Source organism: Muntiacus reevesi, chromosome 11 (genome assembly GCF_963930625.1).
Source record: "Muntiacus reevesi chromosome 11, mMunRee1.1, whole genome shotgun sequence".
Taxonomy (NCBI): domain Eukaryota; kingdom Metazoa; phylum Chordata; class Mammalia; order Artiodactyla; family Cervidae; genus Muntiacus; species Muntiacus reevesi.
In genome coordinates, this window is record NC_089259.1 from 11,884,178 (window position 1) to 12,012,511 (window position 128,334).

The 128,334-nt window shown below is 41.3% G+C and overlaps 1 protein-coding gene and 1 non-coding gene across 3 annotated transcripts; one reads left to right on the plus strand and one right to left on the minus strand.

Annotated features, from left to right (window-relative positions):
- Positions 1-11,546: 11,546 nt before the first annotated feature.
- EPSTI1 (epithelial stromal interaction 1) lies at positions 11,547-107,790 on the minus strand. 2 transcript variants are annotated; one of them, XM_065901961.1, is made up of 11 exons: positions 107,516-107,790; positions 88,103-88,161; positions 86,212-86,295; positions 82,250-82,323; positions 81,341-81,424; positions 68,797-68,870; positions 51,866-51,959; positions 40,889-40,972; positions 23,484-23,557; positions 17,188-17,287; positions 11,547-12,076 (listed from the first exon to the last, which is right to left on the minus strand). In XM_065901961.1, the coding sequence occupies exons 1-11, from the start codon at positions 107,692-107,694 to the stop codon at positions 12,068-12,070; spliced, it is 915 nt and encodes a 304-aa protein (XP_065758033.1). In that variant the 5' UTR covers positions 107,695-107,790; the 3' UTR covers positions 11,547-12,067. The 2 variants fall into 2 exon arrangements, with proteins under 2 accessions (XP_065758033.1, XP_065758032.1); XM_065901960.1 differs by having other exon boundaries at positions 40,874-40,972.
- TRNAR-GCG (transfer RNA arginine (anticodon GCG)) lies at positions 70,527-70,598 on the plus strand. The gene has a single exon. It is a non-coding gene; the product is annotated as a tRNA-Arg (tRNA).
- Positions 107,791-128,334: the final 20,544 nt, after the last annotated feature.

Consider the following 128,334-nt stretch of genomic DNA (forward strand, 5'->3'; position numbering starts at 1 on the left):
AGGTTTATCTCTTTCAGCATTGGTTCAGGATTTTTTTTAACAAAGTATTATTATTATTATTATTGGGCTTCCCCTGTGGCTCAGCTGTAAAGAATCCGCCTGCAATGTGGGAGACTTGGGTTCAATCCCTGGGTTGGGAAGATCCCCAGGAGAAGGAAAAGGCTCCAGTTTTCTGGCCTGGAGAATTCTATGGACCGTATAGGCCATGGGGTCGCAAAGAACTATTAGTGGTAGTAGTAGTATCACTATAATATTATTCGTATTAAAGTCAGCCAGGGCTCAGTAGACTTGCAGTGAGATGCTCTAACGTGTCCCTCAGAATTCCTGAGTGTGCGAAGTTGTTTCAGTCGTATCTGACTCTGTGCAACTCTACAGACTGTAGCCCACCAGGCTCCTCTGTCCATGCGATTCTCCAGGCAAGAATACTGGCGTGAATTGCCATGCCCACCTTCAGGGGATCTTCCCAACCCAGGGATCGAACCCGCGTCTCCTGTGGCTCCTGCATTGCAGGCTGATTCTTTACCACTGAACCACCAGGGAAGCCCTCTCAGAACCCCCATCAGAACCGAAAGATTTCCACAACTGCCAAGAGGGCTTCTGGCAGAAATCCCCGTGAGGTGTTCTTCCCAGGACACTTATGCCCAATGGCTGATTTATGTGAAAGTATAAATGTCTGGTCCCCTCCACTAACTTCAGAGCTCCTTATGGGGCTGGTCTATGCTGAAGCTATCTCCCAAGCCAGCTTCTCCTTCTGCCTAATCCTTCTGTCTTTTAACCAGAGCTATGAATCCTGAGAACACTCCCTCACAAACTGCGGCACACTGATCTCCATCTCAGCAGGCCACGGCCTCTGGCAATCACCATCTGGTGCTTTCACATCCTACCATGGACTTGTCCAGTAGTGTATGAGATACAGATAGAGTGTTCTCACTTCGATGAGATCAAAGGATGCCAAAATAACATATCTCACTTTGCCCGATCTTATTCAGACACACCTGGTGAACAAAGTGATGCCTGGATGCCTCTTCAAAGAGGCATCTTGCTGCCCAGCTGTGGGTACTGCAGTGAGCAAGGTGGCCTCGAGCTGTCACCCTCTTCGGGGTGTGCCTCAACTGCAGAGAATGGCCCCAGCAAATGTCATGCCCCTTCTAGGACAACCCAGACCTGGTGACCAGGTGATCTAGTGACCAGGTGAGTTTTAGTTGCTCAGTCTTGTCTGACTCTTTGTGACCCCATGGACTGTAGCCCGCCAGGCTCCTCTGTCCGTGGGATTCTCCAGGCAAGAAAGCTGGAGTGGGTAGCCGTTTCCTTCTCCAGGGGATGTTCCCAATCCACGGATCGAACCCAGGTCTCTTGCATTGCAGACAGATTCTTTACCATCAGAGCCGCCAGGGAAGGCCAACCAGGTGAGTTGTGCATATAAATATCCAGCCCACTTGGACCCAACAGGGGACACTCTGATGGGCCACACTTGTTCCAGAACTCCCAATCAGGTGATCCAAGGCCTTGGCAAGCCTGCATCCCAGTTGGACAGCTCCCTCTACTCAGTCCTGCTTTCCCCTCATCCTCTCATGGGTGCTGTTCCCAAATAAACATCTTGAGCCCCAAACTTCCTCTCAGCAGCTGCTTCTGGATAATACAACCTGTGATACAGCTTAACATTTCTCTTTCCAGGACAGCTTATGAGGTGTTCACTTAACAACAACAACAAAAAGTGTGTTAGGGAACTGGTGGATAGGAACAGCTCCTTCTCATCTAGGAAATGGAGAAATAATTGATGTTGCTGCCTTCCCTGGCCCCATGGGATACCAGTCAGTTGTGAGGTGACCTTTGTCTGAATTTGAGAGATGCCAGCTGTCAGCAGGCCACCATTTGTGCAGTCAGTGGAAAACAAGGCCAGGTGTATGTGAAATATTTATGGAAAATAAAGACTGAGTGGTCCTCTGTCATAGAGAAAACAGAAAGGACTCTAACTGCTCTTGCTATGGTGTTTTTATCAATAACATTAATGATACCCTGCATAAATCTGCAACTATTATGTGTTTACATGGTAATAATTTTAAAATTGGCAAAAAATATGTTGCTATTAATGGGCTCAAAAAATGAAAAGGATTGCTTAATCAAAAATCACATACTTCATTCATGAGAAAGTTGATGACAAACTTATAAATTTCAAAACATTTATGAAAACTGACCACCTCCCATGGGGACTATATGATACCATTGATCCCACAAAAATCAGAAGACACAAATATGCTAAGGCATCAATATCAACTCCCAAAGATTTTGCCTGAAGACAATGACCCAACATATACAGCTGGGCAATGTATGCAGCAAAACAAGAATTTTTAGGTGAAATAACTGCTCCTCTACATTAACTCTCTAACATTAACTTTCTTCCATTTTTCTTGTGCACATACCTAAAGTGAAGGTAGTTATTAATGCACTGGCTCCAATGCAGAAAAATGTTTCAAACAATTAAATGATGCCATTTTTACATGAGTATAATCAGATGCTATGGGGCTTCCCAGGTGGCTCAGTGATAAAGAATCTGCCTGCCAGTGCAGGAGACCAGGTTTCCATCCCTGGGTTGGGAAAATCCCCTGCAGAAGGAAATGGCAACCCACTCCAGTATTCTTGCCTGGAAAATCCCATGGACAGAGGAGCCTGGTGGGCTACAGTGCACAGGGTGGCCAAAGAGTCAGACACAACTTAGCAACTAAACAACAATCAAACACTATATATTGGAAAATGACTGTTTTTTAATAACGATTTAATTTTCAAATGGAATTCACAGTACCAAAGTGAAACATTTGGAATTTCACCCTGTTGAGAGTAAAACATTTGACATTACTAGAGCAAGATGCCATTATAAACTCAGTTAAATGAATCACTGATACTGTAAATTCGGTGTTTAAAAAGTTCACACTAACATTATCCTCACATAATAATATAAATACAGATTTTGATGGAGAACAATGCCATGGCAAAACCATGTTCTTTCTGAAGAAATTTATGGAGTGGAAATGTGCTTGGAATTAGGTGTGGTACAACATAATTTATCCTGCACTCAAGTTGTCAAACGGCAGCAGTAGCTCTAGAAATTTATAAATATTATATAATATACATAGTAAGAATAACTGAACCACACTTTTTTGTGAAAAATCTGATTTTGAATACAAAGCAGTATGTGTTTTTCTCTTTTCTGGCGGCCATAAGTAGGATTTTAGACATATTTAAGCCTTTGAAGAAATATTTTGTAAATCAATCTAAGTGCCTGACAATGGTGTTAAATTCTTTATAAGTAAGCCCTCTAAATTTGGTCCATATTTTTTCAAAATAGTTTTAGAAAATTTATCAACATCATCAATGAATGGAAGATCAAAAAGTTTCAGTTTTTCAGACTTCCAATTATTGATAACAAGGTATAAAGACAGCAAGACAATAAAATTTGTCCCCACAAAAGAACTAAACAAATTAAATGATCTGTTCTGAGCAAATCAAATGATGCACAAGATTTAACTTTGAAATTATATAACTGCACTTCAGTATATCTCAAATTGCAGACACTTTTATTTAATAAAGCTCCTATTTTTTCTGTTTCAGACTAGAGTAAAATTGAGAACTGAAATTCACAAAATATAAACTTGGAAAAATAAAGAAAACTAATTTGATAAGCTTTGCCTTGTAAAAATACCCTCTGAAGAAAAGTACTCAGAATGGAGGCAAAAAGTAGCCCTGAAAATACATAAGAATTGAGAATATCATCCACTTAGAATTTGTTTTGATCCTATTAAGTATGCTAGAGACAGTACATTCTGCAACATAATATGGTCTTTAGAGAAGCTCAATTGAAGGTTCATTTCAAATTTATTAGCCTTAAAATGCAACTTTAAAGAAAATTTCAAGTAATTTTCTTCAAAAAAGTAACACAGCAAGACCACATGGGGGAAAAACATATTCTTCAGAAAAATACAGTAGCATGTTATTTGAGATACATGTGTTTTAAGAAACTGATTAAAGGAGGTGAGTTAAAGGGTTGCGGGTAGGAGTCTTTCAGTTCTGATGGGGATTCTGAGAGGGCTTCCCTACTGGTTCACCAGCAAAGAATCTGCTGTAATGCAGGAGCCTCAGGAGACCTGGGTTTGATCCCTGGGTCAGGAAGATCCCCTGGAGAAGGAAGGAATGTCAGTCCACTCCAGTATTCTTGCCTCAAGAAACCCATGCACAGAGGAGTCTGGTGGGCTACAGTCTACATGGTGGCAAACAGTCAGACACAACTGAAGCAACTAACACAAATTACTCTGATTCTTTTCTAATGTTTACTTTTCACTATAAAAAGTATTTTTTAATTAACTTTATTATAGTTGCTTTACAATGTTGTGTTTGTTTCTGCAGTAGAGAAAAGTGAAACAGCTATCTGTTTACATACGTCCCCTTTTTTTCTTTTTGGATTTCCTTCCCATTTAGGCCACCATAGATCATTAGGTACAGTTCCTTGTGCTACACAGGAGGTTCTCATTAGTTATCTTTCTGACTTCACTCTGAACGACAGACTCTAGGTCCATCCACATCCCTACAGATGACCCAACTTTCTTCCCTTTTATGGCTGAGGAATATTCCACTGTATATATGTACCACGTCTTTATCTGTTCACGTCTTGATGGACATATAGGTGGCTTCCGTTCCCTGGCTACTGTGAAGAGTGCTGCAATTAGCATTGGCGGCGGGGGGTGGTGGGAGGAACATGTATCTTTTTGAATTACGGTTCTTTTCCTGGGTATATATAGTTCCTAACAGGATTGCTGGATTATTGCAATTTTTAACTTTACCTTGATGTCCATGGGTGGATGGAGTTGAAGTGATGTCCCACCAGAAAGGCCTAGGCCACGTCAGAGGACAGAGACAACCCCGAGGCTAACCAGGCCGCTCTTTTTTTGCGTAGGCCCAGATTCTCGCGTCTCGCGACCCCGACCCTCCCCGGGGTCCTCGGACACAGCGGACACTCTCGCGAGGCCTAGTCAGCATGTGTCTCGCGAGAAATCCTCCGCGAAGTGGGCTTTGGGGCCGGAGGTCGCCTTGGTGCGTGAGCACGTCCCGGCTGGCCCTGGGCGGTGACTGGGAGCGACCCATGTCCGTCCTGAAGGGCTTGAGGCCGAGTAGGGGCGTTGTCTCCAGTTCCCAGCGAGGAGCCCCTTAAGTCCCCACGGCCACGATGCTTCCGGTGAGCAAGCTCTCTCAGGGGTTGAGAAGGTAAGGGAAGCTCAGCCGTCCCCCTGGGGTGGGGGCAGCGGGTAGCCGCCTCATGGGGTGGTCCTCACTGACTCTAGAGAGGGAGGGAGGCCTGAGTATCAGAGCCCCCACCTGCCTAGGTGAGATAGCCGAGGAGAGTCACGTGCACGTTTTCTCCAGAGTCCGGCACTGTCATCCTTCAGAACCAGCGACTTCGGTGCACTTGCAAGCCGCTGCCGGGCTCCAGAAATCCTAGAAGGATGCAGTCGCTTGCCCCCGTCAAGATCCCAGCCGCTCCCATGCTACCGTGGAAGTGAGGTGCAGGAGACAGGAGGACCAGGCGGTTCTCTGTGACAGTGGTCTCTTTAAGACACACCGAGGGGCCAGGTCAGCTGTGTGGCAATAACTTGAAAGTGGGCGATTGCTCGAGACATGGTGGAAGTCGGATTGGTTAAGTCTTGGCAATGAGTCTTGCCTGGATGAGAGGGGAAACGACTCGCTAGTCCTGTAAGAGTCCGTGGTGTCTGTAAGTCAAGGGTATCCTTTGGAATGGTGGTAAAGTAAGGGAGGAAGAAGACTGAAAGACTGAACCTTGAAAACCTCTTTGTAGTTAACACTAATTTAGCACCTGCCATTCTCTCACCTTATCCCCTTATTTACCTTTTAAGAGTATTTAGCCCACCCGGGTTGTGCGGAGACTATCCTGTGAGGTAGATATGGAGCTAAGACACTTGTCCAACATTAGCAACTGACACAGCTAGACTCTCAGGTCTCCTGCAGCCCAGCCATCCTCCTTTCTTTTTCCAGATGCTTCAGCTCATGGCTAATGATCTGTAGGTAGACATTAAAAGACCGGCATCACCAGCAACCTTGCTGAATTACAAATAGACAAAGCCAGCACTGCTTTGTGCCAGCAGCTGCCAGTGGCAGGGGCTGAACTGACTAGCTTAGCCTGATAGCCTGGTCCCAAGAATCTTTCCAAAATTTGACTGCCACACCTGGGGTTGGTCGTTAGCTATGAGACATCCCAAAACATCAAAAGAAACTCTCTTGAGAAGTTTTCTTCTCTCCTCATTCCGATCTTCCCACTTCCTTTCACACTGAGCAACAACTGTATGAACCCCCGAGGTAGCTCCCCTACTCTCTCTCTCTCTCTCTCTCTCTCTCTCTCTCTCTGCACCCAGTCCTCCACCAACCCCCATGATGCTTATTTCTCTTAATCTCTGAAAATCCTACTCCTCCATCAAATCCATTCATCTACCAAATATTCTGCCTGTTATGTGCTAGGCACCTTTCAAGGCACTGGGAGTACAGCACTAAACAAGACAAAGTCTCTGAGCTCACCAAGTTTAAATCTACAGTCTTTAAAACTCTTTATTGACTACATCAGGGCTCCCCATCTTCTAAAATACCACACATTTTGTCTCTGTGGTTACATCACTACCAACACATTTACCCAGGCTAGAAATATGTTCTTGGGTGGGAGATGAGCTCTGTGTCCTCTTACTCTGCCATCTTCATCTCTCTCTCCTTAACTAGATACCCAGGCTACAGATACAAAACTCATCTCTCACTTGTCATTCTCCTTCTACATTTGAGTCACTCACAAAGTGCTGGTTTTTTAAAAATTACAGATGCCTATCCTGTGCTCCCCATCTCTAGTCAGTGCTCTGGCTTAGAATTTTAATTATGGATCATTTGGACCCTAACTGATTGCTCTGCCTCTGGTCTTGCCTCCCTCAAATCTATCTTCCATGAGATCTCTCATGATTTATTTAAAACAAAGTCGAATCAGGTCCATTCCCTGCTCATAACCCTTCAAAAGCCTGAACTACTCGATATGGTACACAAAGCCCTCTGATATCCATCATGTCTTACACTTCTTGCCTCATTGCTTTACATAGTTGCTAACTCATTTTTTCTAAGTTCTCTGTATGTGTGTGTCTGTATCTTTGTACATTTTGTAGTTTCCATACCCAGCAAAGTGCTTGGCATATAGTAGCCCTTTAATCAATTTTGAACTGGACAGGGCTTCTGCCATCATTTTGCATTTATATGTATGTCTTAAGTTTTTATGGCTTCCCTGGTGGCCCAGAGGTTAAAGTGTCTGCCTGCAGTGTGGGAGACCTGGGTTCGATCCCTGGGTTGGGAAGATCCCCTGGAGAAGAAAATGGCAACCCACTCCAGTATTCTTGCCTGGAGAATCTCATGGACAAAGGAACCTGGTGGGCTACAGTCCACAGGGTCACAAATCTTAACAGTGCATTTTGAGGGGTAGTCATTAGAATTATTTACAATGTTCCTGTTCTTTTCCTCCTTCTGGGAATATTGCAGAATTATATTTCCCACTCCCTTAAAAGTTGGGCATAGTCATGTGATTTGTTCTATCCAATAAGATATGAGCAATAATAGCATGCACCATTTCCTGAGAAAGCATTTAATTACCCATGCAAGACACTGCTACTGTCCTTTTCCCTTACATGAGGAAATGGAAGCTTCATCAACTTGGTTCCTTGAGGGACAAAGGTGAGCAGAGCCTCCTGCTGACCTATGCTTGAAATATAACGTAGTCAAGAAACAGATATTACCAGTCCACTAAGATGTGGGGATTTACTATGGTCACATAACCTTGTCTGTCCTCACCACTTCATTCCCTCAGGACAGGAACAGTACAGGGACAGGACAGGAACAGGGTCTTCATGGTGCCATAGTCAAATCAGACTAGAATATAAGTATTGTATTTAAACTCTGATTTCTGATTTTTTCCTAATTCACAGTGTCCCATTTCAAAGATTCCTCTCTCATCTGTTTCTGCTGTCTCATTACTTTAGTACTTTCTGCTCCATTTTAGCACCATTCTGGCTTCTAAAATGCAAAAGTTAAAAATTCTAATCAGTTCATAATTCGGTGTTGATCACCATGTAACATCTTGTAGAGAATAAGATGGCCACCCTCTGATGACTGAGTGAACAGTTTCTCCAGCTCAGCTGTAGCAGTGCTCTTCGGGGAAGGAAAGGAGTCTGGCACACAGGCATGCAGCTCTGAGGGATAAAAGTCATCAGCTTACACTCACACGGGGATGTGAGTGTTACAGCACAGGTCGCCCTGAATCCTCTACCCAAGCAGATGGCACAATGACATAGTGATACATGTAATAAAAGTTTTCCTCCATTTGCCTTTATATGCCTTTAAAAACCCCCAGCTTTGAGTATATGATTCTGTGAGGAAAAAAAAAAATCCTCTTTCTATGATCCTTTTTAAATGCCACTGTTAAACAATGGACTATCCAAAAAGAAAAGGGTTCCGACACAGACAGTCTCTACCTGAAAGAAATGCCTAACATTTACTTATTCTCTCTGTAATCCTTACAGTAACTTAAAAGGCATATTTTTTTTTTTTTGCTCATGTAAGTCTATTATACATTACTCCAGTCATTTCCTGGACATCGGTACGGAGCTGCCTACTATATGCATTAGTTCATAGGGTTAAAAGCAAAAGACAGCCTTCTTAATATTTTCTTCTATCTATTAACAGTTCTAACACAGTATCTATTACCTCCTCCAGCATCCACAGCTCCAAACATGCCCTTTCATAGGAAAAGGTCCAGCTCGTCATAGCCCATCTGTTGAATATTCTGAAAGTTAAAATTAAGCCTGTAGGCAGTGTCTCTATGATTTATGTTTCCTAAAGTCAATTATAAATTTTCAGCCAGAGGTATCAAAACTTTGAATTTAACTTGAAGTTTTCATTTTTACAAATGCCAACTGCTTTATTTTAGAGGGAAATATTTCTGTTTACTAAAACTATTCAGTTCAGTTGCTCAGTCGTGTCCGACTCTTTGCGACCCCGTGAATTGCCGCACGCTAGGCCTCCCTGTCCAACACCAAAACTAAAACTATTAATATAATGTAATTTCCTATAGATACTTTCTGAAAGACAAACAAATCTTCAGGTTTAAAAAACAGCTTAGAGAATTTTATCATTTTAACAAAATCAAATCTGTGGAAGGAATCTAATTTTTTTCAAGCTAACAAAGTGTTTAGGGACCACAGGAAATATATCTTTAGTGTTAAAAATACATAAATCTGTGAGCTCAGGTCTGTGCTATGAATGGAATAAGATCTTCTGCCCCATATCACTCACAACCATACCCAGGAGAAGTCCTGCATTTTCTTATGATGGGTCATTGGGTGGGTTTCTGCCTTTAAATGTATCAACATAACACCAAGAAGCAGCCACAAAGGAAAAATATTAATAGGTTTCCATACACAAATGTTTAAACTCCAATACTAAATTAAATAATGATAAAAGATTTATAAAAATTTAGGTATTTCCAACATAATATCTCAGCACAGAGAGATCTTTTATAAATCAACTATACACACACAAGAAGATAAAAAATGACCAGTAGACCTAAGGAAAGAAAAGAGGGATTAAGCTCTCCAAATGAAATTTTTTACTCAGTTTATAAGCAAATATTTTTTTAAAATAGTAATAGGATTAAGGAGAGTATAGAGCATACTTTTGGTGCTAATAGATATTGAAGTCAACTTTTGGGAAAGTAATTTAACTACATATATTAAAATACCAGTAAATGTAGATTCCCTTAAATCACCAGTTCTAATTAAAAGTGTTTGTCCTCATCCAGTCACTAGACAAATATCTGTAAGGATTTTTATTGCAGGGAGTTTGATATACATGTTGATAATATCTTGATGGATGCATACCAAAATACTAAGCTGTGAAGATCAACAAATGAAATCCGAAAAAGTCACTAGTTTTTTTTTTTTCTTTTTATAATTTACTCATCTGTATGTCTAAAGTTTCTGTAACAAATACCTATTACTTTTGTAACAGTCTGTCTCGTTTTTATTCTCTTTTACAGAAAATGTAATTTAAAAGCATAGAAAGGGTGATTGGAACTTTGAAATTCTTATCCAGGGTTACTCATACATCAAATTGTATTCCAATCAAGAGCAGATTAAATGTGAAAAACAAAATAGTAAGCTCCCTTACACAGCAACTCTAGCTGCTTTTCTGGTTACTTCTACCTGCATAGAGAATTGCTTAAGGAAGATGTTTATGATCCTATATGTAGTCTAGAAAATTTTGGCCATAAAGTCCCAATCTTCTATACTTGCACAATAACTTTTTAACAAGACCAGATACCTGAACAAAATCTTTGGGAATGCAGGATATGGCAGGCAGTAGAAGAGAAATTGACACCAATTTTCCTGAAAGTCCTTTTGGAGACTTTGGTGTGAAAGCCTCTCTTTCCCCTATATTGAGTCCTGGCTACACATGGGAAAACAGAAGCAAATGAGAATGCCAAGCCAAGGCAGAAGAACCAGAGCATGACCATGGACTGTGAGGTAGCCAGGCTGGCAGGTGTAGGCTGAAATGACTGCAGTAAAACGCCTGCAACAGTCACACATTTACAGTCAGTTTGGCAGTGTTTCCAGGCCAGGCCGAGGGATTTCATTGTCCCCAGATTAGGCAGTGACAAAGATTTCAAATGGACCGAACATTTTATATTACTGTCAACACCACTAACGTAGATTTGGCTGGCAGAGGAGAGGGAAACCAAGAGTGTCTGCATTATTGACTCCAGAGGAACACTGAGTACCATCTGCTCTCAACCACCGTCACCACCACCCAGTGCAGCTTTTTCTGCACCACACCCTCACCCCACTTCTGTGAGCCCTCCCCCACCAGTCCTGGTCCAAGAACCTGAAATCCCAGTGTTTCTCCAAATACACATTTGGAAAGTCATTTTCAATGCAGCAGTTGGTAACACAGGAGAGCTCTCAATGTTGCATGATAGTGTCTGCTCTTGTCCAGTTCCAAAAATTGTCTACTCTTCCAACTTTCATTCTAAGACTACATGCAATGCTGCAGTGCTTCTCTTATATAATGTGGGAGGAGAGGGGTGGCCAGACCATACGGTGTGGAAAACCAGTAATTCCCACACCAGGGTCTATAAACTGGTTCAGGGTCATAAGTGAATAGGAAAGCCTACTGAATTAATAATAGGAACTAGGTTGCATGAGCAAAGACAAGTTTCTAAAACACCTACAAACCACACGTGGTATCAATTGTGTCCAGCTGATTTTTTATGACCTTTCAGAAAATGAACTGTCCCACTCTCAAAAACTAGAGGAACAGTATTAATAAGTAAGTCAAAACCAAAGCCAAATCCAGTAGTGATTATAGTACTACATTTGATCTCTATGGACTATAAAGAAGAATATAAAAACAGGAGAGAAAAACTCAAGAGCTTTTCATTGAAAACATTTACAAACCATTTATACAGAAGCAGTTCAAATTTTATTTATAAATTTGTTTAAAAGCATATAAAGGATTTTTCTTTTGCTCACATTTGTAGCCTGAATTAAGAAAATAGGGATACAAATCTAAAGGTGCCATAGATTCCTCAAATCTGATCTGAGAAGCAGAAAAAAATTAGCTGTGTAGAGACAGGCAGGCAGCATCCACAGTTCTCACTAACCTGAAACAATCAAATGACTCCCTGCTATTCTAGCGTACTAACATGGCTGTAACTATACTTCCAATAAGAGGCAAAAACAATTAGAAAAATAATGCAACATTTCACTAGCAGTAGAGATTAAATATGAGTTCAGTAATCTGTGCTTACAAATAGGCATAAATAATGACAGGGAGAAGAAACCAGTCATCCTCAGCCGCTCAGCTGAGTGGGTGGGCAGTTGGAGTCAAGGTAAAACACAGTGAGGCTGAACAAAGCTGCGAGAAAGAAAAACATCTCGTGTGGTTTTTCAAGGTCAGTTGACAAAGGCCAGACATAAGCAAATATTTCTCATGTATCCTGGAAGAAAAAGAAAATGAAAATTAGCACCAGCAACAAAACAGAATTCAAAGCCTTTGCAAATCCAAAATAAAGTTCCTCCAAAAAACACTCTGACTACATGACTATTTTTTTAATGATTTCAAGTCCCAGTGAAATGATTTAATTTTCAAGTTCCATTTCGACTCACTGAATGGTCTCTGTCAACAGTGTATTGGCTTATTGAGTGACAGCTCATCAGCTGTGTTCTGAGAGATAGGCTAACATGAGTGACAACTAATAGTGTTCACAAATATTGTCACCCACCTCCATAGTTAGAGCAAGGACGGCGCAAATACGGTATGGTGCAGAGCTACTTAAATGGAAATGTGTGGAGTAGAAGTGCAGTGTATTACACAGCAGGAAGGTGACGTCTAAGGGGGCCTTGAGGAAAGGAGATAGACTTAAATGAGTTCCCTCCCCCCACCATGTGCAAACAGTCATGTCACCTCGATCAAGCCTCCCAGACTACCAGGCCGAGGTACACAGAGGTTTCAGACTACTGGCTCTAACATTCTGGGAAACTAAAATATCAGGTTGCCTCATGGGTCATGGCAAATGCTTAACTGCCGTTGAAGACACAGGATTCAGAGTTTCCACAGCATCTCAAAGGGTCTCACCTGCTAGTATCAGAGAAATTATCATTTGAACTGATTCTTTAAATATCCTACCTTAGATACATCTTATATGTGATTTCAAAGAGAAGCTTTGGATGTGCTTTTATTATAGATTTTTGATCCCTTGTATTAGATAAAGAAATTTATTTTCTATACCTAGTTTGCTAGAGACTTTTACCATAAATGAGTATTGAAATTTATCAAATGCTTTCTCTGTATTTATTGAGATATTTCTTCTATAATCTATAGGTGTTTCTCCTATAATTTATGTGGTAAATTATCTTGGCTTTTTTTTGGTTCTATTTATTTGTGATGAGCCAAACTTACATTTCTGAGATAAGTATATACTATGCTTTTTAAAAAAATTCATTGTTAAATCTGTCAAAACTTTGTTGTGATTTTTTTTTATCTATGTTAATGAGTGAGACTGGCCTATGATTTTTTTTCTGTATAGTCTTTGATTTTGATTCTACATTTACCTGCTTAATCCTTTGGAAGAATACTCCCTTCTTTTCATTTATTTGGAAAACATTCTGGACATTTGGAATAATCTGTTTCTTGAACATTTAGTAAAACTTTTCTGTAATATGTGTAGGCCTGGTTTTTATTTTATGGGAAAACAGTACCTAATCTAGATATAATTTAAATCATTTTGAATCCTACCTACAAAGTGTAAAAGAAACTGTCTCCCCTGTCTTGCAAACAGAGCATGTTGTCAATCTCTTGTGTTTTGCCAAATAATAGATAAGAAGTGATATTTTGGTTTAGTTCAATTTGTATTCCTTTTGTTATAAATTCATTGGGTGCTTTAATTTCAAAGATTATAATTTTTTATTCCTAGAAGTTCTATTCTGCTCTCTTTCAGTCCTCCTTGTTGTCATTGTCTCTTGTTTTTGCTTATCATTTCAAAGTCAATATTTATTCCAAATGTTTTATACATAGATATCTTAAGTTCAATACCTAATCATTTAACTATATCAAATTATTTGGTTCTAAATTTTGTTTTGGTGACCCTCACCCACAGCTATCTGTTTCCTGTCCTTGTGGTAAGTTCCAGTCACTGTGTTATACTTAGGATATATCAGTGAACAAAACAGTCAAAGAGCCCTGCTCTGATGGAATAGGGAACGCAAATTATCACAAGGAGAGAATAATAGTAATTGATCAACAAAACACCTAAGAAAATGATGTTAGAAAATTAGACCAGAGGTTGCAGAGTGTTATAGAAAAAAGAAATGGAGCCTGGAAAGAGAATTGCAGGAGTCCGATGGCAGCATTAAATGGATGGCCAAGGAATCCTTGGAACTTAAGAAAATACTTGAAAGAGCACAAATTATTTGGATGTTTTGGAGAAGAGTATAGAGGGAGCAGCCAGTTCTTAAGTATTCAAAGAACAGCCAAAGAAAGCTGATGTGGCTGAGAGGAATGAGGAAGCACGGCAGTCAGAGGAGAGTGCCCGAGAAGTAGCGTGGGCTCTAGGGCTTGAATCACCTGTAGGATGAGTAATAGACATCTGTGCTTTTACTGTAAAGACTTTGGCTTTTACTCTGGAGAGTCGTCAGAGTCACTGGAGGGCTTTGAGCCAAGGAGTGACAGCAGATGACTTGTTTTTCAGTCTCATGTTGAGATCAGACTCTAGGTGGAAGTGTGGAAGCAAGGACACCATCTAGGAGATGGTTTCAAGAACTGAAATGAGCAATGATGGTGGTTGGGATCAGGATAATAGTGGTGAAGGTGGATGAAGCTGCGAGACTGGATACATTTTGAAGGAAGAGTCAAGGAGACTTGCTGATGCATCAGTGGGAGAGGTATAAGAGTCAGTCATGCAAACATGAAAGAGTGCAGACAGAGGACTGGGGTCAAGGGCATCAAAGGTGAAGTTTTAGACATATTAAGGTTGAAATGTCTACCAGACACACAAGTAGTGATGTTGGGTAGAAAAATGGATCTGCAAGTTTAGAGGAAGAGATCAAGGCAGGAAGTTGAAATTTGGGACTAAAAAGCATATTAGTATTTAATTTCATGGGAATGAATGAGGCCATGAAGGTAATAAGTGAACGTAAAGAAGGTAGTCCAAGATGTATCCCTGAGGCACTCTAATGTGGAGAGGACAGAAAGATAGAGGGGATTCAGCAAAGGAGAATGGAAAGCAGTGGTTACTGAAATAAAACTCAGGAGAGTACGTACAGAAGCCAAGTAAACAAAGAGTTTCAAAGAGGAGGCAGTGATTTACCATGACAAATGATGCTAATCGGTCAAAAGATGAAGACTGAGAAATAACCACTCAATTTTGCAATGTAGATAATGTTAGTGACCACGAGAAGAACTTTGTGGTTAGATGGTCTAAATTCTGATTAGAGGGGGTTTAAGAGAAAAGGGAATATAGAAATTGGAGACAGGACAAATACCTCAAAGTTTTTCTCTAAAGGGAAACAAAGAAATAGGACAGTAGCAAGAGGAAAATGGGCATCAATATAATTTAATATTTACATTTTCTGCTGATGAGAATTTTCTAGTCGAGATGACATGTGACAGTTTGGGAGAGAGGGAGGAGCATTGTTAGAACAAAGTCCCCCAGCAGATGGAGAAGACAGAATCTGTGCCATAATGAAAAGCAGACACAGAGGAAGGGATGTCTGTACTGAAATGAGGTGGAGATGAGAACCTGGGCAAGTCTTTGCCTCTGTGTCACTGCTTCTTTCACACAAGTGAAAAGCCAGTGACCACGCTGGACTTGGGTATGCCTGTCTTAGTAAGGAATCTTCAGTCATCCTCACTCACATCACATCCTGAGAAAGTGATGTTTCTCTCTTTCTATCTGTGAGGAACCCAAGTGGAGATTCGTAGCTCATTTACCTAAAACCTACCAACAGTCAGGGGTAAGCCAGACTCCCACATCCCTATTCCCCTTACGGCAGCCCATGGAGTATTCATTTAGTCTCTCCTGTCATCTTCTCTTCAACCCCAGGTATTTTTCTCTGTATGTGTGCTTAGTCGCTCAGTCGTGTCCAACTCTCTGCAACCCCATGGACTGTAGCCCGCCAGGCTCCTCTGTCCCCAGGATTCTCCATGCCGTCCACCAGGGGATCTTCCCAACCCAGAGATTAAACCCAGGTCTCCTGCACTGCAGGCGGATTCTTTACTATCTGAGCCACCAGGGAAGCTCTTTCTATGTATATGCACCTTCTAAATTGGGGTTATTAAGTACAGGAGAAAATGTACAGCAAGGTTCCAAGTCCTGTCCAAAATCTGAGTTTCAATCACATTTCACTACTTATAAATTGTATAAACTTGGATAGTGTCTTAAAATCACAATGCCCTATTTTCCACATGACTCCTACTCACATATTCTTTTAAGTCAATAATTTGTCAATTTCACACACAATGCAAAGACACTGTTTTGATTCTTTTTTATCTTTGTACATGGTCTCTACTCTGAATGCCTTAGTGATACACAGGAGCATACATTATAAATAGACATATCCGCTATGCATTCTCTACAATTTGCCTACATTTAATTATCTTCAGTATATATTGAGAGAGGTTGTGAGATCTCTCCATAAATTTTAACCACTAGATGCATTCCAAGAAATCATGCATATGAAATCTCTAACAGATTATTTTCTCAAAAATGATCTTTTGTCCACCAAGTATTTATTAAGGGGTGATCTCCTCTGGAGTTACCAGGTCAGCAAGTACTTGATTATTGTCTCATATTTTACCAGTTTAAAGATTTCTGTCTGTTCCTTTTTTTTTTTCTTAATAAGTTCAGATACACTTGGGCTTCAATTGAATTGTAAAACCCACTGTGGTTAGTTTTAATTCTGTACACATTGCAAACTCCACAACCCCATATGTTCCAAAGCTTTGGTGCTGTTTAAATAATCTACTGTGCACACAAAACACATTACATACATATTACTACATATTCGCAAGGCTTTCTTCCCCAAAATCTGTAAGAACATTTCATTTTCAAAAAGTGCCTTTTGCCATAGGGTTTTTTTAAAAATCATTTTGTAGTGAAAAATTAAATACTGATTTCTTTGATGTGCTAGTTTCACTGAAAGAATATGTTACAAGAGAATGCTTACTATTTTTAGAACCATATTTCACTGAAAATCTTCCTGGAAAAAGAAATGTTCTTTGGTTTTTATTGTAGGCCTGGGCAAAGGGTGATTTTTTTTTTTTAAAAAGCCTTGCAGTCCAGGCAATCACACAGCAAACAAAGGGCAGGTGTCATTTTTTATTGTGATTGGCATTGGGCTAGAGCTGAAAGCAGGACTTTCTCCATGTCTCAGAAGCTATGGTGGAATTTACAATAATCACCCCAGCTGCCTGCCCACTACACAGCTGAATGGCACACACAAAAAATATTTATCTGGAGAGAAGGCCACAACATATTTTTTAAATTCTCATTGTTTTTATGCTTCAACTTGGAAATATTTAGTTTTTGAGAAAAAAAATAATAAAACTCACCCAGCTGTTACCACTATTCATATTCCAATAACCACCGAAGTGCTGGAGGCCACCTGGTTGACTTTTGCCTTGGAGTCGGTCCAGAAAAGCATTATTTACCCTTTAAAACAATGAAAAGTGTGGGTGAGTGGAAAGCTTGCTGCAGGGCTGAGAGATTTCCGAGAAACTAATGTGCTGTCTGAATGGACTGTGGGGCTCTCTGCCCCCATTCAGCTCAGAAGAAATCTACAGACATATTCTTTTCACATTAACCACATGATGTGCTGTGAACAGTCCTTTGGTGGAGGTGGTGGCAGTCTTGGCTCAGTCCCAAAGGGGCATAAATTCTTCACTCCAGAGTTTCACTCACCCACCTCTACTAGTTCTACAAGAGTCGTGGTCACCCAAACAACCATACCCCTTAGGGCCATGCCAGGCGTGAACCCCAGAGGAGGAAGAAAGATGGAAGCTTCAGCAAGAACTAAAACATGAAGAGAAACCAAACACAGTTCTGTGGTGCTGTTAATAGTATTACAAGATAAATGTCTCTCCCATACACCCTGTACCCCATTGCCAGTCTTTCTAAGGTAAATCCCACTAGTGAAAAGTAGAAGGAAAACAGGAAGAGAGTGTGAGAAAAGGGAAACACCTGAAGAAGGAAGCCCAGGCTTTCAAAAGAAGGAAGGGGTACATCTTTCCCTGATGTCTGATCATACTGGCAGCAACCAATTTCAGAAATAAAGTCAAACATATAAGAGGTAAAACTAAAAAGAAAGGCAAGAAGTGATTATCCTAACAGTCAAGGTAGGGTTACCTGTAGGATGATGGTTATTTTGTGTCACTGGAGCTGGCTCCCTGGGTGTCCATTTTATAATTAATCACCCTAAATATCCTTTTCACGGACTTCTGTGTGTGACATCTTAACAGTTTTTAAGTTTAAAAAGGAAAAAGGCCACAGCATGCTCTGAGTTGCCCGTGTGTGGCTGAGCAGAGTCAGAGACCTGGCAGGTGGAGAAATAGCATGGCAATAGGTTCCCTATGATGTGAATGGATTACTGGGGAACAGCAGCGTGAAGGCCATACGCTTCTCAACAGAGACACAGTGCCTGGAGCCCAGAAACCTCAATCCCTGCTTGTGGGAGCGGGGTCAGGCAGGACCCAGTGAGGTGAGCCTCCTTTTCAGTCATGAGGTTTAGCCAATGTGGTCATGGTGGGTGGCTGGAAGTCAGCACCTGTGTAAGATTTGGGAACTTGGAGGATGATGACTGCTGAGTGGCAGAGTCAGAGGCTGGGGGTTTTGCCTATTGGTCTTGCTCAGTGTGTTAAGCTAAAATGCCAACTGCATGTTGACTCAGGTTAGTCTGTGATTTATGGTGGTGGTTTTCAACTTCAAGCCCCATTTGGCAGTGGCTACATCTTAGCTATTAGAAAGCTTTTTTTTTTTTTTTTTTAATCTCTCACCATAAAATCTACCAAGGTGTCATATTCTGGTCCGCCTGGTGGCAGTGGTTTAGTTTCTAAGTTGTGTCTGACTCTTTCAATCCTGTGGACTGTAGCCTAGCAGGCTCCTCTGTCCGTGGGATTATCCAGGCAAGAATACTGCAGTGGGTTGCCATTTCCTTCTCCACGGGTCAGCCTAGTTCACTGCAGGACTGAATGTTTACACTGCCTTTTCTAGACCTCTCAGCATGCAGATTGAAATAAGATACCTGAGCTGGAAACTTGAATATTAAGGAAGAAGGAACTGGCCTTGATTCCCCTAAAACTATACAACCAATGGTATTGTACATACACCTGTACTGTCCAACTATGTGTTGGACAGTCCATACACCTGGGGCTGTTTTTATCCAGTCTCTGTCAGTAACAAAGATGGACATTCCCTCAATATCCCTCATCCCTCCTCACATCCAATCCACTAGAATCCTTGTTGGCTCCACCCACTAAACACATCCTGAATTTACCTTTTATTTCCATGGCCACCATTCTAGTCCAAATCCCTATCTTCTCTCATTTGCCTCTCTTTCCACTCCTGCCCTCTGCAATCCATTCTCCACACAACCACTTGAATAAGTTATAAAAGGGACCAGGCCTTCCTTTTGTTTAAAACCCTCCCACGACTTATTAGTCTTAGAATTAAATAATTGACTTACAAAATCTTCTATTTCCTGCCTATCTTTCTTTTCTCATTTTGTAGTAGTCTCTTTCTCACCATCTATAAACAAATCATCTGGGACTCAGAAAGTTCAAGCTTATTCCCGATTTAGGGCCTTTGTGTTTGTTGCTATGCTTGATAAGAGGGGATATCCCATTGTAATGTTTTGCCCCCTTTCCATCTCTGTGTGACTGACCCTTGTTCTTGGATGTCACCTCGTCATTGAGGAACTATTGCCTGTAATCTCTTCCTTAGCGTCACTTTGTGATGTGGTCCTCATGGTGTGCATCGCTATCTGAAATAACCTTGCTGCTAATTGCTCATCTCCTCCAGACTGCAAATCCCATGTGGCTGGGGACCTTCTCTGCCTTGTTTGCACCTATTACTAGTGCCTAGAACAAAGCACAGGGTATGCCCTGATTCCTAAGAGGTGAATGGATGAATTGTCCAGATGCATGGTCCCCGCATTAGCCTCTTTCTGTGACTGCAGCTGCATTGTAAAATTAGCCATGGTAGTGAGAGTAGTTCATTGCCCACTGCCCTCCATTCACTTAACACTTTGAAGATGGATGACTTTGTCATGTACACAAGGTGATGTGATTCACTTTTGAGCGTGTTACTAAGAGGACAGCAGACTGGGTCAACTAGAGATCAAGGGTGGTAAAGAGATTACTTTTTCAATTTCTATCAAGAATTTGTAATAGGGAAGAACCTTTTGTATTCTATTACAAGTTAATCACTAGAGGGATGTTGCCTATAAGCTTAAATTATACATAATGGCCCATCTCTGAGAACCCTGCTTCTCAGATAATGAGCATTAAGCTAAAATACCTTTGTTTAGCTTGCAGGAAACATCCTGACCAGGCCCTCTATTAATGACTGCAGGAAAGAAGAAACTAACACATAAACCCCAGTGACTGACTGGAACCAGGAAATATTTGACTTTACTCCTTCCCCTTTTAGTAGAAAAGAAGCCTGAATTCTAATTCAGGCAAGACTGGTTCTTTGAGACACACATCTACCATCTTTTGCCGGCTGTCCAATAATGTTGCTATTCTTTGTCCCAACAACTCATCTCTCAATTTATTGACCTGTCATGGGACGAAAAGTGTGTGCTTGGACTCAGTAACAAATTCAAATAGGGGGGGAAAATTCCAGTTTATATTTTTGTTTACTAGTTTTAGAAAATACATATATTTCATTGCTGTCAAGCTAATGCTTAGGGTTTTCTTCAGAGGCTTAACTTGGATAAAAACTGTTGTTCAGAGATGATTCATGTCTCAATAAATCAGTTCAGTTCATTCCAATTTCCAGATTGCAGCCCAGTTCTAGTCCTTCACCCCCAGTGCTCTGTTTTTTCCTCTGAAGTCTTAACTTTCGTCTCTTCCTCAGCAAGTTACACTGGGTCAGGTTCAGATGCCATTAGGTTCAATCGTTACAGGATTGGTTGTAAAGCTTGTTAGGAATCTGCATGATTTCTATTATAAAACTCAGGGCTGCATTTTCTGCTATGTGAACTTCCAAACAGTAGAAAACACAAGGTCTTCTTGTCTGCAATAAAATTATGTCCTTGGAGAAAACCTAACTTAACGACCCCTTTACCCAAACCACATAGCTTGTATTGCTACCCTCAGCAGGAGTGGACAAAACTATTTTATTCATTAAGTGACAACTGAATGAGTATTTCCATATGAAAGATGGAAAAGCTCACTGTAGACACCAAAGGACAATACAAACATGAGCTTTTATCAAAAACTGATAGTATAAACAAAATATGTGTAAAGACTTGATCAATTATTTCAAAACTGGTTACTGAGTTTATTATCCAGAGAGATTTCCTATTGGATTAAATTGGGATCTATATTTCACTAGAATCAATAGAAAGAATTGAAGGTGGAGGAAAGAAATAGTGCCATCAGTATTTAGGTATTCAGCAATAAGGAAATAAAGGTCAAAGTTCCATAACAAAAAATAATCTTTTTGACCTCTAATCAAATAATGCATTTTTATTGGGTGCCCACTGAAGATTAATTTCTTCGCAGTGAGCCCTATTAATGTGACATATCACTATCTTTAAAATGCCTAAAGCTTTATAATCCAATTAATCCTCAGAAATCCAGAGAAATACTGGCTACTAATAACTAGTGTTATAGAAATATCAGGTTTTTTAATAGAAAGACTTTTAAAGAGAAAAAGTAAAAGACTAAACTAATTTATGACCTAATTTATTAAAAAAAAAAAAAAAGTAGCAGTAAATGTTATATGGCAGCCTGAATGGCGAGGGCAGTTTGGGGGAGAATCAGTTCGGTTCAGTTCAGTCGCTCAGTTGTGTCCGACTCTGCGACCCCATGGACTGCAGCACACAAGGCCTCCCTGTCCATCACCAGCTCCCGGAGTTTATCCAAACTCATGTCCATCGAGTCGGTGATGCCATCCAACCATCTCATCCTCTGTCGTCCGCTTCTCCTCCCGCCTTCAATCTTTCCCAGCATCAGGGTCTTTTCAGATGAATTAGTTCTTCGCATCAGGTGGCCAAAGTATTGAAGTTTCAACTTCAACATTAGTCCTTCCAATGAATATTCAGGACTGATTTCCTTTAGGATGGACTGGTTGGATCTCCTTGCAGTCCAAGGGACTCTTTAAGAGTCTTCTCCAATACCACAGTTCAAAAGCATCAAGGCTTCGGCGCTCAGCTTTCTTTATAGTCCAACTCTCACATCCTTACATGACTACTGGAAAAACCATAGCTTTGATAGACGGACCTTTGTTGGCAAAGGTCCAACTGTGGGGGAGAATGGATACATGTATATATGTGTGTAGCTGAGTCCCTTTGATGTTCAACTGAAACTATCACAGCATTGTTTGTTAACTGGCTATATTCCAATACAAATTAAAAAGCTTTTAAAATGAAAAATAAAAAGAAAAAATAGGTAGTAGTAATGGTTCCCCTTTATCCAACAAAATAGTCTAGCCAGTGTATCAGAATTTTGATGTTTCCTTACAACCAGAGAGGGGCTTCCCTGGTGGCTCAGACAGTAAAGAATCTGCCTGTAATGTAGCAGACCCAGGTTCAATCCCTGGGTCAGGAAGATCCCCTGGAAAAAGAAATGGCAACCCACTCCAGTACTCTTTCCCAGAGAATCTCATGAACAGAGGACCCTAGTGGGCTACAGTCTATGGGACTGCAAAGAGTCAGACATAATTGAGTGACTAACATTTTCACTTTTTCACTTTATAACCAGAGAAAAACATATAAATTTGCATTTAACATTTTAAAACTATCTTGACAGGACCATGGAAGCAGAATAATCCATTCAAAATAATATGAATACACAGCCAGAGTTGGCAGGTACAGCAGAATTAGGAACTTCCATTAACACTTTCTAAAGTCTCATTTACAAAATGAAACCACCACAATTTAAAAGTATGCCTTAGCGATAGTGGGAAGGTTAAACACATAAATGAAGCCAGTCAGTTTTGAAAGAATTTGCTCCTTTAAATCATGAAAGCCTTTATATTAAATTCTTCTCCTGAGACAATCACTTGGCAATAAACTCAAATAACCCAACTGCTCCCTAGGAAAATCTAGAATAATGATAGATAAGGTAATTATTAGCACTGACCCAATATCAACATGATATTCTGGGCACTCTTAATGTCTGACATTAGAAATAAGATAAAGACTATTTCCACTATTAAAAATTACTTACTGATTCTAAAAATTTTTCCCTAATATATTAGTCAACATAAAATAACTAATGGTAGTTCTTGTCTGAGCTTTTATATTCAGGTATGAGTATCTAACCATCTATACTAGTTCAGTTATTATAAAGTAGTGTACAAATGGTAAGGATTATATAAAAGGATTACCACGCTTTGTCTTATGGGAGGGAGATTAAGTATAAGCTAAACAAACATATAGCTTGACAGCTGAGTCCACTTTCTAGGGTCAATTTATGCCGCCAATTCAGAAAAATTGGATATTGTTTGTATATGTATGTGTGTGCATGTGCACATACCACATACCACACCCCAATAATATAATGATTAAAAAACTAATATAGATCCCAAAATCCTGTTCAGTATTACTGTGTTTTCCTAAAACATTGCAAAAACTTTATAGGTAATTGTTTTAACCAAGGATGCTTATTTTAGTGGTTTATACCTCCTGTGTTCAGCTTGGTGGCTTTTGGTTCTTTCTTCCTCCTGTTGCTGTCGTTTAAATTCCAGTAATTCACCCTAGGAACATTAAAATATGGTTTTCAGTTAACATGGTTGTACAGAAGATACCCAAATCAATTACATATTTAACCTTAGCTAGGACAATATTTCATTTTTGAAATTTTTACTTAAGTGCCATTTCCATGTGAAATTGTTTTCTTACATAACTAGGTAGCAAAAATAATTGTGCCTTAGCCAAATAATAACCGTGAGTGTAAAATTGTGAGATTAAAAAGGCATTGTGCATGTTCAAGCTATTAGACCACTAGGTACAACATACACAGGAGAAAATGCAATGTGAGCCAAACTCACCTGTGTCTTACAAAGAAAAACAAATCAAATTAGTTTCCTTAAGGAATGTTACACAATGCTATTTCTTGGTAATTTCTTGAGCTTCTTTTTCCCGACAAGTTCACAGCTGCTTACAAATATATATTAGACTCAATTCTGTAGAGCAGTTCCATTAGAAACACATTTTCCATCCTGGAGAATAATCACACAGCTATCATTGACTAGTTATTTCTAAAACTAGCAGAACATGGGAGTGGATGCTTTGCTTCAAATAGGAGGTCATATTACTCCAACTAAATCTCTAGCTTCTGACATTCTACCTTCTTGGAAGAGTCAGCAACTTCCACATCCCGTTACTGTGCTCACAGTATCAAACCAAACAACTAGGTTGCCAGAGAATCTCAACACTCAACTGCCTACATCGTAGGCAGACCAAGTTATAACCTCATGTCCCAGGCAGAAAAAGGCAGAGGGAAGTTATCAGGCCCCTGTCAGGGGTTAGTGCCGGAGTTAAAGAGGTTTTCTGAGAGAGAAACTACAGTCACCTCTTGATAAACACATAGCAGCTTGTGTATTTTTTTAACCCGCAAACTTCCATGATGAAAAGTATAAAATAAGTTCAAAATTCAGATTGACATTTTATTCTTTTAATTTTATTCTAAGGCCTTCCAACATTGTATAGCCTCCAAAATAAGGACTGGTTTCTTATACTGTGATAATCCAAGTAAGCTACACATTAATCCCTAAAGCACAATATTTAATCTTAATTTCTCCTGAGCACCAATGACAAGGGAAAAAAAGTACTCATTCAGTCACTTCACAAGTATTAAATGCTGAGGATTGTGCTAGAGACTTACTTTTTCACAGTGTCATAAAGTCTTTCACTTTAATTTCTGTCACTGTATAAGCATGGATTAAAAATCTACCAAGCAACAGTACTACTTATACTAGGCTTATATTAAAATAAAGGAAGTCCCAGTCTTCCCCCTCACCCATACAATCATGTTCAGTTTTTGTGTGTGGTTTCATCTGTCAATTGCCTTGTTTAAAGCATGAATATTCTTCTGTTTCTTAATTAAAAAAATAAAATAGCATTAACATTTAGCCTCCTACCATGGAGATATACATCTCTATTACTACCTCCATTCCAATGCCACTTCCCTTCCTGGTATACCACCATCCTCATCCTTCATCCTGACAACTTTGTTTAAGTTTCACTGTGGTGAGGGAAGAGTCCTAGGGGTCTTACCACTCCTCAGCTAGATTTCCAAGCCACCCTTTTTTCAACTCTAGCCCTCTGAGGTACCAAGTGTGTCTAATTCCACATCTGTATCAGGACTGCTTCAATATCAGTATTACATGTCTTGAAAATGAGTTCTGCCTTCTCCTGCTCTTCCTACCAGCTTCCAAAATTGTGCTGATAACGTTTTTTGCTGCAGCCTCCTGATCTGCACTTTTGTTCTACATACTGGCTTATGCCTTTTTAAAAAGCATTCCCTTTGTTGTCTTTTTAGGGGATCTAGGGAAAGAGGGACTGGACTTAAGCAAATGAAATGTTTTGGAAGTGCAGTGTTTAACCAGACCTTAATATTCTGAAGCAAAAATTATACCAGAATTCTGTTACTTGATCCTCACAACAATTCTCAAAGGCAGGCAGATAGCATTTTTTGATGAATGAATGGATAAACATTATTACACTTGTTTTATAGAAGAGGAAACAAAGGATCAGAGACTCAGGTTAAATGTTTTGTCAGGGGCTAAATGGCTCCTAAGTAACAAAATAAAGACGAGAGCTTAGACTTTTTTGTACCTAATCTGTAAATATGCATCCAGTATAGGCGATGGAGATAAAGGATAACTTGTCACTAGTTAATCATACTCAAGAATAAACAGCCAGGTTGGATGCATGAGACAAGTGCTCGGGCCTGGTGCACTGGGAAGACCCAGAGGAATCGGGTGGAGAGGGAGGTGGGAGGGGGGATCGGGATGGGGAACACATGTAACTCCATGCCTGATTCATGTCAATGTATGACAAAAACCACTACACTATTGTAAAGTAATTAGCCTACAATTAATTTTAAAAAAAGGGGGGGAGAATAAACAGCCATATCTAGAACTGTAGAGCCCATTTACACTCAAAAATTCTAGCAGAATCTATCTAATCTAAGTTCAAACCTAAATCCCTCTTGTCAAAGGATGCTGATTCTTCCCACTTATATTAACCCATTTCTCCAAGGAGCAACTTCTATATCCAGCCATTCCAAGTTTGATAACATGAACCCTGGACAAACTAAATTAGGACATCAATCCTAGATATGAGACAAAAGAGATTTTAAAAACCTTTGAAACATATATTTTATAGATGTGTATTACCACATATTTCCTTAAAATAATTTTTAAGATAATTTTTTCAGCCTTGGCAAAAATGATCCTGAAACTTATCTGGTAAAAGATATAATAGCAAATAGCAATAAAAAAAATTCCTGAGAAAAAGAAATGAGTGAGAACCAGCTTTCCCAAATATTAAAACATATCATGAAACTGCAGTAATTAAAACAATTTGAGTTCAGGAAAAGACTTACTACATGGAAGCACAGCTTACCATAAGTTGTTTTGCTAAACCCTCACAGGAGAGAGAGTTCAGTGAATGATGATGGACTAGCTGACTACTGTGAGAAAAAATCAGAACAAGATCCTTTATTTTTATATCAAAATAAATTTTACAGAGCCCCAGGACTTGAACTTAAAAGAGGGAACCATAGAAGTTTCCAAAGGAGGCAAGGGTAAATGTATTTATAAACTTGGAATGAGGAAGCTACAGACTCATGAAATAAAAGGATTAATAAATTTGGCTACATCAAAATTCAAAAATTCAACTGGGATAAAAACTTAAAAAGATGTTTATGACACACATAGGCTAATTCAGTTATTCTTCCATTCAGTCATTCAACAATATCTGAGTGCATATTGTGAGGCAGGCTTGCATCTATGTGATGGGGATACAATAACAAGACAGATGAGATCCTTGCTTCTTAAGAGTTTATGTTCTAAAGAAAGAGAAGGCCATGAATAAGTGAGAAAAATATCCACTGATAATCCTATGCAGAGGATTAAACATGCTGTTGTGAGGCTCAGTGGCTCAGTTCTTATTTTAGGTGGAGGCTCAGGGAAGGCCTGAGGAGGAAGCTAAAGACCTTATATAAACCAATAAAGAAAACACAGCCACCAAACAGAAAAAGGGCCAAGCAGAGGAGGAGGAAGCTGGCAGCTAAACCACGGAATGCCTGTAAATTTAAAAATAGTCATCATTTTCACACATAGTCAAAAGAATATAATTCAAAACAATGAGATAAAAGTTTTTCTTCTGTTGACAAAAACTAGAAAAGTTTGATAGAGAATCAGGTACATTCTAGCATTTCGGTGGAGTGTCTAATAAAAAATTAGTTTTTGGAGAGCAGTAACCATAAATATTTAAAATGTACACATCCTTTGCAGAATGTTCAAAGATGTGTAAAAGGAGAGGCACATCTGAATTACTGAAACAGTTAAAGAGAAAGACTTCATGCATATTTACAAGGACCTGGCACAGATGATGTATGGCATCATCCATACAATGGAATATTATGCAACAGCTCCAAAGAATCAGATAGATGGCAGAGAGGGGGTGCCTATGATAAGATCTCTAAGATACATTAAATGATAAAAGTAATGTTCAGAGCAGTTTGGAGGGTACTGTTCCAGGTAAACAGAAAAGATACACATATATCCATTTTTAACTCTTATATGCTGGTATACATATCTTAGACATTTTTATGTAAAATACATACTAAAATGTTAACTGTAACTATCATTGGTGCTCAAAGCATGGCAGGTAGGTAGGCAGAGGAAGAAAACTTTAATACCATAAGTAGTGTTTGTTTTAATCTTTGAACCATGTGAACATTGCTTCCTCAAACTATCCAGAAAGGTTTATATCTGTGTGGGAGACCATTTCTGTTTCTTTCTGCTTTCCTTTATTTAAAAATCCCCATGGATATCTAGTTTTTAATACACAAAAATGTAAAAGAGCAAAACACTACATCATGAAGCCAAGAACTGTCAGGGAAGGCAGAAAAAGAGGACAGGAAGAGACTAGCACAAAGCGTCCTGTTACAGAGGCGAGGACAGGGGCGGGGGAAGACACAGAGCAGGAGGGGGCAGGAGGGGAGTCGACGCGCATCCACGCAGGGCCACGACTCCAGGTGGCAGAAGGGGGTGCTCGAGTTCCGCTGCACTCAGGGTTTTTATTCTACAAGCAGCAGAGTGTGTTTACTAGGGAGAGGCTGGTTTTCCTTTGGTGCCACGAAGGATAATTTCAACTAATTAATTTCTTCTGCTGAGCTGACAGCCACTGCAGATGCATCTGCATGCTTTATAAGCCTATTCCTGGCTCATTGATGCAGTTCTCACCCAGAAGTGCAACACCTCCTTGGACAGATACAAAACAAGTCATTCCTGTTCCAAGGACTGAGCTTTGGACACTAAGAAAATAAAAATGCTCTCCAAGTCGGAGGGACATGACACACAGCATCTGAGACACTGTCAAATCTCATCTCACTCAACACATATTTGTGAAGCACCAACCATTTTCCAGACACCTGGATTCAGGCTGAAGGTACATATGCAAAGTAGACCCATCTCCAACCTGAAGGAAATCACAGAATAATGAGGAAGACAGACCTGGGAAACAACTGTGACACAAAACAGAAAGAAAGGCATCTCTGGACACAAGTTCAAGCAACATGACAGGAGAAGAAGAAGGAAGGGATGCAGACGAGAGACAAGGAGCAAATGATCCCGGACGCTCGATACTTTAAATGCACCCACGAAGGCTCCCAGGGGAGAGAGCATGTGTCTTCTCACCGCTCTGCTTGCCTCCCTACGTTCAGTCGGAGCTCCATACAGAGAAGGTACTTAAGTCCTCTGATAAACAAAATCTCATTTTGGAGGTGCCAAAGCAGAACCTCCTGTAAACACTGGCCAAGTCAGATGTGTGTGTTAGTCGCCCAGTTGTATCCGACTCTTTGTGACCCCATGGACTATACAGTCCATGGAATTTCCCAGGCAAGAACACTGGAGTACCATTCCCTTCTCCAGGGGATTTTCCCAACCCAGGGATTGAACCCAGGTCTCCCGCATTGCAGGAAGATTCTTTACCAACTAAGCCACCAAGTAAGTGTTTAGTAAATGAGGACAGCACTGCAAATGGTGCCACAGTCTGTGCTGGTCCTGCTGGGACTGCTCTTGCTGGAGGAAGGGCTGTGATGGAGCAGTGCTGGGGGCCCAAGCTAATGGCAAGAAGTAAAAGGGTCACCATTTCCTGCCAGAGGTTACAGAAATCACTTCTCTGAGTTGCATTCTACCAAAGGCTCGACTAAACAATAAACAGGTGTGTACAAGGCTGGCTGCATGAGAAAGCTGATGAGTTCAAAGGCATGTTCCAAAGCAAGGCTGTGGTAATTGGAGACTAGGACAGGGTCATTTTAAAATCATGTTCGAATTCCAGTGGGGTGTGTTCTGACATGGTTCAGCTTGACAGCATTATATGTAAACATTAAAGTGTCATCACCAGGGCAGACATGCTGCTCCCAGGAGAGAATGTTCTCTCAACTCAACAAGGGAAAAAGGATAGTGGAAGCAGGAGAGTTGATGCCATGAACTTCAAGAACCCCTACCTTTGGATGTTTAAAAAAACAACAAAAATCAGGAGAAGAGTTTGGGGCTGGGGATAGCTTAGAGGAGCCTTGGTTCTGCAGCTCCCCACAATAATGCCTTTCCTCAGAATAAAGATGGCATTGGCTATGAGAAAAAGTGGAAATGAGCTCAAATTATTGAGAGGAAACCAACCAAATCCAAGGAAATAAATACTCATGGGTAAAGTAGGAGAGTGAAAAAATAGCATTAATAATGTGTACTCCTCTCTTACTGTGCTGTGCTAAATTGCTTCACTCATGTCTGACTCCACAATCCCATGGAACATAGCCCGCCAATCTCCCCTGTCCATGGGATTCTCCAGGCAAGAATACTGGAGTGGGTTGCCATGCCCTTCTCCAGGAGATCTTCCCGACCCAGGGATCAAACCCAAGTCTCTTACGTCTCCTCAGGTGGCAAGCAGGTTCTTTATCACTAGTGTCACCTGGGAAGCCCCCTCTCTTATTAGTTATTGTTAATCCTGTCATTATTTAATATAAAGAAATGGACTTTCAGCTACAATAGTCATTGAGTTCTCTATCTCCCACCCAGAAATACTTCCTATCAAATTTCTTCCAACTTACAAAAAATATTTTTTTATCATAAAGCTTGCTTTTATATGGTGGAAAATGTAAGAAGTATAGAAATTACAAAGAAAATTATAATAATCACTCATAAAAACCCTCTACCCAGAGATAAGCTCCTTCAACATGTTAGTATATTTTCTTCATCTCTTGATTTACATATATACAGAGATTGTAACTGCTTCTCACCACCTCGGATCACATTTGCAGGTTTACCACATGCCAGGCATTAAGTTAAATTCTCCATGTACTCGCTCTCATGTAATCTTAACAGTGTCATGAGGTAAACAGCATGACTATCATCTATAACAGAAAGTAATCCGTACAAAGTACAACAAGAGAAGAGGTAGGCTTCAAGACTCACCCAGACTCTATTTTATAATCACTTTTTTTTCATTTTCACATAGATAAGCACATTCTTACATCATTGAAGCATAGTAGTAACTGTTGCATGGTATTCCAGACTTCAAAATCCTCAACTTCTCTACTGCTGAAAAATTATTTTAAACCTCCCATTAAGCTGATTTTAAATATAAACTATCCTATCCATACAGCTTGCATGCATTTCTGATTATTTCCTCAGAATAGATGTATACCTTTTGGATCTAAGACTTTTATTTTAGGAAACTCTTTAGAATTCGATATTGTCAGAGATTCCTTTGGTGCCCCTCTTATCAGTAGCAGTATGAGGGAGTCTGTAATTTTTTTAATAGCTAATGATGTAAACCCTCCTCGCCCCAGCAAACGCACAAATTATTTCTTATTTAATCTTGTGATTATTCTCTCAGTTGAAGTGTAGATAAGGTTTTTCAAACTACCTCAAATTCCACTGAAATTTTTACTGGAATTGCATTAAACTCATTAATTCACTTGGAGAGAACTGAAGTTATTACAGTATTGAATTTTACCACTCAGGAGCATCAGCCCTCCCTACTTTATTCAAATTGATGTTAGTGGATTACAGGAAAGTTCTCAGGTATTCCGGGGCTTTTTTAGGTTTGGGGGTTTTGGATGTGTTTTTTTAGGGATTGAGCAATTTTTTATATTGTTGCTTTTCGATGAAATCTTTCTATCCCCTATTTTCTCATTAATTTTTACTAATATTTGAGGGTGTTATTGATTCTTACATATATGTTTTATGCTGTGCTTAGTGGCTCAGTCGTGTCCGACTCTTTTTGACCCCATGGACTGTAGCCCACCAGGCTCCTCTGTCCAAAGGGGATTCTCCAGGCAAGAATACTGGAGTGGGTTGACATGCCCTCCTCCAGGGAATCGTCCCAACCCAGGGACTGAGCCCAGGTCACCCACACTGCAGGCGAATTCTTTACCATCTGAGCAACAGGGAAGCCCAAGAATACTAGAGTAGGTAGCCTATCCCATTCATTCTGCAGGGGATCTTCCTGACCCAGGAATCAAAACAGGGTCTCCTACATTGCAGGTAGATTCTCTACCAGCTGAGCTACCAGAGAAGCCCTAAAAAATATGGAACACTTCACGAATTTGCACGTCATATATATATGAAGTGAAGTGAAGTGAAAGTCACTCAGTCGTGTCCAACTCTTTGTGACCCCATGGACGATACAGTTCGTGGAATTCTCCAGGTTAGTATACTGGAGTGGGTTGGCCTTTTCCTTCTCCAGGGGATCTTCCCAACCCAGGGATTGACCCCCGGTCTCCTGCATTGCAGGCGGATTCTTTACCAGCTGAGCCACAGGGGAAGCCTATATATATATATACACACACATATATATACATATATATGTATATATATAAAATCAACTCATTTAATTCCATTTGTTCTAAGCACTTTTCAGTTGATTCTCTTGGGTTGTACAAGCAGATTGCTCTCATCCATAAATAATAACTTTTATTTCCAATAATTAGATAAAACTCCTTTTCTATTTTTGTCCTATCAAGTTAGCTAAAACAGTTCTCAAACCTTGTCCCATGCAATACTGAAGGTTTCTTCCCCTTCACTAGAAAAGAATTTTTCATCAAATAACACTAAAAAGCATTAGGTTAGAATTTCTAGAACAAATACTTGTTGGTGGGAGGGGTTGCAGATACCCTTATGTTGTTCACTGTTCTAATATTTTACCATTGAGATTAATGTTGGTTATTGGTTTCAAAGACTATATGAATGTTAAGGGAAAAAAAAATTTTATCTCTAGCTTACTATGTTTTTTTTTTAATTGATAGATTTTAACCTATCAGTGCCCATTTTTTGGCAACTACAGAGGTAGTCAAATTCTTTTTCTCTCATGATCTCTTTTTCCTCTCATATTTTGGGCTTCCCTTGTGGCTCAGCTGGTAAAGAATCCACCTGCAATGCAGGAGACCTGGGTTCAATCCCTGGGTTGGGAAGATCCCCTGGAGAAGGGAAAGGCTACCCACTCCAATATTCTGGCCTGGAGAATTCCATGGACTGTATAGTCCATGGGGTCACAAAGAATCGGACACAACTGAGCAACTTTCACTATCATATTGCAGTGATATAAAAAGTTATAATATATAGGTAGTCATCTTTGCACTCCTAGAATAAACTTAACTGTCTTTGTAAATGATATGAGAAAAAAATCCCATTAGCTAGAATTTGCTTTCAGATGTTAATCTCTATAAATCTGTGTGTGTGTGTGTGTGTGTGTGTGTGTGACATCATGAGAATGACAGTTAAATAATACTAATTCTAAATTATTTCATCTTTTTCCTTGCTCTGAAACAACTTGTAGAACACAGGAAAAAAAATATGTTCCTTGAAAATTCTAATGAACCTACCTGTAAATTTATCCAAATTTAACTTGTTAAGGGAAAGTAATTCTCAGAAAACTTCAAAATCACCTGCATTTTTGTCTTTAATTCTTTGAGTCAGTTTAGAGTTTTACATTTTCTCATAAAACCATTCACTTAATCTTTTCTAAAACTATGGTTCTAGCCCCTCATTTATACTGTTGTGTATTTGCATTTTTACTAATATTTTCTTGATTAGAGTTACCAGAGATTTGTTCATTTTGGTGACCTTATCAAAGAAGAAGCTGTTGGATTTTTATAACAGCTGTTTCTTCGTTTTTTTTTTTAATTAATTTCTATTCTTAATTACTTCCTTCAGTATTGTTTATTGTTCTTGTTTTAAATTCTTAGGTTGGATACTTTAATTTTCTGTTTTGAGTACTGGTTGAATTTAAGTTGTGATTTTTCTTTTTCTGAGTACAGCTTTGCGAGGATTCCCATAAGCTGCTCTCACCATAATTTCTAACGTAGTCTAAAATCATTTTCTCTGTCATTGAATAATTTAAGTATGTTTTCATGTTTTGGTTTGTTTTTACTTTCCAAATGACTATATAAAATCAACAACCATGCAAAATCAGTAAGTGCACTCAATGTATCAGAAAAATTTTAAATTCCTTGTAGGTAGAAAAGGAATAAAATAACTTATATGGAGAAACAAGTGTGCAGGATCACCTGGATCTGAGTTAGCTGTGTTTCTGAAGCAGATCTGAGAGAAACTAAAGATGACCAGTTGGAGACGTGCTTTGAGAGGAGCTCGACAGTGGGTTCTTCCTCTCCCACACCGGCACACACAGCCGCCTTCACTGACACAGTCCCTGAGTCACGCAGAGTGGAGGAGGGGTGCTGAGCTCAGAGGAGCTGGACAGTGTCCCAGTACATGCTGACCGCAGGAGAACAAGAGGCTGCCACATGCAGAAGATCGGCTTCTGTATATCTTAGCTTGGCCAGGGGCTTCCTTGGTGGCTCAGATGGTAAAGAATCTGCCCCAGATGCAGGAGATCGGGGTTCAGTCCCTTGGTCGGGAAGATCCCCTGGAAAAGGGAATGGCAGCCCACTCCAGTGTTCTTGCCTGGAGAACCCCATGGACAGAGGAGCCTGGCGGGCTACAGTCCACAGGGTCGCAGAGAGTCGGACACAGCTGAGCAGCTAATACTTTCACTTTCACGTGTCCAAAGAAACACTAGGAGATAACCAAGAATCACCAAACATTTGAGAGAGAAAACTACATGAGATAAAACTTACATCACAGAGGGAAACAATACTGTTAAAATAGTAAGTAGACAATGTTAATGATTGTGTAACTATCATTAATGAAGAGATCAGAAAGGATATTGCACTTATAAAGCAGAACACTGCTATGAAGAAGTCAGCCAGCAACAGTGGTAACTAAACAAATTCAATGCATGGGCCAAATAAGCAGAATGACAAAATGATTTTAGGAGCAAGATGATCTAGCAAAAGGTTTCTCCCAGAATGCAATGGAAAAGGCCAGACAGGAAGTATAAGACAAATGGTTAAGAGAGACAGAGGAGAGGTCTAGCTAGAATTTCCAAAGCTACTTGATACATATCCAAGAAACAGGGAGTAGGGATGATAATAGGGAAGAAGTGTGAAAAGAAAATAGAAATTTCTCAGAACTACAGTAAGACATGTCTTGAGCTTAAACAGGCCAACAAAAGGTAATACAAAATTAAAATAAAAACCACTAAGAAATTTCTTATGATAGGGAGGAAAGGAGAGGAGAGAAAAAAGGAAAAGTAAATAAACAGGACAGAAAATTCAGAGTCAAGAAAATAAAGAATGGAAAACAAAAAATAAATTATGCAGAAGAAAATAGGCAAATATACTTGTAATCACAATAAATGAGAATATATTAAAAAGAGATTATGATTATCATTACCATCTTTCTAAATTCCATATATATGCATAACAGTAATGCTATATGAAAGACAGAAAAAGAGACACAGATGTATAGAACAGACTTTTGGACTCTATGGGAGAAGGCGAGGGTGGGGTGATCTGAGAGAATAGCACTGAAACAAGTATACTATCAAGGGTGAAACAGATTACCAGTCCAGGTTGGATATATGAGACAAGTGCTCAGGGCTGGTGCACTGGGATGACCCAGAGGGATGTGATGGGGAGGGAGGTGGGAGGGGGGATCGGGATGGGGAACACATGTAAATCCATGGCTGAATCATGTCAATGTATGGCAAAAACCACTACAATATTATAAAGTAATTAGCCTCCAACTAATAAAAATAATTGGGAACAAAAAATAAAGAGATGAAATAAAAAAATAAATAAATAAAAAGAGATTATGAAATTGGGTAAAGAAAAATCAGCCATTTTTGTTACTAAAAATCTAATTTAAGCCAAATGACACAGAGAGGTTAAAATTAAGTAATGGAAAAAGAAATTGCCACAAAAGTTCTAGCAAGAAGGATGGCAAAATAATAGGATCAGATAAAATTAAGACCAACAACCATCAAGGTGAAAATCACCAAATGAGAAGAGTAGTCCATTTCATATTGATAAAATCCTGTACTGAAAGGCTGGCTTCCCATAAGTCATGTTGGTTGGAACTACTTCCCATATCAATGGCTGAACCAATCACAGTCAATGAGAATAGAATTCCCTTGATCAGTTAGACCATTTGCAAATGCATCCCTGGGCTGACTTCTTCTGACTTTTCTGAAACAGGCCATGCTAAGTAGGATGAATACATGAAGGGGGGAAAAATGGGGTTTTAGGGGAGAGGTAGGTAATCAACACTATTTGCTACACCACTCTGAAATTATCACAACACACAATTTTTCTTGTGCAGTATTACTACCAAGTGATTATTCACTATAAAATAAAAGTACAGTGTTTTATTTGTCTTCTTTTAATAGTTCATCTCCTCCACAAAAAAGTAAACTTTAGGAGAGAAGGGGCCTTGTCTATCCTGTTTCTAGTTGGAACTTCAGTATCTTCCAGAAGGCTCAGTACATAATAGGAGCCCAGTCCCTGTTGTTGACAGAATAGATGGATGGATGGATGGATGGATGGGTCGGGGATGAATACTGGGATGGATTACTCCAAGATAGAATAATATCAGAATAATAGAGTAAAAAAAAAAGCCATAAAAGCTTTAAATGGTATAAATAATGTCAGAGTTACAGGGACACAGGGATTGCAAAAAGACCACTGAACCACTGAATTGAATGTTCAGAAGGGATTTTATCTTTAGAGAGCAGTTTCAGTAAGAGCGTTTATGAATATAAACCAGAATGTAAAGCATTAAGGACAAAGTGGGCAATAAAGATGTGATTATAGTAATATTACCTCTGTCTTTTTTTTTTCTTGGTAGAAGCAGAAAAGGTGATAGTCCTGAGGATAGCAGAATCAAGGAAGAAGCAGGCTGGCTTGTTTATTTTACTATGGCAAGAGTCAGCACGCTTGTTAACAAAAAGCATACTAGTCAACAGAAAATATACTGAAAGTATAGGGTGAAGATGATGCTTTTGAACTGTGGTGTTGGAGAAGACTCTTGGGAGTCCCTTGGCCTGCAAGGAGATCCAACCAGTCCTCCTAAAGCAGATCAGTCCTGGGTGTTCATTGGAAGGACTGATGTTGAAGCTGAAACTCCAATACTTTGGCCACCTGATGCAAAGAGCTGACTCATTTGAAAAGACTGATGCTTGGAAAGATTGGGGGCAGGAGGAGAAGGGAACAGAGGATGAGATGGTTGGATGGCATCACCGACTCGATGGACATGGGTTTGGGTGGACTCCGGGAGTTAAGTGATGGACAGGGAGACCTGGCGTGCTGCGATTCATGGGGTCGCAAAGAGTCAGACATGACTGAGCAACTGAACTGAACTGATAGGGTGAAAAACTGAAATGAGAAAGTATTAGCCAGTCAGTCGTGTGTGACTCTTTGCGATCTCATGAACTGTAGCCCACCAGGTTCCTCAGTCCACGTAATTCTCCAGACAAGAATACTGGAGTGGGTTGCTATTTCCTACTCCAGGGGATCTTCCCAACCCAGGGATCAAACCCAGATCTCCTACACTGCAGGCAAATTCTTTACCACCTGAGCCACCAGGGAAGCCAAGGGAATGACAAATAAAGTTTTGGAAGCGGGAAGTGAATCAAATGTAAAATACTGAGAAGTTAAAATTAAGGAAGAACCTACTGTCCCCAAAGACCAGAGTCATGGGAGAATGTGAAAGTCAGGGACGGATGGAGCAGGCTCAACATGCGGTCACCTCAATTCAACTTAGAGAATCTACTCTCCAGTTTCTCCACAGTAGGTGTTCATCAAATACTTGTTGAATCAAGGGAGCAAGTAAACACATGAATGTGTGTATTAGTTCCTCAGTCATGTCTGACTCTTCGTGACCCCATGGGCTATATAGCTCACCAGACCCCTCTCTCCATGGAATTTCCCAGGCAAGAACACTGGAGTGGGTTGCCATTTCCTTCTCCAGGGGATCTTCCCGACCCAGGGATCGAACCCAGGTCTCCCGCATTACAGGCAGATGCTTTACCATCTGGGCTACTAGGTGAAATCAAACACATGAAAAGATGTGATGATACAAATGTGTTATGTCTCCCTACCATAAACATGATTCTTCTCATTTTCTTAAGCAAAACCACTGAAGTGATAATGAGTGACAGACTCTAATGGCCAGGGAACCTTCCAGTAGACATTTTTTAACAATAGACTGAGCAAAAAGGGAGAGAAGCAAAAATAAGGTAAATATCCTTACGTATTCTACCATTATTGAAGTCCCTAGTGATGGAACTATCTATACACTCATTATTCACTTTATTGAAAGCTTCAGTAAGTAAAAGGGAATAATTTATGTAAAAAGAAAATGTTTAATCAATAACCAGAAAAATATATATGTATCAATATTTGTCTGACTCCAGAAGAAAAACAAGATTAAGAAATAAAAAGCTTAATTTTCACTGTTTAAAATAACTACTCAACCTGAAAATTAAATAGCAAATCTGATTTTCTAATCTGTTGAGCATGCTCTTTGTAAAATGTTCTACATTTAAAGGTTTTCACATTCTAAATATACCAAACTTTATAAAACAGTATTTAAGATTCACTAGTAGTTATTTTAAAATACATCATGTCTACACTGATTTGTAACACTCCCCTTAGTATCTGAGTACCTCAGGATGTGGTAATAAGTTTAAAGATCACAGAAAAATATTAATACTTCCATGTCATTTGATGGACATCGTTGAAAATATAACTTAAATATATACTAGATTCAGTTTCTACTTGCTAATTACTAGAATCTTACATTAACACTGCTTATTTAACTGTGGATTTCAATATGAAGCCTTTGTCAAAGGAAAAATAATTTTTTTTTAAAACACCAAGAGATGAAAATGCTTCGTGGCTTCTTTATTGCTTATCATACTTGTATTCAGTCACTATGTCATGTCCAAGTTTTTGCAACCCCATGGACTGTTAGCCCATCAGACGCCTATATCCATGGGATTCTCCAGGGGACCATTCAGACCCGGGGATCAGACCCACATCTCCTGCAGGCAGGCTCCTTAGCAGTGATCCACCAGAGGCACCTCAATGGCACTTGGCTGAGTCATTAAGCCTGGTAAGTGGCTTAATGACTAAACTGACAACTTACATTATTTCTTTCAGCAGTTTAACAGTTGAACCGCACATGGAACAATGGACTGGATCCAAATTGGGAAAAGAGTACATTAAGGCTGTATATTGTTACCCTGCTTATTTAACTTATATGCAGAGTACATCATGTGAAATGCTGGGCTGGATGAAGCACAAACTGGAATCAAGATTGCCGGGAGAAATATCAATAACCTCATATATGCAGATGACACCACCCTCATGGCAGAAAGTAAAGAAGAACTAAAGAGCCTCTTGATGAAAGTGAAAGAGGAGAGTGAAAAAGCTGCTTGAAACTCAGCATTCAAAAAGCTAAGTTCATGGCATCTGGTCCCATCACCTCATAGCAAATAGATGGGGAAACAATGGAAACAGAGACTTTATTTTCTTGAGCTCCAGAATCACGACAGATGGTGACTGCAGCCATGAAATTAAAAGACATTCAATCCTTGGAAGAAAAGCTCTGAGCAACCTAGACAGCATATTAAAAAGCAGAGACATTACTTTACTGACAAAGGTCCACCTAGTCAAAGCTATGTTTTTTCCAGTAGTCATGTACGGACGTTGAGAGTTGGACCATAAAGAAAGCTGAATGCTAAAGAATTGATGTTTCTGAACTGTGGTGCTGGAGAAGACTCTTGAGAGTCCCTTGGGCTGCAAGGAGATCAGGCCAGTCCATCCTCAAAGAAATCAGTCCTGAATATTCACTGGAAGGACTGATCCTGAACCTGAAGCTCTAATACTTTGGCTACCTGATGCAAAGAACTGACTCATTGGAAAAGACCCTGATGCTGGGAAAGATTGAAGGCAGGAGGAGAAGGGAATGACAGAGGATGAGATGGTTGGATGGCATCACCAACTCGATGGACATGAGTTTGAGTGAGCTCCAGGAGTTGGTGATGGACAGAGAGGCCTGGTGTGCTGCAGTGCATGGGGTCATAAAGAGTCAGACATGACTGAGGGACTGAACTGAACTGAACAGATGCACAAAACAACTCAGTGACAGCCACTTATTTTGTATGTTGGATGAAGCTATGAGAAAGTAAGGGCTTGACCTCTGTTGGGAGGAGGGTAGCACTCAAAGGGTCAGTTATAACAACAACAGTTAGTACACATTTCATAATATGAATATGTTATAATATGATTTCCACACTCAATTGCTATAATAAGTTACCCTGTAGAGCAAAGACATAAGGGGAAAAATCACACCAAATTAAGGAAATCAGAATGGGTGTTAGAATTCAAAGTAATTGAATAATTGAAGAAACAGACTTGAGGGATATCCTGGAAGAAATGACAGGATATATTTAGTACAAATAGAGCAAGAAAAAAGTTGCAAAATAAATATGGGGAAGATAATGGTCTCCCACTAGCTGAACATATTTTTTTTTTTTTTCTTTTTTAAAGGACCTGAAATAAAGTGGCCCCTTGGAGCTGACTCCCATCTCTCTCCTCACTCTCATCCTTGGTTGAGGAGCCTCTGAGCCTATGAATCAAAGGCAGGTATGACCATCAAGTCACAATACTGTTTTCAGTTACCCTGTCAGAAATTTCCTATTCTAATAAGTACTTTTCTCAGTGTTCATTTTCCTGATTTCTATTGCTCATTTTATTTGGAACACTGTGATTTTTTTTTGAAACACATCACATATTTGTATATGTGTTGAGTATGCATTGTTTCATTCTTTGGGTATTTTTAGATGAACATTTAAGCCAGTGTCACGATTTTGTGTGCCTGCTTTTTTTTTTCATTATGCATTATCGTGGTCTCTGGACATTATTTGCAATATCATATATCTTTAATTTAAAAAATGGCAGTGGCATTTGTTATATTTTGTATACCAGAGGTTCCCAAGTGTCCTGGAACTCCACTTAATATTCTGCAACAACATAACTGGGAAAAGAATTTGAAAAAGTATAGATGCATGTTTATGCCGTGTAACTGAATCACTTTGTTATATACCTGAAACTAACACATTTTTAATCAACTATACTCCAATACAAAATAAAAAATTAAAAAAAGAAGTTCCCAAGTGTTCTGTCATCTCCCTGAACAGGTGGCACCAACTACAGCAGATACACTGTAGCCCTCTGAGGCTAAGCAAGTAGCAGGAACCAGGAAGTAGCTGAACAGAAGCCGCCATCACACCCCCATACTCTTAAGGCATGCTCACATCTCACCATTTCTCACACCTATGGTGTTCTGTTTTGTTTTTAGGATTTTCATGTATGTAAATATTTCTGTTCTCAAGCCCTTCAGCATTATCTAGTACCACAACGAAATACTAACATGGTCTTTGAATACCTTCTGGTGCTGTTCTTCCTTCATCTTTTGCAATTTTTTATTTTCTTCTTCCTTTAGAGTATCCATATAAGCCCGTCTTCTGGCCTGTAATGGTATAGAAAAAAAAGAATCATGAGAAAAAGCATCACCACAATGTCTGCTGCCTACCGTGGGTCCAGTTCTAACAGCTCGACCTGAGCATACAGCAGGCTGTCCATGTACACTTGTTTAAAATTGAGTGATTTATGCATACGTCTGCAGATGCCCCTTGGGATGTACAGGAAGAGACGAGTATAAGCACAGCCATCCGGCACACTTTAAAGGATGCTCTAAACGTTTGTTTAATTAGGCTTTAAAAAATATCCCCTCAGAGATAATCAACATAGTTTATTCCTTCTCGTGAGAAGGATTTGAAGCAGAGGAAAGTTAAATATATTTTTTCAAGACTATTTCAACGAGCTGATGAATATCAGAGGCAGGCAGTGGTGACACTGAGTGCAGAAGCACAGACGTGTCTGCTGCTCATTAATGCTGTCCTGTTAAACAGCCTGTCGGCTGGTGACTGACGCTGCGTAATTCCAGAGACGGATTTCTCTCCCGGTCTTTGTGTCCCTAATCTGTACCTGGAGTTCATTTCTGTGCCTGAGAGGGAAAGCAAAGTCCGTTCAGGAGCACAGAAGCCATCATTTCTGGCTGAATTAGGACCTCAAGGGGGAAGTTCGGGAGAGTCTGCACACACAGTTAGGGTCCTTCAGTCCCAGTGACTCTCCATGTCAGGGTCCCCGTCCCCCCATGGGCACAGAGACCACACGTGTGGGAATTGATGGGATTTCAAGTATTCCGTCTGTTCCTTTGCCATGCCCTTTCTCTCCCTCACACTGATTTGCAGCCCACCCTCAGGAAGGCAGAGAGGGCAGCCTGATAAGCTAACACGTGGGAAATCCATTGTTCTCATAAAACTACCCGCAGCATCATGGCAGCAGCGACATATTTCAGGCCCTAGTTCTTTGGACTAATAATCCATAAAGCTTCTGTAGCCTGGTCCCCCCTTTTCCCTTACTATAATTTTTCTCAAGTACTTCTTAATTCATCCCTCCATTTCTGTCACTATAAAACCCATCTTCCAGCAAATAAGAAGTACTCGCCGGAAAGAGAGATCCTCAGGATGCCTCAGCTGTAGCACTACTAAGTAGAACTGCGGCACTCCAGATGTGCCCAGTGTGTTCAGAAAGCCCACATATATCCAAACCCTGCCACACTAGACAGGCGCATGCAGCCTAGGACTTTATCCATATCACCTGGGCTTCCCAGGTGGTGCAGTGTTAAAGAATCCGTCTGCCAATGCAGGAGACACAACAGATGGGGGTTTTATCCCTGGGTCGGGAAGATTCTCTAGAGTAGGAAATGGCAACCCACTCCAGGATTCTTGGATGGAAATTCCATGTCAGAGGAGCCTGGCAGGCTACAGTCTATGGGGTCGCGAAGAGTTGGATGTGACTGAGTACACATGGGCACAGCACACAATATTTGACTTAGAAAAAAATGGTTAGACACATAAAGTGTCGAAAAAGTCACAGAATCTGGGCAGTTCACAAGGCATCTCAGCTACAAAGAGTTCAGAGTTACTTGCAGGCCCAGTACTTGCTTACCCAGCTGTGATCCCTAGGCAGGACAGGAAGTTCTCTTCAAAAATACGGACAATGACTCTTGATCACTGGTTTTCTTTATTTTTATTCTCATAATGAGATTTTAATCTTGAGAGTTGTGTGTGCGTGTATGGGTATCACTAGCTTTCTTAAAGTCTCAGAAATTTCTATGTAATTATATTCATATAATTGTTCTATCAAAAAGTATTAACATATTAATGATAAATTTGTTACTCAACTACACTTTTGCTTATCCTCCCCCACAACCTATACTAATAATATATTCATTCAATAAGCAATATTTCAACCTCCTACGCACAATCCCTGAGGTCAGATAGGACCCCCGGCCTCAAGTACGTATAGCCTAGTATGGAAGTCAGACAGAAAGATTAATAAGATTAATGATTACAGTATAGCATGAGAGGTATTGTGATAAGGGATGCTAAAAAGGACATTGAATTAAAGCAGATCAAGGACACCTTCTCAAAGCGGGAGACATCAGGTTGCGTTTTAAAAAGTAGGAATCAGACTAAGCAGGGGCAGGACATTGTGTGAATAAATGAAAAATGGCATTGTATTATACCAGGTTGTTCGGGCTGTCATAACAAAGAACCACAGACCGGGCGGCTTAAACAACAGATGTTTATTGCCTCACATGGAAGCTAAAAGTCTAAAATCAAGGTGTCTACAAAGTTGGCTTTTTTAAAAAATTTTTACTGGAGTATAGTTGCTTTACAATGTGATGTCAGGTTCTACTGTACTGTGAATCAGCTATATGAATACACATATCCCCTTTTCTGGACGCCCTTCCCATTTAGGTCACCACAGAACTCAGAAGAGAGTTTCCTGCACTATACAGTAGGTCCTCAGCTATCTATTTTATACACCGTGTCAGTAGTGTATATATGTTTCTTCTGATGGCTGCGAGGGAGGGATCTATGCCTCCCTCCTTGCTTACAGATGACAGTCTTCTCACGTCTCTTCACATCATCCCCCCTCTATACGTGTCTGCTCCTGTGGCCTTTCCTAGTGGATTAGATCTCCTTTTAACTTAACGTCCTCTGTAAAGACCCTGTCTCCAATTAAGTGCACATGCTGAGGTACTGGCAGTTACGACTTCAGCATATAAATTTTGAGGGGACACAATTCAATCCATAGTAAGCACTGCATTCCCATTTCAGATGGTGAAGTGAATATGTTTCTGCTCCATGCTTTTCTCAGAAGTCACCCTAAACAGAGGAGGAACTGAAACAAACATAAGCCCTAGTTTCAAACCCCAAGAGAAACCAGTGTACTCCGACCAAAGATCCATGAGGACAAAGCAGATGAAGAAACACTAAGTGGCCAGGAGAGCAAGGAGCAAATCTAAAGCCTTGCTGCGGGGGGGTGAAGTCGGGGGAGTGATGCAGGAGCCACAGGAAGGCAGCGTGCCCCACAGAGCAACGTGAGGGCCCCAGAGATGGATGCACCAGCGACCGGGAAGGCGGAGGGATGAGAGGAAGGCGTCCACGTCTGCTTCCACCCCGACAATTCAGGTGCTAATGCTCCCAGCCTGACAGGAAATCACAAGTGTATCCTCTGGATCAACTAAACCAGACAGGCCTAGGACAGAAGGCAGCCGTGTTCAGATCCCAGGGTGAGAATGAAAGGATTGTGTAAACTCCTGCATACCAGGCTGCGAGCCTCTGGGCCCCCTTCTTTGAACTTTTATACTGCTCCCTGTACTGTTTCCTCTGAGACATAGAGGGTGATATTTTATCCATGAAACAAGAACAGGTAGCTGTTTTTTTTTTTAATCCAACAAAGAAAAGGAGCTCTTAGAAATTAAAAATATCTCCTCTTCCCCACAAAAAGACAAACTAGTAAAATATTTAGAAGATAAAGTCAATAAAATGTGTGAGATAACAGAAAAACTTATGTATACTTAAAAATGTTATATACATTTTGTATATAGCATATATGGCAGGCTGTTGTTGTTCAGGCACTAAGTCATGTCTGACTCTTTACAACCCCATGGACTGCAGCACGCCAGGCTTCCCTATCCTTTACCATCTCCCAGAGTTTGCTCAGATTCCTGTCCATTGAGTCAGTGATACTATCTAACCATCTCATCCTCTGCTGTCCTCTTCTCCTTTTGTCTTCGATCTTTCCCAGCATCAGAGTTGTTCCAAAACATAAATACAGCAGATATATATATATATATGTGTGTGTGTGTATATATATATGTGTGTGTGTGTATATATATATATATGTGTGTGTATATATATATATATATATATATATATATATATATAGAGAGAGAGAGAGAGAGAGAGACAGATATAGATATATACATAACTGCCCTAAGTTCCTGGTACAGAGCTCAGAGCTCCTAAAACCTTTATAATTTCCTAAATGATAAGAGCTTTCAGAGCATCTCTTGTTCCAGTCTTTGGTCTTTGACCCCATCTCTGACTCAGGGCTCCTAAAACCCTGTGATTTCCTAAGTGATCAGACCACGAGGAGCACCTTTTGTCCTACTGAGGCAACTCCATGTGGGCTCCTGAATGATTCCTGCATGGGGCCTGGTCACCAGAAGAACCAAGTCATGGTTAGATGTTTGGAATTTTCAGTCTCAAACCTCCATCCTCCAGAGAAGAAAAAAGAGCTGGAAATGGAATTAATAACTGATCATGCCTATAGGAGGAAGCCTCCATAAAAGTCCCAGAAATATAGGGGTTCAAGGAACTGTTGAGTAGATGCACATACCCATGTATAACATATCCACCAGGAGGGTGGCCACACCCCAACCCCACAGGGACAGAAGCTGCATAGAACCCTCCCTGGCCGTTCCCTGTATCTTTCCTCATCTGGCTATTCATCTGTATCCTTTATCATACCCTTTAACAAACTGGTAGACATAAGTAAGTATAGAGTAGAATGAGTTTTGTGAGTGGCTCTAGCAAATTAATTAAATCCCAAGTGCAGGTCGTGGGAATTCTTTTTTGGCTGTACCCCATGGCATGCAGGATTCTAGTTCCCCAACCATGGGTTGAACCTGAATCCTCTCAATGGAAATGTGGAGTTTTAACCACTGGACTGAGCACCAGGGAAGCCCCTTGTGGATACTTTGGATTTGTAACCAAGTTGGGCAGAAGCTCTGGGTCCCCTTGGGACCAATCACTTGTGACTGGCATCTGAAGTGGGGAGCAGTCTTGTGGGACTGAGTCCTTAGCCTGTGAGATCTGATGCTATCTCCAGGCAGAGAGTGTCAGAACTGAGTTAAATTGTGGGACATTTAGCTGATGTTGCAGAACTGCTTGGTGGGGAAAACCCGACACACGTTTTGTATCAGAAGGGCTGTGTGTGTGTGTGTGTGTGTGTGTGTGTGTGTGTGTGAGAGACAGAGAGAGAGAGAGAGCGAGCATGCACGCACACGAGGTAGTGTAGGAGTTAAGGATACACTAAGGAGGGAAAAGATTAGAGTTTTTTCTAATTCAGTATGCCAGGAAGTAAGTGACTAACACACACACAAGGGGGCGGAGGGAGTAGTCAAAGATAAATTAAAGGGGAAAAAATACTTTTTTATGAAAAAGTTAGAAGATAAATCAAGGAAGCCTAAGATTTGAATAATAAGAATCCCATAAAGAGAAAATGAAAGGAAATAAATCAAAGAAATAACACAAGAAAATCATCTAAAACTAGAGATAGATTTCCAGACTGAAAATGAATAAAAATGACCCTCACGCTAAGGCACATCATTATGCAATTACAGAATACCAGAAAAAAGTAAAACAGAAGGAGATACAGAAATATTTCCAGGGGAAGCAAGGGAAAGCCCCCAGATAAGTACAAAATTCAGATGGCCTTGCATTCCTTAGGAACGAATAACTCAAAGTCAGAAGAGCAATGCCTTCAAAATGGTAAAGGAAAATTATTTGCAATTTGGAATACTTACTAGAAATTTGCAAGCTGAGTATGAGGGTTGAATAAAGATAGTTTCAGACATGTAAGGACTTGAACATACATCTTCTCTTGGGAAGCTACTACTAAATAATATGCCCCACCAACACAAAGAAATAAAGCAAAAAAGAAAAAAAGAAGAAGAAATGCGACCCAGAAATCAGGGAACCCAACACAGGAAAGCAATAAAAGCAATTCCCCGGATGATTTTAAAGCCCTGATTCTCGTCCTTGGCTGCACACTAGAATCACCTGGGGAGCTTTAAAAACCTAAAGCCCAGGCCACAATACAGCAGGAGCCCTGGGGGCGTGACCCAGGCATCAGGGAGCTTTAAAGTCCCCCCCACCCATATGATTCCAGTGAACAGCTGAGGTTGGGAACTACTCCTTGAAAGGACAGTCCCAGAACAATAACGCTGTAGGAGGCTTCAAAATCAACCAGCCCGGGTGAAGTGAGGAGGGAGGTCTGCAAAAGGGAAAGAAACCCAGAATTGACAAGTTAATCTGACAGTCACAAAGTGGAAAATTGTATGGAAATTTGCATCAAGAGGCACTTTGTAGAACACTCACAAAAGCTAAAGGAAGGCAGTCAGATGTTCTAAGGAAACTAAGAAAATGAAAAATAAAATGAAAGATTCCCAAAGTTATAAAAGAGAGAAAATGTAAATTATAACTGGATTGGCAGTGAAAACTATTTGCAGAGTCATAATAAAGGAAAGCCTGAGATACTGAATGATTAGATGGGGAGAATCAGGGGGAAAAATTCATAAGATTTAAAATAGATGAATCAACAGATAACCATATACTTTACTAACATCAGTTCGGTTCAGTTCAGTCGCTCAGTCGTGTCCGACTCTTTACGACCCCATGGACTGCAGCGCTCCAGGCCTCCCTGTCCATCACCAACTCCCAGAGTTTACTCAAACTCATGTCCATTGAGTTGGTGATGCCATCCAGCCATCTCATCCTCTGTCATCCCCTTCTCCTCCTGCCCCCAATCTCTCCCAGCATCAGGGTCTCTTCCAGTGAGTCAGTTCTTCGCATCAGGTGGCCAAAGTATTGGAGTTTCAGCTTCAGCATCAGTCCTCGCAATGAATATTCAGGACTGATTTCCTTTAGGATGAACTTGTTGGATCTCCTAGCAGTCCAAGGGCATCTCAAGAGTCTTCTCCAACACCACAGTTCAAAAGCATCAATTCTTTGGCACTCAGCTTTCTTTATAGAAAACTTCATTAACATATTCAGAGCCAAATAACAAAAGACAGCTAAGGGAGTGTAGCTGGATGAATAACGGCCCCCTCAAAGAGCTCCACATCCTAACCCCTGCACATTGTCTGTGAAAGCGTTAGTCGCTCATTCTTGTCCGATTCTTTGCAACCCCATGGACTGTAGTCCACCAGGCTTCTCTGTCCATGGAATTCTCCAGACAAGAATACTGGAGTGGGTAGCCATTCCCTTCCCCAGAGGATCTTCCCGACCCAGGGATTGAACCCAGCTCCTGGTTGCAGGCAGCCACCAGGGAAGCCTCAGAAGCTGTCAGTGTTACCTTATATGACAAAAGGGACTTTGTAGAAATCAAGAATCGGGACACAGAGAGGGGCACCTGTGTGGTACGGGTAGAACCAATAGAATCACAGTGGTCCTTATAAGAGGAAGGCAAGAAGGTCAGAGTAGAGAGGAGGTGATAAGACGATGAGATTAGAGTGAGCCACAGGTCAAGGAAGGGGCTTCCCAGGTGGCTCAGTAGTAAAGAATCTGCCTGCCAATGCAGGAGACACAAGAGATGCAGGTACCATCCCTGGGTAGGGAAGATCCCCTGGAAAAGGAAATGGCAACCCACTCCAGTATTCTTGCCTTGAGAATTCCATGGACACAGGAGCCTGGTGGGCTGCAATCCATGGGGTCACAAAGAGTGGGACACAACTGAGCAGATAACACACACACACACACACACACACACACACACACACACACACGGGTTAAGTAAACAAAGAATGGCAGCAGCAGACAAGAGACACTGGGAGAGGCAAAGAGCAGATTCCTCCTCAAGCCTCCAGAAGAAACCAGCCCTACTGACACCCTGACTTCAGTCCGTTCCTCCTCACGTCTGACTTCTGACCTCCAGAACTGCAGAGATTCCATTTGTGTTTGAAGCCCCTAAAATGGCAAAAACTCACTACAGCAGCAAAGGAAATGTTTCACTAAGAATGTAAAGAACTGGAATAGAAGTGGGTTTGAATGGCATGTGAGGGATCTGTGCCTCTCAGTGTTGACTTTTTAAAGGACATGTGACACATGGATGGAAACTAAAGCAACCTGCAGTAAGTGTCCAGAGTGGTGGCCGTGAGAGTGGTAGCAGTAGTGGCCAGAGAGGCATGAACTAGCGAGCAGTGCTCCTCAAACATAAACGTGCACACACGTCAGCTACGCCCATGTTAAACTCCGGGTGCTGATTCAGGTCTGGAGCATCATTCGGGCACCGCCTCTACTGCTGGGCCATGGCCCACACCTGGAGCTGCAGAGACCTAGACTGCAGGACCACAGAGAGGCGGGTTGTGGGGGGAGAAGGTGGAGGGGCGGAGGCACAGACAGGGCTTTGTGCATAAGCTAAGGCATTTTGACTTGACTCTGGAGGACAGGGGGAGCCACTGAACCGTGGAACTACAGGATGAGGTGGTATTTATCTCAAAGGATTAATCTCGGTAGAAGAGGCAGGGGGAAGCAAACCAGAGACTGGTTGTGCGCTGATGGTGCAACTGGAAACATTCTATGATATGACTCGGGGTGAGGGTTATGATGCTGCTGGTACGTCTGCTTCCACACCCAGTATACATCCATGTGCGAGTGAACACTGTGAATTTCTCCTCTCTGATGTTCTGACCTACAGGAATTTCCTTGTTTTTTACATTGGCATCATATATAGTATTTATTAAATTCCCATCTGCCATGGTAGCCCCACATTTAAAGAAGTGGGAAGAACAACCATTTTCTCAGGAAAGTTGCATTATGTAGTAAAACTGAAATAGCTTTAAAAAAAAAAATTGAAACCTTGCAGTTCCTCACACCCCACATATTTGGCTATCACGCAGTGTCACCTTCTGCGCATTGACCATAGTTAAAGCAAACCGCAGGTGTCTTCCTTTAAATTCAGAGGTGTAGTGTGCATATTTGATTTTCCTAAAGCATTAAAAAAATGGTTCTGCAATGCATTCTCTGAGGAATTCTATACATATGGATTAGACAGTATGAGAAGACTATAATATGGGTAACAAGTCAGTAAATATATTGATCACCCACAAAATATTAATACTTTGGTGTCAAAATGGGAGCAGCTGTTGAACGCTGTTGGTGAGGAGCCATCCTGGGTGCAATCCTGCCCCATATTTTCTATTAATAGCCTGAGGATCTTAGGACTAAGGCGCTAATCAATCCACAGGAAATGCAGCTCTGGGAGAGATTACTAATGCTTGGACAACAATATTGAAATTCCAGGAGGATCTTGTTCAATTGAAGAAACGAGCCAAAATCAATAGTGCAAGCACACAGGTGTTTCAGTCACAGGATTCAAGACCCTTCAAACAGAAACCAGGACCATCCTGCCGGCCAAACACCCAGGTGGTAAAACTATCCAATGCCTGTCTTGCCTCCCCTCCTCCATCATGAAAAGGCCGTGTAGACATATGTCAAGGAACATCTCTACACGGGATTAACCCTACTACCTACAGCTCCTCAAAGCTTCTTCCTCCAGTACCCTGCAATGAGAGGGATGATGGATTTGATATGACTGGTGGAGCCCACATTTAGCAAATCTGGACTTTGGAACACCGTGATCTTCAATGCAGGGGAAAAATAAGCAATGAGAGGTTTCTGGTAAGAGTAGAATGACCTTTTCCCAAGGAGCGTCATAGTATCTTCCTGACATTTTAAAATGCAATCACTAAAGAGAAGGAGGGCTGGGGGAAGAGGACAATCAGACGTATCTAACAGCCTCTCGTTTACCTACCCAGACCCTGAAAAGCTGTCTTTCTAAAACCTAAAACAACCTTTTCTTTAAATTACAACCCTTTCCCATGGTCATTCTTGCTCCCCCTTAGTCAGTCAGTAACCAAGCTCTGCCCTTTTCACCTCCTAAGCGTTCCTCTGACCTACACTCTCATCTCCATCCTCTCACCCACCACTCTACTTCAGACCTTCATCATTGCTCGCTGAGTCTAATATGGAAGCTTCAGAGACCTCTCTGTTATTTCAGACCCATCCTTCACCTGGTTACCAGTGTGATCCAGCAGCCAAAATGCAAATGTGACCTTGAAGCTTCCCTGTTTAAAACATCTCAGTACCTTCAGGACTCACAGAATGAAATTCAAGTTCATTCAGGTGGGCAGTGGTGTTCCACCACGGGCACCAGGAGCTTCCTGTATATGGCATCTCTGAAGCCTCAAAGCCTGGGAGATGCTTCTAGTATCTTCTGCCCAGGGTGTCAGGGCTGCTACACATTCTGCAGTACCCAAGACAGCCCCCCCAATGGACCAACCCACCCAGACTGCTACAGCTGAGGAACTCTCCCCAGGGCTTCTGACTTCTTCTCCAGGCTCCTAGCTTGCCCTTCTCAACTGCAGCTACACAAAATTCATCCATGCTTTTCCTTGCCATTATACCTTCATTCTTTCTTCTAATTCCTGAAACCTGGAATTATACTCTCTTGTGACTCATCTTTTAAGCTTCAGCTTTCCAACGGTTTATATCCTCTATACTCACCACTCTGCTCTACACCTAGTTCTCCTCTTCACCTAACTTAGGTCCTTTTAGGCAGAAATTGTATGTGACTGGTCCTTGTTAGTATAGTGGTGACTATCCCTGCCTGTCACGCGGGAGTCCGGGGTTTGATTCCCCAATAGGGAGGCAATACGCCCTTTTTTGGGGCTTTCCCAGGTGGTGCTACTGGTAAAGAACCTGCCTGCCAATGCAGGAGACACAAGAGATGTGGGTTTGATTCCTGGGTCAGGAATATACCCTCGAGAAGGGCATAGAAACCCACTCCAGTATTCTTGCCTGGAGAATCCCATGGACAGAGGAGCCTGGCAGGCTACAGTCCATGGAGTCACAAAGAGTCAGACATGACTAAGCAACTTCGCATGCATGACAGAACTTACATAAACATACAAATCTGAGGGATGGGTGACTGGGTGAGAGCACAGGTTTTTCAGAGGCTGCTGCTCGTCCCAGCGCCCATGATGCTGGCAACAGGTACAAGCATTGTTTTACAGCTGAGACGATAGTTGAGGTCAGGGTTTCAGCTCAGATCAGCTCTGCCTTTAGTTCCAAAATTCTATGCTGTAGAAGTCACTCTCTGGCCCTAATCTTCACCCACTTTAAAAAGTGCCCCACGGCACCCTGCATGATATTCCACTCACCCAAGCCGAAGACTGTGGATTGTGACCAGCAGCTGGACGGGCTCCTCCGAGTGGCACGTCGGCCTCAAACCTTCTCAAGAGCTCAGTGGTTTTGCTAGCAGGAACACAAACAGGTGTTAGCGCCCTCATAACAGAAGAAATGTCCCTCTTTATCGTGCCTTCGGATACTAGCCTAGACTTTCATCGGGGATTACGAAAAGTGTCCTCGATAGAACAAAAGCTGAGTTTGTGGGCATGGTAAGAGTACAAGATCAAAGCAAAATGCTATTGCAAGATTGCACCTCACAGTTTGAAAAATATCATACTAGGCTTGTGGAATGTGAACCTACTGTTTCATTTTTTTCTGCTTCATGTCCTTTGACATGGAGATAAATGCCCTATCAGATTCCACAGTATGGGCGCTAATTTCCTATCTGAACACTTAAAGCTTTACGACTCAGACTTCAGTGCAGGGCTGTAGAATGAACATCCCTCCCCTGGTATGGTGTCCCTCACAACTTGCTGGTGCCATGTTAGGCCCTTCACCCTCCAGGGGTCTCTCTTCCAGTCATCTCACTGCCCCCGTGGCTTGGACTACCCTCAGGATACACAGAGCCGCTAAGCCTGTCACTCTTAACCATTTAAGGTCATGGGCCCCTTTGGAATTCTGAAAGCAGAAATGGCCCCTCTCCTTATACATACACACACCCCTTTGCATTTAATTTGCACCTTCCATGGAAGAAAGACGTGCTGCCAGTTCTGATCTGTATCTCTTTTTAGCTCTGAGAGGTTGTGAAAGGTGTACCAAGACATAACCTCAGTGTTTTTAATATTTTACTGATTTATTTGATTGCCAGGTCTTAGATGCAGCATGCAGGATCTTGTAGTTGCAGCACATGGAATCTTTAGTTGTTGCATGCTAACTTAGCTGTAGCATGTGGGATCTAATTCCCCAACTGGAGATCAAACCCAGATCCCTGTATTGGGAGCATGAAGTCTTATCCAATGGACCACCAGGGAAGTACTCTTAGTTTTAATAAGTTGATTTTCCCTTAAAAATCTAAACCATCACCCCAATTTCTCCCTCCAGTGTGTCAAGCATAGAATGCTGGAATTGTTTCCTGGTCCTTACTTTTAACAACTGCCCCATTCTGCCGCTGATGAATTTCTATTGCTTTGTCCTTTCCCCATGTAATTGGTGGAACTTTGATCCCCTTACTCTGTTTTCACAATCAAATAGCTCAGCAAGGCCTGGTTTATACCGCACGAGACCCTGGCAGCATGCTCTCCTTCTGCCTTTTCCTTCTGTCACCCCTCTGTTCCCCCTCATATTTTAGGCCTGATGCTAAGATCTAATTTGTCAAACACTTAGGACATGGGCATCAAAGGAGACACAAATGGTCTGGTAAAAATAAATGGTATCCAGTGAGGGCAGGAATCAAAATAAGGAATTAGAAGTTAAACAGAGATGCCAACATCACTTCAAATAATTACTTAGGTAGAACATGGCATCTGAACAAGGTCAGAATCTTCAGCTGGGAAAGGAAGAGCTGAAAGTTAAGCGATGAACATAACCTGCAGAAACACAAGGCTTCAGCAGCTGAGACGAGCAGCCTTTCCATTTGTCTAGGGTTGCTTATCTTGCCCAGAGTAGACAAGGAGACTAATGTCGCAGAAGCTGGAAGCTGCCCCATTGTCTGAGGCTTTATGAAGCCATCAGTCACAAGTGTAAAAAGAAGAGTGTTGCCAGAAATTTGGTTGAGATTTCTGAATATCCTTAGCTGAGAACAGACTATGGGAGCAAGCAGCAGAAAAGAAGCACCGTGATAAGCAAGTAAGGAGCTTCAGACCAGGTCACCAGCAGCCCTGCACTGTGTTCTAAGGGATGTTTCTTACCTGCCAACGCCAAGCACAGAGCCGGCTGGCTAGGTAACCAGCAGCCATCACCTTTGTGCCCATGATCACTGCCCCATTCATGCTACAAGATCAGAGCACAGTGACAGGGCCACAGGACTGTCAGAGGCATACCAGTAGAGGCCTGTGAAGAATGTGGATTACTCCCAAGTGATTAACTTTACAAACAAGAGAAGTTCCAAGTTACCAGGCTAACTGGCATTTTTCTATTATCAATACAATAAATTCCATAGATTGGCTGAACTGGACTGGAATGCTTGCAGGTAATTATGGTCAAATTCAATAAAAATAAAATAAAGAACCTCCTTGAGGCTCAAAAGGATGAACATCTACTGGAGGGGAAGTCCAACAAAGCTAAGAACCCTAGACTCCAGCACTGAGTCACCCTTTTGTTGGGGTTCCTTCTTTGCCACCACTCAGACTCTGTCATCTAATGAGGGGGGTGATCCTCTCCCACGTTAGCACTTTAGCCCAGGCACAAATACAGGATCCCTTCCTTTATTCTCCAGAGAACACCTGAGAATGGACCACCAATAACAGACTGGTTTTGAAGATTTAGTTAACTTTAATTCATCTCCAACTTAGGACGCATCTTTCCTACTTGTCCTTAGGGTGGTGCCTATGGCTTATCCTAAAAGGCCTCTTCAGGGTAACATCTGCTGCTGCTGCTAAGTCGCTTCAGTAGTGTCCAACTCTGAGCGACCCTGTAGACGGCAGTCCACCAGGCTCCCCATCCCTGGGATTCTTCAGGCAAGAACACTGGAGTGGGTTGCCATTTCCTTCTCCAATGCATGAAAGTAAAAAGTGAAAGTGAAGTCACTCAGTCATGTCCGACTCTTAGTGACCCCATGGACTGCAGCCTACCAGGCTCCTCTGCCCATGGGATTTTCCAGGCAAGAGTACTGGAGTGGGGTGCCACTGCCTTCTCCATCTGTTGTAGCAGATACTTCTAAATATCCATCAAAATGAAAGTTCTCTTCTAGTCATATAACCCAACCATATTTCCTAGCTTTCCATGCAGCTAAGGTTGGCCACGTGGATGTTCTGACCAACAAAATGAAGAAGGAAGTAATGCACACTACTTCAAGGATGAACTGATAATAAGCTTCCCATGCATGAGCCTCCATATATTTCCCTCCTCCTTCTGGAGGTCTGGAATAGGGACAAGCCCTAGCACAAAGCTGGAAGTCATTTGTGTATTGAAAGTGGGAGAACCACTGGTTTTGGTGTCTGAATATCTGCGTGGAGGGGGCCTCTTCTCATACCTGTACTCCCATGTCTTACGTCAAAAAATAGGGCTCAAATAATTATTTTATTTTGAGGTTTGTTGATTACAGCAATGAGTCAACCCTACTAATACAACTAATCCAAAATCACCGCAGAAGGTGATTGAAGCCATGAAATTAAAAGATGCTTACTCCTTGGAAGGAAAATTATGACCAACCTAGATAGCATATTAAAAAGCAGAGACATTACTTTGCCAACAGAGGTCCATCTAGTCAAGGCTATGGTTTTTCCAGTGGTCATGTATGGGTGTGAGAGTTGGACTATAAAGAAAGCTGAGTGCCAAAGAATTGATGCTTTTGAACTGTGGTGTTGGAGAAGACTCTTGAGAGTCTCTTGTACTGCAAGGAGATCCAACCAGTCCACCTAAAGATCAGTCCTGGGTGTTCATTGGAAGGATTGATGCTGAAGCTGAAACTCCAACACTTTGGTCACCTCATGCGAAGAGTTGACTCATTGGAAAAGACCTTGATGCTGGGAGGGACTGGGGGCAGGAGGAGAAGGGGACGACAGAGGATGAGATGGCTGAATGACATCACCGACTCGATGGACATGAGTTTGAGTAAACTCCGGGAGTTGGTGATGGACAGGAAGGCCTTGGCGTGCTGCGATTCATGGGGTCGCAAAGAGTCAGACATGACTGAGCGACTGAACTGAACTGAACTGAACTAATACAACATAATATACACCATAATATACAACTGAGAATCACTTCTCAGTTTAGGTTATCAGTTTCACCAGGACATGAGGAGAGGCCAAGAAGGGCTGAGGAACAGTAGAAAAAATAGAATTCTCAAGAGTTAAGCTCATCATCTTAGTTATTTCAGAACCTTAGGAGAGGAGAAGGTGAGAAAGGGGAGGAAACCACCAGTCCTTAAGGCTGTCTCGGTGTCAGGTCTAGCAGTTGCCTAGGCTCATAGTGTAACAATGAATAGGCATTTATCTCAGTACCACTAAGATTTGTCTGGTTTGAGGACAAGTGGGGGTTTGGAAGGAGAAACTGGAGGGCGAGCAAGTCAGGGAAGGAGAGGGATATGGCTGGTTATATTGCAATATGATGGAATATTAATGTTAATGGTGATTCATCAATCAAAAAGTTCTTGACCTTTTTGAAAGGATAAGATATATGGGAAAGATCACAGAGAGTGAAATGTGTATGTGTTGGCTCATTTAAATAGGTCAGAAAGACAAAGATAATTCCTATAAGGCTTAAAAAAAAATTGTTAGAAAAGACAACCAGCATCTCTAACGTTCAAGGAAGAATCAGTTTATATAAAAAAAAAAACTTATAATAGTTACCAAAGGGGAAGGGGGTGGGGTGGGGGGATAACTTGGGAATATGAGATCAACAGATGCACAGTACCATACATTAAAAAGATAAACAACAAGGATTTTTTAAAAACAGTTAGTTTAAAAACGTTCACTGAGATCTGTCAGAGCTCATGAGTCAGGCACCTGCCGCCCGTTACACCACAGGCTACAAGGCGTGCCATGCACCCTCCTCTGCCTGGTTGCCCACATCCAACGCTGGACCATGACAGATAAGGAGGTGCTAATAAAAACGTTAAAGGACCCATTGTAACCCTCAAGAGTCATAATTAGGAAGGCACGCTCCCTGAAAAAGTAGCAGTTGATAAGTCTCTCTTTTTGCCTTGCGGGGTGGATGGAGTAGTTTTTCCTTCTCTCACCACCTATCAGCTGACACATAAACTCCAATCCCTGCAGAGCACAGACAGTGAGGTAAACGAGTGAGGGGCGCCTAGACAGAGGGCGGCCAAAGGAACACCTCTCAGTAATATTCACAGTACACACACCAAGAACTTGCTGACCTAGTACTGTGCTTGACACGTACCCGGTGCGTACGTGTGATAGTCGCTCGGTCTTGTCCAAGTCTTTGTGACCCCATGGACTGTAGCTCACAAAACTCCCCTGTTCATGCAGTTCTCCAGGCAAGAATGCTAGAGTGGGCAGCCATTCCCTTCTCCCGGGGATGCTCCCAACCCAGGGATGGAACCCAGGTCTCCTGTTCTGCAGACAAATTCTTTACCATCTGAGCCACCAGGGAAGCCCATACATACCAGGTACAGTACAAACTGTTGAATTATGAAAGCACATTTCCTGTGAGATACTATCAATGTGTTTATATTTTTACCAGTGTAACAAAAATTTTAATTGTTTTTCTCAAATATTTTTTTGTTTACATTTGTTCTCTTTGGACTATGTGTTTCAATCCCTTTGCCAGTTTTTCTAGAGTTGCCTTTTTCTTATTAATTTGGAAGAGTTCTTTGTGAAACTAAGCCTTTATTATTTTTGAAGCAAATAGTTTCTCCTAGACCATCTCTTACTTGTAACGTAGTTCACTATGTCGCCTAGCATAAGTTTTTCCTGTAGTCAAATCTGTATTTTTTTCTTACGGATTCTAAGTTGTGCACATAGCATAGAAAGGGGTTTCACCACAGAACTTTAAAAGCATTCTTCACTACATTCTGTGTCGAGTTAATACAGCATGTCAGATTATCTTTCCTCTTGACAATGATTTGAAAAAATACTTGAATCAACAGCTAAAGTACCCTGATGCTGGGAAAGACTGAGCGCAGAAGAAGGGCACGACAGAAGATGAGATGGTTAGATGGCATCATCGACTCAACGGACGTGAATCTGAGCAAACTTCAGGAAATATGAAGTCCAGGGAAGCCTGGGTGCTGCAGTCCATGGGGTCACAAAGAGTCGGACATGACTGAGAGAATGGTAGACTCTCTTCCATTCCCTGTTAACTGCAACACCAATAACACTTTGTTATTATTACCATACCTATGTTGTATATGACTCATGTCACCAGCTTCTCCCTTGTCCCTTCAAGTTTTCAAGTCTATTTTTTAATATTTTTCTCTTTAAAATTGGTTTATCATATTTCATAAAAGGTCCTGTTTCATTTATATTTGAATAGGAGTAGAATTATCTTTACAATGTTGATTTTTTCCTCCTGTAGTAAATAGATATTCTATATTTATTTTCATCTTATATTATGTATTTTTTAATATATAAAAGTCCATTAGACTTACATTCACCTGTTTTACAATGTAAATAGATATTGTAAATGAAGTTTTTCTTTTAATTATATTTTATAATGGACTTTTGATGGTGTGTCTGATGGTGTGAAGAAGGAAGTATTTACATACTGATTTTAGATTCATTCATGATAGCCAAACTTTGATTAATTCTAACAATTTTTTAGTTAAGTCCCTTGAGGATTCTTTAGTTAAGTCCCTTGAGAGGTTTTAGATAAAGAATCAGAGTCACTTATCTCTTCCTTTCCAATATTTAAGTTCTCTCTTTGTTAGAAACAAGTTCTAATTTCCTATCTAAAAATCAGTATCAGTTGTAAATAGCAAATACTCTTGTCGTCCTGTTCCTGATTTTATTGAAAAAGTTGCCTTCTTTTTCTATTTTCAAACCAGTTGGACCTAGTGTCTTTTTTAAGATGAGATCAAACTACATTTTCTCTTCCACTTAGAGTTTTTATTCTATTCAGGTTTCAAGTCTACTGGCATACTTTTTCCTAGGAAATTTGAGTTTAAAAAAATTAACAGAAGTAGGACATAGTATTTCTCTTCTAGAATTTTGGCTATATGTCCTTTCTTATCCTTGGAGTTATTCCTTATTCTTTACTCAGACAAGTCAAAAGTTTATCCATTTTATCAGAGTTTTACAAAAAAACTTAGGTTTTGGTTTATCAATGATAAATTTTTCTATTCAACTTCACCACTTTTCTCCCTTTAATTATTCCTCCTTTCTGGTTTTTTTTTTTTTTTTTTTTTTTGCATTTATTTTAGTGCTTATTTTATTTCCATTTTTCTAAAAGCTTTTAAACCTCTACATTTTAGAAATAATTTTGTAGTCACAATCCATAGATTTTTATTATTTTTTTTTCCATAGATTTTTAATGTGGAATACTTTAAACATTATATTCTCTTATCCTAAAGTAATTTGTAATTTCAGTTTTGGTTTCAAATTTTTTTATCCTAATAGTCTCCCACATCCTCCCAGGAAACCTGAATCTTTATTTTTTAATTGAATAATAATTAACATACAATACTCATTTCAGGTATAGTGACTTGATATTTTTATGCATTATGAAATGGTCACCACAATAAATTCAGTATGGTGACAGATGGTAACCTAACATTTAAAAAGGTAATTAGAAAAAAATTTTTAAGTGGATAGACTTTAAAATTTCTTATTGCTTAATTTCTAATTTTATTATATTTTTTTCCCTTAGGAATGGTGACTTTATAGACTTTGGGAGTATTTTGGGAATTTACTGAGAGTCTTTGAGCCATTTTGTTGTTTAGTCACTTCAGTCATGTCCGACTCTTTGTGACTCCATGGACTGTAGCCTGCCAGGCTCCTCTGTCCATGGGATTTTTCCAGGCAAAAATACTGAGTGGGTTGATATTTCCTACTCCAAGGCTTTGAGTCATGGCCAATGGTAATTAAGTCATATTTGTAAAGGATAGATATTTTCATAAACCAGGCACAGTATGTCTATATAATCAAGCCAAGTCATTGTTATTCATATCCTCTATGCCTACTGAAATTTTTTTGGCTCACATGATGACCTATTAATTTCTATGGAGAATTAGTTGAATAAAAGGAAAATTTGACAAATCCATAATCTACATACAGACTTCAGCAGTTTCTGTTTCATACATTACACATCTCTATTGGTATTTATAGCTCATATTATCTTTTGGATTGCATATTTTACCTGCATAAAATATCCTTTATCCTACTGAATGCTTTCATCTTGAATTCAGTTGTGTCTCATATTAATATTGCTACATTTGCCTTTTTTATCAGCATTTATGGATATATGTTCTATGCCTTTATTTTTAGTTGTGTAGATATCTCTAATAATAACATACAGCTAGATTTTGGGGGTTTTTTGCAATCCAAAAGATTTTAATAAGGAAACTTAGCTTATATAACCTTTTACTGTGATTGCTGCCTTGTTGCTTACAAAACTTCCACACCCTTTTCTGCCTTTTGTTATAATTATCAATTTTTCATTTGATTTTTCTTATGTTTTTGTTATATATCCTAGTTGTACATGTAATACAATTAAATATATGATAAAAACATAATTACCTATTTTTTCTATTAATATCTGGAATTCACTAGCATTCACTCATACAAAAAATACTTGTTTTGCTTCCTATCCTTCTCTGTTCCATCCATATGCCTCTTCTAGCACTGAAGCCCTCCATGATTTTAATTTGATCATGTTGATTCTTAATAATGGAAAAGAAAAATGTTAATCATGTATTTGACTATAAATGTCATTGTCTTCTTTATTCACAATTGTTCTGATATCTCTTCCTCTTTCTTGGATCCCTTATTTGTTTGACCAGAGTTCATTTTGTGGTGACATTTTTATGTAAATATCTTAGAATTCACACAGAAGTGATAAATAGACAGAGTGCCTGATGAACTATGGACAGAGGTTCGTGACATTGTATAGGAGACAGAGTTCAAGACCATCCCCAGAAAAGAAATGCAAAAAGGCAAAATGGTTGTCTGAGGAGGCCTTACAAATAGCTGTGAAAAGAAGAAAAGCAACGGAGAAAAGGAAAGATATTCCCATTTGAATGCAGAGTTCCAAAGGATAGCAAGGAGAGATAAGAAAGTCTTCCTCAGCAATCGAAGCAAAGAAATAGTGGAAAACAACAGAATGGGAAAGACTAGAGATCTCTTCAAGAAAGTTAGAGATACCAAAGGAATGTTTCATGCAAAGATGGGTTAGGTAAAGGAAAGAAATGGTATGGACCTAACAGAAGCAGAAGATATTAAGAAGAGGTGGCAACAATACACAAAAGAACTGTACAAAAAAGATCTTCATGACCCAGATAATCATGATGGTGTGATCACTCACCTAGAGCCAGACATCCTGGAATGTGAAGTCAAGTGGGCCTTAGAAAGCACCATTACAAACAAAGCTAGTGGAGGTGATGGAATTGCAGTTGAGCTATTTCAAATCCTGAAAGATGATGCTGTGAAAGTGCTTCACTCAATATGCCAGCGAATTTGGAAAACTCAGCAGTGGCCACAGGACTGGAAAAGGTCAGTTTTCATTCCAATCCCAAAGAAAGGCAATGCCAAAGAATGCTCAAACTACTGCACAATTGCACTCATCTCACGCACTAGTAAAGTAATGCTCAAAATTCTCCAAGCCAGGCTTCAACAATACGTGAACCTTGAACTTCCAGATGTTCAAGCTGGTTTTAGAAAAGGCAGAGGAACCAGAGATCAAATTGTCAACATCCGCTGGATCATCGAAAAAGCAAGAGAGTTCCAGAAAAACATCTATTTCTGCTTTATTGACTATGCCAAAGCCTTTGACTGTGTGGATCACAATAAACTGTGGAAAATTCTGAAAGAGATGGGAATACCAGACTACCTGACCTGCCTCTTGAGAAACCTGTATGGAACAACAGACTGGTTCCAAATAGGAAAAGGAGTACCTCAAGGCTGTATCTTATCACCCTGCTTATTTAACTTCTATGCAGAGTATATCATGAGAAATGCTGGGCTGGAAGAAGCACAAACTGGAATCAAGATTGCCGGGAGGAATATCAATAACCTCAGATATGCAGATGACACCACTCTTATGGCAGAAAGTGAAGAGGAACTAAAAAGCCACTTGATGAAAGTGAAAGAGGAGAGTGAAAAAGTTGGCTTAAAGCTCGACATTCAGAAAACTAAGATCATGGCATCTGGTCCCATCACTTCATGGCAAATAGATGGGGAAACAGTGGAAACAGTGTCAGACTTTATTTTTTTGGGCTCCAAAATCACTGCAGATGGTGATTGCAGCCATGAAATTAAAAGACGCTTACTCCTTGGAAGACAAGTTATGACTGACCTAGACAGCATATTAAAAAGCAGAGACATTACTTTGCCAAGGAAGGTCCGTCTAGTCAAGGCTATGGTTTTTCCAGTGGTCATGTATGGATGTGAGAGTTGGACTGTCAAGAAAGCTGAGTGCCAAAGAATTGACGCTTTTGAACTGTGGTGTTGGAGAAGACTCTTGAGAGTCCCTTGGACTGTAAGGAGATCCAACCAGTCCATCCTGAAGGAGATCAGTCCTGGGTGTTCATTGGAAGGACTGATGCTGAAGCTCAAACTCCAATACTTTGGCCACCTCGTGCGAAGAGTTGACTTATTGGAAAATACCCTGATGCTGGGAGGGATTGGGGGCAGGAGGAAAAGGGGACGACAGAGGATGAGATGGCTGGATGGCATCACTGACTCAATGGACATGAGTTTGGGTAAACTCCAGGAGTTGGTGATGGACAGGGAGGCCTGGCATGCTGCGATTCATGGGGTCGCAAAGAGTTGGACACGACTGAGCGACTGAACTGAACTGAACTGATGCAGGTAGCTTGTCTCCAGGATAGGGTTGGGGGTGGTGCATATCCCCCCAGGCATAGTATGTTTACCAGGAGCTCTTTCCAGGCCCTGGGGCCTTCTTAGTGCATCTCTTATCTAGAAGTTTTTAGACTCTACCCTTGCAGGTAAAGGCCAGAGTTAGCTGGTCTCTCTCTTCTTCCTCTGCTGTCCTTGTTTCCCGTTCCTTTATACTCCACCTTCTCCCTCCAAGTACAGTGTCTGATTTCTTACATGGTTTATACTGATTAATCTTCTTTTGATTAGCAAATATTAGCCCCACCCCATTGCTATATATGAGGAAACCGAGGCTCAAAGAGGTTAAACAGGAATTTCCTGTTAGTACAGTAGTCAAGACTTGGTGCTTCCACTGCAGGGGGACGGGATTCAATCTCTAGTTGGGGAACCAAGATCCCACATGCCTGGCAGCCAAAATAAATAAATAAAGCAGAGAGATTAAAAATGTTAGGAGAGAAGTTAAATTTTGAGACCAGGCAGGCAGTCTGGTCCCGGATATACCCTCCCAAGAGGGGAACAGTGATGGTATGATGTTCCAGTGATGAGATACTTAAGTGAAACTATTTTGTAAGTGGCCAGTCAACTTTTTTTTTTTTTTTTTTTTACCAATTATTAATCACATCCTAAGAAAGACAGAAACTCTTCCTGACATCCAGGAGCTGGCCTGGCACTCATAGCTAAGCCTTGGTCTTCTCCTATTGAAAGTAATTTCATACAACATCGGTCTCAGAGGAGGTCACTTTATGGCTTATGAAAAAATAAGACTGCTCCATGACATGGCTAAACAAAGAAAAATGTATGAACCTTGTCTAAACTACAAAAATGACTATTAAACTAAACCCCCAATGTTTTGGAAAATGATAGAGACTGCTGCTTATTAATCAATTACAGTATTAATCTCACTCTGATCTTCCCTCCTTTTAAATAACATATCTGATACCTACTTTGCTATACCCCTGGAATTAACACAACATTGTTAATCAACTGTACTCCAATATAAAATAAAAAGTTTAAAAGATACTCGATACCTAATGACTGTTACTCTTGCTTGCTGATAGCAGCCAACCCAGAAGAAAGCCCTGTCTTAAACCCTCTCCCACATCACCCGACACAGGCCCAAATCCTATCAGTCTTTTCGTATCTATAAGTTCACCTCATTAGCATAAGACAGAAAGTTATGAATAGGATGACTTTTGGTTCACCTTACTCAGATTATAAAATGTGAGGTTGGATGTAAGCCTACCATATGGATAAGGGATCACTGTGGCCCTTTAGTGTCTTTTAGAAGCTCCCATGAAGGGCATTAGAAGTTTTGTGAGCATATTAGAAGACAAACTTGGAACCTAAGTATGCATATTCAGCAGACCTGCCTGGATCCCTGGCTCTTAGAAACTAAAACAGATGAAGATGTGCCTCCTAGGAACTAATCACAATATCATTCAAATGGAAGTAAAAGAGATGCATGGCTCCAATGGCGGAAATGAAGAGAACTCCCAACATTACCATCGGCAGGTAGAGTGCATGGTGATGCTTGGCAGCGTAGGACAAAGAAGGTCCTATTTGGGAATGAGCTTGGTTCCAGATGCTTTTCCAACCAAGGTTTTAAGAACTGAGCCCTGGGCTTGCCTGTGGTCCAGTGGGTAAGAATCCACCTGCCAGTGCAGGGGACATGGTTCGGTCCCCAGCCTGGGAAGACGCCACATGCTGTGGAGCAGCTAAGCCCGGGTGCCACAGCTGCTGGGCCTGTGCTCCAGAGCCCGGGGCAGCGCAGCTCCTGAAGCCTGCAGGCCCTAGACCCTGTGCCCCACAACAAGAGAGGCCACCACAGGGAGGAACCTGCAGCTGGAGCCCCCGCTTGCGCAACTGCAGAAAGTCAGCACACAGCCCCGAAGACCCAGTGCAGCCAAAAATAAAAAATAAACAAACAAACAAAAAGGAACCGAGCCCCTTCTCCCCTAGGAATATTAAATATTGAGTCCACCCAGGAGAGCTCACAAAAGCCCATGTACCCTACAGTAAGTTTAACTGTGGAATTAATCTCATATGAGACCTGGAGGAGGATGTCATTCATGTGTGAGGAAAATCAGAGAAAGCAGACATAATTCCTTGGTTTTTCTTTTGCCTCCTACGGGCAAAATTTAGATCTTCCTTGGAAGAATCAGAAGTCAATTTTGCCCAAGTCTTTATCTCTCAACTGACCTATAGTCTTCTCCACAGCACCCCCACCCAATGCCATGGAGCTACAGTACTTATCACCCACCCCTAGCCAGATGTTCCTGACCACACCTCTAAAATACTCATTTTCCCTAGCCCCCCAAATTTCAGGACCAAGATCAGACTGCACCATTCACTGCATCTGTGACTTTGGGGGCAGACTCAAATTTCACAGTGGAGAGTCAGTTCTAGGATTCTTGAGCATGAAAGTGAAGAGTAGAATTTAAATTACACAATCCCTCCACCTGTAAAATAAAGATGATATATCTCTAATAGGATTGATCTAAAAATTAAATGAAAAATGTATATAATATGCCTAACATGGCTGAAATACCATAAGTTCTCAATAGTATAGCAGCTTATTATTTTGAAATAGCATTTTAAAAGAACCAAACACTTTCTATATTTTTAAAACTATACAAATGTATAATCTATTATATTAAATGAGTATTAGATAGGAATTAAAATTATAAATGCTTAAAACACACACAATTCTCATTTCTCCAGCAAATCCTTACAAGAGCACTGTTTTTCCTAACACCTGCACCCAAAATGCATCTGATTGCCCCATTCACATCTTACCCTAGCCCCCATAATTCATTATGTAGTCTCCAAATTCAAACCTGTCTTGACATCCATCCAAAAGCCACATGGTTAGAAAGATGACTGTGACTCAAAATAAATTACCATTTAAATTAAAAATGTTGAAATTTGAAAAATGTAAATCACAACATCCTTTCTATGATTATAACAACACACACACAGGTTTATTAACTGCTACTTCAAATCCTTAAATCTACCAGTACTATTGACTCATAAAAAAATCCTGAAAAATCACATTTCACTCTTTATAAACAGTAAAGAATGACAGAGTAAAATAATGATGAAAACTATGCCAAGGTTAGAAGCCTATTTCTACCCTTCACTTTCATGCTCAAGAATCCTAGAACTAACTCTCCACCGTGAAATTTGAGTCTGTCCCCAGCCAAAATAGCAGACTTAATGCACCATTAATCTGGTCTGTTCTCAGCCACCAATTGAAATAGTCACAGTCATTCGATTGTTAAGGAAAACACAGTACTGCAGAAGTACATTCCAGAGGTCCTTTCATAAAAGCCATCCCGTGTGCTCCATCTGCATGTGCAATCTGCTTGTGTATTTTCAGCCAGCTTGCATGGGCAGATTAATGTGTACAATTAGAAAGCAACCTCACAGGCATTCAATAAACTGCCTTCATTATTACACTCAGGAGAGTCCCTTTGGATGTCAATAAAAGCCTAGTTTTCTGCCTGTTAGCTAAATAATTGACAACACTAAAAATAATCAGAAGCAAATGAACAAGCCTGGAACAAGGTGGTAAGAAAGAGCACATTAAGATTCCCATGATGGTGCCCCAGGATACTATTAGGAGCTTTTTCTCCAGCAACTTGGAGTCACAGTCTGCTCAAGTCCATGGTTGACCTTCTTTACGGAAAACAAAACAAAGAACACCACTCCCAGTCTGATATTTGAATTACACATATTATGGCATTGAAAATATTTCTTATTTGTGTTGCTATTTTGTGATCCTTCATTTGAACACCTTCAGAAGAATCTAACTTTGGGATGAGAGGATGGAATAACAGCCTGGTTGGTCTAGTGAAAACTTTGTGCTGTTAAAATTCTAACAGCTCAGGGGAGACTTCCCTGGTGGTCCAGTGGCTAAGACTCCATGCTCCCAATGCAGGGGGCCCAGGTTTGATCTCTGGTCAGGGAACGAAGATCCCACATGCTGCAACTAAAGATCCTGTGTGCCACCAAGGAGGTCAAAAATTCCCTGTGCTGCAATGAAGACCTGGTGCAGCTAAATAAATATTAAAAAAAAAAAAAATTCTAACAGCTCTCCTATTCAATTTCTCCACCATAAATTGACCCTAAGAAAATATGATAAAGGCTTGTTATACAGAGGATCCATCTTTTCCAAGAAGTTTTCTTTCATATTTCTAGCTATATAATGGTCATTTATTTCATTAGCTACTAGTCTTTTAATTTTGAAAGCACTTCAAAACAAAATATACTTAAAACACACACACATACACTTCTTTTTGTGTTTCTCAATAGGCTTTAAAAATCAATTTGAGATACTTCTCATTTTCAGCCAACTTCTCTTTTTCCTGGTTAACTGGGACTTTTACGATAAGCAGAAGAAAGCAAGAGTGAAATGTGCATGAAATTGAATTCAGCTCCACTGATAGTGTGTGAGGTGGCTGAGGGTAGAATTCTTTTTTCTTTACAGAAAAAGGATGATCTCTAATATTTAGTAAAACACAAACTCAAGAAGCTGGAGGACTAGGAAAAATAAAAAAGGTTTGATGAGACAATCTCCCACATCCTCTAAAACTCTAAGAATCTTATCCTTCACCTTATCGGGTTAAAACTTCACAGAGGATGGGCTTGTTTTCCTAGTCTTGTACCTAAGACTCCTCACAGTGAGAAGGTCTTCCCTGTCCAGTGTAAAAGGAGGATGCCACAGGATAAATACATTTTATTATGTATTACAATATATTACAATACTAAAGTACTATCTTATTGTCTCCAGGCAACATGCCCCCATGGAATCCCCGTGTCTCCTTCAACTCCTCTGATTGGCCAAGAAATCAACTCTCATCCATTATCTACCAAAGAAGGCAGAGGCAACAATACATTAACCCAAATCTATTGCCTGCCTCCCTCAATCTCTAGGAGAGGCAACTTCTCCTGGTGTTTAGCTTAACACCAGCTTCCTTACTGCATGCCTGCCTTAAAACAAAAGTGGGGAAAGATAATGCCATTCATTAGCACTTCCACCCAACCCCATTCCATCTCCCGCTTTTTACCTGGCCTGGGTAGCAGAGGCAAAGTACCCCATTTGGGAAGGGGCAAAATGAAATAGAGAAACATATTTTGCATTCCAACCTGAGTCTTAAAGCAAGGAGTTGTTGCTTACAAGAGAGGCAGGGAAATTTCAGTGGTATGAGAAAACCAGAGAGGGCTGTACTTAGAAGAGGAATATACTTTGGGGTGTCACATATGCTCACACCAACATGCCAATAAGCTTAAATTCTGCAAATGAGGTATAATGATGGAAATAGATAAGGGGAAGCAGTCAGAACAATCCATCTGAAAGTGGAAGGCCAATGTCTAGCTCTGGTGCAACCAAAAATCTATATAGTCCCTACAAAATGTGTTTTCTGATCCCATTCAACAAAAACCTCTCTCTGTATGAAGTTACTTATCAAATCCCCATAAAATGAAATCACTTGTATCCCATTTATATATTTTATTTAATCCTTACAAATGTCTGATGGGATATTACCAATCCTATTAGGGAAAAACAAAAACTATTGAGGTTTCAAGAAGTTTAGTAGTTTGTCCAAGGTCACAGCTGGAGAACGGAGCTAGGATTTTGAACCCAGATCTGCTTGGTTTTAATTCTACAATATTTGGTATTAACCTAGGGACAGAAATACAGTTCTTCGATTTTGTCTATTCTTTTAGGTGGTGTTACTTAGAGCTGGGACACAAACTTCTGATAAAGCACATTGTGGTTGCCCTATACACGTGGGCTGCTATGATTCCCAAGTCACACTGGAAAAAGTACCTTGATGTATGACCATCATTTGGAGCTCTGCTGATAACTATGAAATTATTTCTCAAATTTCATTTACAAAAATATAAGTCCTCAGTCCATTAGCTAAATCCCTAGTTAGATTCTGCTTGGGTACTTCTTTTCAAACAGCATCTTGCTTATATTGATGTTTCGGAAGTCTTCATAATCAAAACTAACCTGGATTACCAAAAAGTCAAGCCCTCCAAGTTATTTAGAATATGAAATTTCTCAAATTTAGCAGTATTCTTTCTAATCTGTTGACCACTAGCCACGACTTTCGTGAGTATAGATGTCTCCAAACTTGGAACCTCACTTTTAGAGTTCAATCACATAACTAATAGCCAAGAATTCATTACCAGATATTTTAAATAGTTACCATCACCTGGACTTTAAAAGCACAATGAACAACATTTCTGTAAAAGGTACAAAGTTCTGAAAACAAACTTACTATTGCTGATGCTCTCTGAAAGTTTCTCTCCTGAGGTTTTCTTGAAGTCTTTTTTTCTCCTCTAATTTGTTGCTCTGAAATTGCAAGTAACAAAATATTATCTTTTAAGGAAGCTTTAGGTGAAAATGTTGACTTAAAACTCAACATTCAGAAAACTAATGTCATGGCATCTGGTCCCATCACTTCATGGCATATAGATGGAGAAACAATAGAAACGGTGAGAGACTTTATGTTTTGGGCTCCAAAATCACTGAAGATGGTGACTGCAGCAATGAAATTAAAAGACGCTTGCTCCTTGGAAGAAAAGCTATGACAAACCTACATAGCATATTAAAAAGCAGAGACATTACTATGCCAACAAAGGCCCAGCTAGTCAAAGCTGTGGTTTTTCCAGTAGTCATGTATGGATGTGAGAGTTGGACTATAAAGAAAGCTGAGCACCAAAGAATTGATGCTTTTGAACTGTGGTGTTGGAGAAAACTCTTGAGAGTCCCTTGGACTGCAAGGAGATCAAACCAGTCCATCCTAAAGGAAATTGGTCCTGAATATTCATTGGAAGGACTGATGCTGAAGCGGAAATTCCAATACTTTAACCACCTGATATGAAGAACTGACTCATTTGAAAAGTCCCTGATGCTGGGAAAGATTGAAGGCAGGAGGAGAAAGGGACTACAGAAGATGAGATAGTTGGATGGCATCACCGACTCAATGGACATGAGTTTGAGTAAACTCCCGGAATTGGCAATGGACAGGGAGGTCTGATGTGCTGCAGTCCATGGGGTTACAAAGAGTTGGACATGACTGAATGACTGAATGGAACTGAACTGAGCAGAATCATGATGTTAAAATGAACCAAGGTCCAAAATCTTTAGTTTCAAGTGGCCTCCATAATCCATTATGGTGCTTAGCAGGGCTTTGAAGATGATACCCCTCTCTCAACTCTTGGGCCCTACACTGAAAGCCAGAAGCCCTGAGTTCTTTCCATGGTCCCCCTCTCCCAGCTTGATGGGCATAATCACAAAAATCAGTATTTCATATTTTTAATCTTAGTTCAGATGATAGCAATATTTCTATCTTAAGCAATGTCTTCAAAATGTTCTAGGGAAAACATAAAATTTCCATATCAATCATGTTAAATGAAAATGATGATAAATGGTTTAATAGTCAATATATATATATGGTTAAATATACTACATACATATATATATATTTGTATATATATGTACATGTTTATATATTTGTATATATACTACATACATATTTATACTACATATATGTGTGTGTGTGTGTGTGTGTGTGTGTGTGTGTGTGTATGTATCACTCTATATCCTGATAAAGCATTCAGGAAACAATTTTCAATAATCCAGTTCAATTCCCTTCTGACTTAGAGTCAGACACTTAAAGCTGTTGGGAGACAGAACAGCAAATGTCCAAAATAAGTCATTGCTTAAATACTCTTCTCCTTTTTTTTTTTTAAATTAATTGTTTGGAGAGTCTAAAGAATTTCACATTTGATATTACTGTGATATTGCATTACTTCCCTTGTGGCTCAGCTGGTAAAGAATCTACCTGCAATGCAGGAGACCTGGGTTCAATCTCTGGGTTGGGAAGACCCCATGCAGAAGGGAATGGCTACCTACTCCAGTATTCTGGCCTGGAGAATTCCATGGTTTATATAGTCCATGGGTTTGCAAAGAGTCTGATACAACTGAGCAACTTTCACTGATGCTTCCCTGGTGGCTCAGACGGTAAAGCGTCTGCCTGCGATGCAGGAGACCCGGGTTCGATCCCTGGATAGGGAAGATTCCCTGGAGACGGAAATGGCAACCCACTCCAGTATTCTTGCCTGGAGAATCCCATGGACAGAGGAGCCTGGTGGGCTACAGTCCACGGGGTCGCTACTGTCACCATGGCTCTGACATATTTTAATCCAACTTAATAACCCAGAAACACTTGCTTTTTTTTTTCTTTTATTATGATACAACTGTCATTTTTTAAATTTGCTCACGAAAAATAAGTAGACTTCCTAGATGGCAAATTTAATGGGGAGTTGAGACAAATTCCACAACACAGGAGAGATTTGAAGTTTTAATGTCAAGCATCTTTTATTTGCTTTAACAAAAAAAAAAATGGACTTGTCCACTGGGAAGACCTGTGAAAAGGGAATATGGAAATCATCACTTCCAGACTGTAACATAAGGTTAGTTCCATTTTCCAAAGAGGGAAAAACTGTTCATTTCCGTGGAAGTCTTCATTCACATAGAACTATTTACTTATCCCATCTTGAAAGGTAAAATGAATGATTTCAGTTTCAGAAAAAAAAATAAGGAAAATTTACTACAATCTGAAAGCATAAATTATAATACAAGGCAAGGGGGTTATTACTGAAAACAGTTCGAGGAAGCAAACTGAATAAACATGATCTCAATCTAGAAAAAAAATCCTGATTCATGAGACCAAAAGTGGTCAATTTTGATGAGCTCCCCACATCTCCGGGGGAAGGAAAGGGGGCCAAGAGTTAAAAGACAGCAAGCAAGCAGCAGGTATTGATCAAACCAGAATTAGGAATGCTACTGAGAGAACAGTGAGAAAGCCACACAGGCATCTAGAGACCAAGGCTGGGTTCCTTCAGCAAGATCAGAAATTAGAACATGGACTCATCTCTTCACTAACAGATTGTCACTGTACTTAGCTCACAAAAATAGTTACCCAGTAGCTATATTCTATCCAACAAAGGCCTGTTTATCCCTGAAGAGTTGATGGAGAAGTGTTTTTCAGAATCTAGAGTATTTGAGTATTCAACACCTACCACTGTGGTGGTGGTTTCCGTTGTTTCGTGTTGTTCAGTCACCAGTAGGGTCCGACCCTCTGTGACCCCATGGACTGTAGCCTGCCAGGCTCCTCTGTCTATGGGATTCTCCAGGCAAGAATACTGGAGGGGGTTGCCATTTCCTTCTCCAGGAGATCATCCCAACCCAGGGACCGAACACATGTCTCCTGCTTGCCAGGCAGATTCTGTACCACTGAGTCACCTGGGAAGCCTAATTATTTTAGCACACTAATCCAAATACTTAGATTTAGTCAGACTGTTTCTTTCTTTCCATTTAGCAGTGAGTTAAGGAGTCACCCAAGCATACTTACACATGCATATACAAAAGTAGAATGTAAAATACCTAAGAACATGAGGTCCAGAAGAAAACACTATGCAGTCGGTTCTAGGTTCACCATCACTGAGTGACCTTAAGCAAATCATTTACTGTCACTGAATCCATGCACTCAGTAAACATTCATCATATGCCTATTATATGCTCCATACTGTGTTCTGTTAGATGCTGGGACTACAGGTACAAACAGAGCAGAGCCTACCCTGGAAAATTCAAGAAGTTAGCTGGGACCATAGACAAGAAAGCCATGATGGCAAAGTGTAAAATATATTAGGGAATAGAGGTTTGCAGATCTGTAGTATGAACATAAAGAAAAAAGCACAGAAGTGGCCTGTTGGAGAAATGCTGTCAACAGGTCCCATAAACATTCATTTGGTGCCTTCCATGTGCCAGGCCCCATCTTGGGTTGGGGTAGAGTCAGGGTTAGCCAAAATTTGAATAACTATTGGAACGTGGTTTCTAACCTTGGGTTCATGAATTAAGTGTCTGTTAGGAGTATGCTCAGTTTTTTGTTTTTTGTTTTTTCTTTATGGAGTATGCTCAGTTTTAAGGTGAATGGGTTCATAGCTTGCTTGCTTCAGATTTCCCTAGGGGTGGATGACCAAATAAAAGGATAAGAACCATGGGTCTAGTGAGAGACAGACATTCTAGATGGAGACCAATATTAAGCAAGAACTCCGCAGGAGGAAAAGGGGGTGATGGGAGCAGGATACTGCATTCCACTGTGTGAATCTCTCATGGCCCAAGGCCTAGCAGAGAGGTCCACAGGGCTAAAATAGAGCAGCATTCAGCTCCCCAAGCTTTGCAGCCCGGCACAGGGGCCTTCAGCACAGCAGGGGTATCTTTCTCTGTTTCTCACAAAGGTACCATCTCTCACCTTTGTGACAATCTGAGCACACACAGAACTGACTGCCTGGATGAAGCATCTGTTTCTAATTTGCACAAAGGCCATGATGGGCTAGTTATGGCCCTGAATAGGAAAAGGGCATTTTTATAACATGTATTTTCAATACCGAAAGGCAAAAGAGAATATATCAGTTCAGGAAACCCCAAGAAGCTTATGTATAAATTCAAAGGGGTTTGTATGAGATGGGTGGAAGATAAGATTGAGAGAGCAGGAAGGGGCAATTATAAAGAAATGTATGTGCCAAGTAAAGGAGTTTGGACTTCATTAAAGGCAATGATGAGCCACTGTGTTATTTTAAGCAGGATAGTAAGCAGTTAATCCTGAAAGCAGCACAAAGGATAAGCTGCAGAAAGGATCACAAACATAAAAACCAGTGGTGTGGTTCTCACAAGCCACATCATAAAATGATGAGTCCCAAATTAAGATAACACAGACTTAAAAGAAAGGACAAACTTTGAGAAAATGTAGGGGACAGAAATAAGAGGAGAGTAAAAAGGAAATAGTGGGAGGCGGGCTATATTAACGTGTGTGTGTGTGCGCGGGCGTGCTCAGTCATGTCAGATTCTTTGCAACCTCATGGAGTGTAGCCTGCCTGGTTCCTCCATCCATGGAAATTTTCAGGCAAGAATACTGGAGTGGGTTGCCATTTTCTTCTCCAGGGGATCTTCCCAACCCAGGGGTCGAACTCACATCTCTCACACCTTCTGTACTGGCAGGCAGATTCTTTACCACTGTGCCACCTGGGGAATCCATATTAATATAGGATGAGTCAAAAAAGGGGGGAGATTACAGGTGACTGTGATTTAAGAGCATCAGAATGAATATGAGGTCGCTTTTGAACCTGTTAGGGGTATGCTCATTTGTATCTGAGATATACTGTGGCACCTCTAGAAAGGATAGCAAGCATACAGTAAAATACAGTAAAACAGATGTTCTGCGATTCAGGAATACGGTCTGGAGATGTGGCTTTCACACATCATCAGCACAAGCAAAATCCAGACATGGAAAGGTGGGGGCTTTCACCTAGGAATATGGCAGCACAGACAATGAGAAGATGAATGGAAGGGACCTGATAGAACATCAGTAATAGGAAAACAAGCAGAGAACAGGGTCCAGAGGAAATCCAGAAGGGGAGAATTTGAAGGACAGAGTGCTCAATAGATACAATATTACAAACAGTTAAAATAAATTAGGAGCTGAAGAGTCTCCACTGGATTTTTCAACTAAGCTCCACTGGTGATCTTAGCTAGATCCATACCAATGATTTATTAGAGACAGAAGTCAAATTTGGCCCACCAAGGAGCAAGTAAAGATGAGGACTCAAAGAAGGTGAGTTCCTAAAAGCCAGCTGAGCTCACCAAATCACCTGGGGAGCATCACTTAAAACAGATCTTGGAGGGGAGCAGTTCAGATGATTGATAGGAGTTGGTCTACAGACTAGCATGTGGGAATCCAGTGGGGCAGAGAAGACTTTCAAGAAGCTGAGCTGTGATGCTTGGGAGGAAGGAGTTGAAAGCAAGCCAGCATAGAGACAATTTGTTTTTAAGGTGAGAGATTTGAGTATGATTATACCCCAAGAGAAAAAAACGAACAAGAAAGCTACAGAAGAAATGGAGCCTTAACCAATGCAGCAACAAGGTTCCTGACGAGGATGGAGGAAAGATGGGATGGGATGGGAAGCACAGGTGAGAGAATCCATCACGGCAATAAGGAAAAGCAGTTTCTTATTCCTCCCAAGATGAGGTGGGTGTAGAAGCAGCAAAGAAAGAGTAAGGAAACAGAAAAATATAGACTTTCAGCCTCATGGTCTTTATCTCCAAGATGGTGGGAAATGAGGTCATGTGTTGAAAATGAAAAATGAGGATAAGGGAGAAAGATGTTGATAATTAGAGATGAGGCTAGACTGCAAAGGAAAATACCGTGCCCTGGGGATGATTAAAGACCCAGCTGAGAGGGAAGCCCAACAATTTCCGTGAGAAGAGGAGCCAAGTGTGTGTTTTCCTCCAGCAACCCAGTTCATGTGAGCTTAGTGAAAATGAAATAATTAAGCCGATCCAATTCGTGTGTAAAATAAAACTCCTGTCTGCCTCCACACGAGAGATTGATATAGTAACAGAGGCAGGGACTTACCAGATGGTCCAGGGGTTAAGATGCTGCCTTGCAATACAGGCGACTGTGGGTTCAATCCCTGACTGGAGAACTAAGACCCTACCTGCCTCGGAGCGACTAAGCCCAGGCGCCGCAACTCCCGAGCCCCCACACCACAACCAGAGTCCGTGCACGGCAATGGGAGACCCCGCGTGCCGCAGCTAAGGCCTGGCTCAGCCAAACAAATAAATGTTTTAAAAAATAATAAAGTCAAATGAGACGGGGTGCTCATTTACAAATATAGTTAATTATGTCAGGGCACCTTTTTCAGTGCTTACTTAGCACTATCCATGGTAGTCAATTCAAAGGGATTTGCATGTATTGTATCCTTTAATCCTACACCCATTTTACAGATAGTGGCTTCCCCGATGACTCAGCGGGTAAAGAATCTGCCTGCAATGCAGGAGACACTGGAGACGCGAGTTGGATGCCTGGGTCAGGAAGATCCTCTGGAGGAGGAAATGGCAACCCACTCCAGTATTCTTGCCTGAGAAATCCCATGGACAGAGGAGCCTGCTGGCCTACAGTCCATGGGTCGCAAAGGGTCGGTCAGACACAGCTGAGTGACTAACACAGACACGCACACTTTATTACAGATAAGGAAAGTGAAGCATAAATAAACAAACAGCTTACACTTTTAGTCCTGTACCTGCATTTCAGAGAGATTATTAAATCCCAACACTATGTGTTAATTAATGGGGCCAATTAACGGGACCCTACTGCATTTCAACCATCAGAGGCTTAATGCCCACGCTGGGTCAGGCATAAAGAAATGCATGATGTAGGAACCATATTTCTGGGAAAAACTTGAAAATTTTGTTTTGTTCCTTGAAAGTTTTCAGAAATGGAAACTATTCCCAATTTTTAAAAGCAGTATTGGAATAATTACCTTGATGTTGAGTTTTTACCCTAGAATTGTTCTAAAGTCATTAGCCCTGCTACTATGTTTCCTAGGAATAAGCAACAGGTGTGATTCCTTAAAAACATGTATGTGGATGCACCTCTGCACCTAATATGCAGACCTTGTTTTCTACGTTAATAGAAAATGAAGTAGGTATGAAGTAGTTCCTACCTCACTTTTAGCATTAAAATTAACTAATGATGCTTTTTGGTGTCTATAAAAAATACCATTACCTCAAGGGCTCCACATAACTTCATCAGCTTTATGAATTTATAGTTTATTGGAAAGAGCAAAGAAAGGTTTCATTTGCCACTCAGATTTCTAGCTGATTTCTTGCTCTCTCTGATGTCCTGATGCTCTAAGAAGTTAGGAGAATTGAATGAAAATATTCATAAACTATATAGCACTATATATTATTTCAAACATGTGTTGATCAAAAGCAGAATAAGATAAATCCAAGAGGTAAAGAAGGTCTTTGACATGGACTTGGAGATTTTTATTTTTTAAGTTTGTGGGCATTATGAAAGTCTGAAAAAAAAATCAAATTATTACTTAATTCATCAATGTGATTATGAGGGGAAAGTGTGGTGGAGGTTTATTTCCATGGCACTGCATTTGGGTGAAAGGCTTGCTATGATGATTCCTGAAAACTTGTCTACCATGCTGAGATCCCGTGACAAAGCAAGTACTTGCATGTGTTATGCTGTTGTTTTATTTTTTTCAAGAACTTTATTTTACTGATGCACTAATATTTTAGAGATATTTTCTCTTCCATATATATTTCCAAGAAGAGAAATTAATACACTATATAACCACATGGATTGTATTAGCTTTCTGTTGGTGCTATACCAATCATAAACTTAATGGCTTAAAACAATATAAATTTGTTAATAATCTTACAGTTCTGGAGTTCAGAAGTCCAAAATGGGTCTCATGGGGCTCAGATAATATACTGAGGTTGAGGGAAATTAGCAGATTCCAGTACCAGCTGTCATGTCCACAAGGCTTTCAGGTAGCTAGCAATATGAGTGCCCTCCAAAGACTACAGCTGAGTTTTTACTTCTTTCTACCCCTACGATAAGAACTGTTTTTCCAGAAATCACATCTATTTGTTTGTTCTGCTATCCTAAGTGCCAGTCATCTGTTTGGTCAGTGTAGAGTTAGGGGTACCATAGGTATGGTTTTGTAGCTCCTACTTATAGGTTTAATCTTTTATCCAGTGGCCTTGTTCTATCTTCAAGCCAGCAATGGCAGGCTAAATCTTTCTCCTGCTCCATATCTTTATGCCCTCAATTTTCTATGTCCTTCTCCCCAGTTTAAGGAACCTCATGATTACACTGGACACAACTGAATAATGCAGGCTGTTCTCCCTATTTGAACGTAAGTTGATTAGTAATCTAATTCCAGCTGCAAACTGAATTCCTCTTTGCCACATAACATCACATCTTCCTAGGTGCTAGGGATTCGAATGTGGAAGAGCAGGGGAGGGGGCGTTATTCTGCCTGGAATCCACTTTTAAATCAGATATGTAACATGCCAGATAATTCACGGAATCTTTGCCCCCCACCAGCCCTCTGAGGCTTGGTTTTAAAATGGGAGAGAGGGAGGGAGGTCTTATTTCCTTTAGGGCGAAGCAGTGGTGTGCTGATAAATGTAACGCCTAGCTCTAGCAAGGAGGGGAAGGGTGTTTGCTTTGTAGCATTTACTGATTCCAGTGGTGAAAATACCCCCTTGTGGTCAGTTTCAATCTACCAACATGAAGTCAACTAACTCACAAAAATATAACAATCCACTGTCATGAGCCAGTACCAGGAGGTCCCAGTACACCGCTGGAAGAGCACACATCATCAACATCCCCTAGTTTAGGGAATCCAAGTTTACCTGAAGCATCCCAGTGCCCTCTCCTAAGTTCCCCTGAGCCCACAGGATTAACTCCTCCCAGACGCCAACGACATGACCAGATGCTAAAGGACTGGCTGCCTTTCATACCTTTGTGCTTATTGAGGATACAGGGAATGCAGTTTACTCTCCCCTCACTCACACACAGGTGGTGACCAATCAGAAAGAGACCCGGTGTTCCTGGGTGACCCTCCTGCGTGCATGTGTGCTAAGTCCTTCAGTCGTGTCTGACTCTTTGCGACCCCATGGACTGTAGCCCACCAGGCTCCTCTGTGCATGGGGCTTCCCAGGCAAGAACACTGGAGAGGGTTGCCATTCTCTCCTCCCGGGGATCTTCCCAACCCAGGGACCAAACCTGCATCTCTCACGTCTCCTGCGTTGGCAGACAGGTTCTGTGCTGGTGCAGGTTCCCACTAGTGCCACCTGGGGAGCCCTGCGACCCTCCCTGGAGAGGACAAGATAAAGGCCAAGGCGGTGTTAAGACCAGTGGGCCACGCTGGACGGCCTCGGGTGGCCCCAGGCTGCTTGGGTCCTCCTTGGTTTGTGGTTCCTGGGCAGCAGCCACGTGCCTGGGGAGGAGGGGGGTTTGTACGCCGGTGTCCATGCGTGTGTCTGCTGTGCATTTTAAAGAATAAATGCTCCATAAGCACAGCCATTATCGCTTCCCTTGGCCATTTTCACACTGGCAATGTGAAGCATGCCATTTCGAGATGGCTAATGTCCATTTTTCTTTCATCTGACACAAGCTACTAAATAGGCTCACATTTAGTATGAAAGCCACAGATTTATATACAGTAGGAAAAACTAGGTCAGGGTGGCAGTCCAAGCCAATTAGCCAGAGAAATCAAGTTTGTGGAAGGGCCAGCGTGGGCGGCCCCATCTCTCTCAAGGCAGTTTAGATGAAGGCTCCTCAAACCAGGATATGCACGAGAATCACCTGGGGAGCTTGTTAAAATAACAGGTGTGTTTCAGGAGGTCTGGAGTGGGGTTTGAGATTCTGCATCTCTTTTTTTAAAAATATTTATTTATTTGGCTGCATCTGGTCTTAGTTGCAGCATCAGGACCTTCATTGCAGTGAACAGCATCTCTAGTTATGGCACCCGGGCTCAGCTGCTCTGTGGCACATGGGATCTCCGTTATCCTATATGCATGCTCAGTCACTTCACTCAGGCCCGACTCTTTGCAACCCCATGGACTGTAGCCCGCCAAGGCTCCTCTGTCTGTGGCATTCTCCAGGCAACAATACTGGAGTGGGTTCCCATGCCCTCCTACACAGGATCTTCTCGACCCAGGGACTGAACCTGAGTCTCCTGTATTGCAGGCAGATTCTTTACTGCTGAATCACCAGGAAAGCCCCTTAATTATCCTACCAGGATTCAAATCTTTGTCGTGTCCATTGCAAGGCAGATTGTTAACCACTGGACCACCAAGGAAGTTCCTGAATTTCTAATAAGTGATGTTCCAAGGCTGCTGGTTCAAAAACTGCGTTTTGAATGGGAAGGATCTATATATCAACTCTCTCTCCCCCTCTGTTACTCTTAGACAAATTTATACCAATAATCATTATAGTTATCATTTTAGAAAGGCCAATGCAGTTAAGATTTTTGTAGTAAATGATGGCTGCACAACTAGTGGTATGGTCTAACTTAGGAAGGAGGGCATGCTGCTTTCACTCAGCGTTAAAGAAAACTGTTTTGGCCACTAACATTTCTAAATAGTATACAGTACATTATTTGAACCACGAAGAAATGACTTATAAATAACCCACAAGCCAGCCAGTTATGGCTATTAAATGACAACTAGTAAATCACTTTTAGGATAAGAGTTCACAACACAATTCTTCAGGATCTGCAAGCCTCTTAATTAGTTCCTGGTGATTATTTGATGATTTTCTGAGTTCAACCTGAAATGCAGAAAGTCTATGCTATATAAAGGGAATACCTCCTTTACAATCTTGAGACTGAAGTGTAAACCTTCCTCTAAAGGAGGAAATGGGGTGGAAGGGGCGGGGTGGGGGGGGGGCTTGAAGGGAAAAGAGTGAGGAATAGAGAGGAAGTGAGAGAGAGAAAGGTTTTAAAAAGAATTATTATGAGAATCTTTTCAATGAAGGTGTAATAGCTAATGACTTGGAAGTGAATTGCTGAATAAAATTTAGTAAACAAAGTGCCTATACTTTTTTTAATACCACCAGCATTTCATTTCAATTCCTCATGTATATGTCCAATCTTATCTCTACCCCACAGCCTACATCTCTACAGATGTAGCATTTCTATATCTATACATATTCCTGGCCTTGGGAACAGAGAAGGTGGAGCTTACAGAGTCATTTTACAGTAACAGTTTAGAGAGGGGTAGGGGCCTGTCCAAGGTCACACAATGTAAGAGGACACCTTCCAAGAAATATACCTCTCTAGCCAGGTATAGAGCTCCCTGGTGAAAGAAGACTCACATTCTTGTGCATACTTATAAGCCATCAGCTTTGGGCTTTGTTAACTCTAACTAGTATAGATATCTATTGCTTGGTAACTAGGTTAAAGTTTTGACCAACACCCAATCTTTAAGAGGAAAAAAAGAGAGAGAGAAAGAGAAAGACAACAGGAAAAAGAATTGTGTTTTCATGACTTATACATATAGCAGATATCATACTTGGTCACTAGTATCATCAGTCAACCTCTTTCCCCCAAACCTCCAACACTTAAAGCCTATGACAGCTTAGGACTTCAAGGGGCATGGGAGAAGGAGGAGTCAGATAGAAGAACTGTACGTTCTTCCTTCTCTGGCGAATGAGCATCTTCAAGAGACTTTCCCCCCCGAAGCCCCAGAAAGAAGATCAAAACTAAAAACATCACTTTGAGATTTAAACTAGATCATATCGCTAATACTGAAATGCAAATGCATGCTCTTTCTTTTACCAGTGAGAAAGATATGTTCACCTATTTAACATTCAGCCTGGAAAGTTCAATATTTGTACGTAAGCCTGATGGGGCACCACTGGTGGCCATTGTCACCAGTAGCTGTGCCTCCTGGCCAAATACACATCTGCTCTTTTGAGCACCAGCCTGAGGAGGTGAGAGAGTGTGAAGATAATGAATTCCAGATCTGGGACTTCCCTGGTGGTCCAGTGGTTAAACCTCCATGCTTCTAATGTAGGAGGCATGAGTTTGATTCCTGGTTGGGCAACTAAGATCCCATATGCTGTGTGGTACGGCCGATAAAGAAAATAAAATTACTTAAAAAAATAATAATAACACTAGCTCTGAGACCAGTCAGCCTGGATTTGAATCCTACTTCTTCTTTTTACTGGCTGTGAGTCCTTGGCAAGTTATCTGATACTCTGTCCATGGGGTCACAAAGAGTCGGATGAGCAACTGAACTGTCAGTTTCATTTGCAAACTTGGACAACACGAATATTATATACCTCACAGGCTCTTGTGAGGATTAAACACTTTTATATGAACCGTGTGGGAACCTGGCACATAAGAAGCCCTAGGTCAATGTTAGCTTACCATCTTCTCCAGTTCCTACCTTCTCTCTCTGAGCTGCCCTCATTTTTTGGACTTCAGCTTCTTCAGCTTCCTTGTTGATTCTTAGACATTCTTCTCTTCTTAGCTAAATTGTATTGAGATTACAGAGGACAAAAAGCAGTTACTATTTTTCTGCCTGAACCCCTGGAACACAAAATTATGATGAAAGGCAAATTACAGTATTGTTTGTGCTATGGCACACCATGATTATAGGTTGGTTCTGCAGGCTACTTAGATCACAGAAAATGGTCAAGCTATATCTGCTGCCCATGAAATTTATCTGTGTTTCTACCTTGGTATCTGTTTCTCTGTCTCCACAGGCCCCAAACCACCCCCACCACCAGCCCAGGTTAGGGAGAAGAAAGGGCAGGTAATTTTTCCTTAGTATCTAACTCAGACTTCAGGGACCTCCTTGGCAGTCCAGTGGTTAAGAGTCTGCCTTGCAATGCAGGGAACGCGGGTTCAGTCCCTGGTTGGGGAACTATATGCTGCCTGGTACAACCAAAAACCAGAAAAAAAAAACCAACCTGAGTTCCTTGTTAAAAAAAAAAAAAAAATCATTGGTTTTTTCGTACTACTATTATGCTTTTATGACTGGAATGGAGTAAACAAATCTATGCTCCTGGAATCAAATATTCAAACCATAGTAGCGACTTATACTGGGGTTGGGGTGCAGGAAATTCCCTTACCAAGGTCCCACTGACTGATACACAGCTTGGGTGGAGAAGTCACAGTATTTATCCCTTCGCTTCTCACATCTGGATTTCTTTGATTTTTGAGATTTTCTTTTGCAATTTGTTTCAAGGTTTTATGCTTTTTGGTAAAGTTACTGTGTTATTTCATGGTTATTTTGAAAGTGCTGGTACTCTAATTTCTTGCCAAATTTAAGCTAAAAGAGATGGATTCTGACCTTCTTCTGGTATTTAGATTGTATCAGTTGAAGCTGTTGTCTCCCCCTGACTTCAGCCTCTGATTGGCTTCCCCCTAAGGAAAAAAGTCACAAAGGTGAAATATGAATGTTAAACTGAAATGTCAGCCATCAAAGACTAATTAAATACATGATAAGTCTACACCACGTGTTTCTTTAACATTTTCACACCACTGGAAATAAGGGCCTAACTGAAATTGAGTCCCCCTAAAACCTAGTTCCTCTGCTGAGTTTATGATTAACCTCTCCATTCAAAATATTATTCCCTTTTTTGTCCAACACCTGTTTTCCCCAAGCTTAAGGAGTCTCAAAGAAAAGTGGGAAACTGTAACTGGGCAAGACCCCTCATATCCTCATATCCTCTACTTTAGCTCCTCTCTGAAGTACCTAGATAATATCATATCTGATGTACATTTTCCTGAGTTGTTTTATAGATGCTAAAAATGGAAGAAGTTAACTATGTGATTACAGCATGTAGCCCCCAAGCCCACTGAAGCCTAAGGATTGATAATGTTAACCCCTGTGATACAGTCCTAGGATCTCACCATCAACCAGTCAGAATTGTGCACAGTCCGATCATATGCTCTGTGACTCCCCCTCCCTCACATGGCCTTTAGAAATGCTGTCTTGAAACCCATCGGGGAGTTAAGTTTTCTAAGCACTATTTGTCTCCAACTCCTTGGCTGATGCCTTATAGTAAACACTGCACTTGACTTCACAAAGCAGGGTCAGTAGACTAGCTTTACTGCACAGGGGCAAGCAGACCCAAATTTGATTTGGTAACTTAACCAATTTTTTCAAGTGAGACATTAAACAACAGTAATTGCATAAAAGAAAGATAAGGCCACATTCCCCCAATAAGAGGACAGTGCTACGAGTGTTTTTTAATCATGTAGGTATACAAGGTTTTACATAGACTGAAATCACACCTGAAGGTCCATGCTAAATAAGAAATAGTGCTTCAGAAATTCTAGAACATTCTTCCTGCTAGATTATGACCATTTCTTAACCTAATAAAGATGATAATCAATGATGTTTCCAATGTTTTTCTTCTTTTGATTCTACTGCCCTGTATTCAAGTAGCAAAACTCAGGAAATCCTGAGAGGTCTTGCCATGAGACAAGTATACAGTCTTTATAACCAAGTTTTTAAGTACAATGGGAATATTCTAGGTAAAATTAATGGTCAATCCATACTATTTATTGTTTTTTCTTTAGGTATTCAAGAGAAAAAATATGGATGTTAGATTATTCATCTACTCTTTCTTAAACCTATAACAACCAGGGGCCAGAAATCCTTGCAGCTTGACAGGCATCTAAGAATTACTGTTTAGGGAGTTCTCAGTGTTTATGCAAGCTTGGCGTGCATATTTTAAAGATTCCTTTGAAATAATTCTCTGGTGCTTTGGTCACTAAAAGTGTCAGTTCTCTGAAAGATTCACTTACACAGAAGATGCATTAAAACAATTTGCATTCATCATAGTTTTTATAATTGAACAGTTAAAGACACCATAGAGACTTCTGAGTCCCCAAAGATCTATAATACCTGTTTGGTCCTGGCCCTAAGGAAAGAAACAGTGAGGCCTAATGAAGCTTTTATCTAATGTCACAGCTACTTTTAGTATCTCCTAGAACCATTCCAACATTTTAAGTGGTAGAGGAATAGAGGAGGAGTTGAGAATTTAAAACATGGAGAAAATCAGATGTCTAAGCATTTACAGGTTTTCCTTTAAAACTCATCTCAAAGTTTAATACATCCTAGAACTCTTTTCTACTCTGTGCCCTCTTTCTCTTGACCATTCCTAGATACACCACATACCAGAACTCATGATCATTTTTGGTTAAGACCCCAAGACAATAGACACCAACATCTCCAAACACCCAAGGCAAGTGCTTGGCTCCCTAAGCAGGATCTGCAAGGGGGTGACTTAAAACCAGTTTGCAGAACATCAACTGGCAACCACTTTCAGCCTATAAAAGAGGTTAGCTAGGTCAAAGGGAGGTAGAAATCAGAGAAAAGATACCTTTGTGAATTTCATCTTCTCTGAGTATGTGTTTGGGGAAGGAAGAATCTTCACATCTTCAATGTGAGTAAGAGAGATTTAATAAAATTCATTTGAAGAGCTCAAGTTGTGTCCCCAAAAGACTGAGGGACCCATGCTTAGGAAAACAGTGCCAGAAGGCACATGGTTGTCCTCAGGTGGCTCCTCAGACTGGTCATCAAGAAGAAGTGGCCGCAGGGCAAATGGCCTGTATTCCCAGAGTTTGTGGGGAGAGTGCACAAGTGTTCCCCACACTCCCAATCTGGTTGTCATGAAAGAGAATGCCAATCTAAAGCCACCTTAAAAGGGACTTGCCCATGTGGACAATTCCACAGGCACAATGGAGCTCTACAAAGATAGTCTAGCTACCAGGAGCCAACAGTGAAGCCAAGTACTGCCAGCAGGAAAATATCGTCTGTATCAGGGAAAGCCAGGTGAGAGATGGACGGTGGGCAAAAGGGGGACTCTGAAGAACTTCAAGGACCCCAGGGCTGAGATGCACAGCAAACACACCCCAAAACTTGAGGAAACTGGGATTGGTGCAAGAGAGACCGATCTTCTTCCTTTGACCCACAAGGAGGAGGAATCAATAAGAGAAACAGGAGTCAACAGAGAAAAATTCAGTCACACTCATTTGCTTTGCCAACTTTCTATCCAAAACAGGCCCAGGCTGGGAATTCCCTGGTGGTCTAGCGGTTAGGACTCTACGCTTCCACTGCAGAGGGCAGAGGTTCGAGCCCCAGTTGGGGAACTAGATTCCACATGCCATGTGGTCTGGCAAAAAAAAGGAAAGCAGGCCCAGGGTGGAACAGGGAAGGAGCTTTAATCTCTATCAGCAATAGAGTTGTGACCAGTATTTAGGGCTGAACTTACTGAAAAGACAGTTTTATGCCTAGAATTAGCTGGACAACTGTATTATTTGGGAAAGACCATAAAGATCTAATTTCATTCAAAGAACATAGGAAAAAAACAGACCTAGATAATTAGTGTGAGGGGGCCAGTTAGGAAGGACAGAGCTGTCCTCCAGGTTGCACCCCTCAAATGCAGCTTATTCAGCATAAAGGTGACATGAGATGAACCCTGTTCATGAAATACAGTGAGATGATCATGATAATGCTATTGCTTGTACACAATCACCAAATGAGCTTATTTTTACCAATATCTTGGAAAAAGCACTTCTTGCAAACTACTGTGAGAGTCAGTGGCCCCTGATTCTATCACATTTGTGCGAACTAAACCTGTGGGAACTGCGAGTCCAGCCCTTTAAGCTCCCAGCTGCTGCTGGCAGAAAGAAGATGTGAACGCTTCGCATGAGAGGACTTCCATGTTGAGTGAGTCAAACACCAGGCAGCGGTAGCCCAGGCAATTTATCACACTGCCATGTGCTCCAGAGGCCCAAAAGTCTCTATTTGCAAATGAAAACACAGGTGATATTATCTTTATACCTACCCTGTGTCCCCAGCCCACTGACATCTTACTGTTGGAACTGACCCTCCAATTTTTTCTCCCGTAACCAGTTAACTGCCATGATTAATATGCTTGTGATAACACTAATTAGGATGGGAGTAAAAGCTATGACGGGGCATATGCAACGCCCCAGGTAAGATTTCTTCAGAGCTGATCAACTAAGAGGCTGTAAATTATCTGGCAGTTAAGCCATCTTCTTATTCCCCTATAACTGTGGCATCACCTGTTTGCTACTTGCAGAGAGTCAGAAACAACAGTCTACCTGCATACTTTTGACCCTAAATGTATGTTTTGACTTTAAAGGCGTTTCATTTCAAGCAGCACAATGACCCAAAGACCTATAATGGACACTGAAAGACAGATGTGGGCAAGGTGCTAAGCGGATTGCTGGGCGGCCCTGTCCTCCTGCATTCAAGCAACTGGCTTGGTGGCTTACCTAGCGTCATGGGCGGCAGGTTAATGGACTTCACCCTTTGTTGTTTCTTCCACCTTTCCAGCTCCTCCAGCTCTTTCGCAGCCACTAAGTCAGGTGAGAAATATTAAATCATCAATTATTAGAGTGTGAAAAGGAAACGGCTCCCTTGAGATGGACATTTAACTACATGCAGGAATGAGTGGGTGAAATATCCAGGAAAGGAAGCCACCACCCAGTCCTAACCCCTTGGGGTCACCCTAAGGCACTTTCTCTCCAAGAGTTGGCAGAGAAGTACAAATGTGAAAACAACCTGAACTCCTGCTAAATAAAGAAGTTTAGTTTTTCCTCCCATTCTGGCATTTTTCAAACTCTACATCATTTAATCCTGGAGAAGGAAATGGCAACCCACTCTGGTATTCTTGCCCAGAGAATCCCATGGACAGAGGAGTCTGGCAGGCCATGGTCCATAGGGCCGCAGAGAGTTGGACACGACTGAAGTGACTAAGCGCACATCATTTAATGTTAAAAGTTTTCTATAGGGTGTATGCAAAACATTCATGTGGCAATAAGAACTTTGCACACACAGTAAACATAAACCCCCATAGAATTCTGATGCCTGTATCCACTGCATTTCAAATATTCCCCAGGATTACTGTAACCGTGAGGAATGAGAGCTCTCCGATTCCTATTACCTGATCCCATTAAGCTGAGCCTACTGCCTATGGAGCAGTGCCCAATTCCCCAAGATATACTGACTGGCAGCAGGGGGCGCCAGAGACACTAGTTCTGTTTTTTCCAAGGTACCTCATGAGACATGATTGTTTCAAACATCCATTTATATTTTTTAATTATTAGAGGGGAAACAAAAACTTCTGAAACATCTCAAAAATCCAGACCACACTGAAGCTTAAATTCCTGTTGACCACTTAAATAAAAAACTTGTAAGATGCCAGAATCTTTGGGATTCCATTGATCAACTGCAGGCAGTACCCACAGTCACCATGTCCACGCAACTGTGACTGTCATATTCTGCACAGACTCAGATATACCACCCAGAAGGCTACTTGTCCAGTGGAGACCTTTAGAGAGCTGCCTTCCTGTCGTGCCCTTATGTTCATCAATCAATACAAAATCAAATTTCCTAGTAAGGTCAGGAAAGGAGAGCATAGGATCTCAGTGCTAGCCCCATAGCTGACTTGAACAAGCATCAGAAACTTCTTTGTGAATGAAATGAACTTTAGTTCTCCTCCTAACTTGAAAATATAATGCTGTCACTTTAAACAGCAGCACTTATTTTACCATAACATTAATACGACATTAATCGTGTTATATGTCCACTACGTACAAGGAGCAGAAAAAGAAGCAGGATGCGGCCCTGCCCTCAGAGAGCTGATAGTCTAGAGAAGGAAAGTGCAGTCACCAATAAAAACAGCTGAGGTTAGACTCTGCTGGCTACAAAATTACAGGAACAGAGAAACTAAAGAAAAATTTCATTAAGAAGGAATGGGACATATCCAGGAAAAAGACAGATTACCTTATAATCTATTTCATGTATGACTTGTCCCTTTCAAAAGTGTTCCTAGTCCTGTAAAGATATCTGAAGTGAGCCCAATTTTGCAGGAACTTGATAGGTCTATTGGCAATAGGTGTGAAATTGTTTAACTACAACAGAAACCTCGGATTTATGATTGTGCGATGAGTTCTGCTATTAGCATAGAGAAACAAATTTAGAAGCATTAACAATAAAATAGTTTTAAAAGGTATAATTAAAATTGTCAAAATTTAAAAAGGAAAAAAATGAGCTCTAGTGAGTCTATACAGGTCAGATACTAAAAATTCTTCAGACCAATGCAAGCCAATTCTACTCTGTAAGAAAATGAGCAGTATTTTGAGTGTTAAATGATATACATACTCTGTTGCATCTCATTTCTTCGTTTTTCATTTGGTACTATCAAGGTATATGCACCTGTGCTAGAAAGAAGAGAAAAAAATCAATTATCAGGAGAAATTATTTTTTTAAATACTTATTTATTTGGCTGCATCAGAACTTAGTTGCAGCATGTGGGCTCTAGTTCCCTGATCAGGGATCAAACCCAGGCTCCCTGCATTGGGAGCACAGAGTCTTAGCCACTGGACCACCAGGGAAGTCCCCATGGGAAATTATTAATGCATATAAACCACCAGATATTCTTTCTGATAATGTACTGTATTTATGATCATCACCATCAAATAGGTACTATGAAAGATAATCTTCCTCTAAAGACTCAAGTGTTTTCTCCAGGAGCTTACAATCTAGTTGTCAAAGTAAAACCAGAACACATGGCCAAATATGGAAATATAAAGCAGTTGGTGAAGCCTGACAAGTGACTACTTCACCATTAGCTCTCGGTAAACCATAGGGGTCCACTGTTCCTCCAGGTGGCCCTCGTGGGCACATCCACTTGAGATGACTGGCATTCTCCCACATCACCCACACTGGGAATACAGGAAACACTCCTTTTTTGTTGCCGCAAACTGGGTGTAGGGGCCGTTTGCAATGCAGAGACCTCTTCTTAATGACCCATTTGAGTGGCCAGATGGCCACAGTCTTGGGTTTTGGGGCTTTGACTTCCAGGCAGGTACCACTGGGCCCCTCATTCTCCTGGGGACACAGGTTGAGCATAATCAGGAGCTCAGAGGAGCAAAGAGTCACTTCAGTTCACTGGCACAGGATGAGCGGGTGGGGAGGGAGTGGGAATTAGGGGAAACTTCATCTAGGCAAAAATATTCAACACTGAGATACAAGAAGTTGTTCAAATATTGCGAGCTTTTGCAGGCAGAAACTCCGCTTGATTGATCTGTATGTGCCCAGCCCCTGGCACAAAGTAGCTGCTTGATGAATGTGGACGGAATTGAAATGAAGTGATACCACAGACCCCGTCTGTGAGTCTGTGCTGCGGTGGCTCTTCTTTGTCATGATGCATGTAATCCCACAAAAGTACGAATACTTCATACAGCAGAAATATAACACAGCAACCAACTGCAGCATACATATGGGTACAGTGTGAGGGGAAATGTTATGGAATAAATACAATCAGCTTATAAATGTAGGCTTTTAAAAAAAAATCCCCGATACTCTTAGAAGTCTCTGTCCAACACAGAATGTACCATTTCAAAGGATAAATTAGCAAAGATTGAACAGTAGAGGCCAAAAGTGCTGATTAACAGAAGCCGTTTCTTCCTTATCTCATTATTTTCCTAGCAGTGAGCCTTCAGCCCGCTTCAAACTGAGCTTTAATTTTAGACTTGTACACGGGAGGTGTGCAACCCCCTCTGCATGCAAATGTGGCTACTGGGTGCCCAACTTCCTAATGGATATCAGCAGACGTTGCCTGTGTAGCCTCACATAAGTACAACGTGATGAATACATAATTAGGAGGCTGCCGCTGGAAATTAATCCCTTGTCCATTGCATATTTTTGTTCACCCTCAGAAAGATTTTGCACTCAAGTGCCCACACTTGATAGAAGCTTGAGAGCTGCAGTTCTGTGGGTCGTACCTGCAGACTTGAATATGATGCAACAGTGAGCCATTCGGCAGGGCCTTAAAGATGAAACATAAGGTGCTGGATTTAAAAGCCAAGGATGAAATGACTGCAGAAGCCTCAAGGTCCCCTCACATTGTGGTATGGAGCTTCTCAACATACCAGGGGTTTGACTACACCGCAAATCAGTAGTTCTTAAACTTTAGCATGCATTGGAATCACCTGGAGGGTTTATAAAATATTGAGTTTCTGATTCAACCAGTGTGTGGGGGAGGGAGGAGCCTACAACTTGCATTTTGAACAATTCCCAGAGGATGATGATGTTCTGGATTTGGGGACCACACTTTGAGAAGCAGGGATGTAGATCAATCAAGCTGTCTTCAAATACTTGGACTAAAAGGGAACTGTGCATGCATGCTCAGTTGCTCAGTCATGTCTGACTCTTTGCGACCCTGTGGACTGTAGCCCACCAGGCTCCTCTCTCCGTGAAATTTCCCAGGCAAGAATGCTGGGGTGGGTTGCCATTTCCTCCTCCAGGTGATCTTCCTGGCCCAGGGATTGAAATCATATCTCCTGAAGCTCCTGCATTGGCAGGCAGATTCTTTACCACTAAGCCACCTGGGAAGCCCCAAAAGGGAATTGAAGGATTCATAAATATTGATAAAGACATAGAGATTAAATCATATGCCAAAGATCGTAAGGTTTTTTTAAGCAATTGTGTTGAGACTCAAACCTAGTGCTTTTGACTTAAACTGGGGGGGTGGGGGAGGGTGGGTGTCTGGAACTAAATATTCATCTCAAAGTAGAAAACATAAAATATGACTGTCTTTAACCTCCACCTCTTGCTAGACTTCCAAGCAAAGCAAATAAATGTAACTGAGCACCCACTATGGTCTTGTGTGTTAGGGGCTTATGAGAAGAGAGGAGATACCAAAAAACAGATACAACCCCTTTAACAGAGTTACACCTCCCAGTGCAGGAGACTTATAAGAGACTCTGGTTCAATCCCTGGGTCCGGAAGATCCCCTGGAGAAGGAAATGGCAACCCACTCCAGTGTTCTTGCCTGGAGAATCCCAAGGACAGAGGAGCCTGGAGGGCTACAGTCCGTGGGGTCGTAAAGAGTTGGACACAACTGAGTGATTGAGCATGCACACTTGGGAACAAGTCATGAAACCATCAGAGCAGACCACAAGGATGTTTGCTAAGAGAAGCTTCATAGAGAATTTTCCAAATTCCATGAATCTCTCTTATGAAATTTTCAGGAAAGGTTTGAAAAGAAAAAAAAACAGTTTGTAACAGATTTTATTCTATAATATCTAATTAAGTTTAAGTGTGACAACATCACACTAGAATCTTTAATCTTAGGATTAAATAGCTCTCTGGTCAATCTATGGCCAACATACCCAGACTCAGAACAGGGCCATGAGAAAAGGAGAATTCTCTAGCCTTGAAATCAGAGGCTTTTAATGAAAAACATTTAAATATAACCCTGGGCTCAAGGACAGTAGTCCCAGTAATAAATGTTTTATGTTAAAGAATTCCATAGCAACCTTCTTAGCCGTATTTTATTGGCTGAAAATGTCAAAGCTGAAACATAATATTCAGAAGAAAGCATTGGCCAAGTAATGAAGCCTCTATTCCTCTTCCTTCCTGTAGGAAGAGGTGCTTAAGTTTAAGGATTGACTTTTTATTTTTTAATATCCTGTGGCACAGCCTAATGCCTGGGCAGACACAAATATTCATCTCTGCTCTCTTAGCTTTTCCTTGACATGAATAACAAGTATAACTTATTCATGTTTTCAGCCAATTAGTTTCCACCCACAGCAAGGGCCTCTGCTGTTTTAACCTCCATGTCGTCCCTTTCAACAGCCTGACTCTCAAAGCTGCTGACGGAGACGAGCCCAACCTAACTATATTTAGTATTCCAGTCATTTCCTGATTAAGCAACATTCAAAAGCCACTGAAATAAATGTATATCTTTGAAAATGAGTTTCCTTAATTACCTCATTGAAATTTAATGAAACATCTCCATTTGTAAGATTATTCTCACTTTCCAACAGCCCACGTCCATGAGATATACTAAGGGAGAACGTATAAAGATTAGCATGTGACAAGGGAGAAGTGTTTTTCTGTACCATTTAAACATATATTTAAGAATTCTTTGCCTTGTGAGCGCTCTCCTAAGCTACACAACTGTCTCTCTTGTGCACTTTCTTGCATGTTTTTTTATAAGGTCTCATCAATAAGCACTCTATGAAAAAATGTTATGTTGAAGTTATGAAGAATATCTTGGCTGGATAAAAGTATTACATAAATATATCCCCTGGTGTGTATAAACCGCAGCAGATGTAATTTAAATTTCTAATTAGGAACAACACTAATTTGACTGAAAAAGGAATGTAGTCACAAGCAAAAATTCAGAAAGAGATTACATTACAAACAGATAAAGCAGAATAGTAGACACAAAGTTTACTGTCCTATAAAAAGTTGGTTTGAAGTTTTCATAGTTCAGGAAAATCTTACTTTTGGGGGAAACTGAAACAAAAAAAAAATTTTGGTTAATCAAACGTAGTGGATAGGGTTTCTCTGGTGGCTCAGTGGTAAGGAAGCCACCTGTTAATGCAGAAGACACAGGTTCGATCCCTGGTCTGGGAAGATCCCACGTGCCTCGGAGCAACTAAGCCCATGAACCCCAGCTACCAAAGCCTGTGCATCCAGAGCCCAACAGGAGAAGCCGAGGCAACAAGAAGCCCATGCAGCGCAGCTAGAGAAAAAGCCCGCACGACAACGAAGACCCAGCACGGGCAAAAAGAAACAAATAGAATTATACAAAGGCACTGGATATTTAATTTCTAGATATAGTTTTCCATATTGGTTTTTAAAACATGGTTTTCAGCACAGGAGTCTGAAGCATATGTTTTTAACGAATGTGAGTCACCTTATAGGGCATTCGGGTTTTCAAGAGTTCTTTTGTAAAGAGACCATATTCCTAAGTTTAAAAAAAAAAAAATGACAAGATCAGGCTGAGTAAATCATCCTTGACCCCTAGCCTGTCACACCAGTCGTGACCCATATTCCACATCCCTGGTGTGGAAGGACTAATGAATTCTCTTTCGTCTCAGAGTCTGAAGAGCCCAGGACTTTGTCTGCACACCCAAGAGGCTGGCGCGAGGCTGGTTAGTTCTATAACCCATAGCTTCTGATGGAGGGCTGAACAGATGTCCAGAAGGCTGGCTACATAGACACCCAGAGAGAACAGATAAGAAGAGACCTTCAGGACAGCAGGGCCTTTGTTCATAAGACACCTTTATGGAAAACAGAAAGAGGGACACACACACATATCTCCATCCAGGATCCTCATGTAGACCCATGGCTTAGTGAGAGGTGCTAAACTGACGCAAATCAGAAAGAAGTGCCCCTTCTGTCAGGTGGAGGTAACCCCACCTGATTAGGGCACGTGATTTGGTATGTATTCCAGCTTCAAATTACTATCTTATCCAGATAATCATATAGCATAGAGCCGAAAGATGTGATGCTTCTTCACTTAAAACACACATATTATAGAGACTCGCCGTCATTAAGAGACCAAAAACCAGTGATGGAGGTACAGATGAGGACCAACTGGTAAGAATACTTGCAAAATGTTTTAAATTGCTTCCTCAGTAAAAAAAAACTACAAGAAACTCACATTTTCAGAACACAGAGATGGCAGGTCTGGGATGTGACTGGAGCCTACCTGTAAGCAAATCTTTGCCTAACAGGCTATTACTATGTCATGGATGCTGGCAGAAGACAAAACGCCTGCGTCCGAGTCAAAGGGCTGTATTTCTCACAGCACAGCATCAGCATATTTATGCCTGGTCTCTCTCTCTCTCTCTCCAGGTTAACATGATGGATGTTGCACACACCAAGTGTTTGCATTGCAGCTGAGGAACACTGAATTGTGGAATCCACCACTTTTAAAGCAGGTAGTAAGCAAGCCTGGTCTTTTCTCTGGGGAAAATGTACATCATCTCTCAAGGTTCCCAGCTACATAACAACCCTGAGAGATAGTCCAGGTTAAAGAGTAGTCTGGTATGCAATGTTGGCACACCCAGCAAGACATCTAGAATGCAAGAAACCCAAGGAGGACTATCTTTTCCAACAAAAGAATATTTAAGAGTGACTTAGAGACAATAAAAAATGGCATCTGCATAAAAAACACTTATCAAATTGTTATACACTTTCTATGATTATTGTTATCATCACCATCACCATCATCATTATCATTAGACTAAGCTCTGATTATGTCCCCATAATCAGGTCTAAAGCAGTGCTCATCCGGGTCATCTATAACTTAAAGGAGAAAACTAGAGATGCAAGACGTAAGGTATTTATATCTAAATATCTGCACAGAATATTTAAAAATGAAATTCATCCTGATTTTGAAATAAACATACACTCATATAAGAAAAAGGAGAAACTTATCTTTAAGACTTTTAAAAGTCACTCATAACTCTACTCCTCAGAGATCTCAATGACAGTTTTATTTGGGTGATTTTCAGTTCAATTTATATTCTATACATATTACACAGATGTAGTCATATCTTAAGTCGAGTTTTATCTGCTGCTTTCACTTGTAAGTGGTTTTTCCAATTATGCACATAAGAAGCTTCATATTAAATGGTTACGTATTTCATAACATCGATGCCTCATTAATATAACCACTCGCTTAACCATTTCAATTGTTTCAGTTGTTCACTATTATAACCCTGCAGGATGTACAAAGCATAAAACAAAGATTGCACAGAACCTCATCCAGAAGAAAACCCTTAATAGTTCTCTAAGATCAATACTCAACAGTAATGTGGACTACTTTTAAATTTTTCTTCCTTAGATATCCCATTTGCATTTTCCAAAGTTCCTGCAATAGTTTGATCATATGATTGATTTCTGCTCATATGCTTGATTCTCCTCAATGCCTAAACCAGACAAGATGCTGGCCTACCTACCCATTGATTCTCACCGCCTCCTTACTAAAAGCACTCCTGTATTATTCAGGTTAACAATGTGCCCAGTAAAGACTATAGTCTCCAAACTTCTTTGTAGTCAAGCATGACATGTGATTGTTTAGCAAACTGAGATATAAGGGGAAGCCACTGAGAAGGATTTCTAGAAAAGCTCCATTAAGTGAAGACAGACAGATGGACAGGAAAGGTATTTTGTTGCCTTCCCCCCTTCCTGGATGCTGGAAGTGGTAGCTGGTGCTCAAGCAACTTGGTCAGTGAGGCAACTTGGATATAGATGACATGCCTCAGAAATAGCAGAGCAGAAAGAAGTAATCTGGTGCCCTGTAACTGTAAAACCACCACACTAGTGGTAATCTATTGCCAAACTGCCTGGCTTTGAACCCTAATTCTGTTACTTCCTAGCTATAACTTTGAGCAAATTACCTGGTGTTTCTATTCTTTCATCTGTAAAATGGAGATAAAAAATATCCATATCTTAGAGAATAAAGCATTTAGAACAAGGCTAGGAAATAACCAAGTTCTATTATGGTTGCCTATTATTTGCACTATTATCAGCCCTAGGCTACCCACCTTCAGAATTATTCTTACAGGAGAGAAACAAAGCCACCAATGCTTAAGATACCTATTTAGAGATATCTATTTTATGTAATTATAATAATTATATATAAGACATTATTTTTCTCACCTTCAATTGGCAGTAGAAATTGAAGGGCATAATGGCTCTAAGACTTTCTAATTGGCATAAAAAGTGAAAAAGCACAACCTATACTTTAAAGAGATCCTTACATCAAACAGCTTGTTTATTTCTGAGGTTCTGAATTGCAAGAGATTTTTCCTTTCTATATTAGTTTAGTAATGTTTAGTTTTTTGTTCTGGGGTCGGGGGAGGGGATGGTCTTTTTTTTTTCTGGCTGTACCACATAGCTTGTGGGATCTGGGTTCCAGGATCGGGAACTGAACCTGGGACACAGGAGTGAAAGCGCTCAGTCCTAACCACTGGACTGTCAGGGAATTCCTGATATAGTTTAGATTTTTACAACAAGCAGATATAACTTCACTTTTACAGGCATGAAAAAATATTCCAAGGATTTTTAAATGAGAAAATATTTAAAGATTTCTTAAAGCAGGGGTTCAGATTTTCTTACAAGCCTAGGTAGCCCAGGATTTCTGCTCTCACTGGTTCCCTAGTAAAGCAAACACTGGGCAATACTGGCCCATGAGTTTTAAAGATGGCAAATGTCTTCAGTTTTGTCAGTTCAGTCGCTCAGTCGTGTCTGACTCTTGGCAACCCCATGGACTGCAGCACGCCAGGCCTCCCTGTCTATCACCAACTCCCACAGTTTACTCAAACTCATGTCCATTGAGTCGGTGATGCCATCCAACCATCTCATCCTTTGTCAACCCCTTCTCCTCCCGCCTTCAATCTTTCCCAGCTTCAGGGTCTTTTCAAATAAGTCAGTTCTTCCTATCAGGTGGCCAACATATTAAGAGTTTCAGCTTCAGCATCAGTCCTTGCAATGAATATTGAAGACTGATTTCCTTTAGGATGGACTGGTTGGATCTCCTTGCAATCCAAGGGACTCTCAAGAGTCTTCTCCAACACCACAGTTCAGAAGCATCAATTCTTTGGCACTCAGCTTTCTTTATAGTCCAACTCTCATATCCATACATGACTACTGGAAAAACCATAGCTTTGCCTAGATGGACCTTTGTTGGCAAAGTAATGTCTCTGCTTTTTAATATGCTGTCTAGGTCAGTCATAACTTGTCTTCCAAGGAGCAAGTGTATTCTAATTTCATGGCTGCAGTCATCATTTGCAATGATTTTGGAGCCCAAGAAAATAAAGTCTGTCACTGTTTCCACTGTTCGCCATCTATTTGCCATGAAGTGATGGGTCCAGATGCCATGATCTTAGTTTTCTGAATGTTGAGCTTTAAGCCAACTTTTTCATTCTCCTCTTTCTTTCAAGAGGCTCTTTAGTTCTTCGCTTTCTGCCATAAGGGTGATGTCATCTGCATGTCTGAGGTTATTGATATTTCTCTTAGCAATCTTGATTCCAGCTTGTGCTTCATCCAGCCCAGCATTTCTCATGATGTACTCTGCATATAAGTTAAATAAGCAAGGTGACAACATACAGCCTTGACGTACTCCTTTCCCAATTTGAAACCAGTCTGTTATTCCATGTCTAGTTCTAACTGTTGCTTTCTGACCTGTATACAGATTTCTCAGGAGGCAGGTCAGGTGGTCTGGTATTCCCATCTCTTTCAGAATTTTCCTCAGTTTGTTGTGATCCACACAGTCAAGGACTTTGGCATAGTCGATAAAGCAGATGTTTTTCTGGAACTCTCTTGCTTTTTCGATGATCCAGCAGATGTTGGCAATTTGATCTCTGGTTCCTCTGCCTTTTCTAAATCTAGCTTGAACATCAGGAAGTTCATGGTTCGCATATTGTTGAAGCCTGGCTTGGAGAATTTTGAGCATTACTTTACTAGCGTGTGAGATGAGTACAATTGGCGGTAGTTTGAGCATTCTTTGGCATTGCCTTTCTTTGGGATTGGAATGAAAACTGACCTTTTCCAGTCCTGTGGCCACTGCTGAGTTTTCCAAATTTGCTGACATTGAATGCAGCACTTTCACAGCATCATCTTTCAGGATTGGAAACAGCTCAACTGGAATTCCATCCCCTCCACTAGCTTTGTTCATAGTGATGCTTTCTAAGGCCCACTTGACTTCACATTCTAGGATGTCTGACTCTAGGTGAGTGATCACACCATCGTGATTACCTGGGTCATGAAGATCTTTTTTTGTATATTCTTCTGTGTATTCTTGCCACCTCTTTTTAATATCTTATGCTTCTGTTAGGTCCATACCATTTCCTTTATTGTGCCCATCTTTGCATGAAATGTTCCCTTGGCATCTCTAATTTTCTTGAAGAGATCTCTAGTCTTTCCCATTCTGTTGTTTTCCTCTATTTCTTTGCATTGACCGCTGAGGAAGGCTTTCTTATCTCTCCTTGCTATTCTTTGGAACTCTACATTCAAATGGGTATATCTTACCTTTTCTCCTTTGCGTTTCACTTCTCTTCTTTGCACGGCTATTTGTAAGGCCTCCTCAGACAGCCATTTTGCCTTTTTGCATTTCTTTTCCATGGGGATGGTCTTGATCCCTGCCTCCTGTACAATGTCATGAACCTCCATCCATAGTTCTTCAGGCACTCTGTCTATGAGATCTAATCCCTTGAATCTATTTGTCACTTTCACTGTATAATCATAAGGGATTTGATTTAGGTCATACCTGAATGGTCAGTTTTTGTTCCGGACTTTAATAAATTATCTTTTAAGTATTTATGGGGGGTGGGGGGGGGTGGTTACAAACATTGCAGAACAAAGGAATCATCATTGGCTGATTCTCTGATATAGAAGACCCTTCAAATACAGTCTTCTCCCTTTGATGATTTTTTTTCCTGTTAAGCTTTGTTTCAGATTCAAATGCATTCTGAATAGATGCGATTAACCTTAACAATATGTATAACCTTACAACACTCTGCTGACTTTGAAGTAAGTAACCTTACTGTGTAATTGAACTAAGTCTCTTCCCCCCCCCCCATTTCTGCTAAGCTTCTACTGATTATTATAGGTATTATGTGTTTGCAGGCTTTCATCATACTGCTGATTTATTGTCTCACTGTTTCAGCTGTCAAAAGACTTTCTGAGACATTCCCACTCACTTTTGATATTATATTTGAACAAAAATGATTGCTCCCCAAGACCTGGCAGAATGCAAATACATATCATACTGAGTCTAGTGCAGAAAAGTTGGAAATTCATCCTAAATAGGATCATAATTCCTCCCCTCCTGTATAAACTGGAAGGTAAATTTGACCTAATCAAACCAAAGTGTCTTTTCTTTCCATCTACTCGAATAATCTCTTCTGCCATGCACAGAACAATACTTTGCTCTTCACTCTGTGGGTGATAACCCACTAGTGGACTATGAAATCAATTTACTGGGTTTACTTTTAATGAATTAGAATAGAAAATGTCAAAGTCATCACATATAGTAAGTAAGGGTAAGAATTATTTTCTGACTTTTTTTCAAATATCTATAAATTCACATATCCCATGCATGTACTAGGTCATGAATGTCAACTGCATTGCTAATTTTACGCTATGGTCAGAAGTCTGAAAGATTGCTGGAAGGCAGTATGTAGTTTAGGTTGCTCAGAAACTATGACAGTGAGAAAACTGTTGTAATGCAAGCCAACCAAGCTGTCATGAGGAAATGCAGCAGAGAACAGAGCATCCCCACAGCAAGGTTGCTCTGACAAACCACTTCTCTATCCACATCATGTTAAAGCTGGAAATAAATGTCACATTGCTGATTCTATATAGTACCACTCTCTTTAGCCTATAGAAATTCTATTTTCTTATGTGAATAGAGGACCATTGATAGGAAATTCATGAGTTGCACGGTCATTCCCTCCTTCAGCTCCATCATGTTCAGGATCCAGACTCTGGTATATAGACTCAGGTTTGACTGCTGGTTCTGTGACTTAAAGCCATGAGACCTTAGGAAATCATATACTCGCTCAAGACTCAGTCTCGTCAACTAAAATGGGGTAAAGTGTCCACTGTGAAGAGAAAAATGAATTACATGATGTGTGTAGCACAGCATTACATGTTTGAAACATCAGAGTTCCAGCTATCGATTGGCATTTTGGTTTTCAGTCCCTCAGAGTACCCAATTTAAATATTCTAGATCACAACTAATTTCCTCTCCACCACCGCAGTGTTGCAACGCTTTGTCACATTTCTCCTGTCTAAACTCAGTCAAATAGCAGAGCTCTACTGATTAGTTTCATACTAGAATCCGGTCATCATTGAGACACCTACCCAGCTCATTGAGTTGTATAATTATCATTGAGTTTAATACTATCTGTTGTTTCACAAACTTTCTGAATGCTTATGAGCCCTGCCTGGAGACCAAGTTAAATAGTTCCCTAATGAATAGCTACCCTTACTGAGCCATCAAGTAGATTACTCATTAGAATCAATCATAGATTTTCTTTTCGTATGTACCATTATCTCAGAGCACTAAAAGGAACTCTAGCATTATTTGGTACTCCATCTCCAGGGAGAAGTAACAGCCTGATGCTTTCATGCCACTTAATATCTACAGGCAAAAGCTTATTTTCTCACAGTCATAACAGGAGACAGAAGAGAAATCTGGGACATTTGCAGTGAAGAAATAGTAAAAGCAGTTCCTGTAAGTGTCATAAGTTTGTAAAAACTTGCATTTCATTTAAGACTATTTTATGTGGCTACTTCGGATTAAAATGAGCTGAATCAAGAATGACTTAAGTTTTTTTCATGGTCTGTTTTAGGCGTAAAGTATACATCAGGATTAAGAGTATACTCAACAATGATTAAATAGTGATGTTTTTAAAAATGGGACCAATACTATACCTTAATGACTATGTTATCATCTAGCCCATCTTATATTTCACCTTACATTTACAAAATGTTTAATATTAATGTAACACCATGTTCTTTAAGAGAGAAAAATCAGGAATTGGTCATTAATCAGTGGGCTTACCGAGTCATTCTTTATTGTCCCTTCACACTCCCTTGAGATTTTGCAGATGAAGAAGAAAAGAGGTATTAATCACCGGGGTTACTTTCATCCCTGGAGCACGAGAAGCTGGAGAAAGCATTGAGGTTGGACTAAGAAACTAAAGAATGTCCCCTGAGCCCCAAAGGAGGAAATAAGGAAAAGGAGAGTCTTCCCACAGAACACAGGGCACTCCCACAGCCACAGTGTCTCAGCTGCTATGGTTGGGAGTAGGGTGTATCTTAAAGGCTGAGTCGGTTTGGGTCCTCCCAGGAGCAGACATCAAGATGAGGTCAGACAAGCAAGAGATCTGCTGAGAGAAAGACTTGTGAAGGATAAAGGGAGCAAACAGGAGTAGGCAGGAAAAGCCTTGAGAACATGAGCAGGTCTGACTCCTGTGAAAGGAGAGAGGGAAGGAGGATTCGTAGGAAGAGCCTTGGACTGGTATATAGTACTGGGAAAATCTTGGGTAGGCCCATGGGGAGTCCTCTGGCAAAAGCTGCCCCATAGTGAAGTCGCACACTGGGATGCTCGGCCCCTGGTGGAAAGAGGGCAGAATAAATGTGCTCTCACAGCAAAGGGTGCAGGGGATCAAAGAACAGCCTCTAGAGCTGTCAGCTGGCTATGCTCCCCACATTAAGTTGTCTTCAAGATCTGAATAGCAGGCTTCCCTGGCTGCCACAAAGGCTATTTAAACAATGCTGGTATAATGAGGTTTCAGTATTCGATCACTGTCCCCAGTTCCTGGCTCAGAGCTCCTTAAAATCCTTGGAATTCTGAGTTATAAGGATATCAATCATATGTTAAAGTAATGATTTCTGGTGGGGGCCCTAGATAGCTTCAGGATTGGAGATGTTTTCCATTAAAAAACAACAACAAAAAAAAACACCCTGTGATTAGAGGGTTAGAAATTTCAGGTCTACTCCTTGCCCATCTCTGAGGAGGGGAGAGGAGCTAGAGATTGAATTCAGTCACCAATGGCCAACAGTTTAATCAGTTATGCTTTTATGATAAAGCCTTAATAAATATCCTCAAACAGTGAGTTTAGGGCACTTCCAAGTTAGTGAACACATCTAGGTGCCAGGAGGGTGACCCACCCAGAAAGGGTGTGGAAACGCTGTGCAACGCCCATCCCCATATCTTCCACTTGGCAGTTCCAGCGCTGTATCCTTTATAATAAAGCTGTAATTGTAAGCACAGGGGTTTCCACGAGTGCTGGGAGTCATTCTGCTGCTGCTGCTGCTAAGTCACTTCCGTCGGGTCCGACTCTTAGCGACCCCATGGACTGCAGCCTATCAGGCTCCTCTGTCCATGGGATTTTCCAGGCAAGAGTACTGGAGTGCGGTGTCATTGCCTTCACCCGGGACTCATTCTGGTGAACTATTAAACTTGGGCAGAGGGGAGGTCATGAGAAAGTCAAATTTGTAGTCAGAAATGTGGGTAGGCTGCAGTCCCCCTTATTGGCTTACTCCTAAGGTGGGGGCAGATTCGTGGGACTGAGCCCTTAACTTGTGGGGTCTATATCAACTCTGAGTACTGTCATAACTGAATTAGAAACAATCAGTGTTAGAACATATTTGTCAGAAACAAAACAAAAAATACAACTCCTAATCTATCCGGTAGATTACAACTCAAACATTCTCTCTTTTCTTGGAAGCAATTCTCCTACTCCCAGGGCTAGCTCAGGTGCTGGCTCTGCTTCATGGAGCATATAAAGAGTTACTCATGTAATTCTCTGATAACTGTCTGCCCCGTTAATTAGACCATAAACTTCATAAGGGCTTGTCTTTTTGTTGAGTAGGTATTTGTTCCTGTATTTCTAATTAAACATCCAGAGCTAGAGACCCTGTCTTACTACAAGGTTGTTGCGAAGAATCAAAGAGTTAATATTTGTAACACACTTTAACATACATACATTAAATACACAAGTATTTGCCATAATTTTTGCTAATCTTTGTTTCTACAGTTCTCACTATAAAATTAAGTAAGTGAAGTCGCTCAGTCGTGTCCGACACTTTGCGACCCCGTGGACGATAGCCTACCAGGCTCCTCCGTCCATGGGATCTTCCAGGCAAGAGTACTGGAGTGGGTTGCCATTTCCTTCTCCAAAACTGGCCACAAATAAAATGAGTTTGTATACAAATTAGGTTCAAGTTAACTGTATAGTAAAATTCCACATGATGGGTTCATTTTCAGAATATCTTTTTAGCATCAAGCTAAAGGACCACTTCTATAGATGTGTCTATAGAACTTCTATATATATATAGAAGTTCTATAGATGGTCTATAGATTATAGACCAGTATCTGAACAAAGTGAAACTTGCCTGTATTATTGTCATAGGCAAAGAGCCTTTTGGGTAAAATGCCCTTCCAGAAAAACCCATATCTTAGTCTTATATTTATATTTATCTAGAGTTTGGGGAAAGGGTAAAGGATTACTTTGATTAGAAGTTTGCGCTATTTACTTGGCTTCGCCACACACACACACATGACTGGTTGCAGATCTTAGTTCCCCCACCAGGGATCAAACCCGTGTCCCCGACAATGAAAGCACAGAGTCGTAACCACAGGACCACCAGGAAAGTCCCCATTTTTTCCTCTTTAAATCTGTATAAATAGCTTACAATATTTAAGGCCAAGATAAAATCACCAACTGAAAATAATTAGCAAAGCTATTATTTATTAGTAAACACTTGTAATTACCTAAATCCAAATAGAATCAAGGGCTTAGCTTTGCCTTAGAGTCTATTAGAGGACCTCGGGAATCTTTCTAACAGCATGCCTTAAAGTCTTTTTATATGTAAGTCAGTGTTTTAAACCGGGATGCTTTTACAAGGAATAAACACTCCGGGGTGACAGCACAGTACCTGATCAATAAACATTTGTGAAATGAACTCAAGGATATCAGCACCCAACATTTATTGGATGTTTGCCTTCTACCAGGCATGAAATTGTTTTATGCATACATGTATTCACACATACAGACACACACAGACCGTGAGAAGCTGGTATTATCCCACTTCACGTAATGAAGACACTAAGAGATAAAGTAGCTAAAATCTTCTTGAAGTGCAGAGACAAAGTAATGGCAGAATCAGAACTTGAACCCAAGTTCTTTAATCAAAGCTCCTGCTCCTCTGCCCAGATTGGGGCTTGCTTAGTGAGTAAGTGGAAGGATGCATACAAAACAAGGTCAAAGTTCAGCCCTTTATCATATAAATAAGCTCACACTGAAAGAGAACAAGTGAGGTTTCACTATTAAGCACTCAACTCTATCCTTCCTTTTTCTTAATTTTCCATCAGAAAATGCTTCTAATTTCTCCCCAAGAAAATAAATCTTAATGGCTTTTTGTCAGTTTTATTGAGCTGTTATTAGTATCTGCCATTCAGCCAGTTTCCTTAGTTTCCTACTTCCATTAAAGGAGACAAGCAAGTATAAACAGCAGATATGTGACTAATGGAGATGTAAGAAGAGTTCAGAGTGGTCAAAGCAGGACCTTACATGTTAGATCCTTAGGAGGAAATGTATCTTATACTGTTCTGCTTACTGTAGCTCGTTCGCATGAAAACGATGAGCTCTGTGAAGCACATCTGAACCCTCCCATGTACTCTCTAACGTCTACTGGCAAATTAGAAACTACAAAATGGTATCTTCAGATACCGAGGTCTGGAAAATTAATTAGAAAACTACCTCTTTCTGAACAATTCAGTCCAGCAAGATTCTGAGGGTAATTTACTGGTACAATTAATTTACAAATAAGAAAACAGATAGATACCACTGCTAATGTTTATGTGATGTTATGAGCTTGCAATTAAATAATTATGTCTAAGTAGATGCTGTATAATAGAAAAAAGGCATAGAGGGTATTTATTATCAACATGAAATCATACATTCATGACCTCTGTTTTATCAAATGCTACAGTTTATAGAGCTGAAAGTTACTCAGAATTAATGGACTTCCATTATTACCAGATAACCCTCCTTTTTTTTTTTTTTTTTTGCCACTATGCTCAGCTTGTGGAACCTTATTGACCCAGCAGGGATGAAACTCCAGGCCCAGGCGGTGAGAGCACTGAGTCCTTACAGTGGACTGCAGGGTGGGGGTGGGGGGAAATCTGTGAGGAATTCCCCCACCACCAGCTACTCTGAGTTGGAGACAAATGCAGCAATTTCTAATTGAAATCACCCAGATCATCCACCCCATCTAAGGGCAACTCTAAGTTCAGTTCAGTTCAGTTGCTTAATTGTGTCCAACTCTTTGCGACCCCATGGACTGCAGCATGCCAGGCCTCCCTGTCCATCACCAACTCCCAGAGTTTACTCAAACTCATGTCCACTGAGTTGGTGATGCCATCCAACCATCTCATCCTCTGTCATCCCCTTCTCCTCCCACCTTCAATCTTTCCCAGCATCAGGGTCTTTTTAAATCAGTCAGCTCTTTGCATCAGGTGGCCAAAGGATTGGAGTTTCAGCTTCAACATCAGTCCTTCCAATGAATATTCAACACTGATTTCCTTTAGGATGGACTGATTGGATCTCCTTGCAGTCTAAGGGACTCTCAAGAGTCTTCTCCAACACCACAGTTCAAAAGCATCAATTCTTCAACCCTCAGCTTTCTTTATAGTCCAACTCTCACATCCTTACTTGACTACTGGAAAAACCATAGCCTTGACTAGACAGACCTTTGTTGACAAAGTAATGTCTCTGCTTTTTAATATGCTGTCTAGGTTGGTCATAACTTGTCTTCTAAGGAGCAAGCATCTTTTAATTGCATGGCTGCAATCACCATCTGCAGTGATTTTGCAAAAATTAAAGTCTGTCACTGTTTCCCCATCTATTTGCCATGAAGTGATGGAACTGGATGCCATGATCTTAGTTTTCTGAATGTTGAGCTTTAAGCCAACTTTTTCACTCTCCTCTTTCACTTTCATCAAGAAGCTCTTTAGTGCCTCTTCACTTTCTGCCATAAAGTTGGTGTCATCTGCATATCTGAGGTTATTGATATTTCTCCCTGCAATCTTGATTCCAGCTTGTGCTTCTTCTAGCCCAGCGTTTCTCATGATGTACTCTGCATAGAAGTTAAATAAGCAGGGTAACAATATACATCCTTGACGTACCGCTTTCCTGATTTGCAACAAATCTGTTGTTCTATGTCCAGTTCTAACTGTTGCTTCCTGAGCTGCATACAGATTTCTCAAGAGGCAGGTCAGGTGGTCTGGTACTCCCATCTCTTTCAGAATTTTCCACAGTTTGTGGTGATCCACACAGTCAAAGGCTTTGGCATAGTTAATAAAGCAGAAATAGATGTTTTTCTGGAACTCTCTTGCTTTTTCGATGATCCAGCAGATGTTGGCAATTTGATCTCTGGTTCGTCTGTCTTTTCTAAAAGCAGTTTGAACATCTGGAAGTTCATGGTTCACGTACTGCTGAAGCCTGGCTTGGAGAATTTTGAGCATTACTTTACTGGTGTGTGAGATGAGTGCAATTGTGTGGTAGTTTAAGCATTCTTTGGCATTGCCATTCTTTGGGATTGGAATGAAAACTGACATTTTCCAGTCCAGTGGCCACTGCTGAGTTTTCCAAATTTGCTGGCGTATTGAGTGAAGGACTTTCACAGAATCATCTTTTAGGATTGGAAATAGCTCAACTGGAATTCCATCACCTCCACTAGCTTTGTTCGTAGTGATGCTTCCTAAGGCCCATTTGACTTCACATTCCACTCTAAGTTGAATAATATTAAAAGCCTGGTACTTATGAATTCTTTCAAAAGTTAAGGGATGAAATAAAATCTGTTTATTGGTCATAAGTTTATATATTGTTCCTAAGGAACCAACATTTGTCTTTCATGTAACTAGAAGTTGATGAGAAGGGAGAACTGAAAAGGAAACCATCTGTCAATAGAAATTTCAGTTCAAACAGAGGCAGCTCTTCAAAAGCAGTAATGTCTTTACAAACCTTATTGTTGGCTTAATAAAGTAGCTTACTCATTGGCAGGAAAGAAAGGGTCACTGACATTTTACATGATAAATGTTTCCAGGATCGTAACTGTAGTCCCTGAACCAAAGACCAGGAATAAATGCTACCTGGCTGTTGATAAACGTAGAGCACTTCTCAAAACTGGAGACAAGAAACACCGCAGGGCTTGCCTGGTGGCCCAGTGGTTAATAATCTGCCTTGCGGTGCAAGGGACACCGGTTCAATCCCTGGTCCAGGATGACCCCACCTGCCACAGAGCAACTAAGCTCGTGCTCCACAACTACTGAGCCCGCACTGTAGAGCCCATGAGCTGCAACTACTAAAACCCCCACACCTAGCACCTGTGCTCCACAAGAGACGCCCACACATGGGCAACTAGGAGGCGGCCATGTGCAGCAACAAAGACCCACCACAGTAAAAATAATAATAATAATAAACTCTTAAACACTGCAGCCACTCACATCCTCTCTGACTCCATCCTCTGGTGCTGAGGCTATTATTTTGTTGTTGGGCTGCAAACTCCTAGAAGCAATATTTGCATCTTCTACCCCATAACACATTCCCTCTTCACCCTTACCCTGGCAGCTGATGTGAAGATACTATTTAGGGCATTGGTTTTTTTTTTTTAAGAAAGGAAATTTTAAAATATTTTCATATTATTTAAGGGCTTCCCTGATGGCTTAGTTGGTAAACTGAGCTCAGTCTGTCTGCAATGCAGGAGACCAGGGTTCGATCCCTGAGTTGGGAAGATACTCTGGAGAAGAGAATGGCAACCCACTCCGGTGTTCTTGTCTAGAGAATCCCCATGGACAGAGGAATCTGGCAGGCTACAGTCCATGGGGTCGCAAAGAATCGGACACAACTGGGAGACTCGCACACAAGACCATGAGTTCTGGAGATACCTGGAAAATTCGCGAGAAGCCTAGGCAGGCACTGCACACGCATGTCTTTCAGTCCTGGAGCCAGTCACAAGAATCAGGAAAGGAACAGGGGGCTTGGACGTTCAGTAAAGGACCCCGGACTGGCACTCTCAATTTATACAGTAATTCACGGTTGTTGCTGTTTAGACAAGTGAACCTCCCTTCTCCCAGGAACTGTGATGGGGCCCGCGTGTTTCAAACTCCAAAGATCAGGGAAGAACCTGCGGGTCTGCTCGGGAAAGACCTGCTGGGCCGCCGCCACCCCCGACAGGTGGTTAAATACTTACAACCTCGGGCCGGCGCGCTCCGTGGTCTCCCGCGAAGGGCTCTCGGGAGTTGCCTCCAAAGCCCCCCTGGGAGCCTGCGATGGGCCCAGCTCCCCGCGCCAGGCAGGGGGGTCCTGGGTCGGGCGAGAGGCGGCGGGGGCTCCGAACCTGGAGCCCTGCAGCCTAGTGCGGGTGTACATGGTTCAGAGCCCGCGGGGCCCCGGCCGACGCCGCTGCAGGACGGATGCGGGCGGCCCTGGGATTCGTGGCGGATCTCGAGACTGCGACTCCGAAGAGCCGCGGCAGCGGTTTTAACAGCTGAGTTTCGGTTTCTCGCTCCCAGCAGCGGACAGCACCGCCCCCCAGGACTTCCCCGACCTCGCTCCTCTTTCGCGCCGTCTGACCTGATCACAGGAGACCGCCTTCCCGCCCAGCCAGGGATATGGAGCGAACCTGGCCGGCTCCAGGTGAGTCGGTTTGAGGATCTCACAATCACCTTAAATGGTGATTAAAAGCTGTCTACGATCAGTCACGACACCTCGTGTAAGCACGGAGTAGCCACCAGGTAACTGAAATTCCTGAAAGACGCCTTCGGGACAGTTTAACTGGCCACCCTAATATGAGGTTCCCGCCGAGTATTTGAGACTGTAAACAATGCGTTAACCTTCAGATGCCAGAGATTAGGTCAATAGTTAAAATCATCTAGGCACAATTTGGCCTTTCATCAGTAAAGGCTGCTGTTCGGCTTTTGCCACGTAAGCTCAAGATAGAGGAAATGAAAAGTGAAATCAAAGAAACAGCAGAAGTGGAGAGAAGCAAGTCAAGGGAAGGCAGAGATGACTCAACAGCTAAGTGATTGATCAGACAGTCAAGAAATTTTGATGAAATACCTGCTCTGTGCAAGACATTGGGCAATAATTCAACCATGGTATGGGAATAGTTTAAAATATGGATTTGCAAGATTCTGTAGGTCTGGGGACTAGTGCCCTCATCCATATGTTTAAAAAGCTCCTGGATGGTTCTGAAGTGCGCTGGGTTGATCACCATTGTCCTAAAGCTGGCTGTACAACCATGAAAGAAGTCTTTTCCTTCACCTGACCTGTACCCTAAGACAGCGGTCCCCAACAGTTTGGGCAGCAGGGACGGATTTCCTGGAAGAATGACTGCTGGAGAGGCATGGTTTCAGGATAACTCAAGTGCATTACATTTATCGTGCCCTTCATTTCTGTTATTACTACATCAGCTCCACCTCAGATCCAGAGGTTGGGAATCAGGGAAACTAGGGCTTAACCCCTCTGAATGATTCAAGGGGACATTTGGGAACGAGCCACAAAAGTCAAGAAGTTCACCAGGAAGAAGGAGGCTTGTGGCTTAAATTGACAAGGTGTGTACCTAACTCCAGGTGGGGCAGGATGGTGGGGCACCCCAGCCTGTAGTCAGGGAGACACCACGGAGCCCAATTGTTTTGCTTGTCTTACGGGTACTTGGCTCAGTCTGTAAAGAATCTGCCTGCAAGGCAGGAGACTAGGGTTGAACCCCTGGTTCGGGAAGACCCCCTGGAGAAGGAAATGGCAACCCCTTCCAGTATTCTTGCCTGCAGAACCCCATGGACAGAGGAGCCTGGCGGGCTACAGTTGCAAAAGAGGTTGCAAAAGAGTTGAATACAACTTAGCAACTAAACCACACACTGGTACTTAGAAAAGAAAGACAAATACATGTTTGATAGCTAGTGAAAGAATTAAATGAAGGGCAGGCAGTGGGTGGAGTGGGAAGGAGAGGAGACGGTAGTGACAAGGTACTTGTCAGGAAAGGAAGTCAAGGTTTCTAGGTCACCCTGCAGTGTTAGAGGTCTGTCAAGTAGACTTGGGTTCTTGAAGTTCAGAAAGCATCAGAACCACCTGGAGGGTGTGTTGAAACAGTCTCCTGGCTCCTAATCCTTGTGTCTGAGATTCAGCAGGTCTGGGGTGGGACCCTGTGGGGTATTTTGAGGATTTATAAATAATCCACACCAGTGGTTCTCAAATGGAGTTGATTTTGCCTCCCGCAGACATTTGGGAAGCCTAGAGGTAATTATCGTGGAGCCTGGAAGTTGCTGGAGGTGGGACTACTGGCATCTAGTGGAGGCCAGGGAAGCTGCTAAACACCCTACAGTGCGCAGGACAGGCTTCCCCACGCAGAGAGTCATCCTGCCCCAATCATCAACAGATCAAGTTAAAAGCTTCTGAACAGCAAAGGAAACCATAAACAAGATGAAAAGACAACCCTCAGAATGGGAGAAAATAGTTGCAAATGAAGCAACTGGCAATGGATTGATTAACCTCCAAAATATGCAAGCAGCTCAGGCAGCTCAATATCAGAAAAACAAACAACCCAATCAAAAAATGGACTGAAGACCTAAACTGGCATTTCTCCAAGGAAGACATACAGACAGCCAACAAACACATGAAAAGATGCTCCACATCGCTCATTTTTAGAGAAATGCAAAGCAAAACTACAATATGGTATCATCTCACAGTGGTCAGAATGGCCCTCATCAAAAAATCAGTAGGCAAATACTGGAGAGGATGTGGAGAAGAGACAACCCTCTTGCATTCTTGGTGGGAATGTAAATTGATCCAGCCACTTTGGAGAAGAGTATGGAGATTTCTTTAAAAACTAGGAATAAAAACTACCATATGACCCAGAAATCCCACTACTGGGCATGTAACCTGAGAAAACCACAGTTCTTAAAGACACATATACCCTAGTGCATTGCAGCACTATTTACAATAGCCAGGACATGGAAGCCACCGCAGTGTCTATCGACGGATGAAGGGATAAAGAAGTGGTGGTACATATATACAATGGTATGTTACTCAGCTATAAAAATGAACCAATTTGAGTCAGTTCTAGTGAGTTGGATTAACCTAGAGCTGTTACACAGAATGAAGTCAGAAAGAGAAAGATATCACATATTAATGCACACATATGGAATCTAGAGAAATGGTAGTGATGAACCTATTTGTAGGGCAGCAATGGAGATGCAGACATAGAGGACGGATTTGTGGACATAATGAGGGAGGGAGAGGGTGGGACGGACTGAGAAAGTAGCACTGAATTATATACATCACCATATGTAAAATGACAGCCAGTGGGAATCCTCTGTATGACACAAGGAGCTCAGCCCGGCGCTCTGTGACAGCCTACAGGGGTAGGATGGGGTGGGCGGGGGAAGGAGCTTAGAGGAGAGGACACACGTCCACCTGTGGCTGATTCATGTGGATGCATGGCAGAAACCAGCACAACATTGTAAACAACTGTCCTCCAATTAAAAATAAACAAATTAGGAAAAGGAAACGACAACCCACACCTACATTCTTGTCTGGGAAACCTCACGGACAGAGGAGGCTGATGGGCTGCAGTTCATGGGGTCACAAGAGTTAGAGAGGATTTACTGACTCAACAACAGCAAAGAGCCAGAGTCATTTAATGGTTGCAGTTTTATGGTATGGTGTAAGTGGGTAAGTGTTCATAATTAATCAGGCAGAAGGTGAGAGAATTTGATTTGAGACTGGGCGGGCTGGAGGTGCCTGCAAGGTGAGACATGCTTACTTCCATGGATCTGGGTGGTCTTTCTGGGGGTGATGAGCTTCAGAATCTCTTCCCCTGGGAAAACACCATAGCAACTTTTGTTTCGGAAGAGAAAGCAGTTGTTTTTGGCGGTTAGATTACATTGAAATTTTGAGTAAGGGAAAGCCCATTAGGGGAAAACCAGTTCTGTTAAAGGTAATATTAAAACTGACTTTAGGAATGCACTTAGTTGACCATGTTTATTTTACAAAACAACCGTGCAACACACCCATGTTTCAAACGTAAGATAGAAATAGAAGATAATGGTCAAAGTCTAAATTGTTTATTCTATTAATGTTCGCTACTCTCGGCTACATTCTCAAAGTGTTTTTAAAAATGTGAATATGATTTGTGATTACAATAGACATCTACAAGCTTCTTCAGGGTGCTTAAGAGTGAGCCATCTACTGCCTTATCACCCATTGTTTCACCTTAGTCTGTTAGTCACTCAGTCGTGTCGGACTCTTTGCCACCCATGGACTGTGACCGAGTCGAGTCCAAGCTCAGTCTGCTCACCACACAAGACGCCAATGAAAGAGACCAGGTGCTGAGGCAAGGAAAACTACTTTATTCTGAAAACCAGCTGACCGAGAAGATGGCAGGCTAGTGCCTCAAAATAACCATCGTATTGGGGGTCTGGACGCCCAGGTCTTTTATAGATCAGAGGTGGCAGGGGAGGTGAGGAAGCAAAGTAAAAAGGACATTAATCTTGCAGACATCTCCCAGAACAGGCAAGCGTCAGGCAGGGAATCTATAGGTGGACAGAGTCCTGAACAAAGGCACTTAGTTTAACAGTCAGGCAGAGAGGCAGGATTCTCTGAGGAAGGCCATTCTGTATGATTATGATAACAATAGCAGCAAAAAGCAAGTCAAACAGTTCCAACATGGAGTCAGAATTGGCTTCTTCTCTGCAACAGGACTGCCGCCCTCCAGACTCCTCCGTCCATGGACTTCTCCAGGCAAGAATACTGGAGTGGGCTGCCACTTCCTCCTCCAGGGGATCTTCCCGACCCAGGGGTCATCCCAGGTCTCCTGCACTGCAGGCACATTCTTTACCGTCTGAGCCACCAGACAAGCCCACCTTATGTGTGTGCACTCGTATGAGAAGATGAGCTGGCCTTTCGCATGGGTTGTCCTGAGGTGTGTGCCTCTGTGGTATCGCTGGTGGGGAGGGTCAGGGCAAGGGGCAAGATTCTGGACCTCCATTCCTGCTCGCACGGGAGTCTTCTAGCCCTCATCTCTTCTATACAGTGGGCTGCTGCCTGATTTCTGTTGAAACAAGAGTTCTATGGCTTTAAAAGTTTGTAGCACCACTGTACTAGACAGTTGTTTATATATTTTAAGACAGTAGTGCCCAACCTTTTTGACACCTGGGACCTGTTTCATAGAAGACAATTTTTCCACAGATCTGGGCATGGGGGAGTAGTTTTGGGATGTTTCAAGCACATTACGGTGAAGTGAAAGTCGCGCAGTCATGTCCAACTCTTTGAGACCCCATGGGCTATATAGTCCATGGAATTCTCCAGGCTGGAATCCTGGAGTGGGTAGCCTTTCCCTTCTCCAGGGCATCTTCCCAACCCAGGGATTGAACCTGCATCACAGGCAGATTCTTTATCAACTGAGCCACAAGGGAAGCCCGACTTGGATGGCATCACTGACTCAATGGACATGAGTTTGAGCAAGGTCCAGGAGTTGGTGATGGACAGGGAAGCCTGGCATGCTGCAGTCCATGGGGTCACGAAGAGCTGGACATGACTGAGCGGCTGATCTGAACTGAAGCACATTACATTTACTGTGCATTTAATTATCATTACATCAACTCTACCTCAGATCATCAGGCATTAGATCCTAGAGGATGGGGACCCCTGTTTTAGAGGACCAGGGGAATAGCTGAAGCCTAGTGAGATAGATAAATTGCCTGAAATGTGGCCAATTAGAGATTTGCTTAGGAAACGGTTTTCTTTTAAAATAGAACTGCCTCCAGGAAATAATCATTATTCATTCCTTTAGGTAAAGGAGTTTAATCTGAGCAAAAGATATTTTGATGGGGGAAGAGGGAAGCTGAGGGAAAAGAGGAGGATTCCAAAAAGCTGTACAAAGGAAAATGCTGTTTAAACGAGACCTTGTTGAGAAATGGCAGTTCAGGGCTCAATGAGCAGGTTTAGCCAGCACCATAGCAAAGATTGCAGCAAAAAGGATCTTCACCAATTTTGTCAAATGCTAAAATATCCAGGTGTGTCTTTATTTTCTGAAGAAATAAATGGAAATATATAAAAATGTATATAAATATATAATTATTATATTTATGGAAATATATAAAATATATATAAAAATCTGATTTTTAAATCAGTTGCCTTAGATATTCCTTCATTAGTGTGAATAAATAAATATAAATAGATATACATTGTTGTTGTTTAGTCGCTAAAGTGAAAGTGTTAGTCACTTGGTCATGTCTGACTCTGACCTCATGGTCTGTCCATGGAATTCTTCAGGCAAGAGTACTGGAGTGGATGGGTTTCCGTTTCCTTCTTCAGGAGATCTTCCCAACTCAGGGATGGAACCTGGGTCTCCTACATTGCAGGCAGATTCTTTACCTATGAACCACCAGAGAAGCCCAAATACAGATACATAGACTTGGCTTTTTCTTGTCATTAAGTGTCCCATGAAGGGCTTCCCTTGTGGCTCAGCTGATAAAGAATCCACCTGCAATGCGGGAGACCTGCGTTCGATCCCTGGGTTGGGAAGATCCCCTGGAGAAGGGACAGGATACCCACTCCAGTATTCTGGCCTGGAGAATTCCATGACTGTATTGTCCATGGGGTCACAAAGAGTTAGACATGACTGAGAACTTTCACTTTCACTTTCAAGTGTCCCATGAAAATAGTCTGAAAATTCTAAAAAGTCCCGCTTCCTTAAATTTGATTCTACAGCAAAAAGTTAGATTAGACAACGGTTACTTTATTTTTTTTTTTCTCTTGTAACAAAGGAACTACTTGAAACACCTAATATTTGGCATAGCCTCATTTTATGTGTGTGTATGTGTGTGTGTGTGTGTGTGAGAGAGAGAGAGAGAAAGAATGAGCATATTTATATCATGACAATTTCATATTCTTTAGAAATTCTTCAGATTTGTAGCATAACATCATGGAATGCTGCAGTAATAAGTCACCTTAAATTTTTGGAAGAAATCTTTATTTAATGTTAAGCATACACCATCTACTCTGTCAACCCCGGATGCTATGGTGGGGAACAGACGAACCTTGTTATTCCAGCTCCAAGTTTAAGATTATCTAACTACCACCTTATTTTAGGAAACAGAAAGTTAGAGAGGTAAAGTGAATGTCAGCATTATGTAACAAATCCTTGGCAAAACCAGAACTTGATTTAGGTCTTCTGAGTCCAAGTCTAGGTTTTTACATTTTGAAGGATGATTGTGACAAAATACATTTTTGACAAAGTTCGAAATTTGGAACATTTCTCAATTATTATAATTTTTCCAGAGAGAAGCTATATATTATTTTTCCAAAACAGTTGTGTCAAAGCTTCTAAACCTATCAGAATCAACATTAATAGAAGCCTTAACACTTCAATATGCCTCCCTATAATTACATGATCAAATGATCTATATCATGACAGTACTTTTTGCAACAAGTCATATTTGCAGCAAAACATGCTCACTTTAGCTCAAATTCCTGTTCTTTAACAGTGTTAAAATACTTAACTTTATAGTGTAGCACAAAGACTTCTACTTAAGAATGGAAAGATGTACATTTTCTCCCTCTATTTTTCTGTTGACAATGTGTCCTGTCACTTGGGAAAATAGGAAATGTAGAAACGTGCTTTCGATGATATTTTCTGTCTTCTGGAAGGTGGCTGAATTTGTCTGTACATTTGAATCTGAGGACGACATAATTGCCCCCGTCTCTGACTTCTAACACCGTGTGGCAGCTGTCACAGGACCTCTACTGGAGCTTCTGTGGTGGTCTGGTGGTTGGGAATCTGCCTGCCATTGCAAGGGATATAGGTTCAATCCCTGGTCTGGGAAGAGCCCACATGCCACGGGAAAGCTAAGCCCGTGCTCCTCAACTATTGAGCCCGGGCGATCTAGAGCCCGCGCCCTGCAACAAGAGATGCCACTGCAATGAGGAGCCCTTGCACCACAGCTAGAGAGTAGCCTAGCAACTAGAGAAAGACTGCGAGCAGCAGCAAAGACTCAGCACAACCAAAAATAAATAAATCTTAAAAAAAAAAAAAAACCTCTACTGGCTACAGGGAGAAAGGAATCTCCCTTAACTTCGGAAAAACTTCTGAAGACTCAGTCAGCGGCTCGGGAGATTCCTCTGAGCTGGTTCTTTAGTTGTGATAGATGAATCAGACAGAAACTCTATAGAACACAGTCAGTTTTTCACCCACTGACTGTGCTTTTTCCACAAGTGCCCCCTCCTTGGGAACTCCTCATTGTTTTGATGTGTTAACTCTCGGCCAACTCTTTTGTGAGCATTCACAGTCCTTTGTAAATATGGCCAAGTCAGTAAGAGAAAGTGTGTTGCTAGAGACGTGGGGGCAAGGGGAAGTTAGGCAGAAAGACTTGACCTTGAGATGTGGCAGTGCCATTTAAGAGTTTGACCTCAGGCAACCACTGAAACTCTCTGAACTTTGGCTGCTTCATTTGTAAGATGGAAATATGAATCATAATAATACCACCTGTCCGATCTACCTTTAGGGATTTGCGAGGACCAAATGAGATAACATGTGAAAGTGGTTCATAAATTGCCCCTTGATGCCATATAAATGGAAGTTATTTTTTTGAGCTGTCAAAGCAAGAGCTTTATATATGTTTTCTAATAATACTTAAATTTGTCCTCATAGAGTTCTTAACTTCAGTTCCCACAGTTCTTGACTTTCAATTGCTAAAACATTACAGAGCTATATCCTCAGTGTGTTTTATCTTGAAATTCCTTTCAGAATAGAAATAAAGCAGTATATACTTTTACTTACCAACATATAAATGCCTGGCACAGACATGGAGTCCCCAGTGAAGCTGAAACTCTGTTGGCATAACTGGAAGACACTGGGCACTTCATAGACATTTTGTGACACTCTTCTATCCCTATTGCCTTCTGGAAGCTTGCAAGAGTTTCATTTCTATGGATAACACCTAGGGTTCTCCTGTTTGACTTGACTTGAGGGAGTCATATTAGAAATTCCCATGGCCTTTCAGTAATTCCACGAGTGTGACTTGTGGTTGGGTTCCCCATAGGCATACCACAAAGGTTGAAGTTGAAGACTCCTCTGAGTGGTCCTCAGGAATCCAACTAGGTGGCTCCTTTCCTTGAGGTACCAATAAGACAATTCCTGAAAATGGTTCAGATAATAAAGTTACATGTAGCCCCAGGAAAGGGAGTGCTTCCTATATTGGCTACCAAGGTTTGCTGTTCAAATTTTAGACTGTGGATCTGTGTTTAGATCTTGGCTCCACCATTTACAACTGAGAGGTTTTGGATGAATTACTGAATATCCAGAGGCTTCATTTCTTCAACGGTTAAATGGGAATAAGAGTCACGCTGCTGCTAAGTCGCTTCAGTCGAGTCTGACTCTGTGCGACCCCATAGACGGCAGCCCACCCGGCTCCCCCGTCCCTGGGATTCTCCAGGCAAGAATCCTGGAGTGGGTTGCCATTTCCTTCTCCAATGCATGCATGCACGCTAAGTCACTTCAGTCGTGACTGACTCTGTGCGACCCCATGGACAGCAGCCCACCAGGCTCCTCTGCACAGGGGATTCTCTAAGCAAGAATACTGGAGTGGGTTGCCATTTCCTTCTCCAGAATAAGAGTCATAAGACCAACTAAATAATGTTGTTGTATGAATTAGGTGGCTCCCCTGGGGGCTCAGTGGTACAGAATCTGCCTGCCAATACAGGAGACACAGGTTAGATCCCTGGGTTGGGGTAATCCCCTGGAGAAGGACATGGAAACCCACTTCAGTCTTCTTGCCAGGGAAATCCCATGGACAAAGGAGCCTGGTGCGCTACAGTCCGTGGGGTCACAAAAGAGTCAGACATGACTTAGTGACTAAACAATAACAGTGCTTACTACCATATATCCAACCTACTATACTCAATAAATAAATGCAGTGATCATTTTTTTAAACCCAAAAACTAAAACAAACTGGGCAATATACTTGAATAAACACTTTATACAAAAGAAGATATCCAAATAGCTACCAAAGAAATGAAAAGGAGCGCCACTTCATTTGTCTTGGGGAAAATGCAAATTGAAATTACAATGACATACCTCCATGCACACAATAGAAGGGCTAAAATTAAAGAGAAGACTATTGTGAGCAAGGATGTGAAACAACTAGAAGTCTCTTGCTCAGTTAATGGGCTTGTAAATTAGTATTACAACTTGTTTGGAAAACTGTTTGGCAGAATCTTCTAAGGCTGAATAGTTTCATATCCAGCCATCCCACTGTACCTGTGTTCTCTTAAGTCATGTGCAAGAGTGTTTATATGAGGATGTTTCGGGGTAGTAGAAAACTAGAAACTGCTCCCAAGTCTATCAACAATAGATTAATAAATTGTAGTAAATTCCTCCAGGGTACTGCCATATAATAGTGGGTCTGTATTTATCATTATCTAAATGCTAGTTGGCTTCCCTGGTGGTTCAGTGGTAGAGAATCCGCCAGCAATGCAGTAGATGTGGGTTCTATCCCTGAGTCAGGAAGATCCTCTGGAGAAGGAAATGGCAACCCTCTCCAGTATTCTTGCCTGGAAAATACTAATGGACAGAGGAGGCTAGCGGGTTGCAGTTTATGGGGTTGCAAAGAGTCTTACAGGACTTTAGTGATTAAACAGCAAAATACTAGTTAACCATTGTATTACTTCCTCAGGCCATTTGCAGTCATCACTGTATTTCTATTAAGCCCCTCCCCCTCCCACCATGTAACTTCAGTTCAGCTCAGTTCGGTTCAGTCACTCAGTCGTGTTTGACTCTTTGCGACCCCATGAATCAAAGCACGACAGGCCTCCCTGTCCATAACAAACTCCCAGAGTTTACTCAAACTCATGCCCATCGAGTGGTTGATGCCATCCAGCCATCTCGTCCTCTGTCATCCCCTTCTCCTGCCCCCAATCCCTCCAAGCATCAGGGTCTTTTCCAATGAGTCAACTCTTCGCCATGTAACTTAGACTGAATAAACTTTAGGTCCAGCTGCAATAGTAGAGGCTCAAATTAACTGTGGTTTATTAAACAGCTTAGAAATTTGCTCTTAGGTACCAGTTGTGGCACCCGCAGGTTGCGGCCAGTATGGTAATTCTATGATGCCAAAGGTCTAGGTGCCTACTGTGTTGCTCTGCCTTCTCTAAGGTGTTTCCCTTATGTGCATCTAACGCGTAAATCATCCAGCCAGTGAGGAGGGAGAGAAGGAAACCAGAGGGCAAGTCCATTCCTTTTAAGTGTACAACCCAGAGATTGCACTCATCACTTTTGCTCACACATTTAGTTAATTTAGTTAATAGGTCAAGTTTAGTTAATAGTCAAGCTCACTTGTAAGAGTGGCCGAGAAATGTAGTCTTAATTCAGTCATTCAGAACTTATTTCTTGAGTATGTAGTGTATAGGCATTGGGGTTAGAGTGGTGAATCAGTCCATTGAAAAGCCCTGCCATTCTAGAAAAGCCTTTCATTCTAGATGCGTGTGGCCATTCATGCTCAGTTGCTTCAGTTGTGTCTGACTCTGTGAGACCCCATGGGCTGTAGCCCACCAGGCTCTTCTGTCCATGGGATTCTTCAGGCAAGAAGACTGCAGCGGGTTGCCATGCCCTCCTCCAGGGAATCTTCCCGACCCAGGGATTGAAACCAAGTCTCCAGTGTCTCCTGCATTGCAGGCAGATTCTTTACCACTGAGCCACAGGGGAAGCCTCATTCTAGATGGACAACTAACAAAAATAAGATATGTACTGTGTTAGATATTATTAAGAACTATGGTAGTCAGATTTCAAGGTGGCCTGCAGTAATTCTTGCTTCCTACTCCAAATTTGGGATAAAATGTAATGTAGCAGTAGGCAATTAATATAGATTTTATACTTGGAAGTGTGGTGCAGTTTAACAAAAACTGAGAATATGGGCTTGGCTTTGGAACAGAGAGCAGTAGCTGAAAAGACTTCTAGGAAAAAGTGAAGTTTAGGACCATTAAAAAGACTTATTGGTGCAGGCACCTCCAGCACCTCAACAGATGAAGACATGGAGACAAAGGTTGTCAATGAGATCCTGGAAGACATCCCAGAACATGAAGAAGACAACCTTGACTCAACTCTGGAAGACGAAGAGATTATTATTGCCGAGTACTTATCCTATGTAGAGAACATAAAGTCAGCAGCAAAGAAAAACTAAGCGATGAACAGAAATAACTTTTAAGTTTCTGCTTATAAATATTCTATCCTTTTGAAGGTTTAAAAAAAAAAAAAAGACTTATTGGAAGTCTATACCCTCTAAGGAGGCTGCCAATGAAAGATGAGGGAAAATGTTATCAGGAACTGAAGAATAGGGATATTTGGTGTGCAGTGGTAGATAGTTTAGCAACACTCAATAAGTTGAGTTATCTAGCTAAGGAAATTTCCAGGCAGAATGTTGAAGATCCTACCTAATTTATTCTTGCTGCTTATAATAAAATATGAGAAAGTGAAAGTGTTAGTCTCTCAATCATGTCTGACCCTTTGCAACCCCATGGACTATAGCCCACCAGGCTCCTCTGTCCATGGGCTTCTCTGTGCAACAATACTGGAGTGGGTTGCCATTACCTTCTCCAGGGGATCTTCCCAACTCAGGGATAGAACCTGCGTCTCCTGCATTGCAGGCAGATTCTTTACCATCTGAGCCAAAAATAGGAGAAGAGAGAGAGAAAACCTCAATGAAGGATTATTAAACAAAAAGGAGCCAAGACTTACTGGTTTTGGAAGCACCCTCTCAAATAGTAAAAACTAGGCTAAATTTAAGAAATGAGTTGTTGAAGGGATCAGATCAGAGCATCATCCTGAAAACCTAATGGAAAGAGGAAGCTGAGAGAGCCACTGTTAATTCTTTTAGGACATCAGAATGACCTAAGGTTATAAATACCTCAGGAAATCATTCATTCCAAGAATAAAAACTTTCAGAAATTCAAGAATGTTGACCTTCAAAGTTTGTCCTTCAAGACAAAAAGTGAAGGTGGTGTTTTTTGTCAAATGGAATAAATCCAAATAAGATTCATTAAAAAAAAAAAAAACCATCAGACATTTTAAGAGAATTGTATTTGTAGAAACACCACCAGTTTGGACTGAAAGAGATGTACATTAAAAAAACGAAAAAAAGTCTTAGACTGACAGGAATTGGGCTTAGAAAACCTCACAGCTGTACACCTAGGCTACCTTTCCTGGGGGAAAGGTAACTTAAAGGACCGAACTTAAAGCCCCACATGTAATCAAATGCTATAAAGAGTTATTCCTGGACTTCCCTGGTGGCCCTGTGGCTAAGAATCTGCCTGTTCACACAGAGGGCACGAGTTCGATCCCAGGATCCCAGGTCTAGGAAGATTCCACCTGCGACGGAGCAACGAAGTCCATGCGCCTGTTACTGAACCCATGTTCCACGACAGAAAAAGCCACTGCAGTGAGAAGCCCGTGCACCTCAAGGAGGAGTAGCCCCTGCTCGCCACAACTAGAGAAAGCCCACGTGCAGCAGCAAGGACCCAGCGCAGCCAGAAATAAAAATGAATAAGAAGGTGTGAGTCCTTATCAAAGGAGTATCAATCTGTGCCTCACTGGAGTTCAGAGTTGCCATAGCCCAGGGGTACCAGAGTATCTGTATTGGATATACTGGGGAAAGATAACTTGTCCCTTTACTTCTTACACATGTAAGGAGCCTCAGCTGTATCAGACCTGATTTAGATGACAAATTCTAGATTGGAGCTGGTGCTCTAATGGGATGAGACTTACAGGGGGGTAGAAGAAGGTGGATGTATTGTGCATGTTGGAGAGATATGAGTCTTTGGGGACCCATGAGTACTCTGTGGCAGCTAACCTCCAAGAGGGCTTCCAATGATTATTTAGGATAGACTAAAGGAAATCAAGGATGGAAGCAAGAAGGTGAGTTGAGAAGCTATTGCAGTAATCCAGATGAGAAATGGTGGCTTGGGCCAGCACAGTAGCCATAATGAGGTAATGAGAAATGGTAAAGATTCTGGGATATGTCTTAAAAGTATATTGAATATGACTTTGAAAGTAGGATTAATAAGAAAAGACTGGATGTTAGTTGTGCAGAAAGGATTCAAGATGATATAAAGATTATTGGCAGGAAGGATGGAGTCTCACATCCTTTGGGGAAGGCTGTGAGAGAGACATAAGCTCACTTTCAGACTTGGTAAGTTTTAAAAGCCTACTTGATATCCAAGTGGAGAAAGTTACTAAAGTCCAAGTGTGAATTCAAGAGCTTGCTTGTGAAAGTTGCTCAGTTGTGTCTGACTCTTTGTGACCTCATGGACTATACAGTCCATGAAACTCTCCAGGCCAGAATACTGGAATGGGTAGCCTTTCCCTTCTCCAGGGGATCTTCCCAACCCAGGGATTGAACCCAGGTCTCCCACATTGCAGGTGGATTCTTTACCAGCTGAGAGTTCAAGAAAGATATTCCCAAACTAAAGGTAAAAATTTGGAACTCACCAGTAGGAAGATCCCCCGAGGAAGGCATGGAAATCCACTCCAGTATTCTTGCCTAGAGAATCCCATGGATAGAGGAGCCTGGCAGGCTACAGTCCATGGGGTCGCAAAGAGTCGGACACAACTCAAGTGAGTTAGCATGCACACAGCAGCAGATAGAGAGCATTTAAAGTCAAGTGATTGGATGAGATTACCCAGGGAGTGAATTTACATAGAAAAGGAAGTTTGGGTGTCTCCTCCCCTTGTTTTAAAATATAAAAGCAATTTTATAAAGTTCTAAAATTTTATGAAACTTTTAAATATAGAAGAGGAGGAGAAAAGATATCTAAAGAACTAGAATTCTCTCCCTGTTCGCTCCAGGCCCAGACTGGTTGGTCAGTACAAATGCACTGGGAATCCAGGAATGAACATTCATGAACCAGACTAATGATCCAGAGGTGTGGGGTCAACACTGAAATGTAAGAACAAACGCATATCTGAACCTCCAAATCTCAAGTCCAACCAGGAAATAGGGTAACAGACAAACTAGAAAAGCTGTTGCCTAGCAGTTGGTAAACCAGTTCTTTAGCTTCTAGCTCAGTGGTTCTCAATGTTGGCTATGCTTTGGGATCACTGAGGTTTGGGGTCCACCGCAGAAGTACCCCGCTGATTTAACTGGTCAGGAGCACAGCCTGGACACTGGGAGTTCAATGTATAGCCGAGGTTGGGAATCAGCATGTCGATGAAGAACCCTCCAGCTAATATCATCATTCTCAGCACCTTTAGGAGCAGCTCTCAATTTGCTTTTTACCCAAAAAGGTTAGAGAGAAGTTGCTATACTGTAATAGAATGATGGCTTGAAAGGCTGAAAAATAGACAACATATAGGGAGAAGTCCTGAACATTTATTTTAAATTGCTTCTAGGAAATCATTTCTCAGAACATTAGGCTAAGACCACAGGGCTGTGTGCAAGCAGAATGACAATTTGGGCTTTTTTGCAGCTTGTGATAGAGTAGGCGTTGTAGTGTATAGTAGAAGAATCATCAACTGGTCCGTGAGGGAAGGATGATGAAATATGTACACAGAATGCACTAAGACAGAGGCTCTGGGGGTGAATTTAACACCTGGCACTTTTCAGGGGAATGTGGGAAGGGTAAAGATATAAAAAAGTATTGATATAAGAAACATCTAACTGTTGAGACAGTGCTTTTGGAACACCTTCTAAACACGTATCTGTTGTGTCTGTTTGTCAGGGTATCATTTCTTTGGATCCTGTGTAGGTGACCTCAAAAGTTCACATTGTTCTTTCAGGTGGAGTATAGGGACATCACATCAATGGGATAGGTTTTGTGGCACCGTGTTGTAAAAAATAAAAATATTTTGAAGACCAAACCCACATTACCCTAAGTCCCTTTTGCTTTCAATGAATTATCTTGGGGACTTCCCTGGTAGAATCAGCCTTCCAATGCAGGGAATGCAAGTTCGATCCCTGGTTGAAGAATTAAGATCCCACTTGGCTCTGGGCAACTGGAGAAACCCCTGCATCACAACTAGAGAAACCCCCCCCCCCCCATCACCTCAACTAGAGAAAGACCGAGCACTGCAACAAAGGCACAGTACAGCCAAAATAAATAATTAAAAATAATAATAGATAAATTATCCTGGCTATACTCTAGGAAGGACATGTAAAATGCAAGAAAAGTAGTATAGTTTGTGCAATGTCAGTATTCAATATAGGTTTGAGGGCTCAATTTAGGTTAAAACAATCCAACAAACTTCTCAAAACCTCACATACTTATTCAGAATTTGGCCATAAGAATGAAGTCAAGACCCAAGCAAAACATGGTATTTTTCTATTTCCATGCTGTGTTTGTCAGCAATGCTTTTTCTAAGGCAAAAGACCTTGGGTTATCATGCTGTTATTCCATTTCAGGGTGTATTTAATCCAAGAAATATGTGCTTCTGGCTTATGAAATTCTACAATTGAGTTTTAAATTCCTGAGAAAATAAATGAAGCAATCAATGTATCCTGTTATAAATAGTAATAGGCAGATTAGTTCTCAGTTACCATCCACAGTCTGTGCTTCAGACCAGATGTTTAATTCTGGCCAGAATGCTAAGCTGTGTTCTAAGGAGATGACTGATACTGGTTATTTGGGGAATTTTAAACAAGAAAGTTCCCATATTGTCTCTCCTTCTTAAAGGGAACATGACCTTGAAATGAATTATGAGATTCCTGTGAACCTGTTTCATTTTCTGTAAAACCTCTCCTACTCATTTACTTTTACTCAATTTCAGAGCCAGATGTCGTTATTCCACACAGGAAATCATAAGGTGTTTTTTTTTTTTTTTTTTTTTTTTTTTTAATAATTGTTATGTAACTAGTGAACAGTGACATACTGGATAATCTGGATCTACACAATGAGATGGTAGCATTTTTATAGATAATATAAATTTGCTCTACAGGAGGGTTGAGAATTCTGAAAAGAAATTTTCCATTTATTATCTCATTATTTATCCCGACTACTTCTACTATGTGAAGAATGTTAGTTTCTTAGTTTTAAAGATGAAGTAAGCAACTCAGAATGAACACACACACACATACACAAACACACTGGGCTGCTAGGGCTTCCCTGGTGGCTCAGGTGGTAAAGAATCTGCCTGAAGTATGGGAGACCCAGGTTCAGTCTTGGGGAAGATCCTCTGGAGAAGGGAGTGGCAGCCCACTTCTGTATGTCAAACATTGTTAGGCACTGCGTTCATTCCTGTACCACGTTAGTTCCAAAATCAGGCTTCAAATCTAATTCCTCTAACTCCCTACTGCTCTCTACACTCTCCAGATAACACTGGATATTTTAAAGGAGATACTATCCAGGAAATAAAGGAAATAAGGATTAAAGATACTGTCTTAATCCAGTCAAGCTGCAATAACAAAATACCATAGACTGAGTGACTTATGAACATCAGAAATTCATTGCTCACAGTTCTAGAAGCCAGAAAGCCCAAGACTGGGACACCAGCCGAGCTGGGTGAGGACCCTCTTCTGGTTCATAGACTTTTTGTTGTAGCCTCACATGGCAGACTAGGCTAAGGTATTCTGAGAAATCTGTTTTATAAAGGCACTAACCCCATTCATGAGGGCTGCACCCTCATGACCTAATCACCTCCAAAAGACCCCACCTACTGACACCACCACCTTTGGGATTTACCAAGGTTGCAATCAAAGTGTCAGCCAGGACAGCAATCTAATCTAAGGTTCAGGGTCCTCTTCCAAACCCACTGGTTGTTAGCAGAATTCAGTTCTTTGTGATAAAAGGACAGAAGCCTTCATCTCTTAGAGGCCACTTACTATTTCCTGCCATGTGAGGAAAATGGTAGTTTGCTACTGCAGGGTCAACAAGAGAGCTTCCAATCTCTCTCATTTCAACGTTTTCTCAATTTGAATTTTCAAGGGCTCACTGAATTTGATCAGACCTGACCAAGTTAATATCCGTTTTGATTATCCAAAAGTCAACTTATTAGGGACCTAAATTATATTTGCAAAATTCTTTCACCTTCACCATCTAACATAGCTTAATCATAGGAGTGAAATCTTCCATCATGTTCACAACTCCCACCTACACTAAGGGGTGAGGAATATATAACATGGTGTATACCCAGGGGCGGCAATTAAAAAAAAAAGATTTAAACATATAAATTTGGGGAGGGCCACAGATATTCAGAAGATGAAGAGGTTGGTGGGTGGGGCTAAAAATTTCAAATTTCTAATCCCTTTGACCATCCTCACCCTAAGGTTACCCAGGGTGTATGGGGTGTGTGTGCTGTCACTCAGTCGTGTCCGACTCTTTGCAACCCCATGGACTGTAACCCACCAGGTTCCTCTGTCCATGGGATTCTTCAGGCAGGAATACTAGAATGGGTTGCCATTTCCTTCTCCAGAGGATCTTCCTGACCCAGGGATCAAACCCACTTCTTTTATGTCTCCTGCATTTGCAGGCGGGTTCTCTACCACTAGGGCCACTGGGGGCCCCACCCTAAATCACCTCATTAGCTTAAACTTAGAGGGGCTCAGAAGCAACTCCCTAGGGATAACAAAAGGTGCTTCTCAAATGTTTTAGGCACATTGTGCCAGAGACCATGGACAGAGACCAGATACATTTCTTACCAGACCACAATTAGGAAGCTGTCTCCACACACTTCTCCTCCTTTGGGGACAGAGAGAGACAAGGGAAGGGCAGGATTTGGAAAAATGTAGAACACAATAAATTTTCATTATAATAGTGAGGTAATAACATAAAACTTGTTCTGTTGTCTTGTAGAAAAAGGCCTCCTCTCTCAACTATAAACTTGGCTGAGAGACAAGGAAAAAAATAATTATATATTCACCTCAGTCTTTCAACAAAGGCACAAAGAGCCTTCCATTTCAAATTTGTTTTGTTTTGTACCACATGTGGGTTAATTAGATAAAACCATGTCATGTGCCAGATTCAATCAGCCTGAAAATAATCAGAAAACTGGGTTTGGCATTGTTTATGCTGTTTTGGCTCAGCTAAACAAAAGCACAAAATGTAAATTGGATCCAGAAAATAACATATGGGTGCTGGTGCCAGGTTTTCTTTCATGGGATTATCTCTAGCTGGCACCTGAGCTGCAGATGCTGCTCGGGGGGACCATTAGACAAAACCACACGATGCTGATACCCATTTTCCATGATTAGACAGTGAACACCCCCATGAAGGGCACTTAGTTTATTGCCTTTGACATAGGCCAACCCCAGCTTTCCAGCTGTTGGCAGTCAACTTGAAAATACATGTTGGAGTTAAAAAATGAGAGCATGCTTTTGTTTGACTTATCACTAGTGATTTCCTTTAGATTCTTCTTTGTTGTTGTTGTTTTGTTGTTTTTTAAAATCTGTAAGATAAGAAATACAGTCCTGAAATCACTCTTCAGCTGTGTTACAGATACTTCAGTGAATATCATTAAGGAGAAAGCAGTTCATTTCATCCTACTGAAGTTCTAAAGAATGAACATTTTAGCAAATATGCAAGTGATCACAAGAGTAACAAATAGTCATTTTAAAAACCTAATCATCTATTTGATGATAAAATCCAAATTAGCTAGTTTTCTCTTCTCTTCCTGCTACATAAACTGTCTGTTATCAATACAGAGAGACATGGGATTACACACTGCTCTCCTTATACCTTTTGTAAAAAGATGTTCTGTAGAATATTCTAGAATGTGGTGTGGGTGGTGATGACAATCTGTTTAGTATGGGTGAAATTCTACCAACAACCACATTCAACTTGCCACATTCAACGGGCACATTTCTTTCCTTATCTGTGGGTACGTGGTATTTCTCATTATTTCAGCCCTTTAGAAATTTTCTTGGCTTTCATAACCCCACTCTCCCTGACTTCCAGCTCTTCTCCCACTGGGGAGTTCAGGGTTTTTTTTAGCATTAGCTGCCCATGCTCCTCGTCTCATGCCTTACAATAAACACCAGCACTTTCCCTCACCACAACCCAGTGTTAGAAGATTGGTGAGGGGATCCAAGTTTGGTTTGGTAACAAAGGAACACAGAAAAAATGGGCTTCCCTTGTGGTGCTAGTGGTAGAGAATCTGCTTGGCAATGCAGGAGATGCAAGAGACACAGATTCAATCCTTGGGTCAGGAAGATGCCCTTGAGTAGGAAATGGAAACCCACTCCAGTATTCTTGCCTGGAAAATCCCATGGACAGAGGAGGCTGGCCGGCTACAGTCCATGGGGTCCCAAAGAGGCAGACACTATTGAGCGCCTGAGCACAGACAGAGAAACAGGGGAAAAGTAGAAAAGCAACAGTGCAGTCATAAGCCAGAGTCCTAGTTCTTCCTCAAGGGATGCATACAACAGTTTGAGTTCTTCTACAGGAACCAAGTCCCCTACCCTGTGATTCCTAGAATACCACCCTTTTACGTCACTACCAACCAATCAGAAGAAAGTCTCACACTGCAGCCCACCCGCCATTTTGCCTGTCAAACCTCTTCCCCCGAGACTATCCGGGAGTTCAGGTTTTTCGAATACAAGCCACCTGTAGTCCTGTCTTGGTCCTTGTCATGAACCTCTCTCTGCTCCAAACTCGGACATTTGGGTTTGTTTGGCTTCAGGGCACTGGGCACACAAAGTTGACACTTGACAGCGAGTGGTAATGAAAAAATGTTGGGAAAGGGATGTTTGGGATTCAGTTCAGTTCAGTTCAGTCGCTCAGTCGTGTCCGACTCTTTGCGACCCCATGAACCGAGCACGCCAGACCTCCCTGTCCATCACCAACTCCCCGAGTTCACCAAAATCCATGTCTGCTGTGTCGGTGATGCCATCCAACCATCTCATCCTCTGTCATCCCCTTCTCCTCCTGCCCCCAATCCCTCCCAGCATCAGGGTCTTTCCCAATGAGTCAGTTCTTCGCATCAAGTGGCCAAAGTACTGGAGTTTCAGCTTCAACATCAGTCCTTCCAACGAACACCCAGGACTGATCTCCTTTAGGATGGACTGGTTGGATCTCCTTGCAGTCCAAGGGACTCTC

Bases quoted from the DNA above. Each gene is read 5' to 3' on its own strand.
- EPSTI1 (XM_065901960.1), bottom strand. From the start codon at position 107,694: ATGTACACCCGCACTAGGCTGCAGGGCTCCAGGTTCGGAGCCCCCGCC. The intron at 51,960-68,796 runs GTAAGTTTGTTT...TGTTCCTGCTAG, and splicing joins TTCAGAGAGCATCAGCAATA to CAAAACCACTGAGCTCTTGA. The intron at 40,973-51,865 runs GTGAGTGGAATA...ATACCATTACAG, and splicing joins ATCCACAGTCTTCGGCTTGG to GCCAGAAGACGGGCTTATAT.